Raw genomic sequence first — 144,179 nt, forward strand, 5'->3', positions numbered from 1 at the left:
CTTTTAATAAAGAACATAATTTTTGATTATGAATAACGATTACGTCGAGGGATGTAATTAATTTTATGCTGAAAATAATAAATTTTCTCAAAAAAGCAATTTGTATATTATTACTACACAAACAACCCATTTAATAAAATTTATTAATCGATAATTATTCATAATTAGCAATTTCTATATAAGTATCAGGCAATTTGTATTTTACTTTTCCCAAACAATTTTATCATTGCTTTAATTAGTAACGGTTGTATATTGTCTTGTAAAACTCATATTCATGCTATGGAAAAATGATATTTCTGCTTGGCGTGCAATAAAAAGATGGCTGTGTATTTTTTTTTCTTTAAAAGTACAAAGTATATCTCCATTTTTCTGATCACAAATGTACTCTTTAACAAATTAATTGATGGCTAGTTCCGGCATTCTTCTCGTCTCAATTATCTAGTCAAAAGTGAATCATGAATTCACGACCGCGGTAAGTTATACCATTTTTGTTGGTTAATTATACCTGAAGCAAACAAATGAAATCCGAGATAGATTGACGTAAATTCATTATACGAGGATAAATTATCTTCTTATAGAACTTTAAGGGGTTATTGACTCATATTTGCTTAGGAATAAATCAGAAAAAACTCCTATCAACCTTTCCGTCGTTTCATCAGAATATTTTTATAAAACACAAAGCAAATATCAATTTTCATTTAAATTATCTGACAGATTAAGCGATATGCTAAAGCTCTTGGTCCACACATTTTTAAATAGCTATTAAAATGTTTTTTGATTAAGAGTATGCATTTAAAAGAGGATACCCTAATTATTTTGAAACTGTGTTATTATTAAAATATGATCTATCTCTTGTTTCATGTGCAATAAAAAATTCTATTCTATATTTTTTATTCATATCAAAGTAGAATTCAGCGAGACTGCATTGAAAAAAAGAAGCGTAGTGAGAATTTGCTATGCTATTCATCAAAGAGTTATTCTCACTACGTTAAACTACGCTTTATCCGTTGCCCTTCTGTCTAAAACTAAATTTGATCTACTTTTAATTACATTGTTACAAATCTATTTAGATAATAACTTATTTTACATTATACTAGAGCTATGATCTTGGGGTTTATTTTTTCTGACATTCAAACATTAGCACTCTAATGTTACAAATCGCTTTATGGGTTTAATGAGTATTAACGATATTTATGCGCTATTAAAATCCAGCAATTATGATAGGATTATCTGATTATTTGAAGCAAAAATATCTTTATAAGAATAATCCGAAATAAAAAAAAATATTCTGTTTAGTAGAAAAATTATTACTCAGAAATTTGAAGGATTTTAATCGTTTTTTATCGCACTTTGCAATGATTGGCTCGTTACTGATACATATGGTTCTTGTGAAAAGGCAATATATACAGGGTTTTCTTAGCTTTTCAAAACAATTTTTTTCAATCATATATTTTGTCGAATTAGTATTAGCTTATATTCTCAGCAATGGTTTGGATAAATATGTATATTTTTATGCTCTTCTAATGATGAAAAATTAAAATTAAACATTGGGCCACAAATCAGTAAACTCCATTGAAATATTCCCGTACTTATGTATTTCGAAAAATCTTAAATTATTTTAATAAATTCTCTAAGCAAATAATAAAGTTATATATTAAAGTATTTAATCTTTTATTATATCATTAAAATATTTTCTTCCACTCCAAATTTATTTCTAATCGAAATTTAATCTAACACAGAAAACAAGTTTAATCAAATTCTTAACTTTCACAAAATGTTTAAAAATCACAGAAAGCTAATTTTTTATAAATATATTTTAAAGAATGATACAAATTCACAGATCTAATTTCAGTAATATGAAACTCTTATTTTAGAGGCGAATTTAAATCTCTAATGAGAATCAAAGACAAGAAATAATAAGTTCTGAAACAATTTTCCAGTACAAAGAAACCTCAAAATATATATATATTTTTTTTTAAATCAAGGAAGTAGACAAGAACTGATTTAAATGTGTTCTCTGTTTTGACTATATTAAATTCAGTTTACTGAACAAATCTTTGCTGTCGCTGAGTTATTAATTTAAATAATATTACGCATGCTCAGTGAAAATATAATTTTAACAAATAAAACAAATTCATTATTTGACTTATTTACATGAGATTTTCATAGAAACCTTTGCTATTTTTCTTAATATTCGTTGGCAAAACTTTAATCTGTTCAGTAGTTTGTGTATCTGAAGAGTACGAAAATTAAGTTAGTTTTTTTTTAATATGGATTATTCGATAAAATTTAAACAGTTTTTTTTAAAATCATGAATGCACTTTTAAATAAATTTCACTGGCAAGTTATTATTTGTCTTTGTTGATTTATGATGATATTTAATGATTTATAAAAATAATGATTATTTAAATCTTTTACAGTGAATTTGATAAATTTCATTTGATAATTTTATTTCTTTATGATCCCAAAATGACTGATACAAATCCAATTTTTTTTTTTTTTCGAATTTGAAGGGAATCAATGCATAAATGTAATAAAATCTTTGAGGTCAATATTTTATAATAATAATGATTTCTCTTTGCATAAGGGAAAATAAAAAAATAAAAATAAAAACTGTTTAAAAGGCAGTGGGACAAAAAGGAAAAAGTACAGATATAGTAGACATAATTTTTTGAAAAGCAGTGGGAGTCTGCCTACCTTCTATAAGAGTTTTTGTTATAAATTTGTTCTTATCAAAATATTTTAATGAATGTTGGATTATTTCTTATATTTTAAAAAAAGTCAGTACCCCTTCATATTAGAATTTTTAAAAAAATCCTTACAAATTACAATTCCTGCATTTACAGATGATTCAATTCTTTTTTATTAATAATGAACGAAAATGATTTTCTAGATAAATTCCTTCGTTTTCTGCTAAAGAAATCTTTAATTTTAACGAGTTTATTTTTAAAAAAATGCTCATCAAAAATGGCAATGTGTCTCGTTGTTCGTTCTAACGTTTATCGGTGAGTGCATCGTGAAGCAGCATTTGAATTTGTGTATCAGTTGCTTTTAGTTTTAATTGAACAATATAATTAATTTAAAATAATTTATTCATTTAAGTTTTTAATGGAATTTTGATAAATTTCCGTTCAGTAGCATTTGAAAACGAATGGATGTATAATGAATAAGATATATATATTGCATCGACTGTAAAATAAATGCAATTCATAAGAGAAAAAAAAACAATTTTTCAGAAGTGCTTATATTCAAAACATTATGTAAGAAATACTACATCTTAATTTCTTTTGAGCGGAAATGCTAAAATAAAGGTATTCTACTTTTTGCAGCAGAAGTAATAATTTTAATTTATTCCTGTGAGAAGCCTTATTTATTGATGGAATTCTTGAACATATTTGACTTTCTGAAGTGTCCAATGTATAATAAGCTCCGTATTGGAAACAATTTTTACAAGATTCAATTTATTCAAGCCGCTTTTGAAATTCTCATTTTCTTTCCCTTTCTTAAGCTTTTGTTTTGCCTTTCAGAAATTGTGATTTCGAAATGAGATTGCCTCTTTTGGGGCGAAATGTTATGAAGTCTTTCAATCATTTTAATGCCCAACTCATGTTTTTGTTATTCATAACTAAGTTTTGATGCTCACAATCAACTATATGCAGAGGATGATGTTTTGTCTTCCAGTTGATTGAATTCTGGAACTCCATGAATTTAAATCATGTTCATTTTAATATTTATAAAGCAGAACTTTACTGTATCATATATTCAGTTTCTAGTGGAAGACTGCTTACAAACGAAGATCATATCAGATATTTAAAAGACAATGATGCTATTTATTATATTACCTTATTTAATGGGAATATTGTTTTACAATATTTCACAATATTCATTCAATATTTATATCAAACTTTTTCTTAACTCCAGAACTGTCATAGAACGAATTTTATTCTTTTTTTTCTGCTTGAGATTCACTGGGAATGCCAAATAACTTGTTACACATTGCAGTAGAAAAAGATTCATTTTTTCTAGTAGGGCATCCTGATAGATAAAGTATTTATTTACATAAAGGTGGATCATGGCATATAAATTTCAATTTTTTTTAAATATATGATACTGTTTGCTTTTACTTATGAGAATTTCTTTCTAATGATGTTCCCCGGATTAGTCGAAACAATATAAATTCTGACATTTTGATACAAATATTGAAATAATGCGGGTTTTCATGTTTTTTTATATAGATTAATAAGCAATTTAAATTTCTTAAAATTTTTGAATATAATTGATTTTGAACAAGATTGATTAATTATTGGAAAAATGCTTGTGGATAACTGGCATTAGGAAGAATAGAGATCTAAGGATTTTTTCTCGGCTGATCATTTCAATAAAGAAGCATTGGCCAGTTCATAGATTTTCGATGACTATTGGCATTGGTTTTAATTTCTTGTCTCTAAAACTTTTATGGAGTGGAATAAGTTATCAAATTTATGTTCTTGACATCTTGCATCATGAAAAAATAAACATACATTATAATCTGCAATCATTTCCTTAAAAAGTGTAAAAAAAAAGTATATATATATATATATATATATATATATATATATATATATATATATATATATATATATATATATATATATATATATATATATATATATATGTAATGATATTTTAACTCTAATTTCAATTTAATTTATTTTCAAGATTTTATCTTAATTTAGCCCACAGTAACTTCATTCTAAAATATTCTCTTATTTCGTGATCCAATCTAACTGTCTCTACTTAATTCATTCAAGAGAAGCTTTGTTAAATTACTGAATCAGCTAAAATCTAACTTTCCCACACTGCGCGTGAAGAGGCAAATTACCGCTGTTGAGGCAAATTCTTTTTTTTTAAATCTCCCTGTGTTTCCCCTGCCTTCTCCGCGCGTGTAACGAAAATCCCTATCGAAATCTCGTAATATATTAGCACTATGAAGAAATGTTTTCCCTATCAAAATCATGGGTTATATAAGACCAGGGATAAAATGTCCAAGGGCTTTTTCCTCATTCCTTTTCTGTGTCGTTCTGTGTGCTCATCGCTTGTACATATGCCTGCTTCTTCAAAATGAAATAAAACGACGTCACGAAATTAAAAGTATCTTCGCTGTCTTCAAACTGCATTCAACATGCATATATATATATATATATATAAAACTACTTATTTTTTATAATTAACTTAACATTCATTATATACATAAAATACTTTCAACAACTTTTTTGATTTTAGAAACAGAAATATTTTTTGAAAACAAGTCGGCTGTTATATCTTGTCCCGGGCAAGATGTAACAATAAAAAAAATATTTATTTCCCCTTTACCATTTTTTATCAGTTTAAATGCATAACCATGCAGAGTAATGCTTGCATTACTATTATTATACATAAGGATAATAAATGAATAACAGTAAATATATATATATATATATATATATATATATATATATATATATATATATATATATATATATATATATATATATATATATATATATATATATATATATATATATATATATTTAACAAATAGTCAAAATTACGTTGTATATCCCAAAATATTTCTAATGTAGCTCGGTATGCTAAAAAATATAATATATCGTCTGGGTTTCTATACACATCTCTGCAAACTAGAGGAAAAACATTCTTTTTTTTATAAATCTGCACGATAGTTCAAAATCCGTTTAATCACCCATTTTTTATTCATTTTCTTATTCGCATTTTTTCCTTAAATTTTCCTCCTTGTTTTCATTTCTTATTAAATATATATTTATTGTTTTGTATTGCTCCTTTATCATGCAAGTAAGTTAGAAATTAATATATTTTTTTATTTTTTATCTTATTATTATTTTAAACCCTCTTTTATACTTTTCAGATCTGAATCCTTAAAAGCAGATCTGATTGTTGAGGTTGCGTTATAATATTTGAAGCAGAAAGTCTAAGCAAGTGAATCAAACACAAATGGAATCTTACAGATTCTTTTCTGTTACACCTTACTCTGAATTTTTTATTACAACTTGCATCATCATTATCACATCAAAACCAAAATAATAGTTAATTTGAAGAACATTTGATGAAAATAGATTTTTTAGTATAGAAAATCAATTTTTACTATTCTTATTAAATCTATAAAATTACTATAAAAATCGTATGAAATAATAATGTTTTGGGAAAAGAATATTATAGTATAAATTAGAGGAAAATTATAAAATTTTTCATAACTACAACTTATTTTTTAAAATGTAAAACTATTATTGTTTTTACAAATTTACACTAAATGTAGTCTTATATAATGCTATGGATTTTGATGTCAAATATAAACTATAATTTGCATTCCTCATTTTTAACGCTGTAAATATTATTATAAGTGTATATTTCAAAGTAATTTTCTTTTGTGGCACAGTTATAGAAAAAAAAAATAACAGTGCATTTCTTAATAAAATGCCCAACATATTTGGACACACTTTTGCTACATGTGTTAAAGGTAAATAATCGTTTCATTTACTGTCAAAGTAATTTTCCTTGGTGACCAAATTATAAAAATCATTATAGTTCTTAATAAAATGACCATTACAATAAACTTTTTGAATACCTGTGTTAAAGGTAAATATTTGTTTCATTTACTGTCAAAGTAATTTTCCTTAGTGACACAATTATAAAAGCGTTATAGTTCTTAATAAAATGGTCAACATAATTGGTAATGTTTTTACTACCTATGTAAATGAAACTACCTAAGTAAATATTTGTTTCATTTTCTACCTTATAGATACAGATTCCTTTCAGATTCCGTTCATCATAGAGTCAAAGATGGTGAAGTTTCAACATTGTAAAGACAAAAAAAAAATCCTATTTCTATAATACTACTCAGTATTTTACTACCATATTTTTATTTAAAGATTTCAAATATATGACTGTGAAAGTGTTTGATCCACTGCAGCATTTTATTCACATATTCTTGTTTTAGCAGTTCAAAATGGAAGGTAACTGTGTATTCAACATAACTTTTCACAAATAAAATGACTCAATTTTGTCTTTGATTCATGGAATAGGAACTTCATTATTCGTCAGAAACTGCTTCTTAATTCTTGCCACGACCGAGCGAAACTATTGTTGTGGAAAAGTAGAAGCACGAGTACCGTTTGGATGGCTTAACTTGCCAGTGAATGAAATATGTGATTGTTTGATGTTTTAGGAATTAAAAGTTTAAAATCTTCTTAACTTTTTAAATTGCAATTATGAAGGAGTCATTGATCATTTCATATTTTTGTTTGATTAATATGTTCTCATTATTAACTTACTATACTTACTAAGTATTAAAGAATTTATTGCACGGAAGACCGACTTTTAGAAATTTTAATGCGTTTTAATTAATTCACTCTCTTTTCTGTCTGTTTGGTATAAATTTTACAATCCATTTTAAACTAACTTCCCAATGACTTAGAGACTTAAAACTTTATACTTCGCTCGTAACTGGAAGATAATATAGTATTAACTTGCTTTCGTGTCTGATAGGTGCATATTTCGTCAAGAATTTTAATTTGTTGGAAAGTTGTCTAAAATCGATGACACATTTCACACGCAGTAGGCTAAAATGCAAAAAAAAAAAAAAATAATCATTTCAATAAAAATTAATGTATCACATTTTAATGCGGACTAAAAAGTGGAAAATAATTTCCCCAAGTCCCGTGCTGATTTATTACCCCATACTGATTATAAAATAAATTTATTCGTGAAAGATAATTGATAATTTTGAACACGATTGTCAGAAATTTGATTTCTATTGAAAATGGAAGCTTTTATTGCACCTTTCAGCTGTTATAAGTAATTATTTATTAATATTGATATAACTTTTCCAATTAGAATATCTGTCACTTTATAATCTCTAAATGTGTGATAAGATTGCATACTAACGACGCAATCTTAGTATTTTGTTCATTGATACTAAATCCACTATAGGGAATAACAATACATTGTGATATCACAGTGATCTAATTAAATATTTGAATGCACGGATCAACCCTATTGTTTTGTTTTTGAAAATATTGTTTATATTCAAGAGTAAAGAATTGAAAAGATTTTGTATTTAAGCTTTCATTTACAAAATGTTACTAAAATATAAGATAAAAATGTCAATACTGTTGAGGAAATCGGAATAAGCAGGTTTATAATGGAAATTATGTATAAATATAGTGTGAATATGCTCTAGCACATAAAGATATTTTAAGCAATATACAAGCTAAAAAGACAGGTTAAATCTCAAGAAATAAACATTTTAATAAACTTTAGACAATAGGTACACAAAAGAGATTTCACAAGCAGCAATGATCTAGATATTCTTTACTAGATAGGACTAGATGTTCTTACTGTCCTAGGTGACTGGCCACTAGATATTCATTAAATTTAAAGGATCAGCCAAAGATCGTGCTTTTAATGCACATTTAGAAAATGAAATCCATTGTTTTCAAATTCGGTGATTGTGATAGCGATGAACTAAATTACTACGTCCATTCATCTGTAGTATTAGTCAATCGGTGTTTCTACAATCAAAAACAGTTCCATTTCTTTTCAAGATTCATAAATTGTATCTTGTATATTTCATTGGGGGTCACAGTGGAATAGTGGTAAGGTCTCGAACCCGGAAGGTTTCAGGCTTGAGATCCGATTGCACTGAAGAACCGCCATGTAAGCGAACCTGTACACGCTAAATCCGTCGGGGCCAAACGCCTTCCCGCTAATGCGGCTCGGATGCGTGAAAAAAGGGATGACAGTTCAGATGCCAGTTCGTAATATGACAACAGTTCAGAATTACAAGGTACATCCCAAAATAGCCCGAGTGTTGCTTTAAAACGGAGTGTTAACATAGCTGAACTGTATGTTTCAATTTCGTGATGTTCATGTTACTCGAAATCTACAGAGGGATAACGTTTAATGTCAACGGATCACTTTCAGCTGCGGATTAAGCAATACCCTCTAATACATTCCCACTTCTCCTTTCAATACCTGCATTTTCAGATCCTTCTGACTACTTTTGAATTTGTGCTAAGTATTTTAGAAACAGCCTGTATATAAAAAAATAGCAACTATAATCAGATCTTAGAAATAGATGCAATGAAAAGAAAAAAATATAGACTTAAAAGCATACTATAAAATATTTCATTAATGGTTTAACATTGAAAGAAGTCCGGATTTCAGAAAATTCAGCAAACCATTATAAACATATTTCGCAATCTTTTTACTAGCAAGCAGAAGTTAAATAATCATTTTCCTTCAACACAAATATTCCCTTGAATATTCATCTTGGATCACCACTAGGTAAGCCATCCTTAATGTGAAGAAAATCGTCTGTCATCTGTTACGAACCTGCTCAGAACATAGTGGCATTTCTTTTTAACTCGGATAGTTTTCGTTTAAGATTAAAAAGGCTTCAGCCGTTAGAGCATTTTAGTCTTACATGCTTTATTTGCCATATCTGAAAAAGTTGTGACGCCACATTTTGTAATCAATTTTTCCTGGCATTCGAATCATTTTCCAGATTTCTAAAGCAGGGATTACACTCTTCCTCACGAAATCCTCCCCAATTTTCATCACAATGGGGGTAGAATAGTAGTACATGCGGCACAATTTTGATGACTTCACCCCCTATACAAATTTCTAGAGTTTTCTACGACTTGCCAGTCGTAGTTGAAGGCACAGAGACTATGGATTTTTGAATGAATATCGTGATTGCCTAGTGTTCAGAAATTTGTTAAAGAGGATTTAACTCTTTTACAGATAAATAAAAGTATATTTCATATATTTTTTTTCATTAGTGCACCGGGAGGTCATATCTCTTTGCATATAGTTTGTCTATATGATAACAGCAAATCTTTTTAAGTCGGCATTTCTGATAGAACAAAAGAAAATTTCTAACTCAAAATAAATTTATAAATAATTATAAAGGCTATTGATTGAAGGAAAATAATGCGTTTCTCTAAAGATATAAAATGTTTAATTTAAAATTTTATGATATAATAAAAATAAATATTTTTTTAAATTTCTAATTGTTAAAGATAGTTTTTTTTACTTTCTCACCTCGGTGATCGTATTTAGCCATAATTTTGAAATGAAATAAAACGAGTTAAAAAAAAAGACCCCAACAATTCATTTTCTAGCTATCAAAAATTGCTTTCATTAGCAATTCTGTCATATTACACCATTGAATTATTTAATATTTACAAAAGATTCACTTTTTTATGAATTTCAGCACTATGCATTATCAAAACATAGAAGTAAAAATAACATCTCCTCTTAAATGTTAAAAAGACTAAATTTTTATGAACTTTCTAAGATCGTTCTAATAATGCAATATTTGCTTTCTCTCATCTTAAAAAAAGAAGCCTTTTCTTTTTCTTTAAAAAAATTAGCGGTTATTTTTATAAGCGGTTTTTACCTCACTGTAGATCCTTTCTCTTGAAGTATATCGCTGCTTGAATGAGTTTGCCGCATATTACCTCTTCCTCTTCCAAAGCATTTTTTGTGCCAGTTTTGAAGTTTCTTTTGGACATTTATTGATCGGTAGGAAAATTGTTTTTTGAAACTCGGTCTGTCACAAAGATTGATATAGACTACTTAATCTTTTCAGGCATGTGAGGAATTTTTTAAAACACCAACGACGTGTTAGTACTGGAATGACATGGAATATTGTATTTTTCAAGCCACTTAGTGAATAAATGATGCATTGTATATTATATATCTTGAATGTGTCGCTTTAAAATGATGTTACTGCACACAAGTGATATCACCCTATAAAAATACCTTCGATATTCTCCATGCAACAATTCTTCTTCTTTCTAATCAAGACTCCAAAATTTCTTCAAGTTTTGTAAATTTGCTTTTACTAGATTTGATATTAATTATTTTAAAAAAAATATTTTAATTCATTTCAATTGTATATAAAAAAGCTAGTCTATTTTTTAAACTTTTATAATGAAAATTATCCACATATTTAGAATTTTAATAGGATAGAATCAATTCCTTCTTCATAGCCATTTAAAAAGAACACTAAAAAGAGAAAAAATCCCTTGAATACTATCTACCATTTTTTTATCGAAAGGATTTACTGATATGTGTGACGTCCTTGTATGACATGCTCTATGGATTTCAAATTCGAAATTCTGCATTAGACGTAGGTTACGAGAGCACGAATTTGTTATTTCAACATCATTTAGAATGCACTTTTGGTTTGAAATTGCTTCAAATCATAAGAATTTTTATGTGCCTTTGAAATGATTTAATTTTGTTGTTTCGATTTATTACTTTAGAAATTGTAATTTTTGTAGCTAGAAACATACATAAAAATTAGACTAGACGTCTTGATTACGATTTGTTTTCAATTTAAAAGCATATTAATTCTTGAGGAACTGCTTATTAAGGTCGAGTAAAAAGAGAAAATCTGTAAGATTCTTCTGCCATACCTGAAATGGAAAGTCAAGACGAATACAATCTTGAAACTAGAAACTTGAAAAGAAAAAGACAATTATGATATCATTGTAAACATTTTGGAAGACTCAGAAATATAACTTACTAGCCGCCTTTGGCGACCAGCCGGTTCGCCAATCTTAATGTTCGTTAAAATTTTCATAATTAAATATTTTATGCAGTTCCTACTTTAATAGCTTTTTCATCAAATTATTTTAAAACTTCAAATTTTGATAGGCATATAATTCACTTATAATATTATAAACGCCTTCAGTCATAACGTAATATGTATCTCTCTCATTTTCTGTTGGCTCCCATAGAATTCATACTTTAAATTAAAGTGGAAAGGATTAATCTGCAATTAATATAATAATATTTTTTACTGAAACAAAATATTTTTTTTTGTAATATGATTATTGAAAACAGTCACTGAGTGTTTAAACTTTATGGGCACTAAAGAATATCTTTCTTAATTTATGTAATATTTCAAAAATTTGTCAACAAAATTTTCTCAGTTTCATCATGACCAGATTGATTCATTAACAATGTTTAATTTTAAATGCATCAAACACTAAAAAAAAAAAAAAAAAAAAAAAAAAACGAATCGTTTAAAATAATCGGTTGAAAACAGGTTAAAAAAACTACTTAAAAGACGATGGTCTTAAAACTATAAGCATACACAAAAAATATATAACTAACATAAATACACTTTAATTACAAAAGCATGCAACTAATCTAAAAATAATTTAAATCGTCCGTTGATATTGGTTGTCATGTCAACAATCAGAACACAATGCGCATGCGTGAATTTACAACGCTAGTTACGGTAACGCAAATGCGTGAGTTTTTCTAAGCCAGTTGGGGGTAACGCTATGCAGATTAGAAATTTTTATTTCCTTTATTCTGTTTTATTTTAATTCAAAAGTATTTCAGAATTAATCTGAAAGATCGATTAATTAACAATGTTTAATTTTAAATGCATCAAACATTACGAAAATAAACAGAATCCTTTGAAATAATCAGCCGAAAAATCTTAAGCCTAGCCTCATTACTGTTGGGAAAAAAACTGAACTCTGACTCATTTGGTGGTAGGGAAAATGAATAATTTTTTGTCGAGAAAGTTAGCTTTTAATTAATAATTAAAATTCTAATTAAAAATTCAAAAAAAGGGACCCCAGGTGCACATTCCCGACCTCTAAGATACATGTACCAAATTTGGTAGCTGTAGGTCAAATGGTCTTTTCTGTGGAGCGCCAACACACACACACACACACACACACATATACACACACATTGAACTTTATATATAAGTATAGATGTTTTTTTAAAGCAAGCGAAGAGGGTTAAAAAACTATTCTAAAAAATTGGGTAAAGCAGGTGTTCTTATTAAATAAGTAATTAAAAAAAAATGAAACGAAAAAGGGGAAAAGTTATTCTATAAAATTGTGTAAAGCAGATGTTCTTTGTTAGAAACTTCTTTTCCCTTTCCAGCTGTGTTGCCATAGAAACCGGCGCACAGCTGTTTACTCGTTTATGTTTATCTATTCAGATTTTATAACATCTAATCAGAGTAACGGTGAATATCAGTGTGTTCGTGTTCGTCAATAAATGTTAATTTTTTTAATAACATGATTAACAAAAACAGAGTCACTGAGCATTTAAACCTTATGGGAATTAAAAAATATCTTAATTTATGTAATATCTCAAGAATTTGTCGACCAGCCGGTTCGCCAATCTTAATGTTCGTTAAAATTTTTATATTTAAATATTTCCTGCAATTCCTACTTTAATAGCTTCTTTATCAAAATATTTTAAAACTTCAAATTTTGATAGTCATATAATTCACTCATAATATTATAAAGGCCTTCAGTCATAACGTAATATGTATCTCTCTAATTTTCTGTTAGTACCCGTAGAATTTATGCTTTAAATTAAAGTGGAAAGAATTAATCTGCAATTAATATAATAATATTTTTTACTGAAACAAAGAATTTTTTTATAATCTGATTAATGAAAATAGAGTCACTCAGCGTTTAAACTTTATGGGCACTAAAGAATATCTTTTTCAATTTACGTATTATCTCAAGAATTTGTCACCAAAATTTTCTTAGATTCATCATGAGCAGATCGATTAATTAACAATGTTTACTTTTAAATGCATTAAACACTAAGAAAATGAAACGAATCGTTTAAAATAGACGGTTTAAAACAGGTTTTAAAAAAAACTACTTAAAAAACGATGCACTTAAAACTATAAGCATATACAAAAAAATATATAACTAACATAAATACATTTTAATTACAAAAGCATGCAACGAACCTAAAAATAATTTAAATCGTCCGTTGGTTGCCATGTCAACAATCAGAACACAAAGCGCATGCGTGAATTTTCAACGCCAGTTACGTAACGCAAATACGTGATTTTTTTTCTACGCCAGTTGGGGTAACGCTATGCGGATTAGAAATTTTTAATTTCCTTTATTCTGTTTTATTTTAATTCAAAAGTACTTCAGAATGAATCTGAAGGATCGATTCATTAACAATATTTAATTTTAAATGCATCAAACATTAAGAAAATAAACAGAATCGTTTGAAATAATCCGCCGAAAAGTACTAACCCTAGCCTCATTACTGTTGGGAGAAAAAAAAAAAAAAACAGAAATCCTTACTCATTTGGCGGTGGCGAAAATGGAAGATTTTTTGGCGGAAAAGTTGGCGGTGGGGAAAATGGAAGATTTTTTTGGCGGGAAAGTTAGTTTTTAATTAATAATTAAAATTCTAATTAAAATTTCAAAAAAAAGGACCCCAGGTGCACATTCCCGACCTCTAAGGTATACATGTACCAAATTTGATAGCTGTATGTCAAATAACCTGGCCTGTAGAGCGCCAACACACACACACACACACATTGAGCTTTATTATAAGTATAGATAACCAATTTAGAGGCCGGTAGACTTTCCTGAGAGAATAAGCATAAAGCAGCAAAGTCCACAATAGCAAAAATTGTGAAAGCTATGATATCATGATAAAAAGTTTTGAAACTCTTCTAGTGTATGTGTGGTAATCATCTATTGTAAGAATATAGTCAAATTAGTGGTTAAAATGTGTATTATGGATCCAATACGAATTCTATGAAGTTATCTTTCCCTTTCATTTCATGACATTTCTTAACTATTGAAAAAAAATGAAGAGAAGGAAAAAAAAAATCGTAGAAGAGACAGCTCAAAATGTATTTTATATTTAGTAAATTTTCGAGCATCTTTATTGTTTTAAATTTTTGCATTTTGTGCAAACCAAACATGTTAAGAATAAAAAATACAAATACAAATCCATACTAAATACAAATACGTACTAAATACAAATCCATACTAAATACAAATACGTACTAAACACAAATCCATACTAAATACAAATACGTACTAAATACAAATCCATACTAAATACAAATACGTACTAAATACAAATCCATACTAAATACAAATACTTACTAAATACAAATCCATACTAAATACAAATACGTACTAAATACAAATCCATACCATATTAAGCAAATACTAAAGTTAAAATTTTCATTAAAAGTTTAAAAGAATTTATACGTATTAACTTTATTTTCTTTAAGATAAAACAGAAATTTCAGAACAGAACAGAAACAGAAACAAATCAAACAGAAATTTTTACAAAAAATTTTATTTTTTACTAGGAAGCTGAAATTTTAAGATCAAAACGATGCTTTTCTTTACTTGAATTTGCCTTTCTTTATTTGTACTTATATGTTATTTTTAGAGCTATCTTTCTGTTTCACATTTATTCCTTTCGATCGGCATGCGTTTTCAAGTTTCATAGTGCACAACACGAGGTTCGTTATTGATAAGTAGGTGGAAGATCTTTTCTAAAACAAAATTGTTCTTTTAGTAAATAGAACCAAACAAACACTCTCTATAAAATAAATACATTCAATAATTCTTCGTTCGAAATTCTACTATTTTTTTAAAAAAAATTTTATTAGCTTATGACAGTGGCTTTTTTCTTTAAAATGAAACGAAATTTCCAAATAAATTTCATTGAGGAATTAAAATTTATTTCAAAATGCGGTTGTCAGAAAGTTAACACGATGAATGGTGAAAGCGAAATTGTCAAGGAAAAATATAATAAAACATAGCTCTTTTTGGCAATTTGAAGCGAGTACAGCTGGAAATTAATTTATTAGTAACTGAAATATTTGATTAAATAAAAAAATCATTTCGGCTTTCTCTCATAATTTTACAATTTTCATATAGTTCGCTTTAATGATGCATTTATATTTTAATGCTTTTAACGCAAAATAAGATGAAAATTTGGGAGCATTTCAGAAAAGAATCTAGAAACTCAAAATAATAATACTGATAATAATAATAAAAAAATATTCACATTTTTTCAGTTATTGTTTAGATTTTCGCTAGCTTTCAGTTCAATTCACCTTGGACCGCTAAAAGTCAACTTCGATTCTTTACAAAGCGACTTTGGGATTTGAAAATATACTTTTTATTTAGATAGCTCTGTTTAACAGAATTGAAAAAAGCTTTCGATCGCTATTACAGTTTATTCCAATTTCTTCGTTTCATCATGTTTTCTTACTTTTTTAACTCTCTCCGCTCTATAGTATTGTGACTAGAAACAATAAATACACTTGTTTAGTCCCCAAAAGTGCATTGTAATAAGAATGGCAAATTAATAGGACACAGTACAAACACATAGTACACGGAAATAATTACTATTAATTATGACGCATATCATTGTTACTAGAACTATGGTTGTCATTTAATGAAAGACAACCCATAGTATTAGACACCATTTCACTGCCCAATATAGGATATCTAGCTCTCCTACCCACAACGCGCACATCAGACTCGTAACTCTTTCTCCTTGTTTTGTTTCAGTTCTCTCAGGTGTCTTCCGGTTGCCCTCTAGCGCCTGGTTCTAACAATCAATTCGAAAGTTGTAGAAAAATTGTTTTCCATGAACAAGAGGGACGATTTCCGTTTCAAAATCCTTGAATTTGTACTTCATATATTCTTAGAAAGTACTTCCCAGTTTTTACAATGGGTGGGGTGCAACTACAATGGGGTGATGGAAAATTAGTAGCAGGCCATCTTTTTTGGATGACTTCATTTATTTCTCGAGCCTCTAGAGTCCCTTAGATTTTATCAGCCGTCGCTTAGAACATTAATATTATTCATCCAAGAGCATTCCTGGAGGGCATGAAAGGTTGGAGTCCATATTTCACTTCTGTCTCAAGATATTTACTGATTAAAGTAGTTGCGATATATTTTTTTCTTTTTTGAAAAAAGAATTCCTTTGTAATTTCAAACATTTCTTTAATCAGTGTAAGTAAAGTGTCGTCTTTCTTTTTTTATAGTTCATACAGAAGAAAGCACTTTGAATTGAAGATAGAGCGTAAAGAATCGCAGGAATATAGTTTTATTATTTATAAATTTATTTCATTGTTTTGAAGGCCAAAATTTTTAGGGAGAAAATAAAACATGCAAGTAACAGGTATAATATTTTAAGGGAGGGATGTATTCAATGAAATAAGATTACCCCTCTCCTTCTACCATATGCGCTTGCATGCAAAATGTTGTTTTACTTATTTCGGATGTATGAAGCTAAATGAGAGATGCTGAAAGTGGACATTTTGAAAGAAGTTCAGTCGTAGTAAAATTTAAATTTCGTTATTTCTAATCAACAAATTATTTTTAATCTTTAACAGTTATTAAATGAACTTTTAGGATAAAATTTTATGAGTTTCCAATACACGACCAATTGGCATACGTATAGGCAAAAGCGACATATGATTCATAGAAAGGCAGGCCATGGTACGTTTCTGAGCTCGTATGTTTTAAGCACTCGAGAAGATGAACCTGTACAATGTTACAAATTCAGCAGTCAAAATTCGAATTAGTGACCTTGAGTCTAAAATCAGGACTCAGCCAAAAAGCCACAAAGATTTTATTTGTGACAAAGAGATTATTTGTGACAAAAATAAAAAAAAAATCCTTTGAGATAGACGGTTTAGTTACTAAATAGAATATTATTCTTTATTTTGAAATCGATGGTAATGTTGATTGATTATTTGATAATTAGAATCGATGAGAAAATTCAATGTCTCTCCGAGTTGTGACTCATAATGCTTATTTAATTATTTTGTCATTTTTTTAAGAATTATTTCTAATTTATGGTAAAATTCAACTTAAAGTATTTTTAAAATATCGTTTCGTACTATTTGAAATATTTCGAGAAATGAAAAAAAAAAAAGCTTAAATATCGTCTGTATTATCAGAAATTATCCGGGAAATAAAAGAAAAAAAATAAGTAAATAAATAAATATCGTTTGGAACATGTGACATTTTAATGTTATTTAAAAATAATATTGTAGACGATAAGTCGAATATATGCATTATTATAGGTTTTATAAAAGTATTTTTATATTAAATTTTTTTTAGATATTTTTAAAATAATGTGTCTATTTACATGTGCGTTAATTTTTCGTCGAGTGTTAATACTAAACATATTATATTTTTTTAATATGTCAGTAATATATATAATTTTCCTTCCATTTTAATGCTTTTAATTAATAAAATAAAAGAAATAAAATACAGAAAAATATTATGTTACTTTATTGAAGAAAAGAAAAAAAGATTAAAAAAAAAAGTCCAAACTATTACAGAAAGGTTCAACTAATATTGAAACAAAAGTGATTGGAGTGAAAATAATATTTGTTAAATTTAATACCTTTTTCCTTTTTTATAAATATCCATACCCACTTTTATATCACTTTATTCCTAATTATTTCTAGCTAAATAATATGATGATAATGTATAAAAAGATCATATCTGTTTAATTTAAACTTTGATGACTATTTAAAGCTTGAAATCTGGAGAATTTTTATTTCACTTTAAGACTTTTTGTGGTAGATGTCTATTGCCTAAATGCCCTAAAAGAAAAAAAGATGCAATAAAAGGAAGGAATTAGTGGAATCAAGTTAATTTTAAATAAACATTTTAGGAAATGCACATTCCAAATATAAGATTATAGATTGCAACGAAAACCTTTCTTCAGATTTCTATATAATGGCCCAAAAATATTGAAAATATTTCTTTAGTTATTGTAATTATAATGATTATCCAAAATAGCTTACCTTTTTTAAAATTTATCGGGGTTTTGCTGCTTAAATCATAAGATTGTTTTCTTTAAGTCTTTATTGAATTCTTTAATAATTTCCTTGAATTGTTGAGATTAAGTCTTATTGAATTCTTTAATTTTAATAAGTCTTTATTGAATTTCCCTCAATGCTTATTTTAAATTAAGAGGAAATTTAAACCTATAGATTGAAGTTTCATTGTATGATTTCGATTCAGGCGTGATTCATTTCCTTTATTGGATTTTAAAATTTTAAATATAATTTTCTGTCAACGATAACGTAGGTTCAAAAAACGTATAAACATGTTCACTTCCATGATTCCATCTTCTCATTCTGACCATCTATGAAATTAAATGGATATATATAAATATATATTTATTTGCTATCTCTTAATTTCTGCTGAGAATTAGTCATCTGCTCAGACACTAAAGTGAAAATCCCATTCGATTCGCGAAGGCCGATTCGTCTCAAGAAGTGCGAGTATAAACACAAACGCTAAAATGAAATGAATGAAACCTAGAGAAAGAAAATTACTGCTATAAATATAATTTAAAAATTATTTTTAAGAAAAATTACGTAGACGTATAAGTAAATTGACTTTTTACTAAGATTTTAATGTTAAATGACTTTTTTTTTGCTGGGATCCCATGATGCTTTGTATATCTCTCTTATTATGATATAACATTGCAAATTAGACCCCTAAACAATCATCATCCTGTTTAAAATAATTATGTTTGAATTAAATTAATCACCGAATCTTCAATTTGTCTTTTTTCAGAATTTCATACTGTCTGATATCGGTATGGAATCAAATTTAATATAGATTAATTAATTGATATTGATAAATGCTTTCAAAATATTAAAATGCTCTTCATTTTGTAATCACTATCGGAGAGATGACAAAACTCTATCATATTAGGAAATAAATGTGAAACTGATTACAAAATATACTTTTTATAAAAATGAAATTAGTAAATTTAAGGAATTAAATATGCAAATGAAGTCTTGCAGAATTACAGTTAAATGCATCCTTCCATAAATGTGTATTTTTTTTCAAAAGTTGCAAATACATATATATGTGGGAAAAGGCAACGACCAGCATTAATATTTGAAATATATTTATTAAGATTAAAGTACAAAGGACAAAACATTACTACATAAAACATAAAAGATACATGAGCGTGAGCTACACGTCTTGCAGTCTCACTGCCCAACTCTCGTCTGCCAATAATGGCGGGAAAGCATCACGTGATTAATGACGTGACGCAACATGGCCAGCATGGCGCCATACAGGATACGGGATCTGTCAGCGCTTCCCACATCGGCCATCATGACAGGAGAGGCGACCTCGCCTTATGGTATACAGTACAATGAAGTAAATATATAAAACAAACAGCAAATACAGGAAAATAATTTGTAAAATTGAAATATTCACAAGATAAAACAAATAAAATAGTCATACCATCCGTGACAGCATAAGTATATAGCAATACAATAGCGTGCACTGGAAATATCGAATAACTAACTAAAAATAAAAATAATATTAGTGTTGAACACATAAAAATATAATAACACAAAATAAACAGAGAAAAAAAAAAGTCTATATCGTCCAAATATACACACAAAAAGAAGGCAAACAGTTCTCTTTTTCTTTAAGTAATGGTCAGCGTTTTCTTTTGAAACACAATTCAAGTGATATGTTCTATATTGCTGGACCATGGTTTCATATATTCTGCACAAGTTGAAGTTTTTGATGGTCCATCGACGAAATCATACTTTTCAACATCGTATGTGTCGTTTGCTTTAATTTTGATCACTTTATATGGTCCGAGAAATTTTTGTTTCAATTTCAGACCAGGGCCAAATTGAGTGCGCTTGATTGCGACGAGATCATTCAATTGAAATTTTTGAGCATGTTTCCTACGCAGATTGTAGGTACGGCGATTTTCTTCTTGGATTTTCAGGATTTGTTGTTTTGCATCTTTACGGAGCTCATCACGCTGTTGGAGAAATGCAGACTGGATCTCTTCGTTGACGATTTCGAGGATTTTTATATCATGCTCAGATTTCATTTTAGTTCCAAACAGAATTTCGAATGGAGTAGAATTGATACTTCGTTGAAATGTAGAATTAATAATTTGCTGAACGGAAGCAACATGGCTATACCATTTCTCAGGGTTTTCTATGGATAGCTTGGAGAGTACAGATATGATAGTAGAATTAAGTCTTTCTACCTGACCGTTTGATCTAGGAAGTCCAGCTGTAATAGCAATGTGGGTGATATGCTGATGTTCACAATATTCTTTGAATGACGTAGATGTGAAAGCGGTACCTCTGTCCGTAATAATCCTTGAAGGATTACCGAAAACTGATCTTTGGCATTCGAGCTTATTGAGAACGGTGTCGGTGGACTTGGTCGGGTAAAGCCACACAAACTTCGTAAAGGAATCGATGATTGCCAGAATATGCTTATATTTCTTAGAAGTGCTGGGAAGAGGACCCAAATGATCAATATGATATGTATGAAAGGGAGTATCGTCTTTGTCAAGTGGATGCAAAGTGCCATCTAATTTGCCACGTTTTCTGTTATTTAGAATGCATATTACACAGTTGCGTATGCATCGTTCAATTTTCTCTTTCAAGTTCGGAATAAAGAATTCTTTAACATTTCCTGCGTGCGTTTTACTGCAAAATGGCCTCGTTCATGACAGGATTTAATAATGTTGGCCTGCATATCATCAGGTACGACAAATAAATCGATTCCGTCTAAGTTCTTATATAAAATGTTGTTTTTGACTATGTAGTTCTCGTAAGGTGCATTTTGAAGTAATGCTTTTATAGCTGTAATATGCTCATCTGTCTGTTGAGCTTTGAAAATTTGAAGATTGACACAGTCTTGAATGATCATGCAGCATGGGCTTCGGCTAAGAGCGTCGACATGAGTCATCTTTGAACCGGTTCGATGCTCTATTTCGTAGTCAAAATCCTGAAGGTATAATGCCCATCGCGAAATGCGGGAATTCATTTCTTTTTTATTTAACGTTTTGACGAATGCATTACAGTCAGTGATAATTTTAAAGTGTGATCCGAGGATGTAAATTCGGAATTTTTTAAGAGCTTCTACAATGGCGAGTACCTCCAGTTCATAGCTGGTGTATTTTCTTTCGCTGTCAGACGTTTTCTTGGACATATAATACACTGGATGGAATTTGTTATCATCTTTGGATTTTTGTAGTAGGACTGCCCCCAAGCCATCAATTGACGCGTCTGTATGAATTTCAATGGGACTGCCTTGATTAAAAATAGTTAAAACGGGTTTATCAGAAAGTAACTGTTTTAAGCGTAAAAACGCAGTTTTTTTGCTGAGCTTGAAATAGAAAGGGGCTGTCCTTACGAAGAAGATCACTAAGTGGTTTTGCTATAGTAGAGTATGAGGGAATAAATTTTCTAAAGTATCCCGTAAGACCTAGAAAACGTTGTACGTCTTTTGCATTTTTTAACTCAGGATAATTAAGAACGGCTTTAGTTTTGGAGGGTGAAGGGAGCAATTTGCCGTGTTCTACTACGTGACCCAAAAATTCAATCTGACTATGCAAAAATTGACATTTTTTAAAGTTTATATCTAGTCCATAATCGCGAGCTACTTTTAGAACAGTGTTAAGGCGTTCGAGAGCCTCAGATTCATTATTTGCGGTAATGACGATGTCATCCATATACGGGAGGACAATGCCTTTTGCAATAAGATCACGAAAAACGGCATTTATGTATCGCATAAAGACAGGAGGACATGAACTTAAACCGAATGGCATATAACGGAATTGAAATTGACCTGTATTTGTGACGAAACTGGTGTAACAACGACTTTTTTCTTTTACCGGCACATGAAAAAATCCGTTACGCAAATCGAGAGTACTGAAAATTTTAGCATTTTGAAGACGATCTAAAATGTCATCAATTAATGGTAGTGGATAATGGTCTTTAACTAATTTACGATTTAATTTTCTATAATCTATACAGACTCTATGTTTTCCATCTTTCTTACGAACTACGACAACTTGACTAGCATAGGGTGAAGAACATGGTTCTATAATTCCATTTTTTAACCACTCGTCTATCTGCGCATTTACTATATCACGTTCGGCAAAGGGTAAACGTCGAGGAGAGTGGAAAATTGGCTCATCGTCAGTAAGCGTTATTTCAAGTGCGATGTTCGTGGTTTTAGTTTTGTTAGGTTTATAGGCTAACAAAATCTGTTCAACCTCATTGCGAGTTTGTTTAGAAATATTCGGACCTATATCAAACGTGGGAGTTTCGGCAGAAATAGCCATTATAAAACTGTCAGTTTCAACAGGATCATCAGATTTAGAAATTTTGGAAAATATAACACCGTCAGGTTTAATTGTCAAATTTGCCTGATTTATTACGTCGCAACCTATTATTAGGTCATAAGTAGTACAATTATTAGGTACCACAGAAATAAAAACAGGAAAACTTTGTTTGTCAATAATAATTTCAGATTCAAAGGAGCCTATTATTTTAGTTTGGGAAAAACCGAATCCAGTTAGTGTCATCTTGTTATTCGTCAACGGCGGCGATCCTAGTTTAATCCATGCAGAATGTTTGAGAAGTGTCGAAAAACTACCAGTATCGACTAATCCGGAAAGTGTATTATTAAGAATAACAACCTCTTTATGCATATTCGACGGAGAATGCAATAAATGTAAAGTGTTGACATTATCCCGTGGGGTAGAATTGTCATTCCGAGTAGTACGATGACAATCGGAAGATTTATGTCCGAAAAAATTACAAGAAAGACATTTAGGACCACGATTACGATTAGGGCAAGACTTTGCGATATGTCCAAAATCGTTACAGTTAAAACAACGCGTCTTACTGTTAGTCGGATTACTAAGATTCAATTTTGATTCTCTTTGTTGGACAGAGATTTTATGTATTGTATCACGTCTTTGGCCGTCATTAGCATATCTAGAATACGACATCTTTGAATTATTTGCGTTCATTGCACTTACGATAGTTTCGAAAATTCGTAATTTTTCTTTAAACTCAGAATAACATTTTGCACCATAAAGAATAATTTTATCAGAAGGAGAACCCTGTATCCCATTTATTGTGTATTGAATAACAGAACATTCATCAATAAGGGTTTCAGACTGATTCGCAATTTCACGCATGGCAATAAAATATTGCATGAAAGTTTCATTCGAGCGCGTTTTACGTCTTTCTAGTTGTTTATGTATTTCAATCGAAGTTACTTTATCGGAAAATTCATTAATGAATGCACTTTTAAAAGCATGATAGGAATTTAGATTTCTTTGAGAGAATAAAAAAGATTTAGCTGCGCCGGAAACTAATCTCTTTACAAAGATTAATTTTTCTTGTTCGCTTAAAGAAGGAAAAAGAGAAAAATTCTCTTCAACATCATAAAAAAAACTTTTAATCGAATAGGAATCATTTCCTGTGAAGTTTCTGCTACTACCACAGAGATCGCGTAATAAAAAACAAAACTGAAGGTTTATTTCATTCATCGTTTGTTTATTCGAGGGATCATTTTCGAGTGATTCCCTTTTGGCGCCAGTAATTAATGCCTGACTGTTATTTATTAATGTTTCGTCTGAAGTTACGGGGATGGGGAAGGAAGAATTATTACCCGTATTACTCATAGATGAACTTTCGGTTTGAGAAACCTTTTGAGGAGACAAAGGTTTTTCTTCAGTTTCCGATAAAAAACTAGTATCTAGCGAGTTCTGAAATTCATTTAAATTTGTTAGGGCTTTAAAAATATTTTCACACAAATCATCTTTGTTACTTTCGTTTACTTCTAAATGTAATAAATCAGAAACGGAGATAAAATCAGATAAAGAAAAATTATTCAACAACTCTTGTTTATGTTTTTCTACATCTAAATTTTCAAATCTTTCAAAATTTCTCATTCTTTTTCGAGAAGAATGGTCAAAATTACTGTAACCTAACACAGAGTTAAGCAATTTTACTGAATTAGTTTTTGCATATTTAAGGGAGTTAGCGATTAATTGAATATCGCCTAGTTTTAAAGACATTGTAATGAATTAAAACAGAACTAATGCACATTCACTCGGGATTAAAATTTAAAGGGAGAATTAAATAAAGGCAGAATGAAAAATGTACTATAAATTACAAACTTGGGAAAAAAATTGCGCCTACCTGGTTGGGAGCAGTCGAATTATTCACTCTTAAAAGTTCCTTTTTTTTAAAGCAGCCAGTATATGTCAGCACAGTTGCACAAGAACACGAAGTAATTGAACCTTTAACGTTTCCACTTGAATCATATCCATCCAAAACGTGCACTAACGTCCACTCTTATCAAAATTCTTAGCATCAATTTAACGTCTTAAATTGTACTAACGTCCACAGCTTTTCAACAATTTTGCGGGATTTGCTAGGGGTATTCACGAGAAAGGCCGAGCCCCCAAAAATGTGGGAAAAGGCAACGACCAGCATTAATATTTGAAATATATTTATTAAGATTAAAGTACAAAGGACAAAACATTACTACATAAAAGATACATGAGCGTGAGCTACACGTCTTGCAGTCTCACTGCCCAACTCTCGTCTGCCAATAATGGCGACTAGCGTCTCAATCGCAACGTAATCCCTATGGGATGGGCGAATCCATCATGAACCGTACTTTTCACAGGTAGGTACGTTTGCCCGAGAGGGGCAGCAGGGATAAACGTTGGCTTTTAAATGTTGAGTTGTAGCTCAACGCTTATCCCGGTTCATTTGAATCGTTTTTCATTGATCACGAGGGAATACGTTGTCATTACTTTAGCATGTGAATGTGGATATAGTTTTCCTCTCTATTAATGTCTATTTTTAAATCACTATTTCTTATCTTTGAAAATGTTTACAAATTTGTTCTTGTGTTGCATTTCATAAACGGATCGTATATAATTTTTAGAAATGTATAAAATTACATTGTGAATGAAGAGGTAATGTGATATTGATATTTAAGTTTCAGTATGTAATATGGAAATAAAGCAAATCATTAACCATTTCATTTTCATACTTGATTTTTTTTTGCCATTATATTACTTTTGTGCTTTGTAGTTTTAAGTAAATGCATGTTAAATTCTTGTAAAGGTAATAAACTAACAGGAATGAAATAACTTATTGAATTTAAATAACACGTTTTGTGAGTAGAAGACATATAACCAAAACTTAATGATCTAGGTCATCTTTATTTTTAAAAAAATAAGTTAAATAACTTTTACACAAATTTAGAAAAATAATTTTATAAAGTGCTTACTGTAAAAACAACTTTAGCACAAAGTTTATTTCCTACTCGGGGTTCATAGTGTAATAAAAGACATAGCATGTTGAGTAGGTATATATTGTAATATTTATTGTATATCAAGTCAAGCCTTTATTCAAGAAACAGTTTTCTTAAAAGGATTCTGATTTTATTAATGTTTGATTGAGATTTATTTTACTATATTATAAATTTCTGAAATTTTTATTATCACAAGTTGTTTTCCTCTTCTCAATAAATAAAACAAATTGAGTTTTATTACTTAACAGATAAATCTCATTAAATGAGCTATAAAAATATGAACCTTTTTAATGCATGAAATAAAACTATTTTCAATTCATGTTTTATTGATAATTTAAGTTCTTTTGTAACAAATTAGTCCTACATAAATGACACAATTGTAAATATATTTAAAATATTTTCATTTGATGAAGTTATTTTATTAGTTCAATTAGTATTATTTGAAAAATAACATTTTAATAATGTCTGTTAGCAATTTAAAGTTGCAAAGAATTGTATTTTATAGTGATTTTTTTTAAACATAGGACTATTTAAATTCAATTTTCTTATGACAAGTATAAGATTATTTTCAATTACATAAAAGTATTAAAATGTAACTCCCTGCGAATATTTCGGAGGATATAATTTTTTTTTTTTTTTAATACTGGTTTTCTTTAAATTAAGGTTTGTTTTTCTAGTTATTAAGAAATCATGTTATATAGAGTTTCATGTTCATACTTGCACCTTCCTCAGTATATTTCAAAATATAAATATTCTTGAAAGATTAATATAATGGTCTTTTAAAAGATGTTCAGAATATTCACAATATTGCAGCCTGTTACTGACATTCTGAATATAGGAAAGGAATAAATCTCTATTTTTAAAAAATGAAACTACTAAATTTTCCTGTTAATAACTGAAAAAGAAGTGATATTGAACTAATATATTATACAAATATAGAAAGCCTGAATGTTCAGCATGTCACATGTTCTATTTCTAGTAGCACCAATATGTCTCCATGTGAAAACTTTTTTAAAGAGGGTTAGTGGAATTTGGCTTCATTCTATTTAGATGCCTCCAAATGGGGAAAGTTATTTTATGGTCACCCTGTAGTTTAATTACACAAAATTTTTGAAATATGGCAAAGTGAAGTTTTAAAAATTCATTTAAAAAAAGTAAAAATTGGAGCAAAAAAATTATAGTTAGGAAAGAATTAATTTTACCTGCTAAATCATGCAGCAGTTATTTTTTTCATGTTTAGGAGTATGAATATAATATCCTGAAAATTCTACAATTAAATAACAAGCTAATTTTGAATTAAGCAATAACATTTGGAAAAATAGAAATATAGTCAAATATCAAATTCTTATTGGTTTAACAGTATAATATAAACAAATTAACATATGAAATAAAAACTAAAGAAAATAAATAATATATAGCACTGTATTACACAATTTTTTGACTAAACTTTAATAAGTTAATGTCATAACTAGGCAGTTTTTAGAGTGAGGAAAAATATAATGTATCGATTGTTAGCTTTATACAGCTATAAAATGTAAATAAATGTGCTCATGGTAATTTTTTTCAGATTGTTGTTCTGTGACATAAAATCATATTTACAGTGTTTGGGAATGAAGTAATCGTGTTATCTTCCTTTTGTGAATAATTGCAATACTTATTAATTTATTTGAAAAATCTTGGTTGGTTTCATTATAAGAGTCATAAAAAGAAATAGCTATAATATATATAATCCTTATGATGAGAAAGGTTTTATTTGATTTGTCAAAATTTTTCTCATCTCATCTCATCTTAATGCTTATCTTATTGAAATGATAGTGCAAGTTTACACATTACTAAAGTTTCTACTATTTTAATAACAAAACAATGACAAAATGAGATTCTCATCTTACTGTTTATCAAATAAAATACAAAGATATCCTTACCAAATATGAAATCATGATAAAAAGAATTAAATAATAATTAGCAAGTTCACTTGAATCACAACAAGGAAAACTAAAAGCTAAATTTAGAAGAGCCTACAGAAGCAAATTGTTTTTTGAGATGTAATCTAACTGACATTGCTCACAAATGGTAAAATGTTTAGTATGTAATAAAGTTAAATATAATAAAAACGCAATATATATTTATTACGAAAACATTGTGTAATGAAACAAACAGAAAATGGATTAATATTAGTATGAAAGAGAATACTATGCAATATTGAAACATGACATTGTTTTCATATTTGTTATAGTCTGTTCCATCATTCTGTTATGCATTTCATAGTATATATATTCATACTTGTCACATCAGGTGACCAGTTTGTTCATCAGGAACATTGGTTGTATTTGTTTTTAGATAAATTGTTTAGATATAACTTCATATCAATGAGTCTTATCAAATAGTTTAGCATTAAAATTGTGATTTTAACTGACTTACTTAAATATTCTTATTTACTATGTGTATTGTGATCATAAACTTTTCTGATTGAGACTGTTACTTGACATCATGGCACTGTTGAAAATGTAAATAACCCTTTCATCTATCTTCTAAATTTGAGGTATTGTAACTTCACTTTTTCTATTTGTTTTATAAATTGCTCAGATATTAAATATAATACTTCTTTACTTGACTTTCAATAATGGGCAAAAACCATGCGATTAATTACATGATGAAAAAATGAAAACGATTTGGATTTCAGGGTAATAATGTAACATTAAATGTGGGGAGGGGGATATTTTTAAAAAAAGCAAATATTCGTTCTACAATTCAATTGATATAATTAAAAAAATTTCAAACAATGTAAAATTTATGTTTGTGCAGTGATATTTTCAGAAATTATCATGGAAAAATGGCGAATTTCAGCTTAAAATATTATTTAAAATTTCTAAAAAATTGATCCAAGGTGCACACATCCACCATTCTACATATGTGTCACATTTGATACATGTAGGTCAAATATTTGGCTTGTAGAGCACCAAAACACACACATTCAACTTTATTATTAGTATATAAATATATTTGTTCCACTTTTTTTATAATTAAATGTTTCATTATTCGTTCGTTGAAGCAAGTTATGTATGGGGTGGATTAAAAAAATGATTCCGTTTTTATCTTTATAATGTATTAAAATAAAATAGATAAATATAATAATACTAAATATATATATATATATGCAAGTGATACAATAAATGAGTTTGTCTGCATTATCTAACCAATAAAAAAAAAGATATTTACATAAATACTACAGACAACAATTCTGTGCACGATGACTTGCAATTCTGTTATTTGGTTAAATGTTACAAACTGTATTTTGGTTTATATATTATAATTATGCTAAAAACTAGTGAATCTGTAGAACTTCAGCTCTCAAGAATTGAATAAATTTGATGATAGTTAATAGATATTTTATAGAAACTTTTAATTTAATAAATTTAAATAATAATATTTTATAAACTTTCTATAGCAAACAACTTTTTTTTTATTATCTTTATTGAATATAGAATAAGAAATGAAATACTTTTTTTACTTAATATACAAATGAATCTAAATTTTTCAAGGCAGATTTTTTAAAAATTTCAAATGCAATTTAGTTTCTCCATTGGTATATTGTATCTAATTATTAAAATATAGCATTGTAGTTTTATTAGAAACAAAGAATTTTTCAAAAGCATAAAATATATTTCATCATTTGAAGAACTTATTGTGCTATTTGACTTTAAGTGGCAGAAAAAAAACTTAACACAAATTAAAATAATATAATGAAAATAGTTATTTCCATTTTTTTATTATTATTTATATAAAAATATGTTATTTTCTATGAGAAGAAATATTATATTTCTATAATTTTATATTATTTATTTTATTGTTTTACAATAAAAAAAATAATAAACACAAAATAAAGTTGGATGGACACTAGAAACAAAGTCAAGGAAACAAAGTAAACAGAATGAAAGTAATTTGATTAAAACTTGTTTTAAATATTTACATAACAGCTCATTTTTGTGAGGCAGTTAAGAAAATAATATATTTGTTTTCATTAGGTTTACTTCAAAATCATTAAGGAAACCAAAATATGAATGGCTGATAAACATAGATAATATACTCTCAATTAGCATTGGAACCATTGTGCATTATATATGTAATTTTCATAATTGTGCTATAGATATAGGAAAAATATTTATTCACTTAAAATATAGAAATGTTACAGTGTTAAAGAATATAGTAAAAATATTTACAGATTGGTTACAGAAGGCTACACTTAGCTGAATGCCTGCCAAAAATGTCTTTGGTAAGTGGTTAGTGATTAAAAAAAAATAACTATAATTGGTTATTTATTTACTGAATTATATAGGTAATTCTCATAATTTATAAGACTAACAATGAAAAACATTTATACATGAATATTTGACCGAGTTAGTCCAACAAACATTGATATTGCATAATAGGAGATGCTTTGGATGTAGAATATTTTACTATATAACTTTCAAAAATCAAATAAAAAAAACAGCAAATTATTTAGCCTGTAACTAAATTGAAATACTAATATGAAATTTTTTTTTTGTCTATTGAATTGATATATTTGGCTCTAATTTACAATGTAAAATTTTAATGAAAGGAATTAACATTATCAAGAGGGTTTTGCAATGAATAGACACATATTAAATGCACAAACTACATATAAAATGCTAAGCAAAATGTGTAAACTTTATTAAGAATGAGAACAACGCATAATATAAAAAAAATATTACAACTGAAAAACATAGATACCATAATTACAGTTTCAGGATCAATAAAGTAAAGAAAGCAACAAGAAGGAAAAATTTACCTAAGTATTTTAAACACTAGTATATCTTCTCACAAATCATGTGATGTGTCGCATTTTATCGTTAAAAAACGTTCCAAGATTAAATTGCCAATACTACAATTGATTTTGAATACTTAGTACATTCTAAAAGAGACACTATGAATCTATGTGTGCAATATTTTACTTGGATTTTTTCTTTTTAAAAAGAATTTATCAAAGCATAATTATTTTTAGAAACTATATAACTGCAACTGGCTAATGGAAAATAAATGTAAAACTTATGAAGTTCCCAAATAATGTCTTAAATTGTGTTTTTATTATATGAGAACACGATATAGTTTTGGGAATGAAATTTTTATTTCAGAAAAAAAATTGGCCAGCTATATCTTTAAATTGGGACTGCAGAAAATGCAAAATATCAGAAAACATTCTAAATCCATTCCAAATTTATTCTTTTTGAGTTTATATTCTGAATTAACAACATTCTAATCATATTATAGAAAATACTTCTACAGAAAGATTATATCAGGAAGCGTATTCTATTTAAAGTATATATATTTCAGATGCTTCAATTTGTCAATGCCTTTTGTGACTATCTATGGTTTAAAAATCCAAATTTTAGTTTATATTACAAAATTGAAATGTTCTCACGTCATATTTTAAATTTAAAAATAGCAGTATACATTTTTTTTTTTTTTCAGTTCATGGTAACATATTAAGACAAATAGAAATGTGAAGTTTAGGAATTATAAAAAAAATAGATATACACTGTTCTGGGAATGTAAAGGCAAATATAACCATTGGCAGAATATTTTTTTTCTCAGACTATAAAGATATTATATCCATACAATCATATAATAGGCATATCTTTTTTATTTACTGCAGAAATAGTACATGTTAGATGTAAATGAAAAATATGTTTCCATATTATTCAGAAATTTTTCTGTAAAGGAATGTTATATTACAATTAAATTTTTTTCAAAATCAGTAAATTACCAGTTTTGAAGATGATGTATTAATGGAAACATTCGTCGGGTCAAATGTACTTTTAAATGATTTCAAGATTCATTAATATCAGGAAATTCAGAACCCTATAAAAACAGAATTAGTAATAATAATAATAAAAACAGTAGAAAACAAGTAAAAGCCACCTGAAAATGAATTGTCTGAAATATTGCTTTTGGTAAAATAAATGGTATTTGTATTAAATATCCATTGAATAAGATGAAGGTCACTGAAAAATATGTTTAAAGCTAATATGTCGACAGCTTGCTTGGAAAACGCATCCTTCCACTCCAGCGGAAAAACGATTCAATTGAAGCGGGATAAGCGTTGAGCTACAACTCAACATTTAAAAGACAACGTTTATCCCTGCTGCCCCTCTCGGTCAAACGTCCCTACCCGTCGAAAGTATGGTTTGGGATGGATTCGCCCATCCCATAGGGATAGACGTTGCGATTGAGACGCTAGTATAATGGCGGGAAAGCATCACGTGATTAATGACGTGACGCAACATGGCCAGCATGGCGCCATACAGGATACGGGATCTGTCAGCGCTTCCCACATCTATATATATATATATATTTACATGCTTAGAAATGAACAATAAATTAATTAAACTTTAATTTTAAACCTAAGATTAAATAAAAAATTATTAATTTAAAATAATGAATTACTTAATTGAAATTTGTATAATAAAATAATTTTTTCTTTTGTTAAAAAATGTGACAATTAGATTTTGGAACGTTTTTCTAGCGTTTCCTTTTTTTTAAAAAAAAAATCTTTTGATATGTTTCGACCTTTTTTACTGTTGTCTACAAGCAATAAACCGTTTCAGGATTTAGAAAGGGAATTCATCGAACGATTAAGTTTAGATTCCCTTTCAAGAAGATTGTAACACTGCAGAATGTCACTGAAAGATTAAAAGACCTTCATTTTACTGAACGTGAAATTTTTACGAGCTCCGATTGCCATAAATATCTTCTCCATCGCAGATGGCAATGATAGATTCGTCAAATGTGTTAAAGGTCAGGATAGCGAAATAATCGGAAGCTGTTGAAGTTGTTTTAAAACACGAAAGGCTGGATGCCATAAAGTTTCAAAATGAAATTTCTCTCATTATTGCGATATTTTTCTCTGTTATAGACATTAAATGAAAAGAATGCTAGTTGTGTTTGGCGTTGAATTATTTGGCAAGGGTTTATTTAATAAAAATTGAATGTCTCTTTCTGAATTTCATGTTTGTTGCTATCAAATTTCTCTTCGGAATTGTATAATTGAGTTTTCACATACTTCTGGGCTTTTTAGAATTCTGAATTATTTTGCAGTTTTGTATATTGCGAATGTTTTGCAACATAACACATTTTAATTCTTTCGGAATGTTAATATTGCTTATTTGCTAAATTATATTTAAATTAGGTGTCATCTGGTTGTAAACTTTAAAAAAAAGTTATTGATAAGAATTTATAGCAATCCAAATAAAAAATTGGGAATATCATAAAGATTTAAAATGAGCGTAATGTGTAAAAAAATTTTTAAGCATGTTATTTTTAGTAAACAAAAAGTTTCGAAATCATTTACTTTTTCAATAGCAATCATCCGTTTAGGAAATTTTGGTAGGAAATAAATAAAGCAGAAGAATTTAGAATTATTTGGATGGAAATCATAACATAATAGAATGCTGTTGAAAGATTAAACGATTTTAATTCTCAAGTCAGCTATGAAAGACTATACCCAATAAATTTTCGAGAATTATTATTTCTCTGACTTTTACATTTGGTGCAAACATTTTGTCATATATAAGGTAAACAACTTTGAATATGTTTACCTTCCATATGGATACTCATATGCTTCTATGTAAAGATGTTCAAAACAGAAAATATTTTGTATAACAATAAAATAACTACATAAATATTATTTTTGTTTTAAAACATGAATTGAACATCCATTAAACTGCAATTGTTTAAAGAATTTTATTTCATGCCAGTATAAATTTAATTGTTTTTTTTCCTGAATTTGCCTTTCTTTATTTGTATTTTATTTCGAAAGCACCGTTCTTTTTCGTTTCTTTTTACTTTCCTTATTCGCGCTGTCATACCTTTCAGATTAGTCAATTAAAGGCCTTTTTTTCTCATAAATATTGTACCGGGATCCTTTAAATTAAAAAAAAAAAGGTTTTCTTATAAGAAAAAATCAAATTAGATTTGGCATCACTAATAAATACATATAAAAGTTCTTCAAAATTAAAATGCAATTTTTTTTTCAATTTTTAACCTAGCTTTTGATCGTAACCATTTCATCTGAAATGATACCTCTGGATATACTTACAGTTAAATTGAATAGTAGTAGGCACAGAATAAATTGATAACAGAAGATTCAATGAAACATGACTTATTTTTGCGGCAACTTAAAATTGGTGCAGTTTGGAAAAATATTTATTTGTAAGCTGATATAAATATATTCCGTAATCTCATTTAAATGTTTTTAACTTAAAACACATTTTAAAACAGAAAAATAGCACAAAATCTACGATCTTAAAAGTAAACATACACTTCTTTTCAATTTCTTTTTCAGACACTCTTTAACTACTAGATCAGTTTACCATGAATTCCCACGAGTGGAGAATTCTTCAGTTTGTTTTATTGTTTGTCTTTTTGATATCTAAATTCACTTCTTTACAAAAATACGTATAATTTCAAAATATACTTTTTATTTACATGCTTCTACTATACACAATGGAGTAAAATTTTCAACTTCACAGAATAGTATTCCAGAATAGTTTCCACGTTTCAACACATCCAGAAAAGAAAATGAAAGCTTAAAATTATTTTTCCACGCAAAAGATGACCGAGCTCCGTTCCAGATTCCGGAGCAGGGGGTTCGTTGTTCCTCACAATGTTCTACTTCCTAGCTTTTATAATGACCGTGGCATCTTTTGGAGGGCTTCAGTTGCTTTTGAATAACATTCAAAATTCCTTAAGTTTTGCTAGTTCGGATTCATTGCTATACGGTTATGATTCAATGAAATATTTGGAGAAGTAAAAGTCCATAACTAATTTGTATTTAAGGATATTAATGGATTAAAGGAGAATTGATTCTATTAATTACTTTTTTGAAAAATTCTCTTATTTATTTTCTTTTCTAATTTGTGTGTGCAAAAAGTTCATATTTCTCTTTTAATTCTTTGCTTTCGGTTTTCTCTTGGCACCATTCAAGACTGTGCATCCTTTTCACGTTTATTTATTTATTAGGTCAACTCTTATAGGAAGACTACCTATTAAAAATTATAATAGTTCTCATAATAACCTATCATTGTCCCTTAACCTATCATTGTCCCTAGAGCTCAAAATGCCTTTCTTTCAAAGTATATATATATATATATATATATATATATATATATATATATATATATATATATATATATATAAGATTTTAAATAGCTTAGAATGTGTTGTTATAAATGTAAAAATGTTCTTAAAAATGTTTGTAAATGGCCCATCTAGCTCAAAGGGGGTGGAATTGATAAGGGTAGAAATTTTCATTTTGATGATAATTTTCTTAGAATTGGAGACAGAAAAATGAACCCGTTTGACAAATTATCGCCTTATTAAGACTAACAACTTTGTGTTTGAAGTTTTTCAATAACTGCAATAAGTTGGGTGTGATGAAAAGTGATTTTGAAGCCCTGATTTTGACTTTTTCTAACATCAAGAATTTATGTTGTCAGATAATAACTCTGATGTAAAAGAATCTACTTTTGCTTTCCAGCTTGCAAGGAGGATTTTTTTTTACTTTTTAATTTTGATTCTTAAAAATGAATACAGAGTGGTAAGAAGATGTAAATTAATTTTTTAAGGAAATTCGAATTAAAACAGTTATATATATTTATTTTTCGGGGCTTATTAATAAGTCCTTCCATTAAATGAATAATTATGCTTCGAACTACTTTTCCGAATACAAAGGATTAATTGTTTGTCTAGAAGGAGGCTCTAAATTAATCTGATAGGAATTACCCTCATCGTTACCTTTAAAGGATGCATATTCTTCGATAAACAGAAAATCGAAATATGGACAAAAATTATTCGTAAACGGAAACCCCGGAATTTTACTAATTTAGTAAATTTCTGGAATATTCAAAGAATATATATTCCAAAGATTCTCGAAATTGACATAGAATTGCTTTATACGCTAAATAAAAAATCAGTATTTGTGATTTGTGTTTTAACAAGCGGTGTTTTGAGTAATAATTTTAAAAGTGCGAATAAATTGGATTATATACACGTATGTGCCTCAGTTCTGAACCGACTGAACTTTTATATAAGAAATCGTCTTCTCAATAATGAAACAAAAACATACTTCATTTTTTGGTAAAATAAAAATAATTGCTCTCAGTAGAGTTAAAATAATTGTTATAATTTTTGGTTTTGTGATTTTTTTTTTGTTCACAAAAATTTGATACTATTTTGATGAAAAGATGTCATATCAAATTTCATTGAGTTTTTATCATTATGCTTTTTAGTTCACATATGAGAAAATACATATTAATGCAAAAAGTTTTTTTTTACCCTGCAATGTATTTGTCCAGAATTTGGTAAGGATTTAAAGTTCAAAGATACATTTTATGCTTAATTTCCTCCATCTAGTTATTTTCGATTTTGATTTATTTGCTCATATAAACTTAAAAAAGTTACCAGATAGATTTTTCATTAAAAAATTTTGTCGAAAATATATCAAATATATTAAAAATCCGTAGTGAAAGCCCTAGATACAGAAAACTCTATCCGTTTATGAATGTGAGAAATGCCCGTCTATCTGTCTGTGACAAAGGTAACTCAAAAATGCTTTGAGCTTGACGGATGAAATTTGGAATACGGTCTTTACATCAAGTTTGCAGAAGTCTGTCGGTCATTATTTGTTGGAATATAAATTAACGTGATAACTAAAAGCTTGATGAATAAAATTCGGCTCATATATTTAGCATCTGCAATATATAAATGTATCAAATTTTGGACCAAATCCATTGAGGGGTTGACTTGCTGTCGTTCTGTACTTTCAGAAACACGATAACTCAAAAACGCAAAGAGTAAAATTGATTAAATTTGATGTGAAATTTGGTGACAACAAGTGTTAGTTTTTTACCACTTTTTTTTTGTTTGTTTGTTTCAGTTGATTGAGAACAACGCATCTGAAATACAGATTCAACTTTCGGATATCTTTAACAGAATACCAAGTCTTAATCTCCAAATAACTCGTTAGGAATTATCGATATATAATCTGTAAAAATTCTAAATTCGCGCCAAAAATTAATATTTTGTAACTATTGTACGCCAGTGACATTCAAGGCGTTTCCTGGTATAAACTTTTTATTAAAGAGTATGCGAGAAAGTTTTAGGGAGACCACTTCCACTGGTTTCATTATATGCATTGCAAAAGAAAGCAAATAAGGCAATATGTATTCACATGTTTATTGTTTGCACTTGAATAACAAATGTTAATAATTTTTTAAGTATTTACTTTTTTTTTGTACGTGCAGATAAATGATTAACCATTCAGACAAGGCGAGTCTGAGCTAATAAACTTTATTTATAACTGACATTTATATATATAACATACATGAATAAAAATAGTGGTAATACACACTGTATAAAGCAAGACGATTTTCTTATAAATAGTGGTAAGAATGTTGTGCAGCCACAAATTTATTTTCTAAAACAATTTTTTTGCAAAAAGCTTACGGCTTCTATCACCAGCTCTGTCAGATTCAAAAAGAATTGGCTTCGCTATCTCTTAAATGCTTTTAACTGAAATCGATATTTAACATGGTTCTGCAGACATATTTATATGCCAAGTTAATTAACCAATTCCCGTGTAAATGGATGAATTGCCGGACGGTACGTTTCTATGAAACGAAAGATGAATTAATATTTCCTTCTGATTCGAAAGAAATTGCTTCTTTCCTCGAAAGAAAAACATTAATGAAAAGGTGGCGAGTCATTATTCCAATGACATGAAATTCGGTAATCGCCCTGGAATTAATAGAACTTACATATCCATAATTGTGGTAGGGGCATTTGGGGAATGTTGCTTTTTATTTCTTACTCAGTTAAGAAATCATTTAGGGGTAATTGTTCCATTCTGAAATATATCAAACGAAACAGTTACAGATACTTTAAACTGAATACTATTTGGATAAAATACGAAATAAATTAATACGTTTCTTTCCAATTCAGAAGTAAATAGAAGACATAATTAGACTATTTATGATCGTTTTTGTGTAATGCTTCTTGAAATACTGTTGGGTAATCGAAAAACAATCTTTGACATAATATTTTTCATTTTCACAGAAGATTAGAAAATAAGTGTTTTCCAAATTTCTGCAGTATTTGGACAAATCTTTCTCAAACTGTTCGTATTTAACGTTTTTATGGATTTTAATTAAGCTTTAGTTTTAATTATATCATTTTTAATAAATAATGCTATGATAATGGCAAAATAAATTTCAGTTTTATTATGACTAAAATTTCTTAACAAATAAACACAAATCTTATTTCTAAATGACAATTACAGTGTGGTAAAATATAATTCTTATACCAGCTATAACACATTTTTCAAATGTATTATTTGCGTATTATTTTGTATATTATTGCTTTAACTAATAATCGATAATGATTATGTTGTAATGATATTTATTGACTGGAAATATAAAAGGAAAAATCCAAATAAGACCTACTTCTTCTGATCATGACTGTATCCTTTAATTAAATATCCAGGGGAGATAGTCTCCCCAAAACCTACTCGCATACTCTCTAAAAAATTGTCATGACAGCGAAGCTTTACATGGCATTGGCGTACAATAGTTACGAAATATTAAACTTTTGACATAAATTTAGCATTTTTAATTAAATCTATAGTGTGTTCCTTGGCGAGATATTTGGTGATTTATCCCGGGTATGAGGTTCATTGTATTCGAAAATCAAATTTGTGCTTTAGACACAGTTTTTGCAGCTGATTGAAGAGAATTTTGACACAAAACTGCACTTATAGTCATATAATCTCTTATGCATCAAATTTGATACATTTACGTCATTGAGTTTTTGAATTATCATATTTACATTTTTCTGGAAATACAGATCGACAGACCGTCACCAGATGTTGAAATTGGCTCAAAATGTGAGAGGTTATTTACATCATAGATTTGAAATTAATGTACAGAATTTTATTATCTGATTCTCGTCGCTTTTAAATCATCCCGTGAACTTATATTTGAACAGCTGGATAGACGGTCTCCTTTTGAACAAATTTCCATCAAAATTCGAGAGAAATCCGCAAATTTGAACTAAAGACAGTGCATCAAATTTCATCTGTATTGCTCAAGTTGTGTTTGTCTTATCTTTGTCACAGACAGACTTACATAATTTCAAAAATGAGTTTTCGAAACTTAAGGAAGCTTAAAACATAGAGATTTGTCAAAATTTCCAGTTCCAATTTTTGATAATTACATTATTTTCTCCACACTTCGTATATAGGAATGTGAAAGGCAAAAAATAATATTTTATGCAGTTAAAAGTGTTCGTTTTTAAGGTGTTTAGTGGCTCCTTTGTTCAGGTATAAACTACAGCTTTCTGTTGACCCCCTTTTTTTTTCATGAAATACTTGCTTAACACCTGGTTATTATTGCAACAGCGCCCATAGCACCTTATCAGAGGCAAATACTTTACTTTACTAGGCATTTGCTAATATAAGAAAAAAAAATACTCTTGTTCCATTTTTGTTTGTATTTCTCAGGCAGAGAAGTCCGAATCTTCTATTCCACTTCAAACTTCTCTTTTCAAAAATTGTCGTCCTTCCCTAAATGCCGATGATGTTGGAGGAAGAAGATGCAGAAAAAGATCGACTCAAATGAAATCCGAGGCCATAAAAGCTTTTCTCCTTCTTCTGAGAGGCCATTTACTGAGAGGAAGGTGATTGTCGAAGCATGTTCTGGTTGTCGAGAATGACGTAATAAATCAATGTGTTTCATTCTCTTAATTTAGATGCACCTTTCTGAAATGAACTTGAAAAGTGTACACATGTTGAAAATTACTAAATTATCATCAAAAAATAGGTGACAGATTCAGCAACCACACCAAAGTTCAATATTTTGTAATTATTGTTCGCCAATGCATTTCAAGACAATTCCGGTCTTACCCCAATTTTCTGCTTGAAGAATGAGATAGTATTTTTATTAGAAAATATGAGAGAAATTTGGGAAGAGATCACTTCCGTTGGTTAAGTTATAATTTTTCTGACATCTCAGATTTGACAAGAGCTGCTGATGAAAAATGGTGTTTTTACGATTTCTGAACTTAAACGAAATTTTTGTTTCTTTCACATATATTGGTATTGCCATATCATTTGAAACATATATATTCTTTTTAGCAACATTCGTGTGTCAGACATTCAAAAAATAGTCTTACTTTCTAAAAAAGTGAAGATGATTTTTGACGTTTTTATAATTTCATGTAATGATTAGCAGTGATATAAATTTATGTGGACGAAGGAAATAGAACAAGTATTTTCTAAGACTGTAAAAATATTTGAGACAAGTTGTTTAAGTGATAGCTAATAAATCCAGCGTCGTTGGGTATGAAGTCTTTATAATGTTTCACACCAAACATTATAATGACAAAATATCTATTAATCATTGTATTACTATAAAAATATCTATCTTAAATAATATACCACAATAAAATTATTTATGTAATCGCTAGAAAAAATTTGAGAAAGCTTTCTTATATTTCAAGAATTAGCAAAATTGAAAGAACTTGTTATAAATATTCATACTTAACGTTAGAGCTATTAAAGATCAAATTTTTGTTTTAAAATATTTCTTTTATATTTTATAAATTATTTAAGCACTATAAAATCTTTTAGGGCCGTGTAATTTTCATTTTTTAATTAAAATAATATCTATTATAGGAAAAAAATGAAAAATCGCAAAAATTATCATAATTTTGCAATATCTTAAATATTGCAATGTTATGGGAATTACAGAAAAAGTTATGAAAATTACAGAGAAAGTTATGAGTTAAAATTACAGAAAATTAATTCTTTATAAGTTATTCATATTTTTTAAGGATGATATATATTTTAATTAAACATTGTAAGCGGCAACTTCAATATGTATTTTCATCATGGAATAAGGAAAGTTATTTTGAGCAATCAACAAATTCATACGGAAGTTTAAAGAAAACTAATTAAGTTTTGAATTTATTTTGAATTAACAAAAAATCTCAAAGCAATTTCATTCCTCAAAATCTATAAAAAAGAAGAAATCATACTTAAATGTATCACTTTTCTATGTTTTAGCCCCTTTAACCCTTTCTGGGGCCATGGGAAGTATGCTTCCCACCAAATTTATCAATCTTTGTATGAAATTATGTAGGCTGGCATAAGTTCTGACAAATTCATTTTAGAAGGACAGAAACTTAGATGCTTCAGTTCTTTATCTTACACAAAATGATGTGTCTTGATTTGTTACTTAATTATTAATTAACCAAATTAATTAATTAATCAAATTAAATTTGTCTAATAAGCTAAATGGATCCCATTTCTTATTCTAATTTCAAGCCTAAAAATATTTAACATAATATGACTAGAAAAAAATGGTCCTTTAAAGGGTTAATTCCAGCCTATTGAACAAATTCCGGATGACGGCATATTTTTTGCTCAGTGAAAACAAAATATTTTAAAAATAATTTCTTATTCAGTTTTTAAATTTAAACATTTCTTACTTTTCGCTCTATCCTTCAGAAAAATAAGAATGTTATCCATTCAAAATTTGAATTTCCATAAGATAAAATTATTTAGCCATTTTAGTTATATTTATATAGAATATGTTATAAAAATTGTGAATGGATGTTTCTGTAAATCAGCTTTAAAATGATATCGCAAGCAAATTATAGTTCAGTTTAAATTTTTATGCTAAATATTTTACATTTCATTTACCAGTGTTTTTACTTTCTCGTATTCGAAGTAGAGAGAAAGTATTGAAGTAGTCAAAAAATTGGAACTCCAGATCTTGTCATATCTCCAAACTCCCCGAGTACGGAAAACACATTTTCGAATTATGTCTGTGTGTCTATGACAAAGATAACTCAAAAGCGCTTTTAGAAATAGATTGATACAATTTTGCATATGAAATTTGCACAAAATGTGTAGACATTTTTTATTCAAATTATGAGCGGTATCCGTACTGGGTAAGTCAATTGGCCGCCGGTTAGATTATAAATGATGATAACTACAAAACAAAAAGAGTTAGATAAATAAAATTTTTGTTGACAGTTTTAATATCTTTAGTGTATATACCTATCAAATTTGTAACCAAATCCGTCGAGGGGTATACTTTATGTCGGTCTATATTTTCACAAGTATGTAAATATGATAAATCAAAAACGTAATGATATAAATATATGAAATTTGGTACGTTATTTCATTTTACAATTGAAGTTTTTCTCCAAATTTTAGTTTTAATTGGTTGGAAACAAGGCTTCGAAAACATAAACTTTGCTTTCGAGTATCTATTACCAAGGATTAACGCGAAAATTATCTCCAAGGGGCAGATGAGAGGTTTATGAAAGATGTTAAATACATACCAAAGATCAATATTTTTTAAGCTTTGTTTGCCACTTTCATATAAAACATATGTGACATAATGCAAAGTCTACAATTTTATTATTAGGAAGTGTACTAGAAAGTTGAGAGGAGATCCCTCCCGCTACTTTTGGTTGAACCAAATGATTGGTATAGCTGGAAAATAATGAAAACAACAAAAATTCTCGGACTTAAGAAGGTCTGAAACGTGATTCTGATATAAAGTTTAACAATTTACTTTTTTCTATGTTTATAAGAATTTCTTTATGAATAATATAAATTTAAAAAAATTCTTTTTAATATAGGTATCTTTTAAATTAATTAATAAATCATGCTGCTAAAATCAAAAATTTGTCATAATTCAAATATTATTAAGATACAAGGCGTAAAATATATCAGAAATTTGGAAATTGGAAAATTTTGATAGATATTTACGTTATTTTTTTTTCTCAACATTATAAAAAGATGTAAAAATTGCTTCCTTTTGAAACAATTTAGCTTAAGTCACAAAAATAAAAATCATAGAATAAGATTTTCAGATATGCATTCTTAATGTAGGTTTCTTTAATTTAACTTACATACTTTTTTACATATTTATAGCAGTAAATATGATTTGGATGAAAAGGATTTAACAAAATGAAATTTTGTGTGAAAGAATTTATTGATATACACAGTACATTGTCCTCTAGTATAGAAAATATTAAAATTATTTGTATGGAATTAATTTTGAGGTTTAAAAGAAATAAGATATTAAAAACTGAAGTAGTTATTTTAATCTATCACTGTAAAAATCTATCTTTGTTCTTGGACTTCTCAAATATATTTGACATTCTGATGTATCATTGTCATAATTAGTTTTATATTGTAAAATGTTTTTACAAGATGGCAATTTATTCGAAATAAATTCGAAATTCTCATTTTATTTTCCTTTTTTTTTTTTTTTTTTTTTTTTTTTTTTTTTTAACTTTTTACTTTTGATAGTTTAATTTCGAAACGTGCTTTCCTCTTCTGGGGCGAAATATTACGAAGCCCTTCAATCATTTTAATACAAAACTCATGTTTTTTTTCCCTTCATAGCTAACTTCTGATATTTACGATCAACGATCAAACGTATGCGTAGAAAATGGCAATCTTGTTTAGAATACTATTTGATTGAATTCTGGAGCTCCAAAATTTAAATCTTGTTCATTTTAATATTTATAACAAAAATCTTTTACTGATTTGTATTTCGAATTCCTAATACCAATACTGTGGAACTTAGATGTTTTAAAAATAAAACTGTTTCTTTTATGTTATATTACCGTTTTAATGGTATTACCCTTTTTGTTTTTTAAGCATTTATAACTAGTTGTTTCTGAATTCTATAACTGTCAAGGGAATATTTTTAATTTTGTTTTATTTATTAAAATTGCATATGATAAACATGATGTAAAGTAAAGTGGTAGAAAAAGTAACTCATTGTTTCCAGTAGATCCTGATATATGCAATATGTATTTATATAAAATGAAGTTTTTGATGTTGTTTATACTCATGATAATTTATTTTTCTACTAATAATGTGACTAAACGTCCTGGATACATGGAGACAATTCCAATTTATTATTTTTTGTCTGGAATTCAGAAAATAACTTTTCAGAAAATTGATGAACAATGCCAGCGTTGCATCTCGAATGTATTTCTTCATCCCATTAAGGATAACATTAAGGATATTAGGATAACATCTCTCTCATAAGATCACAATATTCCCTCATTCTAAATCCCACTGGGGGGAACCTCAAAAATCAGGATGAGATATTCCCGGAATGGTGATTTGATTCTCGTCGCCTTGATTTGTGCATAAAAAGGTGGAGGGTGGATACCTCCCATCGATGATGGATGTAATTCCTTCGGGAAAGGTTGTACTGTGGCCGGTGAAGGCCCTTATGTTTCAACCACAGTTCCCACTAGAGTTGATGTTGCGGTGTTTCAAGTCATTCAGTTTTAGTCCAGGTCTTTAGGGCGAGTGGGAGTTATCAGTTTGTGATTTCCTCAGTATACTCTGGCATGCTAGGTGGCCAAATATCAAAAGAACTATTTCTCTATGAAAAGGGAGATTTTTTTCCTACTCGTTTAAGAATAAACATAGCTGAAAAATATTTTTATGCATTTTTATTCTTCCTTTAGCTGTTTTTCTGACATAAATTGGAAAAATGGAATGTGAATTAAACAAAAAATTAAAGTAATCAAGATTTATTTTTTTTAAATCAGGGAATGGAAATTTCTGCTATAGATTTTCTTTACTATTTATGACTCTGGAATTCAGTATTCTGCCTCTAATAATCCTTAATCATGATACTGTAAACATCAAAAAGCATTAAACATATATATATATATATATATATATATATATATTGAGGCTTTCTTTTAAATGGGGAATGGTGGTTTTGATAATTAAATGGGGAATGGTTTAAATAAACAAAGATCGAAATGTTATTTTGCTAGCAATAATTTAACTCGCGAAATGATGAGTTTCCTGAGTTCTTGTATGGAACCTAGAATTGCAAATTCCACCTTTTATTTCCATTCAACTTATTAATGCGTTTCTTTCCTTTCAAAGAATATACTCTAATTTGTATTTGTTTTAGATTAAATTTTATATATTTAATTATTTGAAAAGAATAAATAAACATTAGCAAAGAGAAATTCTGCAATAAATAGAATAATTTCCTCATCAGTTGAATAATTTATAAGCGGAAATGTATTCATAAAAAAGTTATTTTAACAAGCTCTTTGAAATGAACCAGTTTCTGGACAGTGTTTATTCATTACGCAGTTACATTTTCCTTAACTGTTTATGTGAAGTAATAGAGTCTGAAAATATTCCAAAAACTAAAAACAAAAGAAGTTATTGAAATATTTCAGAAAATTATTATTCCTTGAAAACCCTGTTGTCATCTGTCTCGCAAAAGGCTTATCTTTCTTTAATGATGGTGGTGGCGTTAGGGTACTTTATACACCCAAATATTAAATTTAAAACAGAAATCCAAAATTATGCTGAATATATTTAAAATATTGGCTTGTTTTCGAGTTCAAAATGCTTTCTATATAAAATAAAATATGGAGTATTTCGGAAGATTGTATGCACATTTTTCTTTTCCCTTATAAAATGAAAAATGTCAAATTACATTTTATTCTTTGATATTACTAAATCACCAATGACAGCTTAAAAAGTAAGATATGAGAGTACTTTATTTTGTGTTTTAACTACAAAATTCAACTGTTGCAATTTTATGCTCTGATTTATTCAATAGGTAAATATTTTACACTTTTTTAACCCAAGGAAGTAAAAGATATTTCGAGATCAAATCGATACTCTTCGAACAAGCTGGACAAATTCTATTCCAGATTCCTGGGGCAAAAAAAATTCTTATTAATTTCTTATAAATTATTTGCAACTTTGCAATGCTTTGTCTTTGCTTTGCCTTTTACTTAAAAAGAGATTTTCACCTACTATTACCTGTACATTATATTCTGATTTCTCTCTCCAACTTACTTAGAGGTAAAAGAAATTTCACAATCAATTCATATTCTTCGAACAAGATGGACAAATTCCATTCCAGATTCCTGCTTCTTTCACAGAATATTTATGTTCTTGTCTCGGCAAATGCGGAGTCATTGTGTGGGAAAGTAGAAAAGGGGCTCAATCGGGATGGCTTTACTTCCCCTTCTCGAATGTCTAGAATTTCTTATATCTTATATCTTAGACCTGTGTCAGTGCACTTAGGTTATGGATTCGGGAAAGATTCTTGGAAGATTCTATGATGAGTTGTTGAAGAATATTATTGATATAGAACAGTGTAAAGTGTGAAATGGATTTCCTTTATTTATAGTTCACCATATGCAGGACCTATTTTTTGAATAAAATTTTACACTCACTCTTTTATTGGTATACTACGAAACCATTTCTTTAATTCATCATACATTATAAATGGGTTTTTTGTAATGTCTGCCTGAATCTGTACGAAAACGGAAATGGAGCTATGTGAGCGCTGTTGACGGAAAAGTGTTGCAAACTATTTTCAATTGTTTTTCACAAATTTTGATTTTAATTGATTTGATTTGTTGTTTCAAGATGTGCTAAATGATATGAGACATTCTTCTGTAAATATTACCGCCAAATTAAAATAATAACACTGATTTGATGGTTTTAATTTTAAATGTTCTTAAAATAAAGTGTTCTTAAATGATACGTTCTTAAAATTAAATGTTATTAAACGAAATGTTCTTAAAATGAAGCGTTCTTAAATGAAAATTTTTTTTTAATGAAGTGTTCTCTAATAAAATGTTTTTAAAATGAAGTGTTCTTAATTGAAATGCTTTTAAAAGGAAGTTTTCTTAAAACAATTAAATGTTTAAATATGAAAGAAATTTTGAAAATGACATTTTGAAAAAAATTGAAATGTTCTCTTTTTCAAGCCGAAATTTTAAAAAAGCAATTAGTAAATATTCTCGAACAAAATAGAACCACAAATCAAAACGCAAGTACAATAATATTTTTCGCAATTCAATTAGTACTGCACATGGCGTGATTTTTTTCTACTTTAATTAATTAGCAATTCCTCAATTTTTTTTTAAATGAACACTTTACATCATTTGAAGATTGAAATAAAGCTATTTTTGCTTATATACTAAACAAATCAAGTTTTTATAAATCCAGTAAGATCATTTCAGTTATAGCACATCGTGGATATATTTACATATGACTCCCTAAAACATGAAACTTTTCTAAAAATATTTTAGTAGACATTTTTATAAGCATTTTTCTTCTCCCTGATCATCCCCCTCCCCCTCTTCTAAGTACTTCGATGCTTGAATGATTTTACCGAATTCTCTTCTTCCGAAGCTCAATTTTTTCATGAGAATTTTGACGCTTCTTTTTTTTTTTTTTTTTTTTTTTATGAATATTGATCGTATAGAAAATGGTTTTTGAAACTCGATTTGACATAAAGATTGATATTGAGTCCTTAATCTCTTCGGACGTGTTTCGACATTTCTAAAAAAAGTTAATGGCATATTTTCACGCTTGGATTATAAGGTATGTTTTAGCTTTATGACACATTTTCATATTCAAGAAAGCTTCTGTTCTATAAAGGGCATACATCAAATTTAATGGATGTTTCATTTTTTTTTCTGTATGTCATCATGTTCCAACATGATACTGGTTTAGAGATAATCAGGCTATAAACACGCTATTACTTTGTTCATAATTCCTTCATAGATCCAACCTTTCCTTTGGAATTATTGATTCATTTAGTTTCATCACTAAGTATAATTACTCATTTTAAAAACGAAATACAAATACCCTTTAGTTTCCTTTCTTTCTCATCCATGGGGCATTTCACATATGAGATGAGAAAAAAGATCATTCACACGAAATGCCGGTTCTCATTTGATCTGAAGATACAAGATTATCAGACCTATCATTGAAGGCGGGAGGTGAATTTTTACTTTCTCATATGGAAATTAAATATAATTTCCAATGTTTCGCTTATCAGTATCGTAGTCGCTTCTTTGGACAATCTGGTGATTGTCCAAAGAAGAACTTTAATATATTGAGGAACAACCCCGAGCAATCGAAATTTGATTTATATAAAATTCTCCTTGTCATCTTTTCGAATTCACTGAAGTCAGCAAGCCAAAGAAAAATCTTGAATTATTAGATAACTCCCATCTAGTTTATCATTTTCGCGTACATGAATTACTAATTTTGTTTTATATATGACTTATTTGATATATGGGCTAAAGACCGAATGTGTAGATTTATGTCACATTTTGAACCTATTCCATTCACAGGAATTCCGTCTGTCTGATTGTTCTATTAAAACTGCATTCGATAACTCCAAAAAGGGAAGCGCTAGGTAGATAAATCTAGCATTTAAAACATACTTCTAAACAGCAATTTAAAACCTCCACATGGCAATGGATTACTACTTAACAAGATTTAATTCTGGATTTTTTTCAAAAATAAATTATCCAATTATAGCTTCTATAAATAAAGAAGAAATAATAATTTCTTCGTAGATTATTACTTTGTTTTTTTAAGGGGAAAGAAACTACTTTAGAAATTTAAACAACATAATATTTAATTTTTATTCTGGAACGGTGGAATAAAAGAATGTTTTCCTGTTAGCTCTATATATGTATGCGTTTAATCCATAATCAATATACAATTCAAAGTAACTTTGTCAGAAGAAAATGGAAATTAAAATTAACGTATTCTTGTTGTTTGAAAATACCGCCTGTGCAACAGGCAAACGTTTGTATTTTGAAATTCTTGAATGTAATAGTGATATGCAAAGTTTTTCATGTGTATTTTTTGCCTATTTTCTTATAATATCTTAAATTTTCAACTTGTAAGTAGATATATCCAATTCTTTCATATCTTATCTCTCTTCTGAAATATGCCCTTTCGCAGTTTGATTTTTTAAAACTTTCTTGCTCATATTTGAATTTCTCTATTGATAGAATATTTCTCAAAGATTAAAATTAATTAATTATTGCTGCATATTTCATTTTTGTTAGTGAATTAAATTTAGCTATATTTACTTCTTGAATCTTAAAGCTACATAAGGAATTTTCTGATATAGTCTTCACGGTTTTGGCCAGTTGACAAAAAAAAAAAACAAAAAACACCTTGTTCAGTTTTTTGCAAACAAAGACAGGCCTTTTTACAAACGGGAAACTCTAAAGCTCACCGAATGATGGCAAAACGTCATCGAACAAAAGGGCGAATATATCATTGATTGACTTTCAACTTTTATATAAATATATTACTTTGAAAAATACAGAAAAACTAAATGACTTTTTACTCAATACATATATTTTTAATTTGCATTTGCCATTTTTAACCCGAAAAATATTATTATAAAAGCCATATAATTCCTAATAAAATGGCTATACTCTGTTTCACCCTAACTTGGCAGTAGTGTTTATTCTAGGCTAGCCGAATCGCAGTCGTTGTCAGGGGAACTGGGTTACTTTAAAGTACAAAGTTACTAGAAATTGCAGATCGCTGGCGAAACTTTATCTCGCAAACTTTTCGCGAAATAGTAAATATTTATTTACTTTATTATATTATCACTTTTTCGGAGAATTTATTGTTTCCTTATTTTCATTATTTTTTCAATATTATTGATACATTATTTTAATAAATCATTAATGTTATTTCATTTCGTTTCATCGTTTCTCAAAAGAAAACCCTAAATCTTTCAATATTCTGTAAAGAGTAGTTCGGCTAATGTTTTTCGAAAAGATACCTGTATCATCGTTCACATCTTTTAAAACTTTATCTAATGTTGGGATCTCATTTCTACGAAAAAATGCATGGATTTTTCGTCAAATATAGGATAATGTAAAATCATCATATTTTACAAGACCTGAATGTTTGCCTACTGAGCCAGGTCGCTTCTTTCCAGGGATACTTAAAGGACTGGATGCCTTTTTTTTTTCAAAAAGAAAACTGTTTATTGCGAAACAACTGTAAGGTGCGAAACTTTATCTACGATTTGATTGATAGAATCTTGAGGGTTTTCTCGGAGTTGAGAATAAACATTTAATATGTTTCTGCATGCTTCACTTTTTGTTGGTTTCACTCGTCTTGAAGGTGTGCACAGCTTAGTCGGTAATAACACTTTCTATTTTTCAGATATTTTAGAAGTGAATAAAAATGACGAATCGAATAAATATTTAACAATCAAAACTAATAACTACTAATGTGATTAATAGTATCAAAAATATAAGCTGGTAAAAAAGCAAGAATAAAGAAGTACGAAAGATGATAACGGTTGCGAACTGAATGAAGCTGAGTTGGCGGAAACGTAAAAGTAAAGCGCGCCAAATATTTGACCTTGAAGACCGGTTCTAGCCAAAGTGGAATTCATTTTGTCAATCTTTTAGTTTTATTCGTTCGCTTTATTTACAAAATACTTAACAGATAAGCACTTCTAACTTGAGAATAAATTCAAATGCATACTGATCAAAAAAGGATTTCTGTAATTTATGATATTATTTGATAAATTTCCGCGCATTTTAACTATTTTAAAGTCGGAATTGATGGGGAACTTTTTCCCAAAGCGGAGCGTCACATTTTCTACCTTTTACAATACTGCCAAGTTAGGGTGAAACAGAGTATAATATAATTGGAAAAAATTACTTAAATGTTAAATTTAAATATTTCTTTTTTTAGATACATATTACAGTGAAGTTCCATTCGCCATAGAGTCATATATGGTGAAGTTTCTACATTATGATAACAACTAAATTTTAGTTCTACAAAATTACTCAGCATTTCACAGCATTCTTTCATGTAGAATATTTTAATGTGTGATTGGTGTAAGATTTGACTCATGCATCATTTCATTCCCATATATCTGTTTCAACAGATATAAAAGGACTGAGCCTTCAATATTATTTTCATAATAATATGAATCAATTATGTTCTTGGTCCAGGAAATAGTAACTTCATTGTTACTCAGAAACTATTTTTTAATTAATATCACAACCAGGAGAAATCAATATTGTTGAAAAGTAGAAGCTCGGGCACCATTTGGATGGCTTTACTTCCCTTTCGATACACTGGGATCTTTTCACTATCTTAGTACACAAGAGCTAAGGATTAGAGAATGTAAAGGGAATGAAATGTACTACTGTCTTATGTCTTAGGATATTAAAAGTTTAAAGTTATTTTGGCGGGAGCGAGCACGTTGAGGCTGAGATAGCCTGATTGGCAGGGCGTTGGATTCGCCTCCGGTGGTTATGAGTTCGAACCAGCCAGCCGAAGACTCTCCGTGTGTGGTGGTGGCCGGCGCACTTATAAATCTGTTGCGGTCACAAAGGCCTCCATGTATAGAGTAATACCATTGGGGGTACTGGATCAGAGGTGATCGTTTACCTGGTTCAGGACTAAATTCCGATATGTGGTTGAATGAATGAAATGCATGAATGAAGTCCTCCCGTATAAAAGGGTGTGATGCGTGAGTCGTTAAATGATACTCTTGGCTCTAAATGGCGCTACTGAAAAACAAGAGATGCAAAAATGTCAGCTAAAATTCGCTAACTCAGTCTGACGGGCTTGTTTTCGACAAGTGCCATCAGAAACAACAGTAATTTTGCCTTTTTTTAATTGCATTTATGAAGAAATAATTGATAATTTAATATTTCCTTTGATTAATGTGGAAGAATTATTATAAAACTGTAATTATTAAAGAATTTATTTCAAAAAGACCTACTGTGAGAGATTTAAAACTATTTTGTTAAATTTCCCTCTTTTCTGTCTATTTGGTATAAATTTAGCAATCTATTTTAAATTAACTTTTCGAAGGCGTAGCGACTTGAAATTTTTTACCTTCGCTCGGAACTGGATAAGTATGCAACATTATCTCACTTTTATATCTGTACGGTATATACTTTTTTCATCGGCTCTCACCTATGGGGAAGGTGGTCAAAAATCAATGTCAACATTTCACACACCCAGGGGATTAAAATGCAGAAAATAATCATTTAAATAACAATTAAATGATCATATTTCAGAGCGGATTAAAAAGAAAAAATAATAATTTCTCCTAGCCCTGTGCTGACTTGTGACACTATACCAGTGGTTCTTAACCTTTTTAAGCCGCGACCCAAATTTGAGAAATATGTTCATTTGATAATGGTATCTTTTGTAATTTCTTTGAACTTTCATCTCCGCACATGATACGTGCCATGTCAATGGCAGCAGGTTTTATAAGTTTTTCAGCAATATTATGGGGTTTCTTTTGTCTTGCAATATGCCAAGCCACATGAAAAGAAGCAAGTGTAGCTTGTTTGGCAGAATTTATAAAACCACTACTACTTGGGGCATCCAAACGCTGTCTTTTTAAATGGGCTTCTTTTCTTTCGAAAAAAGTACGATCTTTTCCCTCAAAGGAAAAAAAAAATTATGTTTTGCATCAAAATGTCTTTTAAGTTTGTTCGGTTTCATCCATTCATTACTAAATATTGCACTGCACAACACACATTGCGGCTTGTTCACTCCTCGATCATAAATGCAAGTAAAACCTAATTCTAAAAATGCTTCCTTGTATTCACGTTTTGCCATTATTAGGGTGATTACAATTTTTTTACAATTCTTTACAATTACAATTTAGAAACGAGTTTTTGACAGAGAGCTTACTGAGTCTACGCGCACGCAAAGCAATGGCGTGCGTATTACCAACACCTCCTATACTCTGTTTCACCCCAACTTGGCAGTATTGTAAAAGGCAGAAAATGTAACTCTTCGCCCTGGGAAAGAGTTCCCCATCCATTTTGACTTTAAAACAACTAAAATGCGCTGAAATTTATCAAATTATATCATAAATTACAGATATCGTTTTTTTTTATCAGCATGTATTTAAAATTATTCTCAAGTTAGAAGTGCTTGCTTGTTAAATATTTTGTAAATAAAGCGAACGAATAAAACCAAAAGATTGACATAATGAACTCCACTTTGTAGAACCGGTCTCCAAGGTCAAATATTTGGCGCGCTTCTCTTGTACGCCCTCGCCAGCTCTGCTCCATTTAGTTCTCACCGTTATTATCATCACACGTACTTTTTTGTTCTCGCTTTTTAATCAGCTGATATTTTTTGATCTTGTTAATCACATTCATTTTCGATTGTTGATATTTATTCAAGTCGTCATTTCTAAAATGTCTGAAATTTGGTGTATTACTAACTTTTTTGGTTCGACTCAGCGCGACCCAAGAAATATGCTTCGCGACCCAATTTTGGGTCGCGACCCATAGGTTAAGAACCGCTGCACTATACTAATAATGTTTTTCTTTCTTTCTTTTTTTTTATAAAATCATTGGCAGCGGAAAATACCTTTCTATTTAAAATGGCAGCTTTTATTGTACTTTTGACGCAGGTAATTTCTTATTTGTGCCTCATATTGATATAATCTTGTTAACAATGATATAGCTTTTCCAAGTAGAATATGCGGTTTATAAAATCTCGAAATGAGTGATAAAATCGCATACTTACAGCACAGTCTTAGTTCTTTGTTTATATACATTAAATCAGTCAGAGGGAATAACAATGTATTGTGATAACACAGTGATCTAACTAAGCACTTGAATGCTCATATCAAGACTATTGTTTTGTTTTAAGAGTAAATCATTGAAACGATTTGCTGTTACACTTTTACTTATAAGGTGCTTCTAAAATATACGACGAAAATGTTAATTACGTTGAGGATACCAAAATAAGCAAGTTTATAATGGAAATTGTGTAAGAATACAGTGTAAATTGGCCTTAGCACTTAAAAATGCTATAAACAATATATAAGCTAGAAAGAAAGTTAAAATTCAAGAATTAAACATTTTAAAGAATAAATTCAGACAATAGGTGCTCAAAAGAGATTTCACCAGCAGCAATGCATGTTTCATTGGGTGCAGCCTGGCCACTAGATATTGTTCAGAATCAATGGATGAGCCAAAGATTATGTTCTTAATGTACACCCAGAAGATGACATTCATTTTCTACAAATTCGATGATTGTGTAACCGATGAACTGTTCTACTCTGTACATCCATGGGTAATATTTGTCAGTCGCTTTTCCTACAGTTAATAACAGTTCTATTTCTTTCCAAGATGCTTAAAATATGTCTTGCAAGTGACAAATTCGTGAAACGATTCATGTTACTCGAATTCTGAATGGGATAACGATACCGATAAAGATCACTTCATTGCAGTTTAAGCAATGGCCTCTACCACATTCCTGCTTCTCATTTCAATACCTGCTTTTTTCTGATCCTTCTAAATATTTTTGCATTTATACCAGATATTTTAGAAACATATAAAAAAAGGCAAATTTTAAGATCTCAGAACTATTTATATTCAAAATTTTAATATAAAATATTTTAGTCCGGCTGTTAGAAAATTAAGTAAATCATTATAAACATATTTTGCAATCTTTTTTATTAACAAGCAGAGGTTAAGCAATCACTTTCTTTCAAGACAAGTATTCCACTGAATATTTGTCTCGGATTACCTCAAAGTAAAACATTCTCAATGTGAAAGAAGCTAACTATCATTGATTACGAAACTGCTCAGAATGTAATTGCGTTTACTTTTCACTTGGATAATTTTCGTTTAAGACTAAACGGCTTCAACTGATGGAGCATTCGATTGTTACTGGCTTTACTACGTCTAAAAAATTGAGAAATCAAACTTTCAACTCAATTTATTCCGACATTTGAACATTTTTCCAGATTTCTGAAGCAACGATTACACTCTTCCTCACCAAATCCTTCCCAGTTTTCCTTACAGTGGGGTTAGAAAAGTAATAGATGAGGTGCCTTTTGGATAACTTCACGCACCACTCACATTTTTGGTGCCTTTAAGACTTGCCAGTGGTAGATGAAGACACGGAGGCTATGGATTTGTGAATGGAATCCATGACTGTCTTGTGTACCAGAATTTGTTAAAGAGGATTTAACTGTTTATGTACAAATAAAAGAAAATTTTTTACTTTTTTCATTAGTGCAGAAGACGGTCCTTACTCTTTGTTTCAAGTTTATGTACTTGCGTATTAACGCCACCGCAGCTACAGATTTGGCGGTTTTTGCGCTCATTGGTTGGCGGTGTTGAATTTTGAAAGTGATTGGCGGCACTTAAAAACCGCCAAATCTATAGCTGCGGTGGTGTTAATACGTAAGTACCAAAGTTTATCTAGATAGGAACTGTAATTCTTTTAATTAGCATTGCCCATAGAACAAAAGAAATTTTTAGCTACAAAATCTTTTATAAATAATTATAAAAGAGTTATTCTAAGTTAAAAAATAAATTAAAATTTTAGGATATAATAAAAACTGATATTCCATTTTTTTTTAATTTCTAATTGTCAAACATAATTTGTTTCTTTCACAGTTCGACGATAGTTATTAGCTAATAACTTTGAACGGAAATTGTACGTCCTTTTAAAAAATAGGGTTCCAACAATTTATTTTCCGGCCAGCGAAAATTGTTTTCCGTGGCAATGTTGTTATATTACAACAGTGAATTATATAATATTTACAGTAGATTCTTTTTTTACGAATTTTAGTATTATGCATTATTAGAAATTGAAGTAAAAATGACATGTCTTCTTGAATATTAAAAAAAAGTAAATTTTTATAAATTTTTTAAGATTGTCTATCTAATAATGCATTAGTGAAAACCTTCTCTTTAGTTCATCTTCAATAAAAAGAAGCCTTTTTCTTTTCTTTAAAAAAAAAGGTTATTTTTACAAGTGTTTTTACACTTCAATGTAAATCTTTTTTATTTCAGTATATCGATGCTTGAACGATTTTACCGTATATTGCCTCTTCCAAAGTATTTTTCTGTGCCAGTTTTGAAGTTCCTTTTGGACATTTATTGATCGGTCAGAAAACTGTTTTTTGAAACCCGATCTGTCACAAAGATTGATATAGAGTACTTAATCTTTTCAGGGGGCATGTGTCCTATTTTTTTTAAAAAGCCAACGACCCGTTAGTACTGAAATTACGCGGAATATTGTATTTTTTATGCCACTTAGTGAATAAAAGATACTATGTATATTAAATATCCTGCATGCTTCATTTTTATAAAATGTTATTGTATACCAGAGATATGCTATATAAATAACTTCAATAATCTCCACATATGTAAAAATTCTTCTTCTCTATAATTAAGACACCAAAAAATCTTTAGATTTAATAAAACTGCTTTTTCTAGTTTTGATATCAATTGATTTAGATATTTAAATAGCTTGTTTAAACATAAATATTGATTATCTGCGCATATGCAACAATCTCTTACGCTCAATTTGGCCGCGATGGCCTGGTGAAAAGGTTTCGACTTCGGAACAGGATGGTTTTAGGTTCAAGACCTGGTTCCTCCGAAGAACCGTCGTGCAAAGGGGTCTGGTGCACGTTAAACCTTCTGTCCCAAATGCCTTCCCCCTGGTCTGGAGAGAGGGGTACCAACTGAGGTATCGTCCTCGTCATCTGACCGAGATTCAAAATTACGACGCCCGTCTCAAAATAGCCCTAGTGTTACTTTAAAAAAATGGGGCGTTAATATAACTAAACTAAAAACCTTTACTCATGTACAAAAATTTGCAAATGTTCTAATATCTCATACAAAGATTGATATAGAGTACTTGAATCTTTTTAGGCATGTGTGGCAATTTTTAAAAAGCGAATGACTTGTTAGTTCTGTAATAACACGGAATACTGCATTTTTGACATCACTTGATGAATAAAAGATAGTTTGTATATTAGTCCCTTACCTGCCGAGGATAACTTGCGAGATTCGGTCCCCAGTGCCACGTATATAGTTGCGAGACGTATATATACACCCGCGGCAAGCAAGGAGTTAAATATCTTGAATGCTTCATTTTAAAGAGATGCTATTACATACAAGATATCTCATACTATATAAATACCTTAGATAGTGTCCATACCTGCATAAATTCTTCTTTTTTGTAATCAAGATGCCAAACATTTTAAATTTTGTAAATATAGTTCTAGTTGTGATATGAATTGATTTAGAAAGATATTTATATTCATTTCTTCGCATATGAAAACCAGCGAGTGTGGTCTCCCAAAGACTTTCTCGCTGACTCTCTCATAAAAGTGCGATCCTTGGGAGCCCCCCTTACGTAGCATTCGCGTACAATAGTTTCGAGATATTAACTTTTGGCGTGAATTTGGCATTTAGACTGAACATTTCGAGTCCTCTTTGGAGAGTTTTTTGGCTATTAATCCCTCTCATGTGGTTGATAGTATCCGAAAACCGAATTTGTGTTTTAGAGATTTTTTCCCTAACCGATTGAAACAAAAATGTGGCACAAAGATGCACTTGTATTCACAGCATTCCGCACCTATATATTTAACTCATTGAGTTTTTGTGTTATCACGTTTACATGCTTCTGAAGTTACAGACCGACAGATGGACAAATCCTTATTGGATTTGACACGAAATTTTATAGGAGCTACCCTAGAGGTGTTAAATCTGTGTACCGAATCTTATCTTCCCAGCTCTCCTCTGTTTGTAATTATCATATTAACTTATATTCGAACAGCCGGACAGACAAACTTTCTCTGATCAAATGTGACTCAAAATTTGACAGAAATCTGCAAATTTGGTGTAAGGACCGTATACCGAATTTCAACCGCGTAGCAAAAAGCTTTTTCGTGCTATCTTTGTCACAGACAGACAGACAGACAGACAGATGGACATTTTCTAAACATGTGTTTTTCGAATTCAGGGAAGTCTGTAACGTGGAGATTCATCAAAATTTCGAGTTCGAATTTTTTTGACACTTACTATACTTTATAATACGTATACAAGAAGGGAAAAAAATCTAGATTTTACTTTTAAAAATTCCTTTCACAAGTAAAAATTAACGCCAAATTGGCGGTTTTAAAAACGGATAGAATCAATTCCTTCTTCATAGCCACATAAGAAGAATACTAAAATGAGAAAGAACCTTGAATACCATCTAGCATTTGTCATCACAATGATTTACTGATCTGCGTGCCGTCCTTGTATCATGCTCTCGATGGATTTCAAATTTGAAATTCTGCAGTGTATTTGATGTAGTCACTCATGTGAACACGAATTGAGTCATTCAAGATGATTTAGGACGCTCTTTTGGTCTGAAGTTCCTTCAAATCACAAGATTTTGTCTTTGCCTTTGAAATGATTTGATTTCGCTATTTTGTTCTGTTACTTTTGAAATGCTGATTTTTACTAGAAACGTACATAGAAATTAGGTTAAAAGAATATATCTCGATTAATATTAGCTTTTGATTTAAAAGCATGGCTAAACTGCTGCTTCTTAAGATTAAAGGGGAAAAATTCTGTAAGATTCTTCCGTCACGCCTGTAATTGAAAATAAGCAAGAATATAATCTCTTAAAAAAAAGATTATTAAGAAATCATTTAAAACATTTTGGAAGACTCAGAAATATATGTTATAATCATTTGCTCGTGAAGAGGCTTGTAGACGTTGCTGCTAGAATGAGCATCATGGATATAATACAAAATGTGAAAGCTATGTAATCATGATAAAAAGTTTTGAAATCCTTCGAGTGTATATGTGGTGATATCGTCCACTGAAAATCCAAGTTATATCAGGAAATAGAAGGTTTCCTGCCTATTCCCAAACATTTGGAAGAATGCGGGAAAATAACTGCATGTGTGGAGGAATCGGTACTGTTTACCATTATTTAAAGGAATGCATATAAATCTCGAAATTAAGAGAGAATCTGAAAGTTGAAAATGATGACTCATGTACGGTATTGATGGCACCAGATAATCTTAAAACTTTGAAGAACATGATGTTGGAAATTGGCATTTTACCAACCTTTTGAAAGTTTTAAAGTGCTTGGTTTTTTTTTTGTGGTGGAACAAGAATTTGGAGGAATATTGAAAACCTTGAGGTAAGTTTTTTAATGTCCTCGTTTAATAGATTGATAGGTATACGGGAAGAGGAGGAAGAAGTTCAGAGATGGACCAATTTGTGGCTGGGGGACCAACGCTTCGAAGATGATGTTATCTCGGTGAATCGGTTGGTGTTATGGATGGGTTATGATCAAGACATCAGTCGGCCACAGCAGTTCTTGCCGATATTTCTTCGATCAGTGGTGGCGGGGTGGTGGGCTGTACACAAGAATTGTATGTATGGTTATAATCTGTTGCCACAAAATTGTCACTTTAGTGGTTAAAATGCGTATCATGCATTCAATACTAATTGCCATGAAATTATCTTCTCCAGCACTCCATGTCATTCCTCAATTTTAGAAATAACATGAAGAGAAGAAAAAAGTAGGAGAGTCGGCTGAGAATGTCTTTTATACCTAATAAACTTCCCAGAATCATCATCCTTATTATTATTATTACTTTGAATTTTATAATTGGTGTAAACCAAATATGTTCTGAGTAACATAATAAACACTGAACACAAATCCATAACCATATTAAGCAAACACTAATGTTAAAATTTTCTTTGAAAATTCATAAACATTCTTTTTACTTTTTTATGAAGGAAATATCGATCAAACAGAAATAGTTACAAAACTGTTATTTTACACCAGGAAGCTGAAATTTCAAGACCGAAAAAAAGTTGCTTCTCTTTACTTGAATTTGTCTTCTTTTACTTGCACTTGTATTTTATTTTGAAAAATTTCTTTCTTTTTTTATTTATTCTTTTCATTCAGCATGTTTTTTCAGGTTTCAGAGTGCACAAAAAAAGATTTGTTAGTCATAAATACATAGGAATTCATTTTTTAAACAAAATATGTTCTGTTTTCAAGCAGAATCAAGCAAAACTCCTCCGAAAATAAATGCACCCAAAAGTTCTTTGCTGGAAATTACGTTTTTCTTTAATTTTCAATTAACCTATGAATATGACTATTTTCTGTAAAATGAAACTGCATTTCCGAATATATTCCATTCAGGGAATTTATATGAATATGCAATTGTCAGAAAGTTAGCAATATAAATAGAAACACCGAAATTGACAAAGAAAAATATAATAAGACATAGCTTTTTTTTGGCAACTTAAAACTAGTAGAGCTAGAAATTAATTTATTATTAAACTAAAATATTTGGTTAAATAAAAAAAATCTCTTCGGTTTTCTCTCATAATTTTATAATCTCCATATTATTTAATAGAATGATACATTTATATTTGAGTGTTTTCAACATGAAATAATATGAAAATTCGGTAAAAATTGAAAAAAAAAAATGATCTCAAAAACATGCATTCACTTTTTTTTAAATCTATTTTTAAATAATCATTACTTTGCCGATACATTCACCATAGATTGCTAAAGCCAATTCGATTCTTTACAAAACTCGCTTGGATTTCGAAATATATTTTTTATTTAGATAATTCCGTTGTACCGGATTGAAAAAAGCTTTCAATCATTATACAGTTTATTCCAATTTCTTCGCTTCACCATGTTATCTTAATTTTTACTCTCTTTGTACTATTGTATTGTGACTTGAGACAATAAATACGCTTGGTTAGTCCCAAAAAGTGTATTTTAACAATTTAATTGGGCACAGTACAAACAGATACGTATCATTGCAATCAAAACTATAGTTATCATTCAATGACAGATAACCGTACAATATTATACAAAATTTCACGAACTAATATCGCACATCTCGCTCTACTACTCACAACTCGCATATCTCTCTTAACTCCAGACTCGTAACTCTTTCTCTTTGTTTTGTTTTAGTTCACCCAGGTGTTTTCCGGCTGCCCTCTAGCGGCTGGTTCTTACAAACAATTCGAATTTTGAAGAAAAATTGTTTTCCATGAACAGGAGGTACGTTTTAGAATCCTCGAATTTGAACTTCATATTTTCTCACAAAATACTTTCCAGCTTTTATCAATGGGCGAGGTGCAACTACTGTCATAGAAAATTAGTAGCCAAGGCATCTTTTTTGGGTGACTTTATTTATTTCTCGAGCCTCTAGGGTCCCTTAGATTTTATCAGTCCTCGGTTAGAACATTAATATTTTCCATCCAAGAGCATTCCTGGAGGGCGTGAGGGGTTGGAGTCCATATTTCACTTCTGTCACGGAGTATTTACTGATTAAAGTCGTTGCAATTAATTAGATTGTTTTTAAGAAGAATTATTTTGTAAATTCAAGCATTTCTCTGATTAATGTGGGCAAATATCGTCTTTCTTTTTTTTGTAATTTATCTAGAAGAATCTGCAATAAATTGCCAATAGAATATGAAGAATTTGATTTTTGTAGCATCATTATTTATAATATTTCAAAAAATTTTAGGGAGAAAAATGAAAGATGCAAAGAACATATGTAACATTTTAAGTGATAAATGTATTTAATAAAATATAATTAACTGTCTCCTTCAACCATAGGCCTTTACATATAGAATGCTGTTTTATTTACTTCGATTTTATGAAGTTAAATGAGTGATGTTGAAAGTGGACATTTTGAAATCAGTTCAGTCGTAGCAAAATATAAGTTTCATTATTTCTTATTTTCAAATTATTTTGAAACTTTAACAGTTATTAACGGAAATTTTTCTTTAAAGCTTTTAATTTCTTTAAGGTTCCAAATCCTGATCAACTGGCATATATGCACAGGAAAGCGACGTGTGAATCTCAGAAAGGGAAACCATAACACATTTCTTAGCTCACATGTTTTATGCACTCGAGACAGATTAATCTGTTGAATGTACATAATTCAGAAGCCAAAGTTCGAATGAGTGACCTTGAGTCCAAATTCGGGATTCTGTCACGAGGCCATCAAGATTCTTCGCTATTTTTAATAATGGCTTGTGAATTCTAAAAATGAAGTAAATAAAAAGATGGGTTAAAAAATTAGATAAAGACTCTGTTTTTTAGTATACTAATAAACGGGTGTTTATAAAAGCAGTTAATTTATAACCTTACCTTTTTATTTTGAAGATCATTTAGAACTTCAAACTTCCGCACAAATGTATGGGAATTCGTTAATAAGTTACCAAATATCGTCCTTCAGCTGATTAAGTTGGTGAGTATTACAAATGGATAAACCAATCAATTAACATTTAGTATAATGCAGTTTCCAGTAAATATTTTTGAAAATATAAGAATAAAAGATGTTATGAATTAATAAAATTACTTAAAACCCCACATAATAAATTGGATAACTAAAAGTGGAATTAATGAATAAGTTGTTTTCTGGAAAAATACAAGCAACTCAACAGATTAAAAAATTGGTTCACGTCAATTAATAAAAAGAAAAAAATATTTTGGTAAAGGTTTCTTGTTAAAAACTCTGTTCCCTAAATAGAAAATATTGCTTTGTTTTAATGTTCGTAGCAATGTTGAATTCGAAGAGTATTAGAAAATTAGGATAAATGAGATAATTCAATGTCTCTCCGAATTGTGATGCAGAATGCTTATTTAATTTTCTTTTGTCATTCTTTAAGAATTATTTCTAATTTATGACAAAATTCAACTTTATGTATTTTTTAAAATATCGTTTTTCATGAAAATGAATAAAATTAAACATCGTTTGGAGCAAGTGATATTTTAATGTTAATTAAAAATATTATTACAGACGATAAAATTGTATGCATTATTGCATATTTTATATATTTTTATTATTTTATATATATATATTTAAAAAATGTGTCCATTTATGTGCATTAGCATTTCATCGAGTGTCAATATTAAACATATTTGAAATTTTTGAATATTTCACTTATAATTGCTAGCTGTAAATAGCTGATTAGATGATGCGCCATAACTATAACCTTTGTTATTTTATGAGCGTTTCAAACTTCGCTCTCAATTATTGAATTATAATAGTAAAAGATAACAGATCTTCCTCTTCTTACGTGTGGATTGTTGGGTGACTGATAGCAACATGGATATAGTATTACGTGGTAAATTGACCATAACTGGCCGATATCCTTCTTTCCCTCAAAGTTACGTGCCATCATCGAAGTTGGGGTGAGCAAATAAAATTGTTATTAGTGTTTTCTTCAGAGAATCTACTTATTTGTTAGGCAATTTTTCACTTTAATATCTGAGGTAACTCTGATGAGAAATAACTAAATATGGAAAGATTGGTGATAATTAATTCAATAGTTTTTTCACAATAAAAGATTACTCCGAATTTTAATTACCTTATTTAATAAAACAAAAGTAATAAAATATAAAAAATAACATATCCGGTAAAAAAGAAAAGAAAGAAGAAGTATCCCAAAATGCCTCAACTATTACAGAAATATCCAACGAGTATTGAATGAAAATAATATTCGTTAAATTCATTATCCTTTTTATTTTTTATAAATATCTATTACCCACTATTATATAACTTTATCCATTATCTCTCTTTTCCCATTATCTCCAGCTAAATAATATTATGATGACGTATAAAAATATCATAGCTATTTATTTTATATGAACACTATTTAAAACAAAGGTGGAGAGTCTTCACTTCGCTTTAACCCATATTGGACCGCTGTCCTATTTATAGGACAGTTGAATTAAATGTGAATAAAATGAAAGAAACGACTAAAATCTACATAAAACTTTTCGTAAATTATTTAAAATAGACTAAATTTATTAAATATTGCGAAAAAAATGGAAATTGAAAAATAATTAACCAAAGAAATTTCCTTAAATTCATCCTTAAAAGAATGTCAAAGTTTTAACCCCTTAAGTAATAGTAAAATTATTATTTTTCTTAAACAAAAATGTATAGTGTTTTTTAGTAACTCATCAGTATTATTCAAAACATTAAAAATATTCATGAAAACAATAAATATTACAAGCATTTGACATGTTTCTTCCAGTTGTCCTATAAATAGAACAACTGTCCGATACCTACTGATATTTCTAGACCGCATTCCTTGAATTCAGGGAACTATGTATCTTATTATCTTTTCATGCTTGGGGACAGGGAAGAACAAAAAGTTGGAATGCTCCTTGGTATTAGTCCCCTATGTCAAACATGTTTTTTTGTGTATTTTATGGCACATACATTTGTGAAACTTGTTTCAAGCGCGTTCTTGTCTTTCCATTAGTTTAGTTGCTTCTTCATTTTGTAGTTGTGAGTTCGCAGACCATTTTTGTTGTTGTCAAATGGCCAGGAAATTTCTAACAAGTAAGAGAGCTTTTGAAAATATGAAGTCTTGTCTAAAATGACAGTTATTCCTGTCATGTCTTTAAAAATTTACGTTTTTCCTTTGTTTCTTTTTAGGAGTGGTCCAATATGGGTTAAGACTTTCTGCAGTAAGTAATGAAACTGCCCTTAATTAAAAAGAAAGAGACAATGAAAAGAAGGAATTAGCGGAGTCAAGGTAATTTTTAAGAATATTTTAAATATACGCATTCCAAATATAAAATTAAAGAATGCAATTAATAATTATCTTCAATTTTCTATGTAATGGTGCTGAAATATTGAAAACATTTCTCTAGTTATTATAATAATAACGATTGTCCAAATGGTTAATCATCTTAAAAATTTATCATGTTTGGCGGCATAACTCATAGAATTATTGACTTCAATTTTTACTAAATTTCATTCATCATTTTTTTAAATTAAAAAAAGTTTCGAACCTATAGATTGAAATGTCGTATTATGATATTGTGTCAGACTTGATTTATCTTTTACATAGGACTTTTAAATCTTAAATTCAATTTTCTCTCGGTAATAACGTAGTACATAAATCGAATTGGGACTTTCGCTTCCATGACTCCAGCTTGTGATCCTGACCACCTATGGAATCAAATAGATTCTTTTTTGCTATATCTTAACTACAGTAGTTAAGGAGTCATCTAAAAAGAAAATAAATTGAAATTCATGTTCGATTCTTATGGCCCGATTTGTCTCAAGAGGCGTGAGTATAAACATAAAGACTAAAATGCAAAGAATAAAACATACAGAAAGAAAAGTTCTGCTACAAATATAATTAAAAATATTTTTGAAAATTTACTTAAGAAAAATTACATGGACGTAAAATTGAATTGGCTCTTTACTAAGATTTTAATGTTAAATGACTGTTTTACTGGGATACCAGGATGCCTCTTATATCTTTCGTATCTTATCTCTCTTACCAGGACCTTACAAATTAGGCCCAGAAGCAACCATCATCATTGTTTCAAATAATTATGATGTTAAATTAATTACTGAATCTTAAATTAATCTTTTTTCAGACATTCATATCAAGTTTGGTAAGGGCATGGAATCAAATTTTGTGTAGATAGATTGTTATTGATAAATGCATTCTGAAAATATAAAAATGCTATTCATTTTGTATACACTAGTTGAGAGATAACAAATCTCTAACATATTAGGGAATAAATGTGAAATCGATTACGAAACACAGCTTTTATAAAAATGGAATTAATAAGTTATAGCGCTTAAAAATACAAATGAAGTCAGAGAATCACATTTCAATGCACCCATAAATGAATATTTTTATTTTATTTTTTATTAAAAGTTGTGAAGATATAAGCTTTTCAAGACTAACAAATGCTAAAAGATTAATTAAAATTTAATTTTAAATTTAAGATTCATTGGAAATTTATTAATTATATTGTCCTTGTCAAAAATATAGTAATTAATTTCACTCTATCAACTGTTGCTCAAAATCGTTTTTCTAACGCTTTATATTTTCCCTTTACCGGCAATTTGTTTCGATCTTTTTTTACTGTTGTCTACAAGCAATAAACCATTTCTGGATTTCGGAAAAGTAATTCATCGGGAAGTTAAGTTCGGATTCCCTTCCAGGAACATTGTAACGCTACAGAATGTCATTGAAAGATTAAAAGACCTTTATTTTACCGAACATAAGATTTTTACGAGTTTCAACTGCCATAAATTTCTTTTCCGTTGCAGGCGGCAAATACAGATCCGTCAAACGTGATAGAGATCACGATAGCGAAATAGTGGGAAGTTGTTGGAGTGGTTTTAGAACTTAAAAGGCTGTATGACATAGATTTTAGAATAGCATTTTTCTAAATAGTGGGATAATTTTTCTTTGTTATATCCATAAAATGGAAGAATACAAGTTCTGAGGGGAGCTTCTGTTACTTGGCAAAAGTTTGCATAACAAATATTGAATGCTTGCTCGTGGATTTCATGTTTGACATAACCAGATTTCTCATAGGAACTCAATAATTCAAGTTTCATTCAGCTCTGGGTTTTTTTAGAAATTTGGATTACTTTGCAATTTTTTGTACTGAGAATATTTTACACAATAAAATAGTTTAATAATTTCAGAATTTTGTTATCATTCAATTGATAAATTATATTTAAAATGGGTGCCTTCTGGTGGTAAACTTTAAAAAAAGTTGTTAATAAATTTCTATAACACTCCAAATAGAAAAAAGGAACTATCTTAAAAACTAAAAATAACATAATAAGTAAAAAAAATGCTAAGCATAATATTTTTATAAACCAAAATGTAGAAATCAATCACTTTGTCAATAGCAATAACTTCTTTGTTAAATTTTGACATGAAATATAGGAAAGGGATAAATTTGGATTTCTTTGTTATGGAACTCATAACACAGCAGAATGTCGCTGAAACGTTAAAGGATCGTAATTTTATATTTTCAAGTCAACTGTGAAAATTTAAGTCAATACCCAGTAAATTTTTTGAGAATCATTCTGCTTCTATGTAAAAATGTTAATTTTAGAAAATATTTTGGATTATTATTAAAAAAAAAAAAAAAAAAAAAAAAAAAAAAAAAAAAAAAAAACCATTATTTTTGCTTTCAAAAGTGAATTAAACATCCATTAAACAACAATGTCAAAAGAATTTTATTTCACATCAGAAAGATGCGAATGCAATAAAAATTAAAATTGCTTTTCTTTTCTTGAGTTTGCTTTCCTTTACTTGTATTTCCTTTCTTTAAATAATTTGTTCTTTTTCTTTCTTTCTTTAGTCGTGCCTTCTTTATATTACATTATGGGTAATTATAGGCTCTTTTCGGATAAATATGAAAGTTGGCGTCTTTAAATAAAAAAATGTTTTGCTTATAAGCAAAATTAAACGTGATCAATAAATATATATAAAAGTGCCTCGAAATTTAAAAAAATACATATATTTTAAATTTTTAATCCATTTTTTATAGTAATCATTTGCTTTCAAATGATACCAATGGGACTGCTAGTAGGCAGTTTGAATATTAATAGGTCCAGAATAAATTGATAAAGGAAAATTCAACGAAGCATGACATATTTTTTCGGCAACTTAAAATAGATGCAGTTGAAAAATTATTTACTAGTGAACTGATATTTGTATATACATTCCAAAATCTCATTTGAATGCTTTTAACATAAACTACATTTTAAAATAGAAAAATGATTCAAAATCTACTATCTGAAAAGAAGTATTCACTTCTTTTAATCCCTTTTCAGATAGTCTTTAACTTCTAGATCCGTTCACATGAATTCCCAACAGTGAAGGATCTTCAATTATTTTATTGCGTATATTTTTGTTTACCAGCTTCACTTCTTTACAAAAAATATCTTCATTTCAAAATATACTTTTTTTTATTTACATGGTTCCAATGTACATTCTATAATGGAGTAAAATTTTACAGAACTTTATTCCAGTTTCCTTGCTTCAACAGATCCAAAAGGGAAGAGAAAATGTTTGTTTAAAATTATTTTCCGCGAACAAAATGACTGAGTTCCGTTCCAGATTCCTAAGCAGGGGCTCCTTTGTTCTTTACAGTATACCACTTCCTAGCTGTTGTCATGGCACGCCGGGACTTCAGTTATTTCTTGAACTTCTATAGTCTCTTAAGTTTTGCCAGTTCCGGTACACTGCAATAAGGCTATTGAATCAATAAAATTTTTGGAAGAACTAAAGTGCATAACTCATTCATATTTAAGTATATTAGCGATTTAAAGGATATTTGATCATTTTAACTGTTTTTTAAATATTCTTTTACTGTAAGTTTATTTTTTCTTTTATAATTAGTGTATTTTTGATTTTAATTTATAAAAATGTCACAAACAGACTTTAACATAATAAATTTCTTCAAAAATGTAGCAACTATACCCAAATGGGAAATAAAAGGCTCATATCAAATCTCATGTATATATCTCGTTCCCTTTTTGAATTTTCGAAGTGACAGGCATATATTACTCTAAAATATTTCCTTTGTTTTCGACTCAAGGATGTCTGAAATACGAAGAACTATTTATTGAATTTCACCTTCTTAGAATTTTTAAACTACACGTTCATAAACAAAAAAGACTTTCTGTAACCTGAACATATACATTAATTTCAAAAGGATTTTTTTTGACAAGTACAGTCATTTTTTCACTATGCACTTTGTAAAAGAAAGCACATAAGGCAATATGTATTCACATTTTTATTGTTTACATTCGAATAACAACTGTTAATTTTTTAAGTAATTATTTTTTAAATATGAATTTAATTTCTAAAACAAGTTTATGAGCAGCTTTCGGCATATGCCCCAGGTTTATCAAATCCAAAAAGGATAGGAATCGCTATCATTTAAATGCTTTTAACTGAAATCGATATTTAAACATGCTTCTGCAGGCATATTTATATGCCAAGTCAGTTCATCGATTCACGTGTAAATCATTAAGTTTCTTGTCGGTACGTTTCAATGAAATTGAAGATGAATTAATCTTTCCTTCCAATTCGAAAGAAACAGCTTCTTTCCTGGAAAGAAAACCTTAATGATAAAGTGGCGATTCATTCTTCCAATGACATGGAATTCGGTAATCGTCCAGAAATTAATAGAACTTACAGCTCCATAATTGTGGTAGGGGCATTTTTGGAATGTTGCTTTTTATTATTAATTTACTTAAGTAATCAATTAGTGGTAATTTTTCCATTCTGAAATGTATCAAATGGAGTAATTACAGTTATTTTAAAATGAACATTATTTGGTTAAAATGTGAAATAAATTATTATTTTTTATTCATTTATATTCAAAAGAAAATAGAAGATATTTTTAGACTAATGATGATTTGTTTCTGCTTAAAGAATCTTGAAAGGCTACTGGATGATTGAAAAATAATCTTTGACAGTAATATTTTTTTTATATTCATGTAATAGATTAGAAAATAAAGGTATTCTAAATTTTTGAAGAAATTTCCCAAATCTGTCTCATAAGATCGTATATAATATGAATTATAGATTTTAATTAAACTTTAGTTCAAATTATATTAATTTTTTTAATAAATGGTGCTATGATAATGGTAAAATACATTTTATGTTTATCATTCTTAGAATACCTTAATAAATAAACATGAATTTTATTTATATAAATAGTAACGATTGTATGGGAAGGTGGTATAAGTTTTATGATATCTATAATACATTTTTTTTTCCAAATTTAACTTTTTATATTATTGCCTTAAATATTAACCGACAATGATTATATTGAAATGAATGAATCTTATTAACCGTTTCGAAATTTGAAAGTCAACATCCAAATAACACGTACTTCTTCTGATCATGACAGTACCCTTTAATAAAATATACAGGAGATATAGTCTCCCTAAAACTTACTCGTATACTCGCTAAAAAATTGTCATGACAGCGAAGTTTTACCTTTCATTGGCGTACAATAGTTACGAAATATTAACTTTTGACGTAAATTTAGCGTTTTTAATCTATCTATTGTGTGTTACTTGGCGAAGTATTTGGTGATTAATCCTTAGCATGCGGTTAATAGTATCCGAAAATTGAGTTTGTGCTTTAGACGTAGTTTTCGCAAACCACTGAAAAAATTTAAACTCAAAACTGCATCTGTAGTCACAGACTCTCATGCTAAAATTGATACATTTAAGTCGTAGCCTTTTTAAACTATCGCGTTTCCATTTTTCTGGAAATACGGACCGATAAACAGTCAACTCGGAGTTGAATTGGGTTGCACTTAGAGATATCTATATACAGATATCTCTCAGAACAACAGAACAACAACTAAGTGGTATCTACGGCAGATATTTTAAATCAGTGTACAGTATATTATGTATCTAGCTCTTTTCATTTTGTGATTATCGCGTTAAGTTATATTCGAACAGCCGGTCAGACGGAATTTTTTTGAACAAATTTTAATCAAAATTTGATAGAAATCTGCAAATTTGATGTAAAGACAGTGCATCAAATTTCATCTGTATTGCTCAAATTGCGTTTGAGTTATGTTTATGACAGACAGACTTAAATAATTCCAAAAAGGTGTTTTTGGAACTCGGGAAAGTCTAAAACATGGAGATTTGTCAAAATTTCGAGTTTAAATTTTTGATAATTATATTACTTTCTCTACACTTCATGTACAAGAGAGTAAAAATTGTGTAAAATCTGATTAAAGATAAAAAAAAATACTTTATACACTTGAAAGTGTTTCGTTTTTATGGTGTTTAGTGGATGCTTCGTTCAAGTATAAACTACAATTTTCTGTAGACAGTTTTTCCATGAAATTTTGCTTAACACATAGTCATTTTACAAAAGAGTCGGCAGCACATTATTAGCAGGTCAGTATACTTTTTTTTCCTAGGAAGATCAAACACAAGGGAAAAAAATACACGTGTCTTTTTTTTACTTATGTCTCGGATGCAAAGAAGTCAGCATTTTTTATTCTCATTCAAACTTCTTTTCTCATTCGATTCGGCAAGTGTCGTCCTTCCCTAAGTGCTAAAGGTGTTGGAGAAAGAAAACGCAGAAAAGGATTGAGTGAAATGAAATCCGAGGCCATAAAAGCTTTCCTTCTTCTCCGAGACGCTATTTGCAGAATGGAAGGCAAATGTCAAAGCATGTTCTGGTTGTCGGTAATGATACGATAAACCAACTTGCTTTATCCTTTTAAATTTTGTGTCTCTTTCTGAAACGGGTTTGAAAAATGTACATATGCTGAAAATTGCTAAATTATCGTCAAAAACTAAGCGATAGATTCAGTAATCACCCTAAAGTTCAATATTTTGTGATTATTGTTCGCCAATGCATTGCAAGGCATTCCCGACTTTACACTAGGTCCCCAGTTTTCTGCTTGGGGAATGGAATAGTATTTTTGTTAGAGAATATGCGAGCCATTTTGGAGAATATCTCTTCCATTGGTTAAGTTGTATTTCTTCTGACATCTGAGATTTTACAAGAGCTGTGGATGCAAATTTCTTTTTTAGGGATTTACGAACTGTAACTTGATTTTAGTTTCTTTCACATAATACTTAGATTCCATATATTTTGGACCACAAATATTTTTCTAGCAACATTCGGGTGTCAGACATTAAAAAAAAATAGACTTGCTTTCGAAAAAAGTGAAGTGCAGATAATTTTTACATTTTTATATTTTCATTGGATTATTATTGATATAAATTTATGTGGATGAGGGAAATAATAACAATATAATAAATAAATTAAAATGTAATAAATAAATTAATTATTAAAAAATCTGTGACAAAATGTTTAAGTACTAACTGATAAATCTAGTGTTGTTGGGTATGAAGTCGTCGTAATGTTTCTTACAAATGAAAGAAAAATCGATTAATCATTGTAAAATATCTATTTTTATTATTATATTACTTTAAAAATATTTATCTAATTGTTAGAAAACATTTGGGAAAATTTTCTTGTATTTCAGTCATTAGTAAAATTTAAAGAAATTGTTTTAAATATTCATAATAAAAATTATTATATATCAAATTTTCAGCTAAAAACATTTCTTTTATATGATAATAACTATTTATATATTATAAAATCTTACAAGAGCCGGTAATTTTAAATTAAATTAATACCTGCTGTAGGAAATAATTTTAATATCTCGAAACTTCTCGTAAACTTCCAATGAGTTTTTAAAATAACAGAAAATTAATCTTTTATAAGCTATTAATAATATTTTTAGAATTATATATACCTATATTAATTAAACATAGTGAGCGGCAACTTCAATATGTGTTTTCCTAGTGGAATACGTAGAAGGTTATTTTGAGCAATCAAAGAATTCACAGTGATTTTTAAAGAAATATAGGCAGGTTTTGAATTAATTTTTAATAAGAAGAACAATTTTGGTAACTTTTAAATTAATTCAAACACTGTACTCTAGAACTGAAAAATTATTTTAATTCGGTAAAATATACCAGAACTTTGGAAATTGGGTAATTTTGATAAATATTTATGTAGTATAAGCCCCTTTGCTACTGTCTCACCCTCACCTACAGATGCAGTAGTGTTCAGCCTAGACGAAAAAGCAGGCAAGCGAGAAAAACGGCGGTAAGGAGACGCTTGGAGCGGGAGAGTGTGTGTTCGCCTAAACTGCAACCAACCCTATACTTTTGTTGTTTTGCTTAATGTTCGTGTAGTCCTGTGTTCGTCTATTAAAATATAGAAAAGGCTAAGGTGTAGTCTTCTTTCGATTGTGAGCACGACCCTACATTTATGTGATTTTTACTCCAACATTATAAAGATTGTAAACCAATTTAGCCTATGTGATAAAATAGCCTATGTGATCATAGAATAATATGTATAGAAATGTATTCTTAAGGAACTTTTTTTTTGTTTGTAATTTATTTTTTTTTTCATTTGTGCATATCTATAGTTGTAAATGTGATTTTGTAGGAAAGTGATTTAATAAAATTAAGTTTTGTGTAAAAGAAGTTATTGATATACACAGCAGAATATCCTCTAGTATAGAAAATATTTGAATTATTGGTTTCGGATGAATTTTGAGGTTCTAAAGAAATAAAATATTAAAAGCTAAAGTAGTTATTTTAATCTATCTCTGTAACAACCCTTATTTGTCCTTGGATTTCTCAAACATATTTGACATTCTGACGTATCATTCTCATAATAAGTTCTGTACTGTAAAATGTTTTACTAGATAGCCAATTTATTCGGAATGCCTTCGAAATTCTCATTTTATTTCTTTTTTCTTTTAACTTTCAAAAATTTGATTTTGAAATGAGCTAACCTCTGTTGGGGCGAAATATTACATCTTTCGGTCATTTTAATGCAAAATTCATATTTTTTTTTTCTTCATAGCTAACTTCTGATATTTACGATCAACGATCAAACATATGCGTAGAAAAAGATAATCTTGTTTTGAATTCTCTTTGATTGAATTCTGAAGCTCCATGAATTTAAATCGTGTTCATTTTAATATTTATGACACAGATCTTTCACTGATTCGTATTTTGAATTTCTAATATTGATATTTCAATACTTAGATGATTTCAAAATAAAACTGTTTTTTTAATGTTATATTATCTTTTTAATGAAATTATCATTTTAGTTTTTTAAGCATTAAATAATTAGTATTTTATGAATTCTAGGGAATTATTTTAATTTTGTATATTTAAATTGTATGTGATAAACATGGTGTAAAGTAACATGGTAGAAAGCGCAATTCATTGTTTCCATTAGATTATGATAGATACAATATGCATTTGTATAAAATGAAACTTTTGACTCCGTTTATTACCATGGTAATTCATTTTTCTAATAAAAATGTGACCAAATGTTCAGTATAGATTGAGATGTTCCCAAATTTCTGAACTTTTGTCTGGGATTGGGAAAATAACGCTCAGAAATTCTATGCTAGAGTTCCAGGCATATTTCTTCTACATCTGAATGAACAGAATAGACGCTATTATAATAACATCTCCCGCGTAAGACCACAATATTCCTCAGACTGCGCATGCGTGCTTGATGGCCAAATATCAAAAAAACAATTTCTTTATGAAAAGAGTGAATAGATTCTTAATCACGTGGAACCTATAGCAGTAAAATATTTTTGTGCATTTCATTTTTTCTCTTAATTGTTTTTCTGACATAAAATAGAAAAACTGAATATGAATTAAATACAAAAAAGAATAAGAATTAATTCATATTCAAAACTGAATATGAATTAAAGTTATATTGTTTTTTTAATCAAGAAATGGAAATTTCTGCTATAGATTAAATTGCTTTTCTTTACTTAATTATACTTTTAAAATTTAATATCCTTTCTTTAATAGTCATACAATCATACTATTGTACTTTTCCAAAGCGATGTTTTTATTAAGTATATACACTGAGGCTCTCTTTTAAATAATCAAACATAAACATATATAGTTAGCAAATATTTTACTAGCAGAAGAATACGTTCCTGAAATCTTTGAAAACTTAGAATTGCAAATTTATCCTTTTATTTTTAATCAACTTATAAATACGTTTATTTCCTTTCAAAAACTACTCTAATTTGTGCCCGTTTTATATTAAGTTTCATATATACAGTTTTTTTAAATGAATAAATAGGAAGTGGCAAAGAGTAATCCCACAATAAATAGAATAATTTCCCCGGCAATTGAATAATTTATAAGTTGAAATGAAATTCATTCAACAATTTTAAAAGTTCGAATTAATAAGATACATAATTTTAAAGAGTTCTTTGAAATTAACCCATTTCTAGACAGTGTTCATTCATTGTACAGTTATAGTTTCCTAAACTGTTTATGTGGACTAGTAGAATTTTAAAAGCATTTGCAAAACCAAAAACAAAAAAAAGTAATTGAAATATTTATGAAGTTATTATTATTTGAAAACCCTATTGACATTTACCTTTCAAAGTATTTAACTTTATTTTAAAGATGGTACAGACATTAAGTAGTTTATACTCCCAAATGTTAAATTTATAAGTTAAAACTATTTTTTCAAAATAATGCTGAATATATTAAAAATATTGACTTCTTTCGAGTTCAAAATGTTTATTACATAAAATAAGAAACAGAGTACCTCAAAAGACATTTTGTTTTAATTTTTTTTATTCTTTATGAGAAGAATAATGTCAAATTACAAACAATCTCTTTTATTACCAAATTACCAATGACAGCTTAAAAAGTAAGATATAAAAATACTTTACTTTGTGTTTAAAATACAAAATTCAACTGCTGCAATATCTTAATTCGATTTACCTAATAGGTAGATATTTTATTCTCTTTTTTTCCTCAAGGAAGTAAAATTAATTTCGAGATCAAATAAATATTATTCGAACAAGGTGAACAAACTCCGTCTTAGACTTCTGCTGCAAGAAAAATAAATATTAATTTCTGCTAAATTATTTGCAACTTTGCTATTTTGTCTTTGCTTTACTTTTTACCTTAAAATCGGATTTCCACATACTGTAATATTATATTCTGATTTCTCTCCCCAACTTACCCAAAAAGGTAAAAGAAATTTCACTATCAAATCTGTATTCTTCGAACCAGGTGGACAAATTCCGTTCCAGATTCCTGCTTCTCTCACGGAATATTTGTGTTCTTTGCGGAATATCTGGATGGCTGTACTTCCCCTCTCGAATTATAGAGTTCCTTATATCTGATCAGACCTGTGTCAGTGCACTTAGGTTATCGATTCGAGAAAGATTCTTGGTTTGGTTTGGTTTGGTTGTATCAACGTCCCCTTTGAAGCAACACTAGGGCTATTTTGGGACGGACCTCGTAATTTGGAACCGCGGTCAGATGACGAGGACGACATCTGAGCTGGCACCCTCCTCTCCACACCACACCAGCGGGTGGACGTTTGGTCATGACGGATTTAACGTGCAACAGACCCCCTTACAGGACGGTTCTTCGGTGGAATCGGGTCACGAACCTGAAACCCTCTGGTTCCGAAGCCGAGACCTTACCACCAGGCCACAGCGGCCCGAAAGATACTTGGAATTCATTTAGTTCACAGATTACTCTTGTCTTAAGGTGTTAAAGGATTTGAATAAATATTTTTTTTAAATAATTTTCATGATGAGTTGTTGAGAATATTATTGATATCGAACAATATTAAGTGTGAAATGGATTTCCTTTATTTATAGTTCACCCTATACAGGACGTATATTTTTTTAATAAAATTTTGTACTCATTCTTTCATTGGTATACTAAGAAAACATTTCATTTATTCATCATACATTATAAATGGGTTTTTTAGTAAAGTCTACCTGAATCTGTACCAAAACAGATAGGGACGATGTAAGTGCTAGAGACGGAAACGTGTTGTAAACTATTTTGAATCGTTTTTTTACCATTTTGGATTTTAATTGATTTGATTTGTTGTTTCACGATATGTTAAATAATAAGATGCATTCTTTTGTAAATATTTCCGAAAATTTAAAATGCAACTTTGATCTGATAGTTTTAGGATGGATGGAGTAGATTTTTCTAATCTCACAGCCATATGAAAAAAGACCTTTATTTATATATCATTTATCATCTATTTGCATTTTGTTATCACACGCTATATTTTTTTTCTTCATGCACAATTTATATAATTATTACATTGCAAAATCGAATTTGATGGGTGAAACTGAATTTCAAAGTAACAAGAGGAAAATGCATTATAAGTTTAATCACAAATTAAAATGTTATAGCGTGATTTCTCATACCCATTAAATCCATAGTCGAACAAATTTTAAATAACAATGGGAAAATATGGTTCAATTCTTTTTGAAGAATATCAGCTTAATTACTATTCTTTAAGCAGTAATTTTTTAAGAATCCATATTGTCCTGAATATTGACCTTTTTGGATTCAAACAACATAAAAAGCAACAAAATAGCGCTGAACTTAAATTCTTATAACAATAAAATAATACTTAAGTTGAATAGACTTAAATATGAAAATTTCAATTTAGAGTCGAAGAATATGATATCAATGAATAGCATCATTTTTTACTAGTAAACTGAGCTTGTCATTTAGATTTAAAGTATTTTTTTATTTCAATTTATTTTTCAAATAGAAGCTGGATCTTCGTTTTCCAATTATGCTAGTTATTTGTCAGGATTTTATGCATTTCATAATCAAAAAATCATTTTTGTTTGATAAATATACAGACTCTTTCTTTTTAGTAAAAAAAAATATTCTATCTGCAAATATTTTCCTAGCTAACAAAATCATATAAGAGCTTTTACTCTTTATTAGAAATCGGAATATCAATGTTTTCATTTTTTTCACTTAGTGTATACTTGCAATGATTTTTCTTTCATATTTTGGTTTCATTTAATATTATATTTTGTATTTGTACAAGAAAAGGTAATTTTAGTTTCAATTGCGATGAAAATAATTTATTTATGAGAATTAAGCTGTTCAATGTATCACAATTTTTTCGGTAACTCAATACTGGTACAATTGAAAGTTATTTTTTATCTGAATTTTTTTTCACAAAAAGTCTACATTACCTTCTCAAAATAAACAACTTCAGAATTATTTTTATTATATGCTATATTTTCAAGCCTAATGACAAAAAGTATGATTTCAATGTGATTAAAAGCTGGTACGCATCAACGCAGAAGTTCTTACTCAACTAATTATTGCATGACAATTTTTTCTTTAGAATTATTATTTCAATTATTCCGAAAAGTACTACTATACTTATTAATTTATATTTTAAAATATTTTACTGTAAAAATGTAATCAACCTCGTTTTCCAAATGAGAACATTTGTAAAACTTTGTTAAATTAAAAGTTGTGACTTTCTCATATTCAGATCCACAGGTAAACTAATGTTCAAACTCCATTTGAGTGCAAACTGTTTACTTTGTCAGGCATTCATTTCCCTGAACATTTGAAATTGCCTAATCAATTTAAACCTTATACAGGTTGCAAATTCAATTTTTGTGTAAGGCGCATGAAATATAACAAATGTATAACACATAATATGCATACACTGACGGAAAAAAAATCCCAACACCAAGAAAAATTATTGTTGAGTAATGAAATTTGGACAATGTATTTGTCTAGTTAACATGTTTAATTGATTTAACTTTCAAGATCACAGGTTAATTTAAGCTCAAGAAAATACATTTCAAATGTGAAATGTTATTACATTAATAACCGATATATCCTCCAGAATTTTGAATGCAAACCTGCAAAAGTTCATGCATTGTGTCATACAGGTGCCGAATACAGGCTGACCAATGATATTCCATACGTGCTCCATTGGAGATAGATCTGGTGATCTTGCAGGAAAAGGTAACATGTAGACACTCTATAGAGCAAGTTGCGTTACAAGCGGTAAGCGTTATCCTGTTGGAAAACTCTCCCTTAAATGCTGTTCATGAATGGCAGCTCAACAGGGTGAATTACCAGACTCACTTTTAAATTTGAAGTCAGTGTGTTTATGAGACTGACGCGCTGCCTTTTTCATCTTGGAACAGGCTTGACATTTCTTTACAACTGGCCATGGCCCTTTCCCTTCATATTTCAAGAAATTCAATATTAAATGATCGGATCAATGTGGCTGCGACTAAATAGGCGATCCTCTTCATTATGCCCCTAGCTGCCCTCACACCACATCGTTTCATCTCAGAAAACCCACCCACGACCTAGAAAATATCTGGTGGACCAACGTTATGAGAAACAAGATCTTCAAAGTCAAAATTAGAAATCTACTGCGGTTCCTACAAGAGAACGAGGAATTGATTTCTCCAGACCCAAGCCCAGTATAAATTTTCGTTTCATCTCTCAACCAAGCTCTTCTCCAGTATATATTAATTTCAATAGATTTCATCTACTCATATCCCCCACAAAACACCTCCTTCATCATTATAATACTCTATATAATTACTTTTTCTGTGCATTGTATATGTAAACTACATTTTTTTTCTTAATAAATACTCCAACACATATCTTTTCAACCGACAGGGAATCCTAGAGATTCCAACTTCTGTGGCGAAAGAAGAAGGAGAAAAAAGAAGTCAGTGTGTTTGGGATAACCACGAAAGTGCTCCTGTTGTCATAGGAAATTTCGCCCCAGACCATGACTCCAGTGTTGCTAGGCTTCAGACAGTTTCATTGCAGTGTTCCCCTGGCCTCCTCCTGACCAACACACGACGCCATCACTGGCGCCAAGGCAGAACATGCTTTCATCAGAAAACACAACAGATCTCCACTCCGTCCTCCAATGAGCTCTGGCTTGACACCACTGGCGTCGCAAATGGCACTGGCTTGGAGTCAGTGGAATGCGCTCTACAGGGCGTCTGGCTCGGAGCTGTCTTTGAAGTAACTGATTTCTAACAGTTCGTTGTATCACTGCGGTACCAACTGCAGCTTGAACTTCTGCCACAGACGCAGTACGATGCCCCACAGGCATACGCCGAATAGGACGGCCTTCTCTTTTAGTAGTGCCACTTGGTCACCCAGAACCCGGTCTTCTTAAGGACGCATCATCCCTTGACCACTGCTACCAACAATCATTCACAATGGATACATTCCGGCCAAGTCTTTCTGCAATATCGGGGGGAAGAAAATCCACCTTCTCGTAGCCCTATTACACGACCTCGTTCAAACTATTCAAATATAAATAACTCTCACGAAATTTGCAGCACGTATTTAAAGCAAACCTGATATGTAAATTCTGAGTGGCGCTACGCTTATGCGGGAAGCGCGAAATTTGAATCGATGTCCTCTTTCAGATGTATAAATGTGCCTGCCAAATTTTGCTTATCTAGCACAAGTCCTTCTTGGTTTTGGGATTTTTTCCGCCAGTGTATATATATAAAATATGTAATGTCATACAAAATATGTATAAAATGTATCAGGACATTTACGTGTCCAAAATTGAAATTTTATTTTATGAACTTCATTATAAATATTTTTTTAATATTATGTATACTTTTAAAACCGCAAATATATGGCAATTTCATTCCTATGTAGTCATGAAGTATGCAATCGAATACCTTGTAACTCATTCAATTAAAGATTTTGAAAAATTCTTTTTATATTTTTACCTCATTTAATAACCATATTTAATAAAAAAAAATGCTCTAAGTATTAAGAAATATCTATACTTTTCTTCTCAGATTTTAAAAAGGTTATGTTGAATATGATAGGTGAAAGCGGACTTTCCATTAAAAAATGACAACTTTTGTGTTTTTCTAGTGTTTATAAATTATTTTTGATTTATTTGATGAGGTTTTTCGAGTAAGAGATTATTACGCAAAATCTCAAAAAGAAGAAAATGACTAGCTTTCATAATTAGGGCACACTCTGAATCGTTTTATAATTAAATGTATTCCAATGGCAGAAGTATTAATATCAATACATTCATCTTGATAAAATAGTGAACTATCTAAATTTGAGAATGGGAGGTTAATACTATTATTATGTTTTGTTTCTGAGAATATTTTGCTTACTTTTGATTTTTTTTCTAGTGGGATATTCTTATACAAATATAAACTTTTACAACTATGGTACACTTTGATCAAAATAGATTTTTAAAGTTATTTCAGTGGCAATATTAATGACAATAAATTCATCTTGATAAAATAGTGTTCTATCTAAATTTGGAAATACTATCATTTCTATAAGAATATTTTGTTTACATTAGAGTGTAAAATGCTGAAAGCAATTTAATTATTTGGATTTCTTATACAGGATGCCTTTAAACTATCGGGCAAAACTATAAAATTAGTCAAAGGGGAAAAAATAATAATATTTGTACGGGAGAATATGTGTGAAAATGGAGTGAGTAAATTGAAGAAACAAACTTTTTACAAAGAAAGATCACCTTAAAAAACAACTTGATTCATTTGGTGTTGCAATCTGGCAAACTGGATCTACATCACACTCAAGGAAAGTTTCGAAGATTATTCTTTTACTGTATACCCACAAGAAGAAATTAATTTATTTTTCAAATCCACTATGGCTGTAGCCAATGAACTCGTTCGCTAATTTCTATTCAATGTGAGTTATTAATAACTGCAGTTGCTCGTTGTGCAGTGATGTTGTGTACATCCGGCCACTCCGCCACCACAGAACGAAGCAATATCGACAGGATTTGTTGGTGACCAACTGCTGTCTTTATCAAAATCCATTCATAACTTTGGCCAATTCACCAAATTAGCATCCTCTTTGAGGGAGGGATTGGAAATGAACAAGGATTATTTAACAAGGAGCAGCCACCATTTTGAAAAAAATCTCCTCTAAGTTATCTATATCCTTCCAAATATGAGGTCCACAGCTAAAGGAAAACAAACACTTTCAAACTTTTAAATAGTTTGTAAAAAAATGTCAATTTTCAACATATTTTTCAATATGTAAGATTTTCTGGGGCCATTAATACTGTATTTAAGTTATTATTTTTAGCTTTTAGATTCTTTCTTAAATATGCAGTGTATCTGCGTTTAGCAACTATCCTATTTCTTCCAATATTCCCTTGTATAAAATGCCTTCCTACAAGCTGAGAATTCATGTGACGATGCTATTTGCAATCTGCTAGGATAATGGACAATAGCCAATCACTTTACTCTGAGGTCCAAACTACCTCTTCCACTTTAGTGCTCAATTTTTTCACAACTTCCCATTACTTAATCCGCTTTTATTTGTTTCTATAAGTTTTTTATGTTTTTGTCAAATACTTTAAGGATCTTTATATTATAAACAATAGCAAATGCTAAGAAATCGAATTTAATTCAGTTCAAAATGCTAGGTGTGAGGGCACTGCGAGTCAACTGAAGTGAAGAGAGTTCGAGAATTGAGCGCTGAGAGATACAATATAAGAAGAATTCGAAGATGTTCGAAATTCGATGGTGTAAACATGTTGTTCTTGTATTAAATGTGTGTCTATTATGTGTTGTTTATAAGTGAATGCTAATTAAATATTTATAAAAAGTGAAATTTGGTGTCAAGCCAATTATTTCATTAACGCTTGTTAATGAAAGGGCTGTGTTCTGCCTTAGTTTTTTCCCAGGAGCTTATTTGAAATTTAGAGAGTTCGGCAGCGCTGACACTAGGTATAGTCGCAGAAGCATAATTTGAATTAATATTCCGTATTGATTTATCACTAAAATCATTGTTAGTTAGTTTTTATGTAAATTAATTAATCAAAATTATTTCCGATGAATAAATCACTATAATTTTAGTAGTAAATTTTTTATTCTCTAATAAAATATAAATTGACTTCCATCAAAGTTGACTAATATATTTACATTTCAAACCTTTCGATGCAAACATTCCTCTGAAAATCCGTTGAATGGATTATTGCAAAATAAGGCATGCTCAAAGTTAAAAAAAAAAAAAAAAATGATTCAGCATTTTACAACGTTTTTTTTTATTTATTTTAGAAGATTCTAAGGTAAGATTGGAAAAAGCTTTCAGCCAATACAAGATTTTATTCTTCCGTGCAACATTTTTGAAAAGGTCGAGAAACCGCGTTTTCAATTCGTTCCAGAACAGGGGTTACATTGTTCCTCAAAGTGCTTCCCTTTTCTTGTCACCGCCGGGCGGAACCACACTTTTGGAACAGCAATTGTCGGGGCTCCATTTTGATGGCTTCCCAATCCATTCGAATTCCTAGAGTACTTTAAGTCTTCTGAATCTTAGCTTAAAACCTCGATGCTATTGATTATGGAATTCGAGGATTAAAAAGATCATGATTTTTCTAGTGTCATAAGATATTAACTAATTAAAAAATATTTGATTCTTTTAGATGCTTTTATAAAGGAATCGTAGTTTTTTTTTTTTTTTTTCAACATTTTGTCTCATAAGTATAAAAGGAATGTCAGTTTTGTGTTTATATTTGATCTGATTGAGATATATAAAATTAATCTAGCTATACATTATTATTTTCTTCTTCAGAAATTCATTTAAATTTTTACAAAAGAATTCTAAATGTAATTTGTAAGATTACTTGATTGAAAATAGTTTTAAATTTTAGAATTTAATAGATTTGAAAATTTTGTTTTATTGTTTCAATTTCAATAATAAAAGTTCCTATTTTTTCCTCAATAGTTATAAATGTGATTTATCTAAGACGTTTTAAAAGAAATTGACAGATTTGTTACAAACAGATATAAAATAATTGATTTTCTGAGAAGTTAAAACTAATTTATAAATTTTACTTTCTTATTATAACTATATTTTCAGAAATACTCTATGGTATTCGAAAACTAAAATAAATATATTAATTAATCATAAATGCTGAAAAATAAGTTTTTATGATAAAATAAGATTATTCTTATTTTATCATAAGATAAAAAATAAGCTTCTGCAGCATCATAAGATAAAAAATAAGCTTCTGCAGCAAAAATTTTTTTAATCCAATATTGCAATTGTTCTGAAACTTGATTCACCCCGAAGATCGATACTGAGTACTCAATTTTTTCAGCCTTATGTCGAGATTATGAAAAAAGTAAAAAGGCTCTTTTACTTTGGAATTACATGGGATATTGAGTTTCTTTAACTACTTTATGATCAAAAATACGTTTCAATTTTACGGAATATTACAAAAAAAAACGTTAATTTCTACAAGAGATAAGCTACAATATAAATACCTTCGATAGTTCCTATATATGCAAACGTTATACTTAATTGCAATTAGGTGGTAAAAATCTTTGATTTAAAAAGAATCTGCTTTCACTAGTTCTGCTATAATAACTAGGCATTTTAAAAAGAATAAGATTATTCTTTTAAAAATTCTTTCAAACAATTAAAAATTCAGAATAATTGGATGATTTTAACTAATCGTATACATTCAATTAAAAACTATCATCATGACCTATAATGCCATAATGATTTTCTTGCTGTCATATACGCGATGGATTTCAGATTCGAAATTCTGTAGAGTAATTGACGCGCGTCACATGAGCAAAAAGATAAAGCATTAACTTTTGTTCTGACGTTATCTGAAATCATAGGATTTTGCCTCGGGAAGGATTTGATTTTGATATTTTGTCTTATTACTGTTGAAATCATATTTTTAGTTAATTATTAATATAAATTTCAATTAAAAAGAGAGAAATTAATTAAGATTTGCTTTTAATTTAGAAGTAGACTGTTGCTTGTAAAAAACAACTATAGTATTAGTAAATGGGAGGTGGCATAAAAAATACTGGAAATTGGAGAAAAGATTCCTCAACCACACAAACAATGGGAAATCACTACTAATGCCTTAATATAAGACAAATTATAAAATCATTGCAAACATTTTGAAAGATTTTGAAATATATATTACAATTATTGGCCGACGAAGAATTCGTCGACTTTACGATTAAACGCAGTATTTTGTAAACCATTAAGTGTTTTGTATAAAAGTTATATTTGTTGAAGCAAATACTTTGAAACGTTCTTAAAATGAAGTGTCCTCAAATGAAATGTTCTTAAAATGAAGTGTTCTTAAATGAAATGTTCTCAAAATAAAGTACTCTCAAATGAAATGTTCTTAAAAATGAAGTGTTCTCGAATGAAATGTTCTAAAAAAGAAGTGTTCTTTAAATGAAGTGTTCTTGAACGAAATGTTCTGAAAAAGAAGTGTTCTTGAACGAAATGTTCTTAAAATAAAGTGTTCTCGAATAAAATGTTCTTAAAATGAAGTGTACGTAAATGAAATGTTCTTAAAATGAAGTGTACGTAAATGAAATGTTCTAAAAATGAAGTGTTCTTAGTTGAAATGCTTTTAAAATGGAGTGTTCTTAAAACAAGTAAATTTCTTAATGTGAGAGAAATTTTGAAAATGACATTTTGAAAGAAATTGAAATGCTCTCTTTTTCAAGCAGAAATTCAAAAACAGCAATTAGTAAACATTCACGAACAAAATAGAACCACAAATCAAAACGCAAGAACAATAATATTTTTCGCAATTCAATCAGTACTGCACACGGCGTTTTTTCTTTTTCTATACTAACCGATTAGCAGTTCCTTCTTTAAAAAAAAAAAAAAATGAACACTTTACATCATTTGAAGATTGAAATAAAGCTATTTTCACTTATATACTAAAAAAATCTAGTTTTTATAAATCCCTAAGATTATTTCAGTTATAGCACATTGTGAATACATTTACATATGACTCACTAAAACAAGAAACTTTTCTAAAAATATTCTAGTAGAAATTTTTATAAACATTTTTCTTCTCCCTGATCATCCCCCTCCCCCTCTTCCAAGTACTTGGATGCTTGAATGATTTTACCGAATTCTCCTCTTCCGAAGCTCAATTTTTTCATGAGAATTTTGACGCTTCTTTTTTTTTATGAATATTGATCGTATAGAAAATGGTTTTTGAAACTCGATTTGACATAAAGATGGATATTGAGTCCTTAATCTCTTAGGACGTGTGTCGGAATTTCTAAAAAAAATTAATGGCATATTTTCACGCTTGGATTATACTGTATGTTTTAGTTTTATGACATATTTTAAGATTGAAGAAAATTTCTGTTCTATAAAGGGCATGCATCAAATTTAATGGATGTTCCATTTTTTTTTTCTGTATGTCATCAAGTTCCAACATGATACTGGTTTAGAGTTAACTAGACTATAACCGCATCATTACCTTGTTCATAATCCTTCATAGATCTAACCTATAGTTTGGAATTGTTGCTTCCTTTTAGTTTCATTTCCAAAACTTTTACTCATTTTCTAAAAATGCAACGATCTCCTTACTTTCTTTTCTTTTTCCACCCTTGAGGCATCTTACATATAAGATGTGAAAAGAGATCACTCAAAATTTCTTTTCTCATTTAACCTTGGGATACAATAATAATGTTACTGCTTAGATAATAAGTCCTTCAGTAAGGTGTGGGGGGTTGCATAAGAAGTAAACAAAGTGTTGTAACGGTCGAAAGATTCAAATTCGACTTTAATGAATTTCTACGTTTCAGACATTTGTGAGTTCGAAAAAAATATTTTTTGTATTATGTTCATCTGTCTTACAGTCTATCTCATTCTTTGTCTACCTGTCTATAGATAAAATAATTCAAATACACTTTGAGCTAGATGAGTGAAATTTGGTAGAAAATGCCAACCAATCCAAAGCGAATATGTGGGTAAATTAGAAGCAGTTAGGTAATCTGGCATAAAAAGAATAAATCAGATAGGTACAGTAGAAATTTTGATACTAATCATTTTAACTCGTAACTTTAAACAATATCAATAAAATATAATACAAACTTACTTATAATAAATGAAAAACTATAAACTACGAAATTTATATTTCTAATAGAACTTTAAAAGGATAAATTTCATGAAATAATAAAGTAAAACTAAGGATAACGAACATATTATAAGATATGAGATAATAACAATAAAAATATAAGACAAACAAATAAAAGGAAAATATAAGTAAACATAGTTCTCTAACTGTTTTGAAAGAATTTTCCTCTTATAAGATTCTTTGGACATCCATAAATAATCCAACGTTTCCCTCATCAGTATCGCAGTCAAAATCTAGTGATTTTCCATAGAAGCTATTTTCATATATTGAGAAACAACTACGAGCAGTCAAAATTTGATTTATATAAAACAATAAATGAAAATCTAGAAACTACGAAATTTATATTTCTAATAAAATTTTAAAAGGATAAATTTCATGAAATAATAAAGTAAAACTAAGGATAACGAACATATTATAAGATATGAGATAATAACAATAAAAATATAAGACAAACAAATAAAAGGAAAATATAAGTAAACATAGTTCTCTAACTGTTTTGAAAGAATTTTCCTCTTATAAGATTCTTTGGACATCCATAAATAATCCAACGTTTCCCTCATCAGTATCGCAGTCAAAATCTAGTGATTTTCCATAGAAGCTATTTTCATATATTGAGAAACAACTACGAGCAGTCAAAATTTGATTTATATAAAACAATAAATGAAAATCTAGAAACTACGAAATTTATATTTCTAATAAAATTTTAAAAGGATAAATTTCATGAAATAATAAAGTAAAACTAAGGATAACGAACATATTATAAGATATGAGATAATAACAATAAAAATATAAGACAAACAAATAAAAGGAAAATATAAGTAAACATAGTTCTCTAACTGTTTTGAAAGAATTTTCCACTTATAAGATTCTTTGGACATCCATAAATAATCCAACGTTTCCCTCATCAGTATCGCAGTCAAAATCTAGTGATTTTCCATAGAAGCTATTTTCATATATTGAGAAACAATTACGAGCAGTCAAAATTTGATTTATATAAAATAATAAATGAAAATCTAGAAACTACGAAATTTATATTTCTAATAAAATTTTAAAAGAATAAATTTCATGAAATAATAAAGTAAAACTAAGGATAACGAACATATTATAAGATATGAGATAATAACAATAAAAATATAAGACAAACAAATAAAAGGAAGATATAAGTAAACATAGTTCTCTAACTGTTTTGAAAGAATTTTCCTCTTATAAGATTCTTTGGACATCCATAAATAATCCAACGTTTCCCTCATCAGTATCGCAGTCAAAATCTAGTGATTTTCCATAGAAGCTATTTTCATATATTGAGAAACAACTACGAGCAGTCAAAATTTGATTTATATAAAACAATAAATGAAAATCTAGAAACTACGAAATTTATATTTCTAATAAAATTTTAAAAGGATAAATTTCATGAAATAATAAAGTAAAACTAAGGATAACGAACATATTATAAGATATGAGATAATAACAATAAAAATATAAGACAAACAAATAAAAGGAAAATATAAGTAAACATAGTTCTCTAACTGTTTTGAAAGAATTTTCCTCTTATAAGATTCTTTGGACATCCATAAATAATCCAACGTTTCCCTCATCAGTATCGCAGTCAAAATCTAGTGATTTTCCATAGAAGCTATTTTCATATATTGAGAAACAACTACGAGCAGTCAAAATTTGATTTATATAAAATAATAAATGAAAATCTAGAAACTACGAAATTTATATTTCTAATAAAATTTTAAAAGGATAAATTTCATGAAATAATAAAGTAAAACTAAGGATAACGAACATATTATAAGATATGAGATAATAACAATAAAAATATAAGACAAACAAATAAAAGGAAAATATAAGTAAACATAGTTCTCTAACTGTTTTGAAAGAATTTTCCTCTTATAAGATTCTTTGGACATCCATAAATAATCCAACGTTTCCCTCATCAGTATCGCAGTCAAAATCTAGTGATTTTCCATAGAAGCTATTTTCATATATTGAGAAACAACTACGAGCAGTCAAAATTTGATTTATATAAAACAATAAATGAAAATCTAGAAACTACGAAATTTATATTTCTAATAAAATTTTAAAAGGATAAATTTCATGAAATAATAAAGTAAAACTAAGGATAACGAACATATTATAAGATATGAGATAATAACAATAAAAATATAAGACAAACAAATAAAAGGAAAATATAAGTAAACATAGTTCTCTAACTGTTTTGAAAGAATTTTCCTCTTATAAGATTCTTTTGACATCCATAAATAATCCAACGTTTCCCTCATCAGTATCGCAGTCAAAATCTAGTGATTTTCCATAGAAGCTATTTTCATATATTGAGAAACAACTACGAGCAGTCAAAATTTGATTTATATAAAACAATAAATGAAAATCTAGAAACTACGAAATTTATATTTCTAATAAAATTTTAAAAGGATAAATTTCATGAAATAATAAAGTAAAACTAAGGATAACGAACATATTATAAGATATGAGATAATAACAATAAAAATATAAGACAAACAAATAAAAGGAAAATATAAGTAAACATAGTTCTCTAACTGTTTTGAAAGAATTTTCCTCTTATAAGATTCTTTGGACATCCATAAATAATCCAACGTTTCCCTCATCAGTATCGCAGTCAAAATCTAGTGATTTTCCATAGAAGCTATTTTCATATATTGAGAAACAATTACGAGCAGTCAAAATTTGATTTATATAAAATAATAAATGAAAATCTAGAAACTACGAAATTTATATTTCTAATAAAATTTTAAAAGAATAAATTTCATGAAATAATAAAGTAAAACTAAGGATAACGAACATATTATAAGATATGAGATAATAACAATAAAAATATAAGACAAACAAATAAAAGGAAGATATAAGTAAACATAGTTCTCTAACTGTTTTGAAAGAATTTTCCTCTTATAAGATTCTTTGGACATCCATAAATAATCCAACGTTTCCCTCATCAGTATCGCAGTCAAAATCTAGTGATTTTCCATAGAAGCTATTTTCATATATTGAGAAACAACTACGAGCAGTCAAAATTTGATTTATATAAAACAATAAATGAAAATCTAGAAACTACGAAATTTATATTTCTAATAAAATTTTAAAAGGATAAATTTCATGAAATAATAAAGTAAAACTAAGGATAACGAACATATTATAAGATATGAGATAATAACAATAAAAATATAAGACAAACAAATAAAAGGAAAATATAAGTAAACATAGTTCTCTAACTGTTTTGAAAGAATTTTCCTCTTATAAGATTCTTTGGACATCCATAAATAATCCAACGTTTCCCTCATCAGTATCGCAGTCAAAATCTAGTGATTTTCCATAGAAGCTATTTTCATATATTGAGAAACAACTACGAGCAGTCAAAATTTGATTTATATAAAATAATAAATGAAAATCTAGAAACTACGAAATTTATATTTCTAATAAAATTTTAAAAGGATAAATTTCATGAAATAATAAAGTAAAACTAAGGATAACGAACATATTATAAGATATGAGATAATAACAATAAAAATATAAGACAAACAAATAAAAGGAAAATATAAGTAAACATAGTTCTCTAACTGTTTTGAAAGAATTTTCCTCTTATAAGATTCTTTGGACATCCATAAATAATCCAACGTTTCCCTCATCAGTATCGCAGTCAAAATCTAGTGATTTTCCATAGAAGCTATTTTCATATATTGAGAAACAACTACGAGCAGTCAAAATTTGATTTATATAAAACAATAAATGAAAATCTAGAAACTACGAAATTTATATTTCTAATAAAATTTTAAAAGGATAAATTTCATGAAATAATAAAGTAAAACTAAGGATAACGAACATATTATAAGATATGAGATAATAACAATAAAAATATAAGACAAACAAATAAAAGGAAAATATAAGTAAACATAGTTCTCTAACTGTTTTGAAAGAATTTTCCTCTTATAAGATTCTTTTGACATCCATAAATAATCCAACGTTTCCCTCATCAGTATCGCAGTCAAAATCTAGTGATTTTCCATAGAAGCTATTTTCATATATTGAGAAACAACTACGAGCAGTCAAAATTTGATTTATATAAAACAATAAATGAAAATCTAGAAACTACGAAATTTATATTTCTAATAAAATTTTAAAAGGATAAATTTCATGAAATAATAAAGTAAAACTAAGGATAACGAACATATTATAAGATATGAGATAATAACAATAAAAATATAAGACAAACAAATAAAAGGAAAATATAAGTAAACATAGTTCTCTAACTGTTTTGAAAGAATTTTCCTCTTATAAGATTCTTTGGACATCCATAAATAATCCAACGTTTCCCTCATCAGTATCGCAGTCAAAATCTAGTGATTTTCCATAGAAGCTATTTTCATATATTGAGAAACAACTACGAGCAGTCAAAATTTGATTTATATAAAATAATAAATGAAAATCTAGAAACTACGAAATTTATATTTCTAATAAAATTTTAAAAGGATAAATTTCATGAAATAATAAAGTAAAACTAAGGATAACGAACATATTTTAAGATATGAGATAATAACAATAAAAATATAAGACAAACAAATAAAAGGAAAATATAAGTAAACATAGTTCTCTAACTGTTTTGAAAGAATTTTCCTCTTATAAGATTCTTTGGACATCCATAAATAATCCAACGTTTCCCTCATCAGTATCGCAGTCAAAATCTAGTGATTTTCCATAGAAGCTATTTTCATATATTGAGAAACAACTACGAGCAGTCAAAATTTGATTTATATAAAACAATAAATGAAAATCTAGAAACTACGAAATTTATATTTCTAATAAAATTTTAAAAGGATACATTTCATGATATAATAAAGTAAAACTAAGGATAATGGACATAATATAAGATATGCGATAATAACAATAAAAATATAAACCAAACAAATAAAAGAAGAATATAAGCGAATATAAAATTGAACATACGATAAGAGTAAAGAATGGGGTAATAGTTCAGATAAAAGATACTTTAAAATACTATTAATAATATTAAAGAGTAGCATATAACATTGTATAATTAATATGTGATGTTTAGCAGTACATAAGACTGCTTAAAATCTTAATATGTGTACTCTCAATAGAAATGTATTCGCTAAGTATTATTATTCAAAAGAGTTTTCAATACATTATGTACGACGTTCTTGATCCAAATTTTTCCAGCCTTATTCCGAATCATTTCCAAAATTCCCATAGTTCTCTAACTGTTTCGAAAGAATTTTTCTCGTATTAGTCTATACTTTGGCCATCTATAAATATACTGTCCAATGTTTCCCTTATCAGTATCGCAGTAAAAAATCTAGTGATTTTACAAAGAAGCTACTTTTATATATTAAGAAACAACCACGAGTAGTCAAAATTTGATTTATATAAAATTCTCCTTGGCATCTTTTTGAATTCGCTGAAATCAACAAGCCAAAGAGAAACCTTGAATTAATAGATAACTCCCATCTAGTTTATCATTTCCGCGTACCTGAATTTTTGATTTTAAGTTCAATCCATGATTTATTTGGTATGTGGGCTAACTACCGAATGTGTAGATTTATGACACATTTTGAACGTATTCCATTCACAGGAAGTCTGTCTGTCGGATTGTTCGATTAAAATTGCACTCGATAACTCCAAAACGGAAAAAGCTAGGTAGATAAATCTAGCATTTAAAACATGGATTTTTGATCAAATTTTTAACTAAATGTGTCAAGGAGTTCACCATCTATTGGTCTGTACTTTATCATGCAAATAAACTGAATAATAAAAACGAAATGACGTAAGGAAATTTGGTATTTTAGCTCTGTATTGGTAATTTGGAGGATCTCTAGAATTTACCATAGGAATATGGTAAATTCTAGAGAGCATCATGGCGAAGCATAGGTTTCAAAAGGCAGCTAATAACCAATATTCAACAGCACATAAGAGATCCTTCTCACACTTTAATACTAAACCTCAGTTGAGGTTTCCATTGTATATTCTCAACGCGGTATTGTATATTCTCAACCGTATTCCATTGCAATTTTTGTTCATCTTAATGGCTAACAAATTCTCTGAATTTGTCAGTTCATTAGCTGATATGATCAGATAAATGAGAAGAATCTTATTATCTCAGTCTAAATTCACATGATGCCACACAGTAATTTTTAAATTACTCCATATGACCAATTAAATTTTTAAATTACTTTTAAATTACTCCATATGACCAATTAAATTTTTAAATTACTTTTAAATTACTCCATATGACCAATTAAATTTTTAAATTACTTTTAAATTACTCCATATGACCAATTAAATTTTTAAATTACTTTTAAATTACTCCATATGACCAATTAAATTTTTAAATTACTCCATATGACCAATGTATTATTACTTAACAAGATTTCATTCTGTATTTGTTTCAAAAATAAAGGAACTAATTATGACTTCTATAAATAAAGAAGAAATAAAAATTTCTTGGTAGACCATGGCTTTTTTTGGGTGGGGGGGTAGTAAAAACTACTCTAGAAATTTAAAGGTTATAAAATATTCCATGGAAACATAATGTATAGTTGGGATTCTGGAAGTGTGAAGCAAAAGAATGTTTTTCAAGTACGTGCGTCGCATACGTGCGTTCAATGCATAATCAGTATACAGTTAAAAGTACCCTTGTGAGAAGAAAACCAAAAATTGAGTTAAACGTATTCTTTTGTTTTAAAAACCATCTCAGGCAAAACTTTTTGCTTTTTAAAATGTATGAATATCATTGTGATATGAATGATTTTCTTTGTGAATTTTCAATTCAAAGTGAATTTCAATTATGTGGAAAATGTGAATTTTCAACATTTTCTTTAAATTACTCCATATGACCAATTACATTTTTAAATTACTTTTAAATTACTCCATATGACCAATTAAATTTTTAAATTACTTTTAAATTACTCCATATGACCAATTAAATTTTTAAATTACTCCATATGACCAATGTATTATTACTTAACAAGATTTCATTCTGTATTTGTTTCAAAAATAAAGGAACTAATTATGACTTCTATAAATAAAGAAGAAATAAAAATTTCTTGGTAGACCATGGCTTTTTTTTGGGTGGGGGGGGGTAGTAAAAACTACTCTAGAAATTTAAAGGTTATAAAATATTCCATGGAAACATAATGTATAGTTGGGATTCTGGAAGTGTGAAGCAAAAGAATGTTTTTCAAGTACGTGCGTCGCATACGTGCGTTCAATGCATAATCAGTATACAGTTAAAAGTACCCTTGTGAGAAGAAAACCAAAAATTGAGTTAAACGTATTCTTTTGTTTTAAAAACCATCTCAGGCAAAACTTTTTGCTTTTTAAAATGTATGAATGTCATTGTGATATGAATGATTTTCTTTGTGAATTTTCAATTCAAAGTGAATTTCAATTATGTGGAAAATGTGAATTTTCAACATTTTCTTTAAATTACTCCATATGACCAATTACATTTTTAAATTACTTTTAAATTACTCCATATGACCAATTAAATTTTTAAATTACTTTTAAATTACTCCATATGACCAATTAAATTTTTAAATTACTCCATATGACTAATGTATTATTACTTAACAAGATTTCATTCTGTATTTGTTTCAAAAATAAAGGAACTAATTATGACTTCTATAAATAAAGAAGAAATAAAAATATCTTGGTAGACCATGGCTTTTTTTTGGGTGGGGGGGTAGTAAAAACTACTCTAGAAATTTAAAGGTTATAAAATATTCCATGGAAACATAATGTATAGTTGGGATTCTGGAAGTGTGAAGCAAAAGAATGTTTTTCAAGTACGTGCGTCGCATACGTGCGTTCAATGCATAATCAGTATACAGTTAAAAGTACCCTTGTGAGAAGAAAACCAAAAATTGAGTTAAACGTATTCTTTTGTTTTAAAAACCATCTCAGGCAAAACTTTTTGCTTTTTAAAATGTATGAATGTCATTGTGATATGAATGATTTTCTTTGTGAATTTTCAATTCAAAGTGAATTTCAATTATGTGGAAAATGTGAATTTTCAACATTTTCTTTAAATTACTCCATATGACCAATTACATTTTTAAATTACTTTTAAATTACTCCATATGACCAATTAAATTTTTAAATTACTTTTAAATTACTCCATATGACCAATTAAATTTTTAAATTACTCCATATGACCAATGTATTATTACTTAACAAGATTTCATTCTGTATTTGTTTCAAAAATAAAGGAACTAATTATGACTTCTATAAATAAAGAAGAAATAAAAATTTCTTGGTAGACCATGGCTTTTTTTTGGGTGGGGGGGTAGTAAAAACTACTCTAGAAATTTAAAGGTTATAAAATATTCCATGGAAACATAATGTATAGTTGGGATTCTGGAAGTGTGAAGCAAAAGAATGTTTTTCAAGTACGTGCGTCGCATACGTGCGTTCAATGCATAATCAGTATACAGTTAAAAGTACCCTTGTGAGAAGAAAACCAAAAATTGAGTTAAACGTATTCTTTTGTTTTAAAAACCATCTCAGGCAAAACTTTTTGCTTTTTAAAATGTATGAATGTCATTGTGATATGAATGATTTTCTTTGTGAATTTTTTTTTCTGAATGCTGACGTCATGTTACGTTTTCAACTTGAAAGTAGAGATCCAATCCTTTCATATACCGCTGCGTTCCGAAATGGGTCATTTCGTAGTTTGATATTTATTAAACTTTCTTGCTTAGATTTGCATTTCTCTATTGAAAGAATCGTTCTCAAAGTTTAAAATTAATTAATTAATGCTGCACAATTAGATATTATCCATAAAAACCTGTAAATATTATCCTATTTTTTAACATATTGAATAAAATTACATAAATAATATTCTATTTTTCCTGAATATTTTCCAGGAAAGAGACATAAATATAGATATTGGATCTACACCAGATTCAGCCTCTCCCTGAAGTACTTACTCTGAGTTTCAGCAAAAGAAAATGCCAGTTTCCCCTTCGTTGTGAATGTATGGACTTTCCCAGATATGATGGACCAACAGAAAGTAAAAAAGCATTTGACTTAAGTGTCCGTTGAAGTGATAAATTATTTATATTATTATATATGATAATATGTATTTTTATTTCTTTATGGCGTCCTGGGTTCGAGTCCCGGTTCGGGCATGGTTGTTCTTCATCTGTTTTCTATCTGTGAGATGTGTTAATGCACCCACCTGTAAAAAGGGGTTGTGCAAGCGAATGTGATGTGTGAGTAGCTAAGACGTACTCTTGGCCCTAGTTGGCGCTACTAAAACAAGAGACGCTCCCTTGGCTAAGAATCGTTGACTTCGTCAACGAGCTTGTCCATGGCAAGTGCCATTAGAAACAACAACAATTTATTTCTTTATAGAATACATATCTTTGTTAGCTAGTTTATTTTTTTCCATTAATTGATGAATAAATATGTACAAGATAAACTTTGATTAAAAGTTTTTAAAAAGTGTAAAGGAGATTTGAGTCTCTAGTCCGATACACCGTGGCATGATAATATTTTAAGCTTTATTCATCCATTTTTGAATAATTTCTTTGAGATTTATTTTAAATGTCATTAGCAATAGTATACACACAAGTATACTGAAAAGGGTTATAACGTATATATATAAAAATGCAGTAATTAAAGCAAAGAAAAATAATGTTGAAAAGTTATAGCATGCGTGTGTATAAAAATCCAGTAACTAAAACAATGAAAAGCAGTGCTGAAAATGGTTACAGCGTGCAAGGGTAAAAAAAATACAGTAATTAAAGTAATGTTATAAAATATATTTAAAATGCATTTAAAAAGTATTAAAAATAGAGAATAAGTACGGAAATAACATAAATATTAATGTAAGGTTTCTTTAACTTATTTTATCTTTAATAAAATCTTTTTGTTTTGAAATAATACGTTTCGAATTTATTGAAAAAAAGACTTTGATATTCGATTTTTTTTATTAATAAAGCTATCTAAAATGTTGAGAAAAAAAAATTCTTTCTCAGTGACCAGCTACTATCCAAGAAGTAATTATGTGTCAAATGTGGTAATTCTAGCTTCAACGATCTGCCTGTTAGAGCAATCTGGGCATTACGCAATTATCCTGTCAAAAATTTAACAAAGTAATGACTGTTTCACTGTGCATTACCCCCCTAATTACAGATAACGAGCCCAAGTGAACAATTATTTGGAGATGTTCGTTTAAATCCTTTGATTTTTGTAGTGGAAAAACTCTCCCGACTGCGAGCACATTTTTCTTTGTCCCATTATGGAATAAATCACGTGTCTCTACGAATCTGGTTACAGACAGAAAGAGGGGAAAGAGCGGTCTGCCGATAACAGAAGAGATAATTTAACCAGATATTGGCAAAGCGATCAGCAGGCTAATTACTCACACATACGTGATATGTTGTTTTTCTTTTAACTTCTGGGTTCAAATTTTCTAACTGACGAACTTTGAAGAGTTCATGTCATGGCTTGCATTCACAGTAGAATTTAAATGAAATGTAGTACATTTTGCATAGGAAGCACCTTTGACATTAGGAGATTATTCAAAGATAGGGATATTTAATTTGGATGATTAGATATCCCTATTCCTGTAGAACCAATTTTTAAACAATGCAGACAATTTCATATGTGAGGACAGATAAACATAAATTCAAAGGTACTAAAAAATTACTTTTTTTTTTCTGTAATTGAAGTAAGCAAAACTCCAAAAAACTAATCACCTTGTTCGTCCAGAATACTGATTTCTTTATGCAATGAAACCAATACTACAGAATGCATTTTTAAGAAAATAATGCAATGTTCTAATTGATACGACTGTAAATTATGAATTAAATAGAAACAATCTTTTACAAATTATTGGAATGCCAATTAAAAAAAAAGTATATATTACGAAATAAAAGCGGAAATGGAAATTGTAATGCGAAAGTAATATCCAACGAAGACACAATTTTTTAATCTTAATTTTAACCTTGTTAAAAGCATGCGATTTAATGTTTTGATGGATACATACATGCATGTTAAAAATAACATAATTGTACGGAAATCAAACCGATGTCAGTAAAAAGGTAATTTTTTTAATGTTAAGTTAATTAAGTTTAATTAACTAATTATCATTTCATAATAATTCATTTTGTATAATTTTTCCGTCTTTATTGTACATACGCATTTAAATAAATTGGAATGCTGAGAGCAGAAAGAGTGAACAATTGCACATTCGAGCGAATTTAATTGAAGCTATAACATAATTCACATAAAATGTAAAGATTTGTGCTGCCATCTATATGTTAACGTAAGAAAAACAAAATACGCACAAACAAATAACAATAAAAAAAACACGTCGCTGTCATTTTAGAGATAAAGATATTTCCTATTTCTTTCAAATTTTAGCGATTTTATTAACTCTTCAGTAAGAAAAAGGTTCTATTAATAAATTATAAGATAAAAATTTTCTAGGACTATAATGCAGGCATTAAAATTAACTTTTTATATTATTTTAGTGTGGTTTATATAATAATCTATAATAAAAGTTGGAATAAAAAGTTTCAGAGCAATTTCACATTTTAAATACTGATAGATAAATAATTACAGAAGTTTGGATAAAATTGTGTAAATTCAAAAAATCAACAGGAAAAATTTAAAACCTAAAACTCAATCTAAAACTGTTGATTTTAAGTCATTAGATTGCCAGTTTCAAAATTCTTATTCTCGATAAATACAGCATCGGTAAGTGATTATTGGAAAATGCTTATGGTGATCAAATGCGACAGTTGATGGAAAATCAATAATCCTGAGGACCTGCCTTTCACAACAGTTTGCAAGTTAGAAAGGGTTCTTGAAAATATGTATATAGGCTTAATTCTATATTTAGAAGCTAAACTAGTCAGCGTGAGAAAATTAGAAACAAAAAAAGTGAATACTCTTCTAATAAAAAATGAATTCCATAAATCTTGGAAAGAAGCATATTTGCAGAAGATGACATTACGATATTTCCACGATATTTTACGATATTCTGAATGCCGAATAATGTTGGGAAGATATGGTGATAATATTGTAAAATATCTTACTCTAACAGGGAACATCAACATTACAGTTGAATCACTTATTTTTATTATCTTGTCTGCGAAGTGAATAAAAATTCCCATAGGTTTATTTTCACTTCGGCTCTCACTGAGAGGGGGGGGGCACCTCGGAAATGAGAATGGGAAGCTTCCAATATGGTGATTCGTTCTCGCTACCCTGGTGGGTACAGAAATGATGGGGGTCGTCAACATCTTATCAATTACGGGATGTACGTCCTTAGGGAAGGGTTGTATGGTAGCCAGTAATTGCCCTTAGGATTCAATCGTAGTTTCCGCCCCTATTACTGTTCGGGCGGTGCGGTTCATTCAGATTTTTCCGAGTCCCTTCAAGCGGGTCAGAATAGCCTGTTATTTTTATTCTCTCTTCGATGATATGACGTTTTGTTGTCCATAGTACACTAGAGAAATCTATGTATCTAAAGCGGCGGTCCAACGAACTGCCACCTCACGGATTTGGTCATAAATCTGACATCCGACCCACTGGGGGAACACACTCTCCCGTCGCCAGTGGTACGCCTGTAGCTTCCCGCAAAATGTCAGTAGATGGATAAACATCAAAGGGCTGTAAAATTTGTTTGGGCTAAGGGGGGGGGGGTCAAAGAAACTGAGGGTTTTGAGCAGTCGAAAGGGGAACGCGTGCCGTCTGAAGATTTCTCCGGTCGTGGGTCCGCTGCCACAGGCGGGGTGGCACCACGAAGGAAGGGTGACACGAAGATCCTCCGGTCGTGGGACCGCGGCTTTAGAATTCTTCCTTTCGACGATTGAGTCCAAATTTGACACAGGAAGCCCACATACCAAACTTTAACTTCTCTTCTATATTGTTACGATTTTGAGTTATGATATTAACCTATTCATTAATAATGTTACAGAAAATACAGCCTGGCGTTTTGTTGTTCATAATACACTAACGAAAAATATGTATTTTAGAAGATTTTTTTTTCTACAATTAGAACAACAACGTTTGAGGAAAACTCACATACTAAATTTCATTTTGCTTCTTTATTGCATTAAGTTTTTTCGCCCCCATGTTCTTTGATAATGTTACATAAAACAAAACATGATGTTTTGTTGTCCATAATACACTGCAGGAAGCGTCAATTTTTGGGTTCAAATTTGATGCAGAATTGCAATGCTGGAGACAAGCCCACAGAACGAATCTCATTCCATTTCTGTATCGCTGTACTCTCACATGTTCGTTAATATTGTCACAGAAACCATGATGGTTTCTGTGATGGCGTTTGGTTATTCATAATACACTAAAGGAAACACTGGATTTTGGGGATAAGGAAACAATGGATTTCAACGATTTTATTCAAATATGATTCAAAATTGCAATGCTGAGACAAGTTCACACACCATATTTCATTTCGCTTCTATACCGTTATGATTTTGAATTATCTCACTCACTTGTTCTTTAATATTGCGACGAAAAAAAATATGGCGTTTTTTTGTTGAAAATATAGTGAAGAAAATTGGATTTAGAGGAGGATCTTTCTCTCAATGATTGTGTCCAAATTTGATATAGAACTGTAATGTTGGAGATAATTATACATAGAAAATTTCATTTCACTTCTGTTTTACTGTATTTTGAGATATTGCGCTTGCTAACATGTTTGTTAATAATGTTACAGGAAACACGACATCGCGTTTTGTTGTGTATAATACACTAAAGAAAATTATATATCTTAAGGGTCTTCCTTTCAACGATTCGGTTCAAATTGGATGCAGAACTTCTATGCTGAAGAAAGGTCCACATACTAAATTTCATTTCGTTTCTATATCATTGGACATTTGAATTATTGCCCTCACGTGTTGCTAATATTGTTGCGGAAAATATAATATGGCGTTTTGATGTTCATAATACAATAAAAAAACTATTAATTTTAGGGTTAGAGCACTATGGATTTCAAAGTGTGAGTTCGATTTGAAGTCGAGTTGCAATTTTTGGCTTTTCAGTATATACATGAGTTATCGTATTCACATGTTCGACAATACTGTTACAGAAATCTCAATGCACTGAGTGTATGGTGAAGAGGCCAAATGGCCCAAAAATGAAACAAAGTTCCATTCCATAAGAAAACATGGTATCAGAGCATAAAGGAAAATTGAAATTGCTGAGAACAACAAACACAAGCATGAAAACGCTATTAAGCAACCATAACAGCACAAAACGCTCAGAGAAAGCTGGATGAAGATCAACATTCCAAAGAGATATTCGCTAAACTGCTTCTTTCATGATTTGTCTACTACTGATTACTTGACTCAGCTTTCTTATAGATTCTGTGACGGACATCGAATGTTCTAGAACGAACATCAGAACTCTGTTCCTAATGGAGATATCACTACATTTCTCTAATATTTTAGATTCTTTGTTTTTGCTGGCGAAGTCGTTAAACGGTCGTCAACACTGGATATCATTGACCCTGTATTGATTCACTATTGCTAGAGCTATCGTAAAACATTCATCATTACTATGAAATGAACTGCACAAGGGTGCAATATTGCAGATTTGTAACAACGTATAGACCAAACAGATGGTGAGTTCCTTGACTGATTAAATCCAAAATCTAATACAGGTCTTCATTCAATGATGAGAATAAATCTATAGGCTAAATTACATCCATACAGCTATTTGAATTTTTGAGTTGCAGTATTTACATGAACATGCAGAGTCAGATAGACTTCTCGAGGATGCATTTCATCCATTGTTTGATAAAAATAATGTGAAAACCAGATAAAAAATTTTATCCTTCTTTAGTAACATAATTGCAAAAATGTGTTTCGATATTCAGGGAAGTCTTATATCTAAAAATTCATCAAAACAGCAAGATCGAATTTTTATTTCTGCAGTTAATTCTCTTTGTATATTTCGCATTCTAAAGAGCAAAAGTACAATATTCATCAAGAAAACTCCACTACGGGATTTTGACTTTTCTCCATGTATTGAATATTAACTGAAAAAACTACACCTATATGACTGTGTGAGCAATAAATCCAAATGGAATGGATCTAGATAGATGGAATTTGTCATTTGTCTGCAGAAGTCATCGAGTAAACGAATTCTGAATGAAGATATCAGTATTAATATCAAAATGATAATTTCTAACAAATTTTAGACGTAATCTTTTAAAGGAAAATTTATTTGTCGTTTTCTTTTCAAATGAACACGAATTCTTCAAATATGCGAATTCTTCAAATACGCAAAGAATTAGATATCAAAAATTTGATTGAAAACTTTGCAACCATAGTTTTGGGTCTATAAAAAATTATATATTATATCTTTCCAGAAGAATGTCTGCAAGTTTGTTTATTCATATGTATACAAAGACGCAATAAAAAAAAATAACGAATTTTAGTGCATCATAGTTAGATCTGTCAAACAATGATTTTTAGATTAGTTTAAATACACGTCGTAGCTGATTAAAATAAAAGTCATTAATACTAGCTACATTTAGAGACCAGTTTGTTTGCCGATGATACATGTTTTGTCTAATTTCAATTAATTCTCTTATGCATGATTTGATGACCCATGATAGGGATTCTAAACATCATAAGATAATAATCTTAAACATACGATAAGACAGTAAGATTTGGTGAATCATACAGAAATAAATCATTTTTAAAAAAAGAATATGGAGTTCCAAATGAGAAATCAGAGGAACGTTAAATCTGTCAAAAAAAAAAAAACTGCTCTTTATTCTGAAGTTAATTATCGTATAATAAACCAGTAAATGCTTGTCGCTGTAGAATTATGTTCTCTATAAGAGAATGAAATATTTCTTTATGCAAGGGGTTATTTCTATATTTAGATTTATATAAACTCAATTCTTTTCAAATAGCAACACCCGATTTCGAATACATACCGAAATTCCATAGATTAAAATTGCTCAAATATATATAAATTCTGTAATTTTTAGTAAATAGCTTATGTGATATGCATTCGAAGAATGCAATTCTTAAAATTTGATTAGTTTTTTTTCTGTATGAATTAAAATAAAATGAATATTTGAAAATAATTTTTATTATGCATTGAAATGTTAAAAAACAGGACAAAAATAATGCAATTTAAAATTACGAAAGCCTATTTTATAGTTTTATTTCATTTTTAAATTAACAAGTTAAAATTTTTGAATAGAAATTTTCAAAAATTTGGTACCAATCGAACGGGCAAGTCCTGAATCATCACTATCATAAATTTAATAAATTTCTGTCAAACATTTTAAGATATGTAGCAATGACCAAACATTTTCAGAATTTCAGGATTTAATCCATTTTTTGGGGAGTGGCGGGATATCTCAACTTCATAAAAGGATTTTCTAGCAGGTATAAAAGATCTTTAAAATGGAATGGAAAACAAAGCATGTCTTTCGTTGCTGTAGGCAAAATATTTTTTTCTCTATTTAAAATAAATTCTAAGAAGAGAGAAAAAATAGGTACATGTAACAGATTCTACTCTAATTATATTTCAAGAGAAGTTTCATTTTGAATGATTAGGAGGCGTTTACAGTTGTAGAAATGATTTGTAAGATATCTTATTAATTAAAAATATATGATCTGAATAAATATATGAATATATGAATAAATAAAGCATTGCTAAAGAATGAATAAATAACTGATATGAATAAATAAAGCTGAAATATATGAATAAATAAAGCATTATTAAAGAAATGCAAAAGCGATTCCTTTTGGATAAATAATGCAGTGTCATTAAAATTTTACAAATTACAATTTCTTAAAGGAAGATAAAGCTGATAAATGTTTCGGTAGTGTTTTTTTTATTTAATATGTTTTATGGTAAAAAAAAAGATAAAGTATTAAAAAATTTCTTAAAAATGCATTTATCGTTTGGTGAAAACTTGAAATATCAGTAGCACAATTTTTTTTAAATATTTCTACCATAGAGAAAGAGTGGTTTCTAGAAAATAAGCATCCGATTTTCCTTTTTCAGCTGCTCGAAGAATAATTAATTAAAGTTTCGTTTATTAAATGCTAAACTTATTCAAATTTCTGATTTTGTTAAAAAAAAATATGCCTCGGAAATACCATTTACCTATTATTTATTTTCAAATAAATATAATAATAAATAATGGATTTTGAATTCTAATTTAATCTTGTTTCATTGCTATTAACAGTAAATACTTAAAAAAAGTATTAGTTGTTCTTAAAGTAAAGTTAATAAATGAAATGGAAATTTGAATGCATGAAAATATTATTAGTGTGAATCATTTGCTACATTTCATATATCCCTTAAATCGTTTTTCTAGTATATCTTTGATTATTTTGAACTCATATGTCTACAGTTTTATTTCATGGGAATTTTTCATTATGCAGAATCTTTTGAAATACGAAAAAATAGGAGATGTAATAGAAAAAACTTGAAGGTAATGGAAATAGGAATCTGTAGATTATCACAAATTTTTGAATACAATTTACCAATTTTTAAACAGGAATTTTTCATTCCTTGAATCTAACTTGAATAAATGACGGGCACTAAGAAGTGCCCCACATTTGTTTTGATGGACTTACAGCACAGTTTTAAGGGAATAGAAACTTACAATAATGTAATAACGCAACTATATAAATAAGAACATGCAAAATGTATAAAGTTTTAATAGGAAATCTTTTGAAACTATGTTCAAAAGTCACATTACATTAAAATAAATATTTTCTACTTTTTCAGAGGTTCTTTTATTCATATTGCTTCCTGCGAGCGAAAGCATGCCTTACTGCATATGACTTTCAATGGTTTTATTTATATACAAGCCGCCTTTGGCGACCAGCCGGTTCGCCAATCTTAATGCTCGTTAAAATTTTAATACTTAAATATTTTATGTAATTCCTACTTGAATAGCTTCTTCATTAAAATATTTCAAAATTTCAAATTTCAATTCACTCATAATATTATAAAGACCTTCAGTCATAACGTAATCTGTATCTCTCTAATTTTCTGTTAGCTCCCGTAGAATTTATGCTTTATATTAAATTAAAGTGTAAATGATTAATCTGCAATTAATATAATAATATTTTTTACTGAAACAAAGCGTTTTATTAATAATATGATTACTGATAATAGAGTCACTGAGCGTTTAAACTTTATGGGCACTAAAGAATATCTTTCTTAATTTATGTATTATCTCAAGAATTTGTCAACAAAATTTTCTCAGATTCATCATGAACAGATAGATTCATTAACAATGTTTAATTTTAAATGCATCAAACACTCAGAAAATAAAATGAATCGTTTAAAATAATCGGTCGAAAACAGGTTTAAAAAAACTACTTAAAAAACGATTTACTTAAAACTATAAGCATATACAAAAAATATATATAACTAACATAAATACAATTCAATTACAAAAGCATGCAACTAACCTAAAAATAATTTAAATCATTGAAAACAGGTTAAAAAAAACTACTTAAAAACGATTCTCTTAAAACTATAAGCATATACAAAAAATATATAACTAACATAAATACAATTTACTTACAAAAGCATGCAACTAATCTAAAAATAATTTAAATCGTCCGTTGATAATGGTTGTCATGGCAACAATCGGAACAGAATGCGCATGCGTGAATTTTCTTCGCCAATTACGGTAACGCAAATGCGGGAATTTTTCTACGCCAGTTGGGGTAAAGGTATGCAGATTATACATTTTTAATTTCCTTTATTCTGTGTTATTTTAATTCAAAAGTACTTCAGAATGAATCTGAAACATGGATTAATTAATAATGTTTAATTTTAAATGCATAAAACATTACGAAAATAAACAGAATCGTTTGAAATAATCCGCTGAAAAACTTTAACCCTAGCCTCATTTCTGTTGGGAGAAAAAAAAAAAAAAAAAACTGAAGCCTTACTCTTTTGGCGGTGGGGAAAATGGGAGATTTTTTTTGTGGAAAAGTTGGCGGTGGGGAAAATGGAAGATTTTTTTGGCGGGAAAGTTAGTTTTTAATTAATAATTAAAATTTCAAAAAAAGGGACCCCAGGTGCACATTCCCGACCTCTAAGGTATACATGTACCAAATTTGATAGCTGTATGTCAAATGACCTTGCCTGTAGAGAGCCAACACACACACACACATTGAGCTTTATTATAAGTATAGATTTGCTTTAAAATGCTACTTTAAATTTATATATTTTGCCCTTCATTTGATATTTTTGGGGGTTTATTTGTTTAATTTGCTGTAAAATTGTTCCTTACAAGTGCAATTTTGAGTTAGATTTATGTTCTATTGTAAAAATAATTTTTCTTCTTCACTCAAAATTCTTCTCGAGATTTTTGAATCACTGTTTGGGAATAATCTCTGAAGGAAAAGAGACTATATATCTCTTATCACGAATTAATAAACATAAAACTTACCAAAATAGAAATTGAAGAGAAAGCATTATCTTTGGTTCCCTGCACTTATGGATTATTAGAATTGTTATATTAATATACTTCCAAATTTTCCATCCCCAAATGTAATTATCTTAAGATCGTTAATTACACTTGAGACAGTTTGACTTTCCTGTCCTATTTTAACGTATTAAATGGATCAACGAAGATCTATGGGATTGAAATAAAAAAACTCTAGATAGTAATATGAGAGGAGCCACATAATACATCTTTCAATGTCACACACACAAAAAAAAAGTGGAAGTAGTTAACTGTTGATTAAAATCCTCTTTTTAAGATATGTTTGGGGTATTATCAACGAATAATCAAAAGGTAAACTTCATAAATAAAAATAATTAAAAAAATCTGTAAACATATTTTAGAAATTATTCTTCATAAAATTATTAAATTCGACAAAATTAGATACACTGTTCTGGTTTTTATTAAAATAACAAAAAGAAATTGCGATAAAGTGCAGCACAAATTATAAAAAGGTCAAACAATTATGAAGGTAAAAGTAATTCATGCGAAAATAATGTTCCTTAAATTTATCAGCCATTACATTTTTATTAAATTGCAGCAAGCATTTTTATTTCGCTTTGGCTTCCATTATTTCTGCCGGGATAAGTTTATGATGATACATAAAATTTCCGTGCCTTTTTATTTTAAAGCAAGAGCATTATTTAAAGCAACAAATTTAAGTCATTTTTTTTTGTCTTAGATGATAAAATTTTATAATTGAAAAATAAGAAAAGGAAAAAGTAATTACAGTTTTGCCCTGCCAAATAGATTAAAATAAAACGAAGAGCAAATTTACAAGTAATTTAAAACGACTTTCGATTTTCGTTAAAATGATTTTAATAGAATAGAAATTAAACTAATCTGCTTAACTGGTACCCTATCCAATCCAAATAAGCGCCTATACATATTATTAAATAATTAAGCAAAAATGGTAATTGATAAAAGTCAAAGTTTCCAATGACTTTTTAATTTAATGACTATACACATAATGCTTACTTTTGTATATTTATGTACTATACTAAAAATCCATCCCTTGAATGTATCAATCAAAATGAGTTATTCCACCGTATTTGCTCATTCTAGAATAAAAAGATTTCGTTAGAGTATTCTATTTTAAAGTCAAAGCGTTGCAATCGTCAAAATATTTAAAATCGAGATTTGGACGAACTCAGGATTCTTTGTTAGAAAAACACATCTGCACATTGAAAAGGAAAGCACACTTTAAAAGGCTTTAAGTAAGATCAATAAAATTTATTTTATGTTTAAACTGGATTTGCAGATTTCTATCAAAGTTAATGTTAAGTTAATTAAAAAGAAATCTTTCTTTTCGGCTGTATGAGTCCGATAAATTAAAAAAAAAAGAAACGCTAAGAGCTAGATAAATGAAATTTGGTTTCTCGGGTTTATCATTTAAAATGCAAATTAATATAAAATTTTAAACTAAATGTTTAAATAAAATAACAAGTAATATAATTTTTTAAAGTCAATTCCTACTTTCGCGAGAATCGAACTCGCATTCTTCACCTTCACGTGAAAAATATTGAAATCCTTGCAATTTACCGATTGAGGTTACTGCCAGTTGATTTCAAGTTTCGTTACAATCTGCTAAAACTCTATTTAAAGTATTAAAAATTAATTTAATTTAATAATTATTGAATTAATATTTGAAAAAAAACTGTATTAACATCAAGTGTCATCCACTACAAGTTTAAAAAAAATCTACTTGAACTTGAGTGGATGAATAAAAAGTATTTAATTAAAGATTGAAAATTCGAACAAGATATATAAATATATATACAGGGAGAGTGTGAACTAATAGTAGGAATTGATAAAAATTGACCATTTGTCGATCAGTCCTATCGCGTGTACGTAAATACGATAACTCAAAAAACGAAGTGACAAATAAATGGCATTTGCTATGCTAACTTGTAACTGTAATTATAGCTCTATGTCAAAATCTGGGTTTCAATCGATTGGAAAAAAATATCTTCAAAATGCATTTTTTTAAAAATTTATTTTCTGGTACCTTTGTATGAATTGTATAACAGGTATTAATCGCCCAAAATATCAAAAAGTGCATTCTAGATTCAGTAAACCTGTTAATTCGTGCCAAAAACCTGTATTTTATAGATGTTGTTTGCCAAAGGTCTTCATGGTCTTACCCCAGATTCACAGAATATAATATTAGGGAGTATACCGAGATATATTACTAGAGAGGCCACTACCGGATCTGGATTTTTCAAATCTTGAGGATTTTTTTGAGAGAAAACGATCTTGAGAATTTCCGATCCACATTATTTAGATTTACTGTGCTTTTAAAAAATTTCAAAGCCAAAATCAATCCAAGAACATCTTAATCTCAGAAAAAATTGCGCAGTTTTTATTTCTACAACTAAAAAAACATTCGTAATTATGCAATTATGACACGAACATTTAATGTACAAATATTTTTACCATAATATAAAAAAACCCAAAAAAATTAAAGCGATATTAAATGCAAAACTAAACGCATCATTAGCGTTTTTTACTATTTGCGACGGCCAACTGTTTGTCCATCATATTAAACAGTATTAATTTTGTCTTGTCAACTATCTTTGAATCGCATCCTATCACAACAAAAGAAAATATCTGTTTTAATTATGCTTGGACTAAAAACAAAGTTTATTCTGGATGGTAAACTATTTTAGTTAAACAGTAAAATGAATGAGTGTTTAAATATGGCGTAATCGGTTCAATGATTGCTATTAGGAATTCTGCTATTTATTTTGATGTATCTTTCTAAATTGAAGGTGGATGGAAGTAAAGGACTATTTATGACGTATCTAGAACCAATAAGCTTTTATATAAAATAAAAACTGGCAAAATAGGACTACTGATTAGGGCTGGTGGACTGATTATTCGGTTTTTTCCATCTTGTAAAGATGGAATATCTTTTCTATAGAAGGATTGCAAACAGTAGATTTGATAGATGTAAATGCTCAGTGAATTATCCAAGTTTTAGCCATTGAAAAATTTCTTATCTCGTTTGTAATTCTTACTACTAAAAATTTGGAGAGGTCATCATTTTCGATATTGTTATAAAGGTGTTATTTGTACAGTGGCTCAGATGCTTAGTGTATAATATTTACGGGAAAGTTCATAAATTGTTACTTATTTTGAAGATGATATACTTTTAACTATAGAAACACTTTAAAATAAGTAAATAATTAGTTTTATAAGATTGAAGCATTTATTAATAAGAATATATTAAAACAAATAAATAGATTTATCAAAAAATTACTGCTTATGAGAAGTTACCATAAAAATTTCTTTCATTACAAATGGTAAATATTTTGGATTCAAATTCATTTTCGTAGAGTATTTTTAAAACAAATTCCAAAGTAAAATAACATTATTAGAGCAAAATACATTATTCAAAATACAAATAGCATCACATATCTTAAAAAATAATCTTATTAAAAAATGAAACCAAGAGTGAATTGTGAATCTGTTTTGTAAATCAAACTATTATTGAATATGCAAATAATTTAGTTCTTGCATAATGAGTTGAGGTTGTGTGTGCTACAGTCTTGGATTAAAGCATATATAATCACCTAATCGGTAATGAATTGCATTCATTTAACCGTTTCCATGAACATATAAAGTCTGAAATTTCTAATAATAGAAATATGATTCATGATTTTAATATTAGTCAGAGAAGCATTTTTCAGATATGTTGTTGCTGTTTCTAATGGCTCTTGTCATAGATAAGCCAATGACTTTAATTTGTAGTTTTAAGCTCAGGGTACTTCTCTTGTTTTTTTTTTTTCTGTAGCGCCATCGAGGGCCAAGAGTACGACTTAGTTACACACACGTCACAACCCTTTTTCCAGGGCGGTCTTCAATCATGCATTTCATTCACTCATCCACAGATCGAAATTCAGATCTGAATCAGAAAACGATCATCCCTGATTCAGTACCATGGAGGACTTTGTGACCACGACAAAGTTTTGCGCGCCAGTCACCAAGCACGCGGGGAGTCTTCGGGCTGCGGGGTTTGAACTTGCAACCCAAGGGACGTGAACCCAACGCCCAACCAACCAGGCTATCTCGGCCTCACTTTACAGGTATTAGATAGATAGCGATTTAGGGCATTTTTAAATCATTATAAACATGTAGATAGAAATACAGAAAATATATCAATTGCACAAATACAACAAAAATTGAAAACTGTTATGCATCCCTAACATGCTAGCAAGTGATTTTAACTCCAGACAGACAATATATTTGCTAAAAGGGAGAAAAATATGAAACGGAATTTAGTTGTAAGGAAATAATACGATTTTAATCAGTTTTTCATGATGATCTCATTATGTTACATCACCTTACTTCCGTTACTGAAATAATATCAGTCGCATATTATGAAGAAGTAAAATATAGCCACACTTTATTCACACCCATTACCTTACCAAAATAAAGTCGTCTGATATCACGCAATTATTACATCATACCCGCCAAAGCATCTATCAGGTCATAATCGATTTTATGCTTAGCATGTAATCTGGAAGTATGCAAAATGATATTGTAATTTTTTTCATATTCTTAGCTGAATCACATCATACGTGTGATCCTCACATCATAGATAATCAATCTGAAAAATAAGCAATCAAAAAATACAAATTCATAAGAAAATCTATCTAATGAGATAAACCGAGATTTGAACGTAACCGTGATACTCTTGCAAATGATAACACAATAATTTCTGCAATAAGAAGGAAAAAATTTTTTACATAACTGCTGGCTTAGAGCTGCAAATGAAAACATAGGCAAATGAATAAAAAAAGCCCTTTCATATGCTTACATTTTCGTTATTAATAATGTCTCCGGTAGTAATTTATGATTTTTAATAAGTTTCCCTAGAGGAAAGTGTTCAAGACTGTGCGAGAGCAAACGTGCTTGAAATTATTCTCTGAAATATGATTATTCACGAAATTTGATGGAGATTAAAAAGGAGAGAAATTTCAAAGGATTCTTTCTGCTTTTTTTATTTCATTTCTTTTTGATTGATCAGCTTACAAAAATCTTAGAAGTTATTTATTTTGAAAGAATAATGTGTGCAGCATTTCCATATCTTTCGCTGGTTTTTTGTTAATCAGAATCAATTCACTTCGAAGTGAATTTGAATGTAAAATATTTTTTTATATATTTTGTTAAAGTTTACAATAGAGTGTCATATGATATATAGCCATCTGATTATTAAAAAAAACATTAAGTGATTTGCACCAATCGAGCTGAAACTTGTTTCATTAATAATCTATTCGTGGGTATAAATATTAAATCAAGATTAATTTTTAGCCAGAAAATTCTGAATAAGAAATATTATTTACAGCACATAAGAGAAGATGTTATTTTAAGTAGAACAATATTAGAAGAACAATATAAGTAGAACAATATTTCAAACCTAACAACCATCATATCAGCAGTCTTACAATTTCTACGTTAATTTGAACAGAAATTCAACAGAATACAGGTGGTTATCAAAATAATGGAAACACCTTAGATTTATAAAGAATCCCTTATTAGTATAATGTAGGATGACCTTTAGCATGTAATACAGCTTGGATTCTCCTAGGAATCGATTCATACAAGTGTTGAATAGGGGTTAGGGGAATATTGTACTATTCTTCCTGGAGATATTCTAAAAGTTCCGGGAGAGATGCCGGTGGAGGATATCGATTTCGTATTGTACTCTCTAAAATAGACTATAATGGTTCAATTATATTGAGATCGGACGATTTTGCGGGTCCAGGCATATGTTTAATTTCATCTTTGTGTTCATTAAAACATGATTAGACAAGTCTCGCTGCATGGATAGGTGCATTATCATCCTGGAAAAAGACAATCTCTTTCAGGAAATACAGTTTGCATCATAGGATGGACCTGGTCATCTAAATTTTCTCGATACTTCTCCCTAGTGATCCTCCCTTTCAGAGTTGCGATTTGCCTAGAAGAAAACCACGACATGGCTGCCCATATCAGGACAGATCCACCTCCATGCTTGACAGTTGGAAGGAGACAATCACGATCATACGCTAGTGCAGATGTTCAACAAACGTGCACCCGCCCTGTGGTAGGGAAAAGTGAGAAACACGATTCGTCAGACCATATTACTTGCTTCCACTTATCAATCGACCAGGTTTTGTGAGTGTGACACAACTGTAGACGACGTTTGCCATTAACATAGATGGTAAGTGGCTTGGGAATTGCTGCTCTGCCATAAATGTTCTGTTTATGAAGGGGCCTTCTAACTGTAATTACTGACACTGGAGACTCCAAGTGGGTTTTGAGCTCTGGGATCATTTTTAGTGGTATGAGACGCGTGAGGATAGAACCTGGGACCTTTTGATTAGCAGTCCAGAAACTAACCGATTTTGCCAAAACAGCTGTTCAGTCAGAAGCGCTGTAACTGGCTTATATGCAATTCACCACAGTATTCTCCCTCCAGTGAGTCGAAGGGGAGACGAACGATATTGCGTTGAGTGGTGAAGTATTTCGTAGCTGTTGTCTTAATGGGCCTGTACCCTATTTTGAATAGCGCCAAGCGTTATGGCGAGCGTTTTGTGGGTGCTGATGCGCCAAGTGTGTCTGGCGGCTTTGGGGTTGCTGCGTCACGTGAGTCTGACGACTTTTGCTGCGCCAAGTGAGTCTGGCGACTTTAGTTGCGGGTAGATGGCACCACAACAGCTGTACGAAGGTTGAAGATTCAGCGTCCGAGGTCACCAATTTAGCGGTATGAGACGCGTGAGGATAGAGCCTGGGACCTTTTGGTTAGCAGTCCAGTAACTAACCGATTTTGCCAAAACAGCTGTTCTGGCAGAAGCGCTGTTACTGGCTTATATGCAATTCACCACACATTTTTGCTGCAGTCGTTCGCTTTTTAGACATTACAATCCAATTCAATATCCGCCGGTCTCTTCACTCAGCTTCTATATCAGCCCACTATTTTGCTTTGCCGAGCTTGCTTTGCTGTGTGTATGCTTTCAAGACTTTAGACACCGTACCTCTAGAAAAGCCTAAAATTTGGGATGTTTCGGTCACACTTGATCCAGCTAGACGGACTCCCACAATTTGGTCTCTTTGAAAATATGAGAGGTCCGACATTTAATGCTTTTGAAAAAAAAAATCCAAGAATTATAGAAATTTAATAAAGCTATCACATACTACCAGAATATATACATTGCTATTTATATAAAAAAAAAACTGTTGACTATTATTATATTTTAATGCTTATGAAGCGCATTCAAAAATGTTTTTTCACAGGTGTTTCCATTATTTTGATAACCACCTGTACAAACAGCCAATCCTACATTATTTTCTAGGTTAATTAGTTCAGAAAATCACAAAGTTAAGCTTCTGTTTTCCTATTTTTATTCAAAATCCCCATGTTAATAAACATTTTAAATTTTTAATCAGACATAACCTAAAGGTTAACAATTTTGATATAAGAGCCAGTACAAATAACGGTGGAAATGAAATTAAATCATGCTTCATAAAATTATTGAAATAGAAGAAATGAAATCCAAGAAGAATAAATTCGTCTTTTATTAAGAAAAGAAGAGGAAATAAAAAGGAAATGAAATTACAGAAGCGCCAAACGATTATTAAAGCAAAAATGATGCAAGCAAAAATAGTTTTCTTCGGAATTATCAGCCATTATATTTTTACTTAAATCTTTGCAATCATTTTAATTTCCCTCTGTCTTCCATTATTTTTTCGTGAGCAGGTTTATGATAAGGCATAAAAATTTCATAGCTCTTTATTTTTAAATTGAAGAAGCAAGATTTAAAGCAAGGAATTTAAGAGTTTTTCTTTCTGAGTTTCTGAGAGCGATTAAATTTTAAAACTGTACAGTACGAATAGAAAAATAATTACATTATATTTTTGTCAAAAAAATTTGAATTGAGATTCCGAAGCTAGAAATATTCAACGAGATTGAGAATACTTCTCTTCTTAATTAAATTCATTTTAAAAACTTTTCTAAAACTTTTTCAGTTAGTATCAAGCCAATAAGTTTAAATATAATGTTTTTTATTTCTCTAACCATAATGGATTAAAAATTACAAATTCATGATCAAATTAATTTAGCATAAAAAGGAAATTAGTAAAATGTGTCTCACGTCATAGAAATAAAGGCTTTATTAGATGTGCAAATAAAACAAGTATTTATTCATTTTTATACAGAAATTTTTGTAAGAGAAAGATTTTAAATAGCTATGTTTATTCAAGTGAAAGTAAAATGATTATTGGTAATTAAAAGTATATAACGTTCTTTTAATTTCTCTAGTAAATCCTGGAGGGGAAATCAGTTTTCTATGCTAATATATAAAAAGATGAATTTTATAATTTAATTTCTTTAAAAAATTTTATTTACTGCTTAAAGCGATATTTATCTCTATAATACATATATTTTTTACAGAGCCGGAAGCAATAAGATAAAACAATTGTTTAAGAGGAAATTCTGTCATTAAAACAAAATTACTTCATTAAAATATATTTTGGTAATATAAAATCCTTTCCAAAAATTACACTTCAAAGAAATTCAAAAGAAAATTGAATATAGTATACAGTTATAAGAAGAAAAACATATCATTCAAGGGAAAATAATTGGTAATTATTTCTTGAAAATAACACCGCTTTATTTAAAGAATTGTATATAAAACTAGATATCACATAAAGCGAAAATTGAAAAATTATAAATATGATGATTTGGCGAGGGTATAACAATACATTAAATTTGCAAGTTCTAAAAAATTTGAATTTGTATTACGTTTTATAGAAATCTAAATTTTTTAGTAAACTTTTATTTAAAATATCTGTAATGGCGATTTATATATTTTTAATGGAATGTAATAAATTTTGCAATGATCAATTTATAATAATTGTAAACGCAAATAAGACTTCTAGGATGTTTAGTTACCAAAGTCAATTCTCTTCATTTTATATTGAAAAAAAATTAATATGAAAGTGCGGCGATTGAATATCAATCTTATTTTTAATGTAATTAATCACCGTACTCAATTTCAAAAATGGAGTAGACCTAAATAAAAGTTATTAATTACTATCTGCAAAAGTGAATCGATTTTATTAATGAATATATCATGTTTCATCTATCTATTATTACGTGTCTCTCTTATATAAATTGTAATTACTTGAAATCCTACCGAAATATACGAAGTTCAAAATTGCACATTCTATTAAGTGAATTATATTTGGGATTTTGAATATGCTTTAGAGAAACAGTTTTATCGTGCTTTTTTCATACAGTTTATCGAAAAAGTAATTAGAAAAAGTATTTCAACCCGAAACAAATAAAACTCATAATATATGCGAAATGGGTGCAATATTCATAAAAGATATGAAACGTTCTATATGAACGAAAAAAAAAAAAAGAAAATGTATGCGATTTTGTGCTTAACATGCAGTCTGTGTTATTCTACTGGCATGTTGTAAGAGTCGAATATTTTTCTAAATAAAACGTCTGCGAAAACATGTAATCAATCTGAGAGCATAAGCAATCTAAATACTCAATCTGATGATCAGATTGATTTCATCGCAAACAAACCACGATAGTAAAACCTCACCAATAAACTAGCTGGAGGAATTTTCCTGACGAGTTGTAACAGAGCCATTAATGCCGAGGCATTCATAAGAAAAATATCTTACATAACGACTTGCTGAGAGACGGAAATGAAAATATAAGCAAGTGTACGAAAAGCAGTGCTTATGCTTTCCTCTTGCTTATTAAGACGATCAAGGGTGGCAGTTTATGGGTCTGATTCACACTTTCGGGGAAAATATTTATGATATACAGGCAAAAAATGAATTTAATAACCGCAGTATTGCCAGAATGAAAGCTTATTAGTTTCAGTTTTAAAAGAGGGTTAAATTCCAAATATTCATTGCTATTTCTTTAGCATTATCAGTGCAAAAGAAATAATTTTTAATACCTTTCAGATATATTGAAAGTATTGCAATCTCCAAAATATTCGATTATGGCATTTTTTTTTAGTCAATTTATTTGTATATGTTTGTCTTTATAGAAGATTTTATCTTTCTCTCACATTTGGCAGCCCATACAAAGTTTATCTGCTTCATTTCTGTTCTCGTGCGGGTGAACATGCCAACGTAACCAGATGACCAATAATTCTTACATACTCTCTAACAAAAGTGTAATCCCAAAAATTGTGGACCTTTGATAATCCAGACATGACTTGTAAAGCATTGGGGCCCAACAGTTATGGATTATTAATCTGAATTTGACTGAAACTGTCGCATTATCCTTGGCAGGTTTTTCAATCTTAGATCTCTGGCGTGCAATTAATAGCACCGGAAAACCGAATTTCCCCCCAAAATATAGAAACGAAAATTTGAAGCAGAACTACAAATTGTAATCACAAAATCACATACCAAATTTCATATATTTAAATCATTAAGTTGTGAGTACTCGCGTTTACATGCTTCTGTAAGTACAGATCGAAAGATGTTCAACCCTTTGTTGCATTTGAATCAAAACTTTATGGGTGTCTACAGTACAGATTTTAATTATGTGTACGGAATTTTATCCATCTAGCTCTCTTCGTTTTCCAGTTATTGTGTTAACTTATATTCGAGCAACCAGACAAGCTGACTTCAGATGAATAAAATTTGTTCAAAATTTCATATAAATCTGCAAATTTAATGTAAATACCGTTATACCAAATTTCAAAGAGTTTTTTAGTTTTCTTTGTCACAGACCAACAGACGGACATTTTTCAAACTCATAGAGTTCTAAATAGTGGAGACACGTCTAAATCTCGAGTTCGAAGATTTTGATGATTTTAATACTTTCTTTATATTTCGTAAAAGAGAAAGTAAAAATACAACGATGAGCGTGATTTAGCATACGCTTTTATCACTAACATAATATTTTCTGATCTGTAGGTAATGATCAATGGTGCTACAATTATTTTTCAAATAAATTGGTCAAGAGATTGACTGCTTGTCTATATGTCTATTTATGACTAAATGTTCACGATTATTTAAAACCGCAAAGAACTAGATAAATGAAAATTGATAATTCATCTTAACATAAGAATTGTAAATTTAAGCCAAATATTAGACATAATTGATCAGAAAGAAGTATAAATACATGCTTGATTCATTTCACTATAATAGGAAATTGAATAAAAAATTTCCATTAATTTATTATGACGTTAACACCAATCCAACTTCAGGAGTTTTTATTTTAAAGCATAAATGTATTTCTACAATTAAATAAAATATATATATATAAGCATACAACTTTCTGACTGTAAATAATGTAAAATCAAAAACAGGACTTTTTCCATTAACAATAATACAAAAGAAATCAAATGTACATTTTTTTATAGCTTGTAGTTTAATAAATATATACACTCGCAACTGCACTACTGCTCCTTCTGCTTCTGTTTGTTTTATAACAAAACTGGAAATATACAGATTTCTATGACATAGAGTACTTATTTTCAACTCCAGTTAATTGCTACTCTAATACAGAATGCAGATTTTAAAAATTTACTGTCAGCATTTGGCATATATATGCAAAAATTTCTTTGTGTCTCCCCCCCCCCCCGGGTCTAGAAACTAGCTATAAAGAATTGGCTAAGAACGGAATTTCTAGAGAATGGGAGAAGAATGGGATTCTTAGATTCTTAGTAGCATTTTTTCGAGATTACATGTTATCATAAAATATTAACAAAATAAACAGCAGGCAACGTAAAGATCTGTGGCTTCGATATTTAACACTGACTTCTTTTAAAAACCTGTAGATTTGGAATTTTTAGCAACAAAATAAAATGGTTCTGCCTTAATGCCAAGAAATAAAAATTAATATGCGGCACAATTTTTCAACGCTGTACGAAGAATTTGCATTATTGAAAACTGTCTGTGGAGAAAATTTTTGACAAGCGATAGTCATTTCTGATTTAAATTATGCTAGTTCCACAAGTGTATTCGAATGAGATTGATATTTCAAAAAATTGAAGTGAATAGGGTCACTGTCCTTTTTCTTGGTTGCAAAAGTGTCAAGAAGGATTTTCATCTAGTTCAAATTTATTTAATACGACCTAAGTTATAGTGATAACAAGTGAATCACATCCAGGTGATTCACTTGTCATTACGCCCCTTATTTCCGTTTTAAACCATAATACTAAAATGGAAGGAATATATAAAAGAATATGAAGTTTCTTGGTACTTACTCTTTTGATAAACTTAATACTTATTTTGAAGCTACATTTTCTGAAAATATGTCATAAAATTTATAACTGCAATCCTTTCAAAGTACAGATGACCAGATGACGGTTTTTGTGAGAGAGTCCACTTATTCATTCGGAAAAATATTGAATATCACAGAATAAAATCCATTCCGGTCATTAAGTTTAGTTTTGCTCTAATTCAAATCTTTCTAGCTATTCTTTGAATAACTTTCTATTATCTGAAAGAGGAAATTTGAAGGAATGAAGGACAGAAAACTGCCTATCTATAACAATGATTCTTTTCTCTGGGACTCAGAATACCTTGACGGATCATCAAAGATTCGGTCTTAAAGATGGAATTAATTGTATGAAATCGATAAGATAATTATTATAATAATAAAACACTTAATTTTAATAGATGTTTTAATATCATATGCTACTATAATATGCTAAAAGAATTCCTTTACTAATAGAATTCCTTTAGATATAAAATTTAGATAGTCCACAAGTAAATAATTTTCAGGGAATGGGATGCAATGCGCCGTTGAGAATGCCAAAGCAAATATAAATAACAAATATTTTGAAAGTAATATAATTGCATTTTGCATTTATTTTGAATATAATTATATTTAATAAATTCATGATGAAGGCAATTAAAAGAAAGATTAATAGTATACTGTTAGGGTACATTAAAATTTCTAAAAAATGAAACAAAATTACTCAAACTATTTAAGAAATTGCAGCAACTGTAAAAGAAAGCTTAAAAGGCACTGTATTAAAAAATGAACTCAAAATCAAATTAAAAAATCTGCATAAAAATACAAAAGTAAAATTGTTCGTAAAAATAAATTTAACATTGGCAAACGCGCGCCTTGATTGATTTGATATTTCTATAGAATTAAAGGTATTGTTATAAAATGTGGTCAAATTATATTTAAAAAATTGACTAAAATTATAAAAAAATAAGAATAAAATAATAATCATAATTTAAAAATGAAATTTATTACAATTATTCAAATTTTATGTTGCTGTAAAAATAATTTTTGTGCAATGATTTGCCCATAAGTTACGACAGAAAAATGAAAAATCTTTACAACCGCAATTTCAGTCTCTATAGAATGTAGTGCAAACTCTTTTTATTTTCGAGCAAATGGAAATAAGAGAAAATAAGTTGTGTTCCTTGAAAAGAAATATCATTTTATAAATGAATCAGAAAGAGCAATAAGCTTTCTCAAAGGATGAATTTAATTAATTCCGTGTGAAAATTATAGAAGTTTTTTTTAAAACTCAGTCAGGTTTTGCACTCCTGATTAAATATGGCTTGTTTTTGTGCTGTTAACGTTCCATAATAGACTTGATATTGAATTTGTAATTATACTGTATTTGGATTATTTGAAAAGCAGAAACATTTCATTCAAAGATTTTTTTTTTTTCATTTTTAAACTTTTAAATACGCATGCATGATTTTTACATTAAATTTTAATCTCAATATGAAATCATTCAATAAAATTCGAATAGCAATCTTTTTCTGATGTGTCAAAATAACATTTATCGAGGAACAATAACAAATGGCGAAAAATTTCAGATGAACGTTGAGATAGCAAAAAGCAATAAGCCAGACTGCCGAATTACATGTCAAAATAATTAAAGTAATGGGATGTATTTAAGCAAACAAGGTTTTCCTCTCAGAATTAAAGATAACAAAGGTATTAAATGATTTGTGAAAAACGAGAAAGAATTAAAATAAATGAGTGACTTTCTTATCTATGGTGACATGTTAAAGCATTTGAATCCCAAGAACTATAAAAAAAGTTCAATGGAATCTCATTGCATTATAAAGTCGTTCCGTTTCATTTAACGCTTTATCTGTGTTTATTTAAGTTTAAATAGTCGTTTTCTTATCCAATTTAAAAAGTCAAAAATACTAAATTTTTCTTTATAAATAGATAGAAAATGTTTATATAATTTGACATGATGGTTCTATTAAGTTTTTAGAGAAAAATGTGAGTTTTATTATATATCAAACCTCTTTGTTTTCATTGCACTAACCATCAACTTTAAAAGGAAAAAGGCATTGAAATAAATTGATTATTGAGCTGAAAACTGAAAATAAAATTTCTTCTTAAGTGCCCCAGAATGTCATATATAAAAGGAGAAGTGATAATTATTGTCACTTTTTTTCCTACAAAAGATGGAGAAGGTCATTGATTAGCGTTGCGCAAATGTAAAGAAAATATTTCTGCAGAAAATATTTCCCTGATTTTAAGCAATTTATTATTGCTCTTGACTACATATTGAAAAGAAAGATTTGAACTTGATATTTATTATTAATTTATTCCTTTTGTGCTATGAATTAACCATTCATATAAAAATGATTCCTTGAGAATCAAAAATATCTTAAGTCTATCATTAAAGTAAAGAATTCATAAAATCAAAATTTTTTTTAATAAAATTTCCTGATCAGTATTTTATGCATTGCCGCGTTTTCGTGGATTAATAAATGACCCCATGGAATGGAATCTAGGAAATGCTTTTATTCTATTTAGTATTTCAATTAAAAATAAATTAATTTTATTCAAATAATGTTTTTTCTACCTAAGTCCTGTTAAAATGAAATTATTCTCTAAGGAATCATTACTTTGAAATGTCTCGGTCATTCAATTTACTGTTGCCCTTATATTTATAAATAAAAGATATTTTGTATATCTCATATCCTTTAATAAGAATCCTCAAATAATTTCTGAAAACTCACTTGGGGTAAAAGGTGCTATATTACTAGCACTTTGAATGGTTTTGGGCCTACTGACAATCTCTGTTTCAGCACGTTGGCTCCCATTATTTAGACCTGTAATTCGGATTGTCTGTCTAATTATATGATCATTTTTTACAATATCTTTAATAGTGAGGATCATCTAATAAATTAGTAGGTATGAGCTGCTTAGATAACGATAGTGAATCACAAGGGAGACAACTTATTATTACAGAATGGCTCATTCACAATGCTAATGTTAACATAACATAACGCCATCCTGTGCCCCCGGTGCCTATAACACTAAGTTATCTAACCAGTTGGATGAGCACAAGATGGAAGGGGGAAAAAAGAAAAGAAAGAAAATTGTTGATAGAAAGAAAGAGACGACAGACCATCCAGGGTTCTCCAGAGATAATCACATTGGTGTCAAATCCTACATGACTATATTCAATTTTTTGGTGATGTAATAACTGGATAGATGGGACAAGAATACTTAAATAATGGTGACTTTGAGTTGAACTTACAGGGAAATGAGATTACTAACTGAAAAATTGATAAATTACATTGAGAATATCTGTATGACATGTATAAGCATATAAGTAATCACTAAAGAGTCAGAAATCTGTAGCGTCCTTCTGAATCCTGTGGTTTTGATTTCTTTCGTGAGAACTGCACTTTTGAGGGACTTTTGAAGTTATAATTTCGGCTGATTTTGACAAGTGACATTTTGGTCTCAGCTATTGTGTAGTCTTGAAGAGGTCTTGGTATTTATGAATATGGTTTACTATGGAGTGGATCTTGCCACGTGAAAGGGTATTCGATGCGACTCTCCTGTACCATTCTTCCTCGAGACTTGTTTCTGGCTTTCTCATGTGCTATGAGAGAGTCAGTAGGCATTCGGTGGCATAGTGAATTGGGGATCCTATCTCCACACAGCTACAGTAAGGAGAGTTGGCCAGATGGAATCTGTGTAGGTATGTCGGGAATGGGCCGTGTCCAGTGAAGAAAAGGATATTCGTTCTGTTCCAGTTGGCCGCGTATAGAGAAACTTTCGGTATTATATTGAATGTGGAGCGGCCTGTTTCGCCTTCTTCCCATTCCTTTTGCCATATTGTCATCATTGGATGTTCTTCAGATGACATCTGGGAGCTTCATTACATTCCGATCTTGATTAGCATTAGCCGCTGTTTTGGCTAGTTTGTCCACCGCTTCACTCCCTTCATAGTCTACATGTGCCTTGATCCATGAGATTTTAATGTGAGGGTTTGCAAGAAGAAGGGTAAATGTATCTCTTGGTAATTGGCTATTGGAGTTTGGAGAACTTGCTTGTATACTTGCTTTATTGTCGATGTAAATAGTAACTGGATCTGATGTAGGAAGAGAGGTTGCGTATTTGACTGCTCTATTGAGTGCTAGTAATTCAGCTTGGAAGACCGTGTTTTCTTTCAATAGGCTGGTTGACCATTGGCGTATAGTCACTGCATCCTGTATGACACAAAATGCAGCCCCAACTCTTGCTGAGGATTTTGATCCATCTGTATAGATCCCGAGTACTACATTCTGAGACCCACCGTCTTCCAACGAAATTTGATGTGCTTGGAGATGTTTGGAAGGATGTGATGTCCATCCCGTAGCTCTGTATTCATACTCGTATGGGCTGATATGTGGCATATCATGTACGATTCCACGGAGTCTGTACAGTTCAGTCATTCTTGCCATCATCTGAAGCTGCATATGTAGTGGTGGCAAGCCAAGGATAACCTGAAGTGCTGCAGTAGGCGTGGTCTTGTATGCTCCCGTAATTGCTAACAGAAAGCTTCTTTGGATGGATGAGAGCTTTCTTGCTAATCTAACCGTTGGGTGAAGGCACCAAAATCCAGCTCCGTGTGCAAGCATCATTTCAATGACTGTCATGTACAAAATTTTTCTGTGTCGAAGTCTTATCCCCCAGGATTTGCCAGCTGTTTTGAGAAAATTGAATTGTTGTTGTTGCGCTTTCAATGCTAAATGCTTGAGGTGGGTATTCCAATTCAATTTATCATCAATATGGACACCTAGGTATTTAATGGCATGCGTCTGCTTTATTCTTTCTCCCTGCCAATAGATTCTGGGTCCTGCTACCCATTTACTAAACAGAATAAAGTTGGATTTCCCCGTGGACACTTCTAGATTGTTTATGTCAGCCCAGGATATAAATTGTGCTATTGATTCTTAGGTATTTTGTCTTAAATTTTCTTTTGTTTTGGCTTTAATGACCAGAACAAAATCATCGGCGAATGCTTGGATAGTTGTATGGGAAGGCCAGATTTTATTAAGCAGATCGTTCGCCATCAAGTTCCACAGAGCTGGACCACTGCACGATCCTTGGGGGCAGCCTTGCTTCTGTTCTCTTATGGCCCAGCCTTCTTGTGTATTGAGGATTATTTTTCTGGCATGTAGCAAGTTTTCAAAGATGTTTCTTAAATTTTTGGGACACTGGAGTTTATCTAGATATTTAACTATTGAATGGTGTTGGATATTATCAAATGCCTCTTTGATGTCCACTGAAAGAACCAGAATATTGTCTTTTTCCCTTTTTCCATCATAAATTTTTTCTACAAGCTTTTTAAGAGCAGCATCTATGGATTTTCCTTCACGGAATCCAATCTGGTTATTGTTGATGAGTTTATTTTATTCTAGAAAATAAATAAGACGCTGTGTGAGCAATTTTTCTAGAACTTTTCGTATAGTAGGCAAGAGAGCTATTGGTCTGTACGATGTGGCTAGTTTAGGGTCTCTTCCAGTTTTTTGAAGAGACAAAGTTACATAAAACATTTAGTGACATTAGTATTGTTAACATTGTGTGAGCAATTTTTCTAGAACTTTTCCTATAGTAGGCAAGAGAGCTATTGGTCTGTACGATGTGGCTAGTTTAGGGTCTCTTCCAGTTTTTTGAAGAGAACCTAAACTAGGCACATCGTACAGACCAATAGGTCTCTTGCCTACTACAGGAAAAGTTCTAGAAAAATTACTCACACAATGTTAACAATACTAATGTCACTAAATGTTTTATGTAACTTTGTATCTTAATAATTTCTGCAGCAAAATATTTTCACGCTTGATATTTTTGCATAAATCATACTGTTTTAATATCCTTAAACAATTCTGTTCATTATATTATGTATATCTCTAATTTTTTGTCAACCCCCGTAAAATTTCAATAAATTAAAGTGGAAATGATTAAAGATCAATGAATGTAAATGCTCTCAATGAATTTCTAAAACTGGCATGTTTTTTTTGTTTTTTTTTTAAATATGAGTACATAAAACAGAATTATTCGGCATTGAAATCTTACGCGCTTATTGCTCATAATTTATGCAATATCTCAAGTATTATTGAATAAAAATTTCTCTTATACATACAAAAATCTCTTTTTCGCTTTAATTTGAAAAAGATTTAAATGACGTAAAAATAATTTTTTTCTCTCAATAAATATATTTCAAAAAATTATGAAGTTTAAATAGTTCTTTGGTCTATAGGAATCATAATTTGCAAAATAGTTTTGAAAATAGTTCCTTAAAAATGTTTTTTTCATATCGTCACCATTACATCTAACAGAATTACAAAGTTTCTAATGTAATTTTAAGACAATCAATATTTTCATAAATCTTGGGGCAATAATATATTTTTTAATTAACAAATCGCAAAAATTACCATTTTTATTTTATAATTATTGAATAAAATTTCCTTTAAAACCTATTTAGTAATGAAAATACTATTTATTCCTAGTCATTTGTAGCTTTAAAATGCGTTGACAGATTTTAATATTCATTTTTACTTATGTACCTTTTCCAAGCTCGTTTCAGAAAAGTACACTTAATTTAAGAGGATGGAACACATTGGTTTATCATATCATTCCAGACAGCGAAAACACGCTTCGGCAATCGCCTTCCTCTCGGCAAATGGCCTCTCAGAAGAAGGAGGCTTGTGGTCTCGGATTTTATTTAAGTCAATCCTTTTCTGCATCTTCTTCCTCTGACACTTTCGGCACTTAGAATGGGACGATATTTGCCGAACTGAATGGAAAAAGTAGTTTAAAGGACAATAAAAAAAATAAAGACCTTTCTGCTTGTAAAAGCTGAACAAAAATGGAACATGGAATTTTTTTTTTCTTGTATTTGCAACTGTCTAAGAAAAGAAAGTATTTACCTCTGATAAGGCTCTACGGGTGCTGTAGAAAAAATGGCCAGATGTTAATCAAACGTTTCATGGAAAAACTGTCTACTAAAAACAGCAGTTTATAAGAAATCATTCAATACTTTGAAACGGAACACTTCCATGTGTATAAAATCTTATTTTTCTATTTAATACTATTTTACGTTATTTTGCTTCTATGGGAAAGACAAAGGAAATAATGCAATCATTAAAAAAAATTCTAGTGATTTCGGCTTTAAAGAAAAGAAAGTATTTATATTTGATAAGGATGTTACATGCTGTAAGCGCTGTTGTAAAAATGGCTAAATCTTAAGCAAACTTTTCGTGTAAAAGAGTATCGTCAGAAAGCTGGAGCTCATACATGAAAAAAGATTCCACTCAACATCTTAAAAGCGGAATACTTTTATGCATATAAAATCTTATTTTTTATCTTTAATTAGATTTTACATAATTTTATTTGCTTGTATGTGAAGTACATAAAAATTATTAAATCTCAAAATGTTGAACTCGACATTTTGACAAACCTCCAAGATTTAGACGTACCTGAATTCGAAAACACCCTTTTCCATTATATTCTTCTGTCTTTCTGTGACAAAGGTAACTCATAAACGCTTTGAGCTTGAAAAATGGCGTTTGTCATTCTGAGCAAAATCTGTCAAGCGGTTGACCGTCTGTCGGTCCGTCTTTTCCCACGATTGAAATTTCAGCTAGACGAATGAAATTTTGTGTACGATCTTTACATCAAATTTGCAGTTTTCTGTTAAATTTCATCAAAATTCGTTTAAAGGATATATGTCTGGCCATTTTTTTCAAATATAACAAGGTAACGGTAACACTGTAACGTCAAAACGGTAAAACACGGTAACATCAAAACGAAGAGAGCAGATGGATTCTATTCGATGCATGGATTTAATATCTGTAGCGTCGATGCCTGTCAAATTTTGAGTCAAATCCAACAAGTTTCGGATTGTCTCTCGGTTTGTAAACGCTATAACTCAAAAATGCCGTCACATAAATACATCAAATTTGATATATCATTTTATGTTGACAAGTGTAGTTTTGCGTAAAAGTTTGATTTAATAGATTAGAAAAAATGCATCTAAAACACAAATTCAATTTTTGTATTTTATCAGCTCCATGCAGGGATTAATCGCCAAGACAATTGCCATGGATCACAGAATAGTTTCAATAAAAATGCCAAACACACGGGAAATTTTAAAAATTTGTAATTATTATAAGTGAATACTCTAGGAGGCGTTTTCTGACCCCCCCCCGTTTTTTTCGGATCCATTACTCTCAATGAATTGATTGATTTTAATTAAATTTCGATTTCTCACTAGTAGCAACCTCTAATACAAATTTTGAAAAAAAAAGTTATATTAAAAAGTTGGCAAAATTACATAATAGATTTTACGCAGTGATTTCAAACGGCATGTGCTATAAAATTCTATATTTAAACGAATGTTGCTTGCTTTATGGAGATTTATTTAATAAACTTGATAAAATAAAGAAACGTCTATTATGCCTGAATTTTTTGTCTCAGCTGCTTGATTTTCTATTTAAACTTCCTTTTCCATTTCTTCCCCTTATTATGTTTCTTTTCATTCTTTCTGCCCATGACGTTGTGCAGACTTTTTGATTATATTTATTCTTTATTTCTAACATTAAAAAACATTTTAACATGTTAATGCAAAATTGACTCTTAATGCTGTCTGTAAATAATTAAAAAAATACGAATAAAAAAGTCTGCATATAAAAATATATAATTCCTGAACTTTGTAATCGCTTCTAATGCTTCGATCTATGTGAAATATTTGAATTTATTTCAAAATATACACCATTTCAAAGATCAACAGCAACAAGGAAAGCATGTCCCGACCATTGGCTTTCGACTCGGCAAGCGGCCACTCCGGGCTGAAAGGAAGCTTTTAATGGCCTCGGATTTCATCAAAGTCAATCCTTTTCTGCAGTTCCCTTCTCTGGCACCTTCGGCACTTAGAGGGACGAAGACACTTGCCGGATTGAATGAGAAAGGAGTGCCGAAGGAGAATAAGAGATACCAGGGCTTCGGAAAAAACATTGAACTTTCTTTTTATATAAGCAGTTGCATAGGAAAAGAAAACGGTTGTCTCTAATGGGATGTTCATCGCTTTTGTGGAAATGGCTGTTTCGATAAACAAAGTTTCGTTCGGTACCTGAAAAAAAAATGCATGTTTTTTATTCTTTGTGGAGAAGAAGTATATTTTAAATAGCCTTTGCAATGGGAGCAACGTTAAGTTGAAGTCTTATTTGCAGGGAATAAAAATAATAAATTAATTCTTTAGTTTGTTGCTCGGATATAGCCTCAAAACTCCTCCATCGTCTACGCAAGATTTTAAGCATTTAAATTTTAACACAGGCTCTAGTGATTGAAGCTTTGGTCTAATCATCTTTCGATAGCTATATATTATAAATTTTGTAGAGAGAAAATAAAAATAATATTTAACTTTACCATTATGGCTCCAGAAGTCCGTTGAACGAATCTTTGGATCTCAAAATATCCGTTGCGAAATTTTATTTTCTTTTCTTTAAGTGTGATTGACTGATTACCAGAAGCGCATACTTTGCACGTTAGAAACCCTTGACTGAATCTGCTTTGGAGACAATGTGGTTTTCTGAAAACCGAATAGTTAATATTCCTCAACTAAGCGGAATTCTCTCCTTTCTCTATCAAACCCTCCGTCCTCCGTCGTTTTGGCTTTTGAGGAAGGGGGATGGGGTGTTATATCCTTCAAAATGAAACTCAGACGGTTCAGTAATCTCACACCTGAATTCAAAAGATTTTAGGAATGAGAGGGTTAATATTAGTAAATAAAATAGGAACGTGTTTGTGCATTTTAAAATAGATAATTATTTAAGGTAAAAAACAATTTTATATCAAATATCATATTAGTGGGAATTAGAGTTGCAAAGGAGAATTTTGAAATCTCATGGATTAGAGACAACATTACAAACTGGAATCTACAATTCTTAAAAGTTGTCAAGAGCAGTTTTTTCCATGTATGTTTATAAAAATATTTGTAAATAAAATAAAAAAATCCTTTTATATTATTCTAATACCATAAAAAGAATTTTAAAAGTTACCAAAAGCTGCTTTTTTGCCTCCCATGTTATTAATATTTTTTTAAGTACAGTATAATTTTTTTCAAAAATTTCAAATGATCCCATGGTGGCATATGATTGTAATGATTTATAATTTTTTCTATATTTTTTGTTACTATATTGAATAAATTTTTATGAACGATATAAATTTTAATCAACTATTGCAAATGGAAAATTGGGGACATATAGAAGAAATGACTTAGAGTTTTTATTATATTTGGTTCTAAAAGAAACAACAACAGTAAAAAAAGCAATTTTATCTACATATGGAAAGAAGTTTTTAAATTCATAAAAGCTTGCTATTTAAACAATTATCATAAACCTTCAATGAAATGGGCTAAAAAATAGTAGAATTAGTACCGCTTTGGTTGTCAAACATATCACCGTCCATCCGTTAAATGTGATGAGATGTGTACTTCATAGGGAATCTTTTTAAGAAGCTATTTTCATTCATATTCCAAGGTATTGCTAGAAAAAATAATTAAATATGATTTGCGTGATTTAAGAATGAATAAATTCATTAATAGTGGTGAAAGTATATATATGTAATACATAATTTTAATTCAGAATCTTGGCCGAAGACAGAGAAGAATAATTTGAATTGTTTAAGTTCGCTTCAATCCATCCCGGGAAGGCATAATTTATTTACAAGAGGAGTGGACAAGACACGTCCGCTCACAGCGCTGCACAAGAGCGAAAAAGTGAAGAAGAGAGAGAAATTAATTATCCTTTGTCTTATATACCACATTTTGATAGGGAAAATATTTTTCATAGTGCTTATATACTATTAAGATTCTGATAGGGATTTCTGACACGTGTCGATTCTGATAAGGGAAACACTGGGATCTTTTAAAAGAATGTGCTTGCTGCACATTTTTCTATCCCTTCACATGGATCGAATGAAAGTGCAAATGTAAGCATATAATATATATAAGCATATAATATATATAAGCATATAATATACAGCATATAATAAGCATATAATATACATAACAAGACCATCATTATTCAAAAGCATCAATCTTCTTACGTTACGTTCCTAAACATTAATCAAAATAATGAAATATTCTTAGATTCTAACTTAATTCTTAAATTCTTAAATTCTAACGATAATCCGAGATCTTTTTTCATTTTAAATTGTACCTTGAAGCACGGAAAATAACAGTTTGTATAAGAAAAATGATTTTGTATCAACGGAAAAAAGGCCTTAGTTACTAATTGATATCACTAATAATTTTTTTAAAGGAAATTTCTTGTGCATGTGTCAATAGATTTATCTGCTTCTAAAATAAATAAGTGACAAAACATATACTTGGTATAAAAAAACTACTGAGATATCTCAATGTGCTGAACCGGAAAATTCATTTATCACAGAAACATCGGGAAGTTGTATTATTCAAATTAAATATATGTAACACATTCAATTGCAAAATATAGTTAAATGTTCTGGCGCTCTGATGGATAAATGTACAAATTAAACAAATGTTGAAACTTCAGCTATGGGCCTGCAAGCTTGAGTCTCCTAATCAGAAGATTTCCTTTTTATCGTTATTTAGTAATTGCTTAAAAGGAAAGAAATAATTAGTGATTTTCGATGATCAGAAAGAAACTATTTCCTATTAATACGCATATGGGAAGAATTGGGCATTGAGTCACTAATTGCATTCATTTAAACTTCTGCATAAGCATGTAAAGTCTTAAACTTCTAATAATAAAAATTTGATTAATGATTTAAATATTAGTTAGAGAAACATTTTTCATATATTAGATAGAAAACATTTAGGGCAAATATTATTATAAACATGTAGATAGAGACACAGAAAATATCTAAAATGCACAATTACAACAAAAATCGAAAACTGTTATGCATCTCTGACATGTTGGCAGCTGATTTTATCCCTAGACGGAGAATGCATTTGATAAAAGAGTGAAAACGGTGAAACGGAGTCTTTGTTATATAAACTTATATAGTTTTAATTAATACGATCATTAGATTAAAATATATTATTTCCGTTACTGAATTATCTTCAGTCTCATGTGATGAAGAAGTAAAATACAGCTAAAACCGGCAGACTTTATTCGCTTCTATCCATTACCTTACCAAAATAAAGTCGCCCGATATCATGTAATTGTTACATCACACTCGCCAACTCATGAATTTGGTTATCATTGATTTTGCGCTTAGAATGTCATCTGGAAATATGCAAAATGATAATGTAATTTTTTCCTATTCTTAGCTGAAGAGATTCTCATGAAATAGATAATTTGTTTTAAAAATAACTAATAAAAATATACTGATAAGTGAGAAAATTTATATTATGAAATAATATAAATTTATGATGTATAAATTAAAATAATATAAATAATAAAAATATTTTGATGTTTGAACTCAAGCTTTGCAAGTTATAACACAATTAATTCTGCAGCAATCAAAAGAAAAAAAAAGCTAACACAACGGCTTGATCAGAGATGCAAATAAAATATAAGCAAATGAATAAAAAACGTTCATGTGCTTACATTTTCATTATTTATTGCATCTCCTGTGATAATTTATAACTTTTAATTACTTTCTCTAGAGAAAATTGTTCAAGATTTTGGAGGCGCAAAACTGCTAGAAATTATTCTCTGAAATTCTCTGTTCCTAAAATTCCAATTAAATGGAGCTTAGAAAAAGCAAAAAAATTTCCTTTTATTCCTTTTTTTTGATTGATCAGCTTACAAAAATCTTAGAAGTTATTTATTTTGAAAGAAATATATATTCAGCATTTTCATAATTTTTGTTGCTTTTTTGGTTAGTTAGAATAATCACTTCAAAATGAATTTTAATACAAAATATTTTTATACTTATTTTCTTATCGTTTACAATAAAATGTCATGTGTTATACATCTATCTAATTATTATAAAAATTCAAACAGGAAGTGACCTAATTTTTAAGATAATTTGAACAGAATTTCGACAGAATAGCAAACGCTAACCCTACACTAATTTCTAGGTTAATTAGAATGGAAAATCCACAGATTCCTAATCAGATCATTCTTCTGTTTTCATATTTTTACATGGAATCCCGAAGCTAAGGAGAATGAAAAATATACGAGATGTTATTTTAAGTAGAATATAATTTAAATTGAATTTTTCAAACATAACAACAATCAAGTTGCCACTCTTAATATTTGCATTCCTAATTTGAAAAGAAATTCGACAGAATACAGAAAGTTTACCCTAAACTAATTTTTATGCAAATTAGAGTGGAAAATCCACAGATTTCAATACGTTAATCTTCTGGTATCCTATTTTTATTCGAAATTCCTATGTGTATGAGCACTTATAAGTTTTTAATCAGATATAGTCTAAAGGTTAAAAATTCTAATAGCATCGCCATAACAAAAAATGCTCGAACTGAAAATAAATTGTGCGTAAATAAATTATTGAAATAGAAGAAACGAAATCAAGAAAAATAAATCGTCTTTTATTAAAGTTATGAAAAATAGAGGCAATAAAAAGGAAATGAAATTACAGAAACGCCAAACGATTATAAAAGAAAAAAGAACTTTCTTTGAAATTTTCAACTATTATATATTTTTACTTAATTTCTCTGCAATCATTTTTATCTCACTGTGTCTTCCATTATTTCTTTGTGAGCAGGTTTATGATAACGCATAAAAATTTCATAGCTCTTTATTTTTAAATCGGAGCAGCACGATTGAAAGCAATGAATGTAAGAGTTTTTCTTTCTGAGTTTTTAGAGAGCGATTAAATTTTATAATTGTACGGTGAAAAAAGAAAATAATAATTTCATCGTATTTTCGTCAACAAAATTAAAATCAAGATTCTAAAAATAGAAATATTCAACGATAATGAGAATGTTTATTTCCTTAATAAAATTTATTTTAAATACTTAAAAAAATTTTCTTGGCTGTTATCAAGCCAAAAAGTCCAAGTTTAAATCTCGTGCATAAAATATTCAGTTTTTTTTTTTATTTTTTTTTTTCTCTAACCATAATGAATTAAAAATTACAAATTCATGATAAAATTTATTCAGTATAAAAAGAAAATTAGTGACATGTGCCTCATGTAATAAAAATAAAAGGTGTATTAGATGCGAAAATAAAAACAAGTATTTATTCATTTTTGTACAGAAATTTTTACAAGAGAAAGATTCTAAATAATTGCGTTTATCGATGTCAAAGTTAATTTTTTAATTGATTATTGATTATTTAATATATATAATTTGTATTAAAAATTTCTCTAGTAAATCCTGGAGACGAAAAAAGTAATTTTGTGTGCTAATATACATAAAGTTGAGTTTTATAATTTTTTCCTTTTTTTTTTTTTGACATTTACTATCACGTTTACTACTTAATGTCATAGTTATTTCTATGAAGTGGATATTTTCTTAATGGCAATAGAGCCGTAAGCCATTATAAAGAGAAAGCAATTATTTAAGAGAAAATTCTTTCATTAAGATAAAACCACTTCATTAAAATATATATAATGTAAAGTTCTGTCCAAAAACTTCATTTAAAAGAAGATAAAAAATGGATAGTATGGAATGCAATTGAAAATGGTACTTTAGTTATAAGCAGAAAAACATATCATTCAAGGGAAAATAATTGACATTTATTTTTTGAGCATAATAGAGCTTTATTTAAAGATTTTCATCTAAAAAAAAGCCAAAAATGAATTTTGAAAATTAAAATGTTAGTATCATGTGGATTAAGCGTGGTTATTACAACATATTAGAACTGTAATTTGTAAAAAAATGTGAATTTGTTTTAGCTTTTCATAAGAACCAAAATATTTGTAATATTTAATAATCTGTAATGACGATTCCAATATAGTTAATGGAATGCAATAAATTTTGAAAAGATCATTTCAGCCTGCGTTCTGGCATAGGGGTAGCGCGTCTTCCCCTTGGCCGGGACTTCCTGGATTCGAGTCCTGGTTCGTGCATGGTAGTTCTTCCGCTGTTCTATCTGTGATATGTGTGAATGTGCCCTCCTGTAAAAAAGGGGTGTGCAAGCGAATGAGTGATGCATGAGTAGCAAAGTCGTACTCTTGGCCCTAGTTGGCATAACTAAAAAAACAAGAGACACTCCCCCACCGGCTTAAAATTGCTGTCTACGAGCAGCGGGCTTGTCCGTGGCAAGTGCCATAAGAAACAACAACAATATGATCATTTCAAGTAATTCTTAAAATAAATACGCTTCTATGATATTTCTATAGCAAAATCACCTATCTTTCTTTCATACTAAAAATAAAAAACTAGCAGGGAATTACTTAAAATCCTACCGAAATGCAGGAACTTCCAAATTACGTATTTTAATAATAGAATTATTCTTGAGGTTTTGAATATGATTTAAAAAAATAAATACATTATTTTGCGATATTGTTTCTTGTATTCAAACAAAAAAGGAATATCGAAAAAAAAAATGTTCTACCCCGAAACCAATAAAAGGCACAATATACCAGAAATAGACACACTATACGCAAAACAAATCAAAGCTGCTATATGAACGAAACCAATAATAAAAGACATAGATTTTAAACTTAACTATGCAGTCTGTATTATTCAGATGGTATGATGTTAGATTCACATATTTTTTAAGTATAACTTCTCAGGAAACAGATAATCAATCAGTCTGAGAGCAGAAGCGGTCAAAATACACAATCTGATAATTAGATTGATTTTATCACAAAAAATTCCATGACAGTAAATCCTCGCTAATAATCTAACTGGAGGAATTTTCTTGGCGAGTTGTAGCAGAGCTATTAAGCCCGAATGTATTAATACCCCAGTGGTATTAATAAGAAAAATATCTTACATAGCGAATTGGTGAGAGATGGAAATGAAAATATAAGTAAGTGGATGAAAAGCACTGCTTATGCTTACCTCTTGTTTATTAACCCTTAACTGGGGAGGTGAAATTTTAGGACTTAACTGGGGAGGTGCGGTCTATGAGACCGCATTTCATTTAGACTCAAATTAAATTTTCTAATGAATGTATTAGTATGAAATACTGCCAATATATTTTGCAGATATTTTTCTTGATATATAGATATGTTTTAGAAATTTTTCAAAATATATTGTCATTGGAAAAAGTAAATGCATTGGAACATACATTTTCTTCTCAAATTATATGTTACAATAAATAATATTCTTGAAAAAGCATATTACTTTTTACTTTTTAAATCATATTTATTTTTGCAGTATATGAAGGTAAATAGAAGACAATATAATGTAAAATTCAACAATTATATGAAAAATAAAAAAAATGGCAATGGGTAAAATTGCCCTTTTTTTTATCGGCTTGTGTGACTTTCATAGCATGGTTTTCTAACGCATTTTAAACATACAGATTAAGAACAATAAAAATCAACCTATAAATTCTGTATCTATATCTCTTGGTATATTAATATATTTTATAAATTTTTCAAAATACATTATCACTAAAAACATTCATTATATTTGAACTTACATATCAAAATCAGTTGAATGAGAACTTTCATCGAAAAACTCTTCTGTATAATTATCATTATCACTAAAATCACTTTCTGCTTCATTTAAAAGTGTCTGGAGCACTGCTTCGTAATAGGATCAGTAAACTGGATGATATTTCGAAGCCCAAGTTTTAGCGCCATCTTCTAAGCCTTGTTTATCACTGGGACACTAACAGGGAGATGCGGTCTTAGAGACCGCGCTCGAAGAAATAACTGAATTATTTTAAAAAGCATCCGCTGAAATCGGTTGAAAAAGTGCACGTGTATTGAAGGTTACAAAACAGGAAGCTACAGGATCAATCCATTCAATTGAGCTAAAAATAGAATAGGGGTAATAGATAATCCATCGCTAGCTGTCTCACAGACCGCAAGTCCCCAGTTAAGGGTTAAGGACGTTTCGTTACCAAAATCAGCTCTTTTCGTTCTGTATTGAAAAGAAATTAATATGAATGCACAAATATTTAATATCAATCTCTTTTTTAATGTAAATAATTAATCACCGTAATTTCAAAAATGGAGTAAACCTAAATAAAATTTATTAATTACTATCTGCAAAAGTGAATCGATTTTATTAATGAATATATCATGATTAATCTCTATTATTACGTGTCTCTCTTATATAAATTGTAATTATTTAAAATCGTACAGAAATGCACAAAATTCCAAACTGCATATACTAATAATCGAATTATGCTTGAGATTTTGAATAAGAGAAACAATTTTTCATTCTGTTTAACGAAAAAGTATTTCCAAAAGAAACAAATAAAAATCATAATATATGTGAAATGGGTGCAATATTCACAAAACAAATAAAAAGGTTCTATATGAACGAAAATAATAATGTATACGATATACATTGATAATTGATGCCATTATAATTGGATCAGTATAAATTCCCATTGTTTATTTTACGAAGTTAACACCAAGCCAAATTTATGAGCTTTTAACTTAAAACATAGCTTAATTTTGGCAGCTACATAGAAAAAAAAATTCTATAAAATTAAGCATGCAGCTTTCTAGTTCTAAATAGTTTTCAAAACAATAAGAATTCGAAAGCAACACTGTTTTCCATTCACAATATTATAGACATTTCCATTAATAAATCAAATAGACATTTTTTAGTCTAATAAATATGTATATTAACAGCTATAATGCTGTTCCACCTGCTTCTGTGCGTTCTATATGAAAACTGGAAACACATATATTTCTAAATGGTGGATATTTTTTTTTTAGTATCAACACTAATTAATTGCTACTCTAATAAATTTAAATCAAAACAAGTGTATTGTCAGTGTTTGGCTCATATATGCAAATGTATTTTTGAACCACCTTTACCGTGCCTAGAATCTAACCACATAGAATTGGCCGTGGGAGAAGAGTGGGGTTTCTAGGTTTATAGTAGCCTTTCTAGACAAATTAAATTTTATTTTAAAGTATTATGAATACCAGGAACAAGCAACTTAAAGGCTCTTTATTTTCGATATTTAGTAGTATTTAAAAAAATTACTTAAAAGCGTCTTTTGGATCTTTCGGTGGGAAAAGCTATTCGCTAATGCCTAGAAATGAAAATTAATGCACGTCGAAACTTTTTTATGATGGAAGAAGAATTTTCAAATGGAGCCTATTAAAGACTGTTTATGGATAAAAGTATTGACACACGATATTAATTTATGATTTAAATCATACTTGCTCCATAAGTGTATTCCATTAGTTCAAGAGATTTCATCAATGCCTTTTTTTTTCTTGTACAAGTGTCAAAAAGGATTGTCATCTGGTCCAAATCTGTTTAATACGGCCAGAGTAATTATCATCCGGGTACTTCACTTGTTGTTACCAAATCTCTTATTTTAGTTTTAAGTCATGGGATTAAAATAGAAGGAGTATATAAGAAATATATTAATGAATATTAAGTTCCTTGGCACTTATTACTTTGATAGAATTAATACCTATTTCGAAGAAAGATTTCATGATCATATGTGAGAATATATACAACTGCAACCCTTTCAAAGTACATGTGACCCTTTTTGTGAGAGAATGTACCTTTCCTTTCGAAAAAATATGAACGTTCTGGAGTTCAATATTTTTTTCAATCTTTTAGTTTAGTTTTGCCCTAATTAGGGTTTTATTTAGCTTTCCTTAAATAACTTACGATGATTTGAAAGATAAAATTAAAATTCTTGAAGGACAGAAAACCGCCTATTGATAACAATAAGTATTTTTCTGGAACTGAGAAATCATCATTGGTTTGAAATTGAACTCAAAATCGATTTAAGAAAAACTGCACAACAAAAGCAAAAGTAAAAATGTTCGAAAAATAATTTCAAAATTGACAAAAGTGCATTTTGAGAGCCCTGATATTCAACAGAAAAAAGGCACGAAAAGGCATATAAAATGTGATTAAATTACTTTTTAAAATTGATTAAGATTACAGTAAAAAATGGAAATAAAACAATGAGAAATTTCTTTTTAAAATTGAAACTTTTATCACAAAAAAAAAAAATTATTAAAATTTTATGAAGATGTAAAACTAGTTTTTGGGGAATGATTTGCTCAAAAGTTATGTCAGGAAATGAAAAGTGTTTCGACAGCAATTTTGCTCTCTAAAGGTTCTAGAAACTTTTTTTCTTCTAAACAAATGGAAATAAGTGAAAATAAGTTGTTTTCATTGAAAAGAAATATTATTTTGTAAATAAGAGCAATGAGTTTACCAAATTTAATTAAGTTCGCGGTGAAAATTAGAGAACAAATTTTAAATTATTCTGGTTGTACGTTCCAGATTAAATCTGGCTTATTTTTGTGCTGTCAACATTCCGTTGTAACTTTGATACTAAATTTTAAATTCTCCCTTTCTTGTATTACTTGAAAAGCAGAAATCTTTCAGCAAAAGATGTTTTCAATAAAACTTTTAAAAACGCATGCAATATTTTTACATTAAATTCTCAAATCCAATATGAAATCATTCAATGGAATTCAAATAAAAATCTTTTTCTAATAATAATATAAATCTCTATCTAATCTTTCAAAATAACATTCATCGAGGAACAATAACAAATGGCTAAAAATTTCAGATGAACGTTGAGATAGGAAAAAGCAATAAGCCAGATTGCCGAACTGCACGTCAACATAATTAAAATAATGGGATGTATTTAAGCAAACAAGGTTTTCCTCTCAGAAGTAAAGATAACAAAAAGCATTAAATGAATTGGGTAAAAAGAAAAAGAATTAAAATAAACGAGAAACTTTCTTATCTATGGTGGCATGTAAAAGCATTCGAATGCTAGAATTATAAAAAAAAAAATCAATAAAATTTTATTGCATTGTAATATCATTCCGTTTTATTTAACGCTCTATGCATGTTTATCTAAGTATAAATAATCATTTGCTTATCCAACTTAAAATGGCAAATCACTAAATGTTTCTTTATATATGGATAAAAAATGTCTATATAGTTCGACAAGATGATTTCATTCAGTTTTTGGAGAAAATTTGAGTTTTATTACCTGTCAAACCGTTTTGTTTTCATAGCACGAATCATCAACTCTAACAAGAAAAAAAAGCCAGTAATATCGTAAAATTGAACTGAAAATTCAGAATCATATTTTTTCTTACGTTCCTTAGAATTGAATGTATAAAAGGAGAAGTAATAATCTTTGTCATTCTCATGATTCTAAAAAAAAAGACGTAGATCATTGTTTTGCATTCTTCAAATTAAAAGAAAATATTTCTGAAGAATATATTATCCCGACTTCATATATTTAACAATTTCGCTTCAGTATTTATTCACTTTGAGCTAGACATGCCTTATTAATTTCTCTTTTGTTATGAATAACTCATTCATATAAAAAAAATATTTAAAAATCAAACATTTCTTACGTCTGTCATTGAAGTCAAGAATTCGAAACTCACAAAATGTAAAAATATTTTTTATGCAACTGCCCTAATCCATCTGATGCATTATAATTTATTCCTGTCTTAACAAACAATTGCCAATGCAAATGCGTTTATTCTATTTAATGTTTCAAATAAAAACAAATTTGTTTTATTCAAACAATATTTTCTACATAAGTCCCATTAAAATAAAATGATTCCACATTGAATCATTATTTTGAAAAAAATTTTGCCATTCAATTTCATGCTGCTTAAAATCACAGCTTTTATTTTTAGAAATAAAAGACGTACTATTTTTGTATCTCTCAAATTTTTCAATAATATTCCCCAAATAATTTCTAAAAACTCTCTTTGTAAAATACGACTATACAACCAGCAGAATCCAATATTTTTGCCTAATGACATTTTTCTGTTTTAATACGCAGGATGTCATAATTTACACATGTGATTCGAACCATCGATCCAATTAGATGACCTCTTTTTTGCAATCTCTGTAATAATGAAGGATTATCTAATTAGTCAGTAGGTATGCGTTGATTAGATAATGCGTACTTATCACGGGCGAATCACTCTGCAGCTAGCGCGTTACAAAGGACGACTCGTTCAAGTTATTTCTCCATAAGTGAAAAGTAGTTTGCTATCTATTCCGGTGGGCTGCATGGCATAGAGGGACAACTTTTCGCCAGTTAAGTTTTGCTTTATAATTCTATAGTTTCAATTTGGTCGAACTGTATTTGTGGAGGGATAGGTTGCTAGATTAATAATGCCACAGAAGGTACACTCATATCCTTTTAGCACAAGAGGACCCAATTACAAGTCCTCCTAACTAGGTTCAGGAGGTCAAAATATGCTTACACCTAAAATTCAATTCTGAAAATAAATAAATATTGTTCTTAGTTAACACGGCAATAGTAAGTTTTTCCAAGTTTTAACAGAAAGGCTAACAAATCATCCCTTTTCCTTTTTCTCTATAATATTATTTTTCATTAAGGTGTTATTTCTTATGATTTCCTTTTTTGGTTATTTTTTGTTTAGCTCGCATTCTTACTTTTTTATTACCTTGTATTTTATTATTTAATTTGCACTTGAGTTGTGTTTTGTCATTTGCATTTTTGATCCAACAAGGATTTGTATTTTACTTTTAGTCTTTTGTTGTTCTTCTTCCATTTCAAATCTTATTTGCTGATCACCGATCTAGATGATTAGAAGTGCAGTGTATAGCTTTCTATTCTCTGCCTGCACTGCTCGCAATGTTACAGAATAATTAAAAATAAATATATATCTTGCATTCGGTGATTTCTCACAATACATTTTTGCCTTGAATTTGCCATTTAGCAAAATTAGCAGAGAATCTCGTGTGCATTAATGGATAGTTGGATCCTGGTAATGCTCTAATTGTTTCTTAGTGATGTTTTGTAAGCATTTATCAACTGCATGCAACGTGCATGGCGGTCTCAGACAGTCAGTATGTGAGTTTCATATATGTTTTAGTAATTTCTGTCAGTTTCTGTCACCCACGTGAATATATCAGTTGTTAGAGAATACGATCTCTAATTAGTGTTTTATTCGCAAATATAATTTAATATTATTTAGTTATTTACCTTCGAAAACATACTTTTTTAATAACTATTCTTAAAATTCATTAATCACTTCTTTTTTCATTTTGAAATATCATTTAACTTTTATAAGCTTGTATATTACCATTCTTACCATTAGATTCAGTGTTGTCATTTCTGACATAAACTCAATTTATAGGATGAGCATTTACATTTTGGAAATTTCCAAAATGAATTAATTGGGAATTATACAATTTATTGATGTTGTTATCTAATGAATTTATCAGGAAGGGAAGTAAGATCGTATAAAGAGAATTAACTCCGTTCTAAAATTTAAAAAAATTATATATATATATATATATATATATATATATATATATATGACCACCTGATTTGCCCTCTAGCAAAAGTATCAGAGAATCACGTGTTCACTAATGGATAGTTGGATCCGATATTAATGCGAAATTTTCAATTCAATATTTTATATGATCTTTTGATCTCTTAAAAATATTTTGTACCAGAAGATATTAAGCTTTAAATTTTGATAGTTATATACTTCTCACTATTATTGAGGCCTTGAGCTGTTCTGTTCATTGTAGTATGTATCTATCTAATTTTCTGTCAGTTCTCGTAGATTTTATGATTTGAAAGTAGGTGGAAGTTATTAAATTTCAATTGATACAATTTTTTTTCTTGCTGAAACCAGCCTTTTTTTTTTTTTTTTTTTTTTTTTTGTAAATACGAGTGCAGAAAACGGAATCGCTTCGGCATTGAAGCCTTACGTGCACCGTAGAAGGCTTTTCCTAATTTATACAATATCTGAAAAAAATACTAGATAAAAATGTATCTGATGTATAAAAAAAATCAATTTTAGTTTTATTTTCAAAATAATTTTAATGACATCAATAAAAATTATTTATTTTTCATTCAGTAAATATACTTTAAAAAGTATAAAGTCTAAATTTTATAAAAAACCTTCAGTCCTAAAGATGCATATTCTACTAAATATTCTTGTCACTTCAACCTTTAAATAAAACATAAGTATTTTCGGTCATCAAATCTAATCCAATTACGAATTTTCTATTGCTGTTATTTTAAAAAAATCAATATTATCATAATCTTGGGCTAATAAGTTATCTTTCTTTATTAACTAGCCGCTAAAATCACCATTTGTACAGTTTCATTATTAAATATATTAAACTATATACTGAAAATTTAAATATATAGAATTATAACATTTAAGTATATGGAACTAGAACTTAAACACCTATTTAGTTAAAAAACACAATATATTCGTGTTAATTTTTAATTTTAAGATGTGTCGATATTATTTAATATTCATTTTATCTACAGTGTCTAAGCTCGTTTCACAAAGTTGCACCTAACTTAACAGGATTAAAACATGTTGGTTTATCATATCATTCCAGACAACCAGAACAGGCTTCGACAATCGGGTTTCTGTACGATAAACGGCCTCTCAGAAGAAGGAGAAAAGTTCTTATGGCCTCGGATTTCATTGAAGTAAATCCTTTTCTGTGTTTTCTTCCTGTAGCATCTTTGGCACTTAAGGGGAGGACGACACTTGCCGAACCGAATGAGAAAAGAAGTTTGAAGGGGAATAGAAGATTCAGACTTCTCTGCCAGAGAGATATGATCAAAAAAGGAACGCGGATATTTTTTTTCTTTGTATTGTTACAAATCTGTAATTTTGCTATCCGGCACGGCGTGCTGAGCTTGGCGACCGTTTGGCGAGTTGGCGAGGAATTTGGCGACTAAATGGATACTACTGGAAAGAAGTTTGAAGGGGAATAGAAGATTCAGACTTCTCTGCCAGAGAGATATGATCAAAAAAGGAACGCGGATATTTTTTTTCTTTGTATTGTTACAAATCTGTAATTTTGCTATCCGGCACGGCGTGCTGAGCTTGGCGACCGTTTGGCGAGTTGGCGAGGAATTTGGCGACTAAATGGATACTACTGGAATGTTCGAGAACGTTCACGATCCATCCACTAAGACCCGAGATACAGCCAGGTACGCCCTGATTGGTCTGAAGATTCCAGCCCCGCCTCCCGGAACTATAAAAGACAGGCAATCTGAATCTGAAGAGGAAGTCGTGTGTATCGGAAGAAGTTGTGTGGATCTTCAAAAGTTGTGTGTGTGAGAGAGGAGTCGGAGTCGCCGACAAATAAGAGAAATTAGAGGATGAGACAGCAAGAAAGCTGCTGAACTAATGAACTATTAGAGATTAAATGCGCTGCGTCATTAAGATTAATTGACGGTATTTGTAGTAGAAAAATTTTTCGTAACAGTATCAACATCGTTCTGAATTTTTTTTTTTTTAAATTTATATCTAATAAGGTGCCACCGGCGCTGTGGTAAAAATGACCAGATGTTAAGCAATAGATCATGGACTATCTACTGAAAACTAGATCTTATACTTGAAAAAAAAGAATCCATTGAACACCTTGAAAACGAAATAATTTTATGTGTATAAAATCTTATTTTTTGTCTTTAATTAAATTTTAATTTAAAATAATCTAAATTTTGCACGATTTTTACTTTCTTCTGTGCGCAGTACGGAGAAAATAATGAAAACACCAAAAATTTAATCTGGAAATTTTGACAAATCTCCACACTTTCGAAAACACATTTTTGTTATTATGTGTTTATAATGTCCATCTGTCAGTCTGTGATAAAGGTAAATCATAAACTCTTTGAGCTAGACAAATAAAATTTAGTATATGGACTTTTCACAGCATCTGTAGATATCAAATGATAAGCAAAATCTATTCGGAGGATGTATGTCTGGCTGGTTCTTTGAACACAAATGGACTCAATAATGACACGACGCAAAGAGCTATGATAATAAAATTTAATGCACAATTTTAGCATCTCAACTAGAGATTCATATCAAATTTTGGACAAAATCTGTCAAGCGGTTGATCATCTGTCGGTACGTACTTTCCCAAACGAAATTTTTACTAGGCAAATGAAATCTGGTATACCGTCTTTACATCAAATGTGTAGATGTCTGTCACATTTTGAACAAAATCCGTTCAGAAGAGGTTTGTCAGTAGGATTCTCCGAATATCAGCTAAAACTATAATTACAATTCGAAGAAAGCCGATGGATTATATTCGGTACACTGATTTAATATCTATACTCTAGATATATTTCGCCGCCGTCCTGGCATAGGGGTAGCGCGTCTTCCCCGTGAGCTGGGCGTCCTGGGTTCGAGTCCCGGTTCGGGCATGGTTGTTCTATCTGTGAGATGTGTGAATGTGCCCCCCTGTAATAAGGGGTTGTGCAAACGAATGTGATGGGGGAATAGCTAAGGCGTACTCTTGGCCCTAATTGCGCTACTAAAATAAGAGACGCTCCTTTGGCTTAAAATCACTAAATTCGTCAGCGAGCTTGTCCATGGTAAGTGCCATTATAAACAACAACAGATATCTTTCAAATGGTGAGTCAAATACAACAAGGTCCTGATTGTCATTAATTTGGTTTGTAATTTTAGGTATATGTAAAAGATATAACTCAAGAATGCAATGACTTAGATACATCATGTTATTTGTGTGATTTTGCAATTACAAGCGTATAATTCTGTATCATATCTATTTCATTCGGTTCGGAAAGCTCTCTAAAACACAAATTCGATTTTTGAATATTATTAACAACTTGCCATGGATTAATCTCCAAAATAATTGCCACGGATCAAAGGATAAATTCAGTAAAAATGGCAAACTCACGCCATTTAAAAATTCGTTGCTATTATAAGTCAATGTCATCCAAGACGTTTTCTGGGATAACACCTTTATTAGAGAGTATGCGAGCAACTGCGTGAGAAGACTATTCTTGCTTTTTTATTTTAATTTTAGTTCGAAATTAATTTTTGTGAAGCCTTTTTTCTCTCATCCTTAAGCATTAGAGTTCTGAACTTCTGTAATTTTAACATGTTCCCGGTGGCATTTATTAATATAATATTTAAATACATATATAATAATCTTCAAATTTTTTCAAAACCTTAACTCTCAATGAATCGATTGATTTCCATTGAATTTTGATTCCTCACTGCTGTCAACTCCTAATATTAAGTTTGAAGAAAACAGGAGATTAAAAAAATTGACAAAATGACATAAGAGAGTTTACAAAATGATAATTATTTAACTGTGTTATATAAGTTTATATTTAAATGAATATTGTTTGTTTTCGTGCAAACTTTTTCAATAACCTTGATACAATAAAAATAAAAAGTCTGTTAAGTTTTATCTGTTGGTACAACCGCTCATCATGTGTACTTGATTTGCAACTTCTTTCAATCATTATGTCATTTCTCAGGATTCAGTCTTCCGAATGGCGTTGTACAGAATTTTTGATCATTTTTCTTTTAATTTTAGCATAAAAAATCCTTTTAAACATGTTATTACAAAATTTAAGGTGTACTGCCATTAAATAGTAAATATATATACTTATAATAAAGTTCAATGTATGTGTGCGTATGTGTTGGCGCTCTACAGGTAAGACCGTTTACCCTACAG

The sequence above is a fragment of the Argiope bruennichi genome, chromosome 10 (assembly GCF_947563725.1).
Source record: "Argiope bruennichi chromosome 10, qqArgBrue1.1, whole genome shotgun sequence".
Lineage (NCBI taxonomy): Eukaryota > Metazoa > Arthropoda > Arachnida > Araneae > Araneidae > Argiope > Argiope bruennichi.